This window comes from Phragmites australis, chromosome 4 (genome assembly GCF_958298935.1).
Source record: "Phragmites australis chromosome 4, lpPhrAust1.1, whole genome shotgun sequence".
Taxonomy (NCBI): domain Eukaryota; kingdom Viridiplantae; phylum Streptophyta; class Magnoliopsida; order Poales; family Poaceae; genus Phragmites; species Phragmites australis.
Genome location: NC_084924.1, coordinates 648392 through 759390, shown reverse-complemented (window position 1 = coordinate 759390; position 110999 = coordinate 648392). Strand labels below are relative to the sequence as shown.

Here is a 110999-nt window from a genome sequence, read left to right as displayed (position 1 = left end):
CCGCCAAACTCTTCGGGAAAAAGGCGCAACCGAACGGGGAGGGCACGGGGAAGCTCACCGGGGGCTTGTCGACGGCCGGGGAGGTCTTGACGGCGGTGGGCGACGACAATGGCGGGCGGCGGCACTCGGAAGTCGACGGGGACCCGGCTGCGACGGCGGAGAGGCCAAATCGGCGGGCGCAGGAGCTTCCTGGGTAGCATGCGGTGCCGGAGAAAAGGTTAGCTGACCGCGGGGACCTTCGGGCGATGCTAGCGACGGCGAGGGGCGGCGATGCTTACCGGCGGTCGGCGAAATAGCAGCTCCGACGGCGAAGGGACTTCGGCGAGCAGCAAAACGGACTCCCCACGGCTTGGCGAAACCGGCGGCGCGTTCGGTCGCGGAGGAGAAGGCTTGGCGCGGCGGATGGCTCGGCGACGGCGGCGACTATGGCGCTCGGCGAGCTCGGGTTCTTGCGCGTGTGCAGGGGGGAAAGAAGGCGGCGCTGCTGGGGATATAAAGGCGAGGCAGGCGCGGGTTGTTGCGGGGCGCAGCGCGTAGGGCGGACGGCGCGGCGAAATCGGACTCGGCGCGCGGCAGCTTCGGAGTTCAGTTCGGATACGGCGCGCGCGGGGGAGAATCGGGGACGATGGAGCTGACGGGCGGGTGCCACTGGGCAGCGGCGCGCGGTCGACTGGGTCGAAAGCGGGCGACGGCTGGGCTGGGCCGCGGCAAGGAAAACGGGCGTCACAAACCTACCCCCCTTAGGATGAATCTCGTCCTCGAGATTCGGAAAGATCGGGAAAAAGGCCGGGAAACTCTGCTTTAAGATCATCTTCTCTTTCCCATGTAGCTTCTGCTTCTGAGTGATGTTTCCATTGTACTTTACACATCCGGAGCCTTTTGTTCCGAGTAACCCGTTCAGATATTTCGAGAACCTTGACCGGGTATTCTGAATAGGACAGATCCTCCTGAATATTCAGTTCCTCCATGGGCAGCTGCTCTTCCGGGACTCTCAGGCATTTCTTCAGTTGCGAGATATGAAAGACATTGTGCACACCAGAGAGCTGAGGTGGTAGATTCAGTTGATAGGCCACTTCCCCTCTCCTTTCCAATATTTGGAAGGGTCCAATGTATCGAGGTGCTAGCTTACCCTTGACTTTGAATCTGCGAAGACCTCTGATCGGGGAAACCTTGAGATATACGAAGTCTCCAACCTCAAAGATCATCTCTCGACGTCGATTGTCGGCATAACTCTTTTGCCTAGATTGTGCGGTCCGCAAGTTGTCCCGGATTTCCTGCACTTGCCTTTCTGCGTCCCTTAAGACTTCTGGGCCAAACACTTGGCTCTCTCCAGTTTGATTCCAGAATAGTGGGGTCCTGCACTTTCTTCCGTATAGTGCCTCAAAAGGGGCCATCTTCAGGCTGGCTTGGTAACTGTTATTATATGAGAATTCTGCATAAGGGAGGTTCTTATCCCAACTCTTCCCGTTCTTTAAGGCGCATGCCCTCAGCATATCCTCTAGAATCTGGTTGGTTCTTTCTGTCTGCCCATCGGTCTGTGGGTGGTAGGCAGAGCTAAAGTCCAATCTGGTGTCCATAGACTCATGCAGTCGTTGCCAAAATCGTGAGGTGAACTGGGTACCACGATCAGATACTATCCTCTTGGGTACCCCATGCAAACACACGATCCTAGACATGTACAATTCTGCGAGCTTTTGCCCCTTGTATGTCTCCTTGACTGGTATAAAGTGAGCGACCTTGGTCAGCCGGTCCACTATAACCCATATAGAATCGTATCCGGATTGGGTTCGGGGCAATCCCACTATAAAATCCATACCAATCTCCTCCCACTTCCATTCGGGTACTCTTAATGGTTGGAGTAATCCGGCAGGCCTCTGATGTTCAGCCTTGACTCGCTGGCAGGTATCACATAGGGCCACATATTCCGCTACTTCACGTTTCATCCCGTACCACCAATATTGATCCTTGAGGTCCTGATACATCTTAGTGCTTCCAGGGTGAATAGAATAAGCTGAGTCATGGGCTTCTCTTAAAATTGTTTCTCGAATAGCTTTAATGTTCGGAACACATATCCTTCCCTTGTACCATACCACTCCCTGCTCATCCTCCGTAAATCCTGGAGCCTTGTCCCTTTTAATGAGTTGTTTGATCTCCAATATTTTCTCGTCTTCCTTCTGACCTTTTCTTATGTCCTGGTCTAGTGTAGAATCCACCTCCATCACAACTGCTTCTGTATTGGACACAATACCCAGGTTAAGTTTTTCAAACTCGCTACACAGTCCAGGCTGTCTTTCCCGTAGGGTCATCATCCTAACATAAGCCTTTCTGCTCAGGGCGTCTGCTACCACATTTGCCTTTCCTGGGTGATAGTTGATTCCTAAGTTGTAATCCTTGATAAGTTCCAACCATCTACGCTGTCTAAGGTTAAGGTCAGGTTGGGTGAAGATATACTTCAAACTTTTATGATCAGAGAAGATCTCACACCTCTGCCCGATCAGGTAGTGTCTCCAAATCTTGAGTGCATGAACCACAGCTGCTAGTTCCAAATCATGGGTAGGGTAGTTCTCCTCGTGCTTCCTCAATTGCCTTGAGGCATAGGCTATCACATGGCCCTCTTGCATTAGCACACACCCTAACCCTTGCCGAGAGGCATCACAGTACACCGAGAATGGCTTCTGGGTGTCGGGCATAACTAACACTGGGGCAGTGGTTAGTCTCTTCTTAAGTTCATTGAAGCTGACCTCTCGTGCAGTGGTCCATTTGAATTCCTTTCCTTTCTCCAACAACTCCGTCATTGGTTTGGCGATCTTGGAAAATCCTTCTATGAAACGGCGATAGTATCCCGCCAAACCCAGAAAACTCTGAATTTTCGAGACAGTCTGTGGTGACTTCCAATTTAGAACCTCTGTTACCTTACTAGGGTCCACGGCTACTCCTCCTGCCGAGATGATACTTCCCAAGAAGGACACCTCTGTCAACCAAAACTCACATTTACTCATCTTGGCATATAACTGATTCTCCCTGAGTTTCTGCAGAACCATTCTCAAGTGCTCCTCGTGTTCTTCCTCGTTCTTCGAGAAGACCAGGATATCATCGATGAACACCACTACAAACTTGTCTAGATAATCCATGAAAACCTTGTTCATGAGATACATGAAGTATGCTGGGGCATTGGTCAATCCAAAAGACATCACTGTAAACTCGTACAGACCATAGCGGGTGACAAAAGCAGTTTTAGGGATATCCGAGGCTCGGATCTTTAGCTGATGGTACCCCGACCGCAGGTCAATCTTGGAGAAGACACCTGCTCCTTTTAACTGATCAAACAAATCCTCAATTCGAGGCAAGGGGTACTTATTCTTAATGGTCACCTCATTGAGTGCACGATAATCAATGCACATCCTTTGGGTTCCATCTTTCTTTGGCACAAAGATAACCGGGGCTCCCCAAGGTGAAGTACTAGGACGAATGAACCCCTTATCTAATAGCTCTTGGATTTGCTCCTTGAGCTCAGCCAATTGATTGGCATCCATACGGTAGGGCCTTTTATATATGGGGGCAGTGGCAGGTACTAATTCAATAACAAACTCAATGTCTCGATCTGGCGGCATACCTGGCAGTTCCTCGGGGAAGACGTCCGGGAATTCATTAACTATCCTGACTTCTTCTACTGCCTTGGCTTGGTTGAGCTTTACATTTCCTCCAGATTCTGCTGTGGCCTTGAACTCCACCTTGGTGCCGCAGGTATGTGTTAACTGAACTGTCTTGGTGGCACATCCTATTACTCCATTATACTTGGCTAACCAATCCATCCCCAAAATGATATCTATCCCTTTTGATTCCAGGACGATAAGGTTTGTAGGAAACTCTACTCCTTCTATGGTCAGGTTTATCTTAGGGCACACATATCTTGATTCCATCTCTCCTCCTGTGGAGCTAACTAACAATCGGCTTTTCATTACGGCTATGGGTAGCTTGTGTTTTTCTATGAACTTAGTTGAAACAAAAGAGTGTGTGGCTCCGGAATCAAATAAGACTGTAGCAAGGTGGGAGTTGGCGAGGAACATACCAAGCACCACATCTGGGGAGTCTTGAGCATCCTCTGCGGCGACGTGGTTGACTCGCCCGCTCATGTAGTTCTGACGAGACTGCTGCTGCTGCTGCCCTCCGGTGCGATTCTGCTGCTGTTGGTTAGCTTGAGCCTGCTGCTTCCTAGGACACCTATTAGCGAGATGTCCAAAATTCCCACAACTGAAGCATGGGCCGATAGTATTGGTTCCTTGGCCAGTGCGGCCTTGCTGCTGCTGATTCTGGTTCACCGGGCGTGAGGCCTGATTAGTCGGGCGTTGCTGCTGCTGGAACTGCTGCTTTGGCTGATTAAAGGTCCCTGCTGCCTGGTTAGGTGCTCTCTATTGTTGGTTCTGGCCAGACTGACGATACACCTGTCCTAGAGGAGGTGGGTTAAAACGGGGACAGACATTGCTGCCTGAAGACTGTCCAGGCATCATCCTCTTGCGTTCTTCATTTATATTCTGCTCCTTCTTTTCCAGAATAAATGCTCTATCAACCAGCTTCTGGAAACTTGCATACTCACAGACCTAAAGGGAGTAATTGAGTCCAGAGTTTAGACCCTCCAAAAAGCAATCTTGCTTCTTCTCATCCGTGTTCACATCTTCAGGGGCATAGCGAGACAGCTGCGTGAACTTGGTGAGGTACTCACGCACCGACATGGAGCCTTGCTTTAATGCCAAGAACTCCCTGCGTTTCAGCTTCACTTCTCCTTCTGGCACATGGTGCTTCCTGAAACTGTCCTTGAATTCTCTCCAGGTAATCTCCTGTGGGTCCTCGTGGGCAGCTGTGTACGCCGTCCACCATTCCGACGCGGGTCCCACAAGTTGGTGTGAAGCAAATAGGACTTTCTCTCTGCCGGCGCATTGAGATATTTGCAGCTTGCTTTCAATTGCCCTGAGCCAATCATCTGCGTCCATCGGCTCTACTGCTTGCGCGAAGACGGGAGGTTTGGTGCTCAGGAATTCCTTCAACTTGTTTTGTGGCTGCATCTGTGGTGGCGGGGCCTGATGAACTGGGGGCGCTTGTTGGAGTCTCGCCACTGTCTGTGCTAATCCTTGCAGGATCTGAGTCTGCGCTGCCATCATCTGCATCGCATCCACCCCATTCCGATTGGTCCGCCTGCTCCAGGAGGGGAACGTGTCCTGGTTGTCATCCTGGGGGTGAGCATTTGGATTGTTGTCTTCGGTGTTGTTTCGGTTAGCACCAGCACCATTCGGGTTCCTCATGTTCACCATCTGGCGATTGCAAGATTATGCGATTGAGCTCGAGAGTAGGGCAAGAACAGATGAAATATAAAGGCAAACTCAAAACTGATTTATTGATTGATTGATTGATTGAGGAAACAATAGCGAAAGACACCACACCGACACTAACTAAGCAACCTTAACAACTATCTCAAAGCAAGCACTAAGCAAACATCACACTAAACAACGACTCTAACGATCCTGACTATTATTAGGGAAACTACTGCCTAGGAACTGTCGCCACCCTCTGACAAATCTTGAGGTGAAATCCGTATAGCAGCCTCCAGGCGGAGCCTCTTGCGGGAAGGAGAGTGTGGCAGCTCCGGGTCAGGCCTCTCCTCTGGCTCCTCCTCCGAATCCTCTGACATCTTTGCTTGCAGATCTCGAACTCTTGCTTCAGCTTCGGCGAGCCTCAGGTGTGTATCGTGTAACTCGTCGAGGGCTCCGTCCAGCTCCCGTGTCAGGATATCCGTGAAGCGAACCTGCTCCACCAATCTTGCATCACCTTCTCTGCTGGAGGGGGCGAAGGTGACTTCCAGGCTACCACTGGCTCGCTGAGGGTAGTAGTGGTAGGGGGTGGTCTGAAGAATGCTATGGTACTCTGCACAAAGCACTGCCAGGGCCTGGCGAGCGGCATCGCCAATCCCGGCAGCAAAACTCTCCCTCGGAGCGATGGCTGCATGGATTCTCCGTACCTTGCACCCGTCGCCATTCGGAATCTTCTCGTAGATAGCCACCTCCACCATCCAAGAATATCCATTGTTGCTTAATGGCGTCCTGATCCCCTTGTAGACCGGGGCCTCCTGATACCCCAAGCCTTTGAGGATCGACCAGAGTTTGCGGGGTAACTCCCCCGCATGCAGTCCGGTGGTGTGGAACTCTGCAGGTGCCTGATGTGCCCATGTGACGTCCGAGGTAGCTCTTGCAGGGGTGAAGCCTCCCACTTGCTTGCGGGCTGTCCGTCTCGTGCGGGTCAACTAAATTTTTTTAAAAAAAAAAGAAAATCAGTAAACATTTTAAAGATTTATAAACAAGGGCCAAGGAAGGGAGGACAATAACACTGGTGGAGTAAAAGAATTTTTAAAACCCCCCTTTTTCTTTTTTTTTTTGCAAAGCTCAGTCCTTAATATCGACCATTTCTAACTAGGCTTGTGTCCTACGGTCAACACGGCTCTGATACCACTTCTGTCACACCCGGTTTTAAAGGAAACAACCAGATGTATTCCATATGTATGCCAGGATCAAGTTTTACATACATACAGCGAGGTCATTAGTGATAACATAAACTGTGTCTCAAATAACGTAAACAATCCTTACAAAAGGACTCGAAGGTCTGAAAGAAAATACTAATAAATCTTCAATTGGCAGCGGAACACCCATCCATCCACAGGCGTTGTCCGGGGGAAACACCAGCCTAGGACATGGTCTTCAATCGACGCCATCTTCCATCTAGAAATCAGCGTCCTCGCCCGGGACTTCCTCGAAGACTTCACCTTCTGAGCAGCATCCGAGGGTAGGGAAAAGGCAAGCGTGAGTACATAAAGTACTCAGCAAGTGGAGGAAAAATATGACATGTAGGCTATTGACAAGGAAAAGTCAACTCGGGGATTACTGCGACTATGCTCAGCTAAACCAGACTCAAACAACCTAGCAATCCTATTTACTAGATTTTTATTCCAACAATTTAAGAACATAACTCATCGGATTCCATCCGACTACCAGACTCACCAGATATCCCATATCCGGCTACCGACTCATCGGGGAGTACCACCACCCGACTACCCAAAACCAACCCTTAAAGTTCCCATCTAATCCTGAAGAAGTCCAAGCCGCTCTTGACCGTGAGCACGGCTGATCGATCAGTTATTTACTCTGCAGAGTTTGCACACTTTACCCACGAGTCGTGATTCCCTTTTTGCCTTACACTTCCGGGGTGTATGGCCGGGGTCTCACTACAAGGCTGTTACAAAGTATCTCCACATCTATAAGCACCCACTGAGGTTTCACCGCTAACAGGGATCCCATCCACTGCAGAGGCCCCCTCTTGTGCCACCGAACCAACCATTGGTGCGTACAGAATGCGAAGAACACTAATTACTTAGCCAGGCCGTACCCATATAGGCCTCATGGTTGTGCTGTTTTGCCAGGTTACAGGCTCCAAGAACCGGTCCTTAGGGTCCCACACAGGAACATACACAAACCCTGCTGTGTAGCTCCACCACAAACCAGCCATTCCGTTGGGATCCCTAAATTCAAGTTACTACAAGATTATCAATTTTCCCAATACTTGTTCCATAGTTATTAATCAAAGTTCAAAATGATTCTAATCCATGACTGCACTAGCATGACTACCCTTTTACAGGACCCAACAACCCCAAAAAGGCTACAAGGAATGGCCATACAAATTCTAGTAAACCCTATTCATGGGATTCAAAATTAGACAAGCATGCAACTAAGGAAAAGTAAACTATAATGATCTATGGTTAAATCAAGGTGATCAAGGACACTTGCCTTCGTAAGTTGGCTGCTCAGAATCTTCGAAAACTTGGTCTTGAATGCTGGCACTCTGCTCTCCTCGTAAGCCGAAGCACACACCGGAAAGAAATAACAAAACAGCTAAGTACAACACACTAAACAGGAGAAACTAATTCTAAAAAGGCTAAGAACGGAAAGTACACGCTGCTACGATCTCGGGAGCGCGAAAATCACCTAAATCGGAGGTCGTATGGAAAAGTTACACTAATTCTACTCTACAGGGGCTTTTCTGAAAGTTTGCAGGGACTAAATTGTAAAACAGATAGTTCTAGGGGCTTAAGTGCAAAGTTCAGGGACCTAAACCTAATTACCCTAAAATTCAGGGGCCTTATTGCAATTATCCAGAACTATCTAAGGGCCTATATGCAAAAACAGTGAAGCCTAGGGGTTTCCTTGCAAATCTCCCTATTTTCCGAGAATAGGAGTAATTCTTTTCATACTGAAAATCCTGATTAATGCGCAATGCTGACGTCACAGGCTGACTGGGCTGCTGACTGGGCATCCAATGCTGACTGGGCTCTGCCACGTAGGACAGGGACATCCACGTGGCGCACTGACGTGTCTTGACTGCTGACTGGATTTAAGAGGGACACGTGGCGGCTTTCTACTGGTTTGCGAAAGGGTATTTGCGATCTAATCAGGAGCGTTCAAAGTAGATCCGACGGCTGAGGTTGATTGGGGGGGGGGGGGGGGGGAAACAGGCCGGCGGCGATCGGAACACGGCGGCGCCGCCTCGGACTTCACCGGAAGATCGCCGGAGACACGCGATCTTGCGCTACCGACCGCCAAACTCTTCGGGAAAAAGGCGCAACCGAACGGGGAGGGCACGGGGAAGCTCACCGGGGGGCTTGTCGACGGCCGGGGAGGTCTTGACGGCGGTGGGCGACGACAATGGCGGGCGGCGGCGCTCGGAAGTCGACGGGGACCCGGCTGCGACGGCGGAGAGGCCAAATCAGCGGGCGCAGGAGCTTCCTGGGTAGCATGCGGTGCCGGAGAAAAGGTTAGCTGACCGCGGGGACCTTCGGGCGATGCTAGCGACGGCGAGGGGCGGCGATGCTTACCGGCGGTCGGCGAAACAGCAGCTCCGACGGCGAAGGACTTCGGCGAGCAGCAAAACGGACTCCCCACGGCTTGGCGAAACCGGCGGCGCGTTCGGTCGCGGAGGAGAAGGCTTGGCGCGGCGGATGGCTCGGCGACGGCGGCGACTATGGCGCTCGGCGAGCTCGGGTTCTTGCGCGTGTGCAGGGGGGAAAGAAGGCGGCGCTGCTGGGGATATAAAGGCGAGGCAGGCGCGGGTTGTTGCGGGGCGCAGCGCGTAGGGCGGACGGCGCGGCGAAATCGGACTCGGCGCGCGGCAGCTTCGGAGTTCAGTTCGGATACGGCGCGCGCGGGGGAGAATCGGGGACGATGGAGCTGACGGGCGGGTCCCACTGGGCAGCGGCGCGCGGTCGACTGTGCCGAAAGCGGGCGACGGCTGGGCTGGGCCGCGGCAAGGAAAACGGGCGTCACAGTCAGATCGCGTGGCTACCTACCTGGCTTCCGCCCGTGGTCATCGGAGGAAGGGCCGTCTCCTGCCGCGTCGTGGAGGAGGCAACGTGGGTGGTGGCCGGCGCAGGCCAGCGTGCGTGGCGCCGCGGCGAGGAGAGCGGCAGCCGAGGTGAGCGACCGGGGGGATACGCCGCCATGTAGATGTAGCCGGCGCCCGGCGGAGTATCATCGCTCGCCGTCGCCGGGCCGGTGATGGACGGAGAGAGAGGTGGCGGGCGGGCGGGCGTGCTCCGTGTGTCGGGGACGGACGGAGCGGAGGTGACGCGGCCTCACCGCTGGGCCTACCAAACACGGGAAAGTAAGTGGGGGAGGCCGAGTGGGCCGGCCCATCTGTTAATAAAAGGCCCATGGGCCGTCCTCGTCTGGCTCTTGGTCTCAAGGGTTTGTTTTTTTCCTAGAGGTATCAGTCATTTTTCAATAACGTATTTACTAGACTTTAGTCGACTAAAATCTCTCGTAATTTCAAATTTTCAATCGATTGCTTGAACACCGACATTGGTGAGCTTCTTCGCATGCTGGGTTAGGGGAGGAGGGTTGTCAGGTTGGGGTTGTATTCCCCGGGCTTAGAAGGGAGGCCCCCATAGGTGGTTAGCACGGCGGAGGCGACGAGCGGTGAGCAGAGCGGCGAGGCGGGGTGCCACCAGTCATGGTGGCAGAAGACGACCGGTGGGGGTGGCGACGAAGCTCAAAAATCGACTGGTTAGTGCGGCGAAGGCGGACCTGGTGGTGGGGAAGCCGTCAGGGACAAGAGGAGGCGGGAGTAGGCGGGGGCATGACGACGAGAAGGGAGTTGTTATCGGTGCTACCAGAGGAAGAAGAAGCGTGTATGGCTGTTGGATGGAGAATGAATGGTTATGATGCATCATCTAAGAGATTTCTTGTTTTCATACGATTGAGATATAGTCTGACCCTTCTAATAAAGTAAGATTTATTAACTCCTATTGTTACATCAAGATGATATGAACATATAAGCTTATACTTATTTTTAGCTTCTGCATAGCTCGGAGGTATCAGTCAATGCTAAGGGTGGCAGTTGACCCTGTCGGGTCGAGTCCCCGTGGTTTTAGACCCAATGGGGCCAGGTTCAGGTGGAAAAATGGTCCCACGGGGTCATCGGGCCAGGGCCCTGACCCAATTTGGTTTCGGGTTCTGGTCTAGTTTTTCACCCGCAGGGCCACTCGAAACCCAAAAATACTTTATGGTTTTCACTCACGAGACCACACCAATCGTGGCGGCACCTGAAACCCTCTCCTCCCTCTCGGTCGCTCTCTTTCTCTCTTCTCATCAGCCGAACAGCACAGAGCAGAGCAGAGTCGGCAGAGCGTCGTAGAGCAGCCGCCGATCCCAAATCCGTTGCGCCTGAGGTCGAATCAGCCAGGCCCAAGCCCTAAGAAGCAAGGAAGGATGCTGTCGAAGCATCCCCGAGCTTCCCTCACCGGATCCCCATCGAGTCCTGGTCAGATTTGGTGCACATGCCCTCTCTTCCCCAACTTTAGCGTGTGTCCCCGCCACCCCACCGTTGAGCTACCACAGTAGAGCCTCCCCCGATGAGTTGAGAGCACGGTAAGCATCGTAGGACCTCCTCGAAGCTTCATCACGTGCTACTTTGGCTTGGGCCCATAGCCACGCGCGTGAGCCGCTTGCTGCCGCCCTCTGTGCTTGTTGTTGGCCACCTTCTGGCCGAACTCCACCCAATCAGGTTCCTCTTGACCACTTGAAGCCTTTGCGCGTGCTTTTTGGCTGTCGGCCCAACGTTGGCACGGTCACCCATGTGCGCCTTGCGCCGCCGTGTCGCTCCGCTTACCGCTGGCCAACTCCGGTCGGGCCCACTGGCCACAGACCCACTAGCCAAGTTCCCTCTCCGTCGTTGCAGCTAGCAATGCCCTCTATCCGCAAAAGATCGCCGTTGTCGTGGCAACACCGTCATGGGTACGCACTAAGGAGGTCGTTGCTAATCCAACGCCCTCGCTTGCCGATAGAGGAGGCCACCGCCCAAGACCCGTGCGATGCGGCGAAGGAGCATGATGACCTGTGCGACGGTCCCCGCTGGGGCCAGGGCCGAGGGTTCTTTTGCACTCGATATCAATATCAGGGACGGGTCGGGTTTAGCATTTTGGGTTTTGGGTCGGTTGCATTATCGCTCCACCCGACCTTGACCCACCCTGTTGCCACCCCTAGTCAGTAAAGAGTCTCTCTCGTCATCGAAAGAAAATAATCTACTCTCACTCCATTACCAGTTTCAAGCAGATTGAGCAATAGATAGATGTACACTTTTGTTGTTGTTCAACAAAAAAATCTAGCTACTGTACTGTTGGCGATGACAGAGTGTGTGTTCAACAAAAGCTGCATGAGCGACTGGGTGTGTACTGTTCTTCGATCATTGCATTCAACTTGCTGCTGCTGCTGCTGGCCCCTGCCGGCCGATCCATCGGAATTGAACAGTCAATTCAGTGGCCGTCGTTGTAACAACCTGGAATGTTAGGTCGCTGTCCCATCATCCCTTCTGTGGTGCATCTTATGTATTAATTCATTAATTCTTTAGATCGATCAATAGTGATTAAGGGATGCATACATCTAAATTACACACTAATCGGCGAATCGAATCGAATCGAATCGAATCGAATCGTCATGATTAGATTACTTCTCCTTCATCTTACCTCACGCCGTGTTGTTAACGCGTCGGCATTTTTACTTTACTTTTTTGTGCCACTGCCGCAAAGCTAGCTGCTCGTCCCCATTCAGAGCACTACATACCTGCCTGACTGTTCGTGGTTTCCAGTTACGTGCACGGTACTAGACAAAAAGCATCGTGCAAATTGAAGCTCAGCAGAGTGCCCATCGAATTCGATCGCCAGCTGCGATACGCACCAGCTCAAGATGGTTCATGCATCGATCAGATTTGTGTGTGCGATATCCTCTAAAGATCCAGCACAAACTCCTCCATGAAGAAAAAGGAAAAAAACAACCTAGCTAGAGCCAATTTAGACCAGATTCCGCACTGTTTCGATTTTCACATCACTGATTCACAGAACACGTTATTCAGAAACCAGAATTACTGCAACAAAAATTGTTCCGTTCTTTGAAAGAACAGACATAATCTAACCTCTTGTTTCATCCGATTTCCACAGTGGAAATCTAAATCCAACTACATTTCCAACTGATGAGTTGAATAAAAGGGTTGAATGGTTGATGGTAAACCATTGCTTACCTGGCTCAGAATCGCCTGAATCACCTAATAAAAGCTGGTGACACAACTAGAATGAGCTTGAAGACAATTTTCGTAAGACTGATCCACCCTCAAAACCATTAAACAACCTTCTCCTTTTTCAGAAACAAATAAGACATAAAGAATGTCCTCCATCCATCCTTACCACACATGCTCTTGAGCTCTTCGATTCTGGATTGAGCAGCGAGATCTTAATGCTATAACATTCAACAAGCTTGTAAGAACAAATCGTCTTTTCAAACTCAATAGATAAAGAAATAAAACCCAATAAAAGATGTTTACCAATTAAAAGCCAGATGCTTGCATAGCATAAGGAGAAAATGGAATGTATTGACCATCTATTAACATCTATATATACACTCAATCTGCCAATCATAACTCGCTAACAGCTAATCAAGTGCGCTTTCATGTACAGATACGAATGGTTTCATGAAACCGAACATTTGGCTTGCAACTCAACTTCATTCTTCTCTGCTTCAGGCAAACACTCCTCATGAGGGCAGGGCCTCGCGAAGAATTTGGGGACCTTATCCCCAGGCATAATAACAGGCAAACCACACTCTTTCCCCACTTTCTCGTTCTGCAAACAAAGCACAGTATCGTTCTTAGCACAAGTTTACGAGAAATGATCTTTCAGATCTTCAGGAAGATGTTAAGATAATAAGATGAGGTGTGCATAGAGCGTGTTACTTACTACCTTGTGATCAGAAGTTGTCTTGCTCGGTGATGACGCAATGGAAATGACAGTATGCTGGCCCTCTTCGAACATGACAGGATGCCGAGACCGGAGGAGGGAGCAGAGCTTGTCCCAGTGGTAACAACACGAGAAGATGCTACTGAGGGAGAAGATAACAAGGAGCAGGAGAGCAGTCCCCAGGGGAAACCCCAGCGTCGGCCTTGAGGAATGCTCCATCGGCACCGTCATGGATGGAGCAGGTGTCAGATCTTCTAGCCTGTTTATTTGCATCAGCTGGCTTCTGCTAATTCTGCCTATTTGGTTAAGAGCCCAGACTTGCAAGGTGAGGAGACTGGGTATATGTACTTGGAAGGTACCTTGCGGAGCTGCACTTGCACGTACAAAAGTCGATGAGAAATGGACTGACTTGCACGGTCAGGTAGGCAGAACCATCCGTGGTACTGGCCAGTGCTGTGGTCCACATGCATCTGCTGGCCTGGTGGTAGTGCTTGATGCTGATCCCACTGCCTGTCTTTTCCAAGAAAAACAAGGTGTTCAAATTATATGAAATACACTTTTAGAGGGTGGGAAGAAAGGTACCTAAGGAGGCGACGCATTTACTCTTATGGATAGAAGTTTCAGGTATGTCTGCAAGGATATGTTTATTAGGTAAAACATAATGAATCGACTACCAATGTACTAAAGAGCTTTAGCTTCAGAATGGAAAAAGTAAGTTGGCAATACAAGACTCCCTACGGGTTTTCTGAGGTAAAACAGAAACTTACTGAGCTTTAAGGGATGTAACATCAATAGATATGATACTGTTGGAAGGAACTAACAAAATTAACTTAGCAGATATAGTTCAGAATTGATTCATGCACTCAACAAGGATAGCTACCTCGATCAAATTAACGCAAAGTTGGCATGTAACTTAAAAATCTACTGTGCAGAGGGCACAGAAGAGATGAACGTGAAGCACTTTATCTAGTGTGCATCATCATGACCCTTTTGAAAAGTATATGCTTTTCAATAAATAAAGGGCCGACAGCTTGAGTATCCTTGATGAAATCCACACATGTGTACGGATGACACGTATGCAAAGTTGTCAAGAATGTGTGGCTTCTAGTATAAAAGAGTAGTGTCTGCTAGTTATTACCTTATTAAGCCTGCAAATTAGGCCCAAAGAAGGCAAATTAATTGAAAAACTGAGATATCTTATACCATAGCTTTAGCACTAGTTATTGAGGTGCCATCCACAAGCTTTTCCATCTTAAAAGACTTCCATAAGTCGTTGGACAGGCATTTCAAAGAACAACAACAACAACAAAGCCTTTCAATCCCAAACAAAGTTAGGGTAGTCTAGAGATGAAACCCATAAGATCTTGCAAGTCTAGTCATGGCATTTCAAAGGGTTGGAAATTTTTAAAACTCTATAAAGGAAGCACGGGAAGCACAGAACAGGGTCCAAAAGAACAGTAATCGAAGATAAACACATGGTTAAGTACTTCAGGCAGATCAGCATGAAGAAATTTATTCTTGGCTGTAGCATTTCCTACCAAAATGGCATATCAAGCATGTTTCATTTTCTAGATATGTTCAATTAGTGATAATAGATGAGCTGCATGAACAAATCTGATACACATGTTTCCCACTCAGAGGCTCCCACCTACATAAATAACGACAGATATAAACCCCTTTTAATAACACACTACCTCCTGTTGGTCAAATATTTATGCACGTCGTGTGCTCCCTTCCTTGAATAGATGCTCTTTCTTCAATGATTCATGGCCTAATATAGCGAAATGCACTCTCCACATATTTGTAGCAGCAGTCAAGGATTTTGGTGCAGAAAAAGTACTGATGGAAACGGGCAAATTTAGTGATCATAACTATGATACTGCATTGAGAGGACTACGAATTAGCCTAGAATGTACGTAGTTTACAATTGCAAAAAAAATTGTAGTGTATAGCGCCATCAATGCAGTGTATGATGGCAGATCTCAGTACAATTTATGAAGCAAAATATAATAAATTCATGTGGTTCAGATTAATATCAGCAGCGTTACAATCTCAGGTTTTTCTAATGCAAAAAAGCAAACAAGATGTGTCGGCAGAATTACTTGCACGTCAGCCAATAAGCCATCTGTCGTGGGGCATAGCACCACTATCAATAGCGATCCATGCCAGCCCTTTAGCCCACCTACAACAGAGCTATTTGAGAGTGACCTCTTGTGTAGGATGTTAGGTAAGTGTTCCTCCATTACATAATGCATAGGGAAAGTATCACGCACTACAAATCATGGTTCAGGGAAACTGTCATCAGTGTACACCAGTTAGCTTCTCACATACTGGACAAATTAACTAACATCCTGAGTGCGCATCACCATTCACCCATGTTATGTTTCTAGATTTAACTTCATAATTATAATAAAATAGTAATACTTAATGTTATTACTCTTCTGTGTGTCTTAACTGAAGCAACCCAAAGAGTTCATACTACTAGAATTTTCCAATGAATACAGGTATTTCTTATTTAATGTAGGTATGAGCTTGCTTAGTTCGAATATGTAAAAAATCAAAATGAAAAAAATCAGTTTACATGGGTATTTCCGAATCATGCTAACTCATCTCAAAGTTTCAAGTGATAACCATCATGTTGGTCAGATAATGCAACCAATCGATTGGCCCGAAAGACATGAAGAAAATATCAACAGATGTTAGTCGCAGCCTCCCAGGGCACCAAGGAGTTCTATATTAGGAACGGATGGCAGTGTTTTGCTGACGCCTCAAATTCAAAGCAGATGGTAAAACAATTTTACTATATCGTGCTGCAGATGGACATTTCTGATATTGTATTTTGGTATTCGCATGAAGTTGGCCGAAGTTAAATACTACTACAACACTTCTCCTCAAGCAAAAAACACCTAGCTATGGAGCGTGCATACGTGCGCATGAGACCTGTGCGCAGGTACGGAACGTGCGTACGTGCACATGAGACCCAGGCAGTAGATGCTCCCCTGTGCATGTAAGCAGGGCTATAAAAGCCATGTGTTCTCAGCTGTTTGATTGCAGTCTGAATACAGAAAACAAAAGGGCATGCATCACCACAAGTGCTCTCGAGAGTGTGTGTGTGTGTCAACATTGAGTTTGTTTCTGAATTAGGCCAAGGTGTGCTCATGTTTGCAGTAGCATGAGTGTGACCCTTGGTTGGCTCCAACATTTAGCATGGTCATTGTCGACGGCTGGTGACCAACCTATGAATCTTACAAAGTAATAATGCAGGGAGCACTAGTTCCAAGTCTTGGAACAAAATCAACACAGTAGAGACAAGGGATTTGGATATATCCAGGCCCTCAAAACTGAGTCATGGCTGCTGATACATATACACCTCGCTTCACACCATCACCACAAACAAATTTCATGTTTCTGCAGCATACACAGTCAATTGTTTAGTCGCATAATTGTTTCTGCTGCATTTATAGTAAGTTATTAAGTTTTAAGAATCATGCCATGCTGCATATGACATCATTCTGATAGATGTGGAGTTAGGACCCTATCCCAATTAGATGTTCTCTAAATGTTAATTAGAAATTGTAGAGTTTCAACTGAAGAAATACCATAAAGAAAGAAGAGTGACATTTCTCATCTACCTTTCCATAGCTATTGCAGATCTGAATAAACTTTGCTGTGAACCAGTGATGACTGATGACACTTTGTCTGATTTTTCATAGAAGTTCACTGCAGAAGAACAATCAGTCAGTCCCTTCGCGCTTTGACTGATAGCAAAACTGTTGAAATCATAGCTTGGCTAGTATAGACAACAAGACATTTGAGGGGGGGGGGGGGGGGGGGAAGAATCTATTGGACGTGAAATTAATACCTTGACTTGCGGTGTATCATCCAACTGCTACCAGGCAGTCTCTGCACACCTCTCTGCTCCATATCCCTCCTCACCTGCTCTGCCTCCTCATGCATGCCCATGCCTGAATAGATGTTGGCAAGCGAAACAAAGTTTCCTGCATTCTCTGGTTCAATGTCAAACAATGCTCTCCCGGCAACCTCTGCCAACCTCACCTCCCCATATTTCCTGCAAGCAGCAAGAAGAGCCCCCCAGGCTTTCGCTGTAACCTTCACTGGCATTGTCCGTATAACCTCGTAGGCTTGATGCAGCCTTCCTGCCCGCCCCAAGACATCAACCAAGCACGAATAATGATCCCCGCATGCCTCCACTCCGTATCTCTTTGTTAAAACATCAAAATACTGCAATGCGTCGTCAGCATGACCAGCATGGGCGCAGGCCGCCAACAAACTAAGGAACATGATTCCATCAGGCCGGACATCATCCTGCTCCTCCATATGTCTGAAAAGCGACATTGCAACCTCCGCATGGCCATGGAAAGCATAAGCCGATACCAGTGAGCTCCAAACAACCACATCACGGTCCTGAACCTGATCAAAAACCCTCTGCGCGCCAGCTAGAAAACCACAGCGCCCGTACGCCTCGATGAGGGAGCTGCCAATGTGGGATCTCCTAGACATGCCATGCCGCACCGCGAAGCCATGCACCTCCCTGATCGAGCTCAGCGTGCCCATTGCGGTGCACGCGGGGACGAGGGCCAGCAGGGTGATGAAGCTCGGCGCGACGCCCACTCTTCGCATATGTCGGTACACCTCGATGGCTCGGGCCGGGTGGTCCCCAGACTCGACGACCGCAGCGATCACAGTGTTGAAGCAGGAAGCGGTCGGGGCGACATCCATGAGGTCGAGCGCCGTAGCCGCGGCGGCGAGGTCGCCCGCCCAGACGTGGACGGAGATCATGGCGCTCCAGACGACGGCGTTGCGGTTGCGGGCGGGCAATTCGTCGAACAGGCGGCGGGCGAGCGCGGGGGCGGGGGAGTGGGAGCTGCCGTAAGAGGCGATGAGGGCGGAGGAGAGGAAGGGGCTGGAGAGGAGGGCGCACTTGGCGGCGAGCGCGTGGAAGGAAGCGGCGGTGCGGGGGACGCGGAGGGCGTTGGCGGACTTGATGCCGAGCGGGAAGGCGTGGGCGAAGGAGGGGTCGGTGAGCGGCGGGAGGTCGGGGGCGGAGAGCATGCGGGAGAAGAGCGTGATAGCATCGCGGTGGCGGCCGGCGTTCACGTGGGAGGTCAGCTGCTTCGTCAGCGACGCCAGGCGGTGGTGGCGGGAGGGCATCGTTTCGTTTTTGAGTTGGGGTCGACGACGGCGGAGGCGGAGATTAAATAAGAAAAAAATTCCTATTTACCATCGGAAAATAAGGTGAGACTTTATTTATCATTGATAATTTTAAATTTTCTTATTTATTATTGTTTCTAATTTGTATCCCTTCATTGCTACTGCTTAACAGCTGTCATTATTTTTATCGTTATCTTTTATCATCGTGCTTCAATTCCCAACTATACAATGAAATCCACCAACATCCTAGTCCTATTCAACCCAACTACCTGCACGACCAACTCACCGTGCTTGGACACGCAGACACATGCAAGGTCACACCACACCAAACCCCAAGTAGCCCCTACTTGGCTATGTTGGCGCACCTCCCACGGGTCCATCCACTCCCTCGCCGTCGGGGAAGCCAAGAAGCCACACCTCGGAGTTGACCCCAACAAGAAGCTCTCTTCCTGTAGTGGCGATCACCACCACGCCAAGAAGCATGGCCCCTCCGTCGCTAAGCTCGTGCTCGCGTCCTTCCTCAGTGTCATCGTCCTCCTCGTCGACGTCTCCCTCACCGGTGTCGATGTGCATCGCCCGCTGCAGTGCTGATACCTGCATTATGTTAGCATTGGTGATGGCAACCCCACCAGTAGGGACGACTCACTTTCTTGGCTCTCCATGCTGGGCCATCCCCACTTCATCGACGACCTCCTGGCACGGTGTCTTGCGCCTGGGGGCTCGCCGTGCCAGGACATGCGCATGGTGAACATCTCTATCACGACTCTTGACAATGCTGTAGTAAGGGGAGAGTCGACCGCAGTCGGCACCGTTGAGATCCACGAGTTCACGTTTTGAGCATTGGACGACACCGACCAGCGGCGCTACCTCAGCTGGGACTACTTCGAGATCAACATCTTTGGGGACGCGTGGAAGTCGCGACCCTCCATCGTTGTCACATCTAAATTCCTTAATCATGTCATTAAACATAAATATGTTATTAAGCATCATAATCATCATGTTTATTGTTAAGTATTTTGGATTGCTTGCTATTTCAATTGGTGTTTTGATTTTTTGTTAGATGTTTTGAAAATAGCCAACGTTAGAATTTTCATTAGTTTAAGTCTCGCTTAGAAGTTAATCGCTGCACCAATTGTTATAAAAGTTCAGTCGCAGTTTTTAGTTGGTCCACACTTGTAAGAAACGAGGTTTGCATGTCACTCTATGACATTCCTCACCTCTCTAGCTCTCCATCCATCTAATTCTTGCTCACATGTATGAAGGTTTGGAGATTTTCCAATTCAAATTCATCACCACCCGTTCTCTGAAATTTCAGCAGCTGAGTCATCCTCTCCGTCGAGCTTTTCCTTCGATTTTTTATTCACCAAAGGTCACAAACTTGGGAAAGGGACTTTGGGTAAGTACCCTAGGGCTTCCTTGATAGCATCGCAAGTTTTAGCTCAGTTTTGGTTGAAATTGTGGACAACAATGGAACATTAACAAAGCAATATCATGTTCTTAAGGCATTAGAGATGGAACGAAGGTTTAGACGAGATAGCTAGTAAATTTAGGGTGCAGAGCGAGTGTATTAGGTTAAGAACCAATGTATTAGTGTCATTGCATGTTTATGTGGTTTAGATTTCAACATATAGGTTGATTCGATCGACGAATCATTGCGAACAATTGTTTTGCAGAACTCCGGAGACTCTGAAAAAATCCGGAGAGTTCGAAGAATTATTCGAAGACTCTGAAAAATTCTAAAGAGTGTGAAGAATTACACGGATACTCTTAAAAAAATCCGAAGAGTCTAGAGAATTATGCGGAGAGTCTAGAGATTTGTTCGGAGACTCTGGACTCCTGTTACTTTCCGACGATGTTTAGATCGCAAACTTTCGTTGTTTTTTTGTATGTTTTGTACTTTTAGCTTGGTGTTAGGATGTATCCACTACTGATATGCATCATGCAATACATTTTATTGCATCTTCTTTAGTGAATGAAGGACCGAATGGTGATGTGGGTATGATCGAGGGTGATCCGGACGTTGTTTCTGTTGCTTGTGAAGCTAATCAACAAGACAAGCATCTAAACATTTTCATCCTATTACTTTGGATCATACATTGCGTCAATTGATCAGTTATGCCCTATGTATGTTTGCATGTCAATGAGTCTTATGTCGGGTTTTGGATTAGATCATATTTGTTGCATTACTCTCCCTTGGCATTATTTATCGCTTGATCCTTTATAACCTGGGTTATTCATGTCAAGTAATGATCTAACTTAAAATGAACAATGTTTAGTATGGCTTAGGTCGTCAGTAGAAGTCGAGTGGTGGTTCCGCCATTGTTCGTGAGCTTAGGGCTTACTATATTTTACAAAGATAATAATGATGGAGGATGATGGGAAGTATAAGATTTTGAGGATGAGACGAGGTTCGGGCGGGCAATAGGGATGGCTCGAGAAGGGAGTCTCAGAGGCTATAGGTCCGCTTGAATCGATTAAATACAGTTTGTTGTTGTAGTTGGCTCTAACACTTGTCCGTACTTACCACGTATTTGTATATAAGATGGATGAGCCGAATACCTTATATAGCTATGATCTTTTGGTGTGCTAGTCTCGGGTGTTGTCGGTATAATAGGCTTGGAAGGGGTATCTAATTTGCTCCAGGAGTAGTTCTAGATGACCCCCCATGCCGAGGCGCATGTCAAATGGTTGGATCTTATTTAAGAAAGGTTGACATAAGTACCCCTTACGTGGATCTGTGTGGTCACGCGAGCCAAATGGTCATCAAGTCATGTGGTTAAAGAGGTACTCCCCTACAGGGTTATAAAATAATTTGAATTATCGCGCTCTCGGTTATAAGCACGCTTTTGTCTATTTGCAGTAGTCGTAGAGTTTTCGTTTGTGATCATGATGGTATGATGGAAGATGGATAGTGATGTTGATGATGGATGGTTTAGTTCGTATTACAGTTATAGTTATGTTGATTATCTTAGGATAGAAGGTTGCTCGTGATTAGATGTAGATGCTTACACTTGAGTCAAAATTACATTTGCTTAAGAACTTACTTAACCTTGAGGCCGAGTTCTTGCTAATTATCCAAATTGCATTTTCTTTGGAGTCGGGTTATTTATAAGTTCCCACTATAGATTAAGTCTTGCGAGTATCTTCGTACTCATGTGCTTTGTTTGCTTTTCAGTGATAAAGAATTAATTTTTGGCTACTTTATGTCTGCCGATGTTGGTGACGGGCAAGAGTAGTGCCTACTACTCGTGTGTAAATATTTTGGGGTGACGCCTTAGGGCAAACGGCGCTACCCACCTTTTGTACTTATGTACTTTCCGCTACGTAGATCCTCTATCGGTGCTTTGATCATATATTTTATTGTAAAGTTTAATTTACTTAAAGATTTATAACTTATTTTTTAATTATTCGCTCTTTATTATATCTTGTGATGATGATGTGCTTGTTGTAAATGCGTGTGTTCCGATCCTGGAAGAAAAACACATGCCGAGACTACCGAGATGATATTCCGGTTAGTCATGAGAGTTGTGATTATACGAATAATCAACTTAATGACTAATTAGAATATTATCTTGACGGTTCCTCACAGTCGTGGACCACGGCGATAGTTCCTACGATGTCGTGATCTCCAACGCCAAGAACTGAGCCTCCATATCCCTTTACGTGTTGCTCTCTCTCTGCTTAGTCTCTTTCTCACCAAGCGTTGACCTCAGCTCCTTTGCGCCGTGAGCCACCGCCCAAATCCGCGACGCCGAGCACATATCAACCCCGGCCAACCCCTAAGGAGCATGAAGGGAGTTCATGCGAGGCTTCCCCTCTTTTTTCCCGCGCAAGTCCCTATCGGACTGAGCCTCGCACCACCTTTCTTCCCCAGCCCCGGTGGCCCTGCTCCGGCCTCACCGACGAGCCGTCGTGCCATAGCCTTTCCACCCCAACCAAGCACATGGTGAGTTTCGTCGGACCTCTCTGGAGCTTTTTTGCGCGTGATTTTGGCTTAGGGCCGCGCCCGATGCGACCATCCACGGAGCTTTGAGTGCTGCCACACCGGGCGCTTGTCGCTGTTACGCCCCGGCCAGGCCCACCAGCAAAGACCCCTCAGACATGTTCAGTTCATGCACTGATGATTTTCCGTCTCTTTCCGGTCCGTGCCATCGCACTACTCGCCGTCGACGAGAGCCCGCCGTGACTGCCATTGTGTGAGCTCTGGCTAGGGTCAAGCTAACCTAGTCAACATGGGCCTGGCCCCACTCTACAAGGGATGATAGGTGGGTCTATGAGCGAGATAGAGAGGAGGGTGGATCCCATTGCATAGTTGGGAACTGAAGCACGGTGACAAAAGATAGCGGTAAAAATGATGACGGCTGTTGACGGAACTGACAGCAGCAGTAGGGAAGGGATGAAAATTAGAAGCGGTAACAAATAAAAAATTCAAAATTTTCAATGGCAAATAGAACACTACCTTATTTTCCGATGGTAAATAGGAACTTTTCTCATTAAATAATGGTTCAACAAAGTTTGTTTTCCCATTGCACCATGGAGTATTAAATTATGCTTTGAAATACAACGTTCCTCAAAGAGATCTGGTTGGTGTTGTGTCTCGATTTGACTCCATGCCCATGGGGGCGAGGGCATCGCCTGTTGATGTTTTTCTTAACACACTTCTTAATCTTCAGGTGCTGAAATCACGTTCCTCAAAGAGATACGGTTCGTGCTATGTCTCGATTTGACTCCACGCCCATGGGCCTAGCCTGCTGATGTTTGTCTTAACACACTTCATAATCTTCAGACATCTGAAATCATACACACATTTTATACAACTGTGTGAACGCCGATGAATTTAGAGGATGGGGGTTAGAGTTTCAGACTCACCGTTGACTCCAAGGGCTTAGAGGGAGGTTGGGGTGACAGTTGGACCGGCAGTGAGCTGCGATGAGGCAACGGTGACACCGCTAAAGCCATAAGTGATAGGTAGAGAAGCTCAAAAATAGATTAATTAGTGAGGCAGGAGACGGTGACAACGGATTTAGTGACAAGAAAGCCACTGGAGATGAAAGAGGTCATCGATGCAGGGGAGTCCGGCGAGGCGCAGCAATGAGGAAGTAGATGGTCAGTAGTTGCGGGAGATAGAAGATGAGCTGATGGCATCTATTTTGAATCATACGGCTGAAAGCCAGCCGGGCCTCCGTTTTCAGGCGTTTGAATTATAGCATGACCCTTTTCTTAAGGATGACTTGTGATATTTGACAATGCTAAGATGGGTCCCACATGTGAGGTGTTATGTTAGCAGCAAACAAAAAAAATGCTTCAAAGTAGAACATAAAATTAATAGGTCTCTCACTTCCTTTGACCCTGCCAAGTAGTGAACAATCATAAATCATTTCCTTTGACCTTGCCGAGGGGTGAGAAACTTAGTTGCCTCAGATACTAGTACTAATATTTTGTTATGCACAATAACTCTGATCGATCTAGCCTGTATAAATACACAAGAACATTGGCTTGTACAATCCCGCAATTTGAGCAGATAAAGAAACTGTCGCAGCTCACGGATAGCAATTGATCATTGGACCGGGGGGTCTGGACCAAACCTTGCACCCGCGCCAATCCCGGCATTGGCTGGCTGTGCCACCACAACATTGTCATCGGCAAATAGCACCTTGATGAACGACGGAGTCTTGAGGGGACGACGGCCAGTCATCCGTGGGTACACATCTTCCAGAAAGTAGTACACATGTCCAGCAATCATACCCTGACAAGAAATGTGATATCAGTTAATAGATACATCGCTCATACCTCCGAAAATAGAGAATGGTGAAGATGACAAACGTGAGCTATACAGGCAAGCCACACGAGGTTCCTCTATCATTGAAGCATGCACATGTGACTCATTTGAAATTCATGATTCAGAACACCGTAAACAATTTGAATGAAGATGACAATAGCCTATTAAGTGTGGAAGAGGTAATCTAGCGAGGAGAGAGTAACAACTGCTCCTCCACTTCCCTAACATTAATTCGAGTTGCTGGGCCAAATTGATTTATTAGCATTCTGATCCAAACCCATGCAGGAAAATGTGCAAACCCATAGTATTGTACGGACCCTTTTCTACCAAGTTGGACAAGCTTCAGCAACATCTACTGACTGTTAAGTATATATCAAGCCCATCTAGTCTAGGACCATATTGGCCTGTATGCTGCATATATATAAACATCAAAACTAATGGAGATCCCCAAATCCCAAGGTTAGTAACACTGACAACAGTTGGTAGAGCAGAAAAAGGCAGAAGTGAGATGGGCTCCGGACATTCATCAAACTTCATAAGCTTGCGAAGTAATTTCTTGCACATTTTGCAAGTAGGAAATACCAAACCAAAGTCACACACGCAAGCAAACAGCTAACAACTACATTAGTAAGGCCAGGTGGTAGCTGAAGAAAAATCGAGGAAAGTCAATAGTATTTCTATAAATCTGTGCGAGAACAAGTAACTCATTAGGAAACGATTTGTCCTACGAGACTCGTTACTCAAATTTCATCACTGCAAGTCTGCAATCGTTGTTATAAAATTCATCTGAAAAAGAAGAAACGTACCAAAAGATCAACCCATGTGCTGCTTCCAACAAGAATAGAGAACCCCAAAAGAACCTGCCATTCAAAAGAAAACAATTTAGACAACGACCATGTTCTGCCTGGTTAGAGCTGGAATCTCGCCAAGTTGAAATATTATTGCCAATTACTTCTAATTGAAGCAAATTACAAAGTTGTTCTTAAAGAAACAAATCGACAATGCTCCCTCTGTCTCACAAGTCCTCCTAACCTGAAACTTATTGTACATCATATAGGAAAAATTGCCACTCTTTCCTACCCTTCCAGTATGTGGTTACTCCTACGAGCATTTCTTCCTCCTCAGTCAAATGAATTAGGAGGTTATGGTACTCATTTATCTCGCACCTCAGGCACATCTAGAACGAGGGAATTAAACAATAAACAGCAAATGAAAGACCCACACGTTCCTACAAAATTGCTATTAATTCCAGTGCGTTAAGTAGGCCCTTCCTTGTGACAAAACCTGTAGTTACTTATATTGTGGAGTGAAGCCAGTATTTCATAATGAACTAAACAAAGTTAATAGCATTGTAGGCTTGTACATTGGATAGCTGCTGGAACTGTAGATGTTTCTCAGAAAAGTTTAGTATATATTTTGTTCATTGGATATAAAAAACAGACTGGAATCAATAGATGTGGGATTTGTGCCATGTGGCCCACCCAAAACCAGGTGGAGGATTATTTTTTAACCATGCCACTATGTACTGCATTTCCCCTATATAGATATGCGCAACTAAGAGTTACAGATTTCACATCTCATGCAACATTCAAGCATGAGAAAGATTATTGGTTCCATACGCATAAGGACACCATAATAATAATTTAAGATGAGCATCAGGTGGGCTGATGCAATGATGCAGCATTCAGGAAATGGAGCTGAAGAATACCTACCCAAGGTAAGTAAGCAGCAGTAAAGGTGAACAAGCCCAGAAAGCTCATATGGATGAAGGGATTGTGCTTGCTCCAGACATAAACCTGAGATGCCAAATCAGAACTGAGTTATTACTAATGTTCTGCCTCAGACAACCCAGGAGAGGCAACTTTCAAAGTAAGACTCCCCTCAAATGTGTCATAGCTTTTGAATTGAGAACTTTTTATTGAGAATTATAAACTTTGGAAGTTAGTCCCATACCATCATAAATGTCAATGAATTGCTCAAGAACAGAATTCTGGCAAATGTCTCAGAAATGTAAGGTATCATCCCTCCAATTAGAACAATGCCAGTTAGGACAGTAGCACCAAACAAGAGCATGTAGAAAAAGTCGGCAGTTCTTCCTCTGAATGAGTTCTCCTCAAGAAGCTTGCAGTACCGCGCCAGAAAAAACATGTGGAACAGAAAATCCAAATCTGGAAACAAGAGTAACCTGATTCAATTATAAGAGTGAAGAGCTTGATATATGAAGGAAAAATATCAAACAATGCTAGTATAACAGTAATTACAAGTCCCGGAATGCTGCACGCGTACACGTGAAACAAGCCAGGAATATATAACGATTTCCATGCTGTTAAATGAATATACATAAACCAGCACTATATAGTAATTACAAGTCCTGAAATGCTGCACGCGCACATGTGCAACAAGCCAGGAATATGTAAGCACTTCCATGCTGTTAAATGAATATACATAAACTAGCGCTATATCCAGAGGCACCGACTCTAAATGTTGGATATTCAGATGCAAACCAATGGTTCTTTCCAGTATCTACATTCATTTAATGACATCCTGTGGACTGTGGTAACTGAAGAAGCGGTTAGACAACCATTTTCAACATTTTCACAATACAAAACCTGTATATAGCAGACCATGACTCCATTAGTGGGTAAAAAAGAGCTTTCGGACATTATGAGTTTGAAATGCAACATAATCGCAAATATAATCTGTAAATTTGTGCACCCTAACTCACAGGCTCTTCATAAGGCATTCCACCTAAAGCAGCCCACGTCACACAATAAATACTGATGGCATTGAATCAGGTTCACATGAAAAAGGTTCAACGAACCGGGGAAAAAGGCTCTTCTAACGTACTTTGAAGTTTGGAAGTTGAGCCACAAATCTAATAATTACTTTGCTGGTGAGTTTGACACATCGGAAAGGACAAATAAAAACAGGTCAATTCCTTTTCTAGTACAAATTGCCATTACGGACAGCTCCCACAAACAAAAATAGATGGCAGACTGTAAGGTGCAAAAACCTTTCTCACCGGGTGTGCACAATGTTTCCATTCTAACATATCCGTATGCTGCAGCTTCACATAACTTGGCAAACGATAACTGTGGAACCAATGTACCGAAAATGGTTATACTGGTCCACATACAGGGAACCAGTGCACCTACTTGTAACAATATAATACCCGGTCCACACAATCGGGCTGGTAACGCCATAAGATCACTACTAGGTCGGTGGCTAAACGACCACGGGTTACTGATTTCGAGAACCATGCACGGAATACATTAAAAGAGTTATCCTTGTGTAACTTATTTTTATGGAGTGTGGCAAATGGAGTTACATTTACGCAACAAATCTACACATCTCCACTAACTCACAACGCCTTGCACTTGCGGGCTATGATAAAGGTAAGATGCACATACCCATCTTGCGGAAGTAGAGGAAGTTGGTGACGAGGCGCCAGATCTCGTAGTGCTGCACCACCAGCTTCGGGTTGAGGTACAGGTGATACGGCGAAATGATCTGCAAAAGTGGAGCCATCAGGTCATGAGCAGACGAACAAATAATCACTCCAACAAGGGCGAGATCACGCGACTAGGGACCCTAGGAACACTCCAATCGCATAAGAGAAGAGGCGGAGAGGGAGGCCGGGAGAGACCTCGAGGGTGCAGCCGACGGTGGTGACGACGGCGGCGGTGAGGTAGGAGCGCGTGATGATGGGCATCTGCCGGTACCACTCCTCCACCGCCTGCGCCATCTCGCGCGAAACCCTAGCTCTCGGTCGTAAACCCTAATCGGCCCAAATCGCAGATCGGTGATCAAATCGAAGAGCGGTTGGAGCAGAGGCGACGAAGGGGATGATGGGGAGGAGGGAGACGACGACGTGGCCTTAACCTTTTCCCAATGGCTGCCGGAATGTCACTGACATGTGGGCCAGCCTGGCCCGGTCGCAGTGACGTTTGTATCCCAATGAGAGGGCGACACGTCTGACCCACACGTCGGATCGGGATGCGGGGGTGGCCGTCCACGGTGGCCGACGGTCCCCGGGCTTTTTTTATCCAGGATCAGCGGGAGTATTTGAATGTACTTCAAACATACATCATATTTTATACACCCATATATACACTAAGATATATGTTATATCTATAACATATATACAGTCTTATTAAAGAGATTTACGAAGCCTCTAGCTCTACAAATGACAGCCACATTGCGTTTTTATTACGATCCACATACGCTTGAAGTTGTTCGTATGAAATCTATTTAAGGTGACAAGCTCCGGTGCGAGACCAAAAGTTGAACTCCTAACCGGTCGTTCGCTCACCGACCAAACAACCAACACGCTAGGAGCGCATTTGCATCATCGGCCTTTTTGTTGTGTTGGAGACTTCAAGTAATTGTTTTCAAAATGCTTTGTTGCAAAAATTGAAAACGACATGTCTCTTCAACATGTATGTTGCAAGGTTTACTTGTTTGTTGCAAGGTTTACTTGTTTGTTTTTAATTAAAACTTCGTATTCACTACAGAGATATGGATTTCGGATGGAAGTGTATATGGTGATTTTTTTTTAATGTGAATGTGCAGGTTTAAAATATAGACTTCAACATCTTAAGTTTAAACTTGAAAAGTACAAAACTACAAAGTAACTGACAATTATGTAGATGGCTTTCTTTTATTTCGAGTTTGGACATTCAAGTCGAGCTAGAAAAGGTTAGTGGAGAGGGTGGAGAAGTGTAGGTTGGGTGCGAGCACGGTCCATGAGGGCATTATTAAACCGTTTTAGTTGTTGGCGATCATACATAGGGATGGCAACGGGGCGAGGCAGGGTCGGGGTGCCCCTCATCCCCGCTCCGTCCCTCGAACACGGAGCCCTGTCCCCGTCTCTGTTTGCTTATCAGGGCAAAAACCTCCCATCGTCCTTGTCCCCGTCGGATCCCTAAACTCCGGCGGGCCTCGACGGGCGGGCATGGTGGGTGCGGCAAGCTCGGCGAGTGGGCGCAGTGGCAAGCGGAGCTATAGCGAGCGGCGAGCAAGCGTGGTGTGCGGGCGAGTGAGCGCTGCGGGCCGTGGGCGCAGCGTGCGCGGTGAGCGGCGCAGGGGTCGCAGGCTCATGGTGAGTAGCGCGCGAGTGCAGGGAGCGGCAGGGTGAGCAGCGACTCAGGGCCCATGGGGACCCGTGGGGGAAAATCCAGCCCCGCCCCCGCCCTGATCTCAGGGCCCGCCCAGTTACCCCCACGGGGCAAAACCTGGCCTCGTCCCCGCCCCACTCGGGGCGGATCCTCGCGGGTCCCCGCCTCTATAAGGAAAATTGCCACCTCTAATCATACTATTTGGTTTTTATATTAAATGTACTAATCATGGAATGTCGAAATGTAGATTGATGTTTTTAAGCCAATAGTCATTGAATTCATCTTGAGAAAGAGATGAATCGTGATCCAAATTTTAATTTTTTTAAGAATGATTCTCATATTTCGGACAATCCAAATAAGAGACTGGTTCTTGTGATTTCAAAGTTAGTGTCTGACACGTGAGGTCACACTAACTTTTGAAGTAAGAGGATCGGGGCCAAACAAGCAGTGAGTTTTAAAATAGGATTTTTGTATGTGGGGGTGTTGATAAAGTGTGTTTTGGTCTCTAGCATACTATATTCATCGATTTTGCCGATCAGACACTACAAAGTGTGGACACCGTATTGAATAAAATAATCGTAGTGCGAGTGAAAAGACTTTGTTGCCCTTCTCCTCATTATTTTATTATCAAGCGGGTCCTACCTGTCAGCCTCTTCCCTAGTCTACTCGATTGGGATCTCACCACCACTATCGATTGAAGCCTGGCCACCATCATCGTCGAGGGAGATCTGTCGAGGAGGAGCAGGATCGGACTGCGGCGTGCTGCTGGCCGCCGCCCTGGTGACCACCGACGCCATGTGACCCCTGAGCCTGCTATCCACGCGAGGTATCTCGTTGCCGCTGATGAGAAGGTTGCCACCGCCGATGAAGAGTGAAGCCCTGTCGCCGCTAACGTCAACCGAAGACTCTACTGGCCACTATGTTGCGCGGCGTCGATACCTTGCTGGCCGCCGCCCCAGGTAGCCACGTCGTGCTTCTATTGCCGCCCCCACCACGCTACAGCCGTCGCCGGCCTTCTCTCACCAAGAAGCCCGGCTAGCCATCTCCCCGCCGCGCTCTGCTTCCCTCCACCGCGTCACTCGGCTCTCTGCCCACACTAGCTCCTCTCTCCCTCGGGCGTGCCCTGGCGTCGAGGACTTCCTTCGCGCGATAGTAGAGAGCTTTGAGGTCGACGGACGACAGCAGCGCTGGGTGAGCTTGGTGGACAGCAGTAGAACCGCCCACCGTCACTACCGCATTCTACATCCCGCGCCACCAAGCCACCCTTGCGCCGCTGGACCGCACCGCTCACACGCGCCACCGCTGGCCCGAGCCACTGCCCACTCCTTCGCACCTCGAGCCGCTGCCCCGTCGCCACGCCGCTCGACCACACTCAGCCGGTCCACGCCGCCAGGCCATTGTTTCTCCACCGTGCGCCACTGCTGGCTCCCCTTCCCTCCGATCATCTCCTTTCTCCGCCAGCTCAGCCTTTCCCGCTCACGCGCACCACTGAATCCCCTCCTCCAGCGTTCCTCTCTCCACCGCCGGCGAGCAAGCCTCCCACTAGCTATCTCCTCCCAGTCGCCTCCCTCCTCCTTCCTCCTTGGTCTGCTCACGACTGCTGGCCACCTCCTCTTTTTCGCTGTGACCATGTCCCTCTCGCACCACCGGCCACCGCCTCCCGACCATCTCTCCTGGCTGTCGTCATGTCCACCGGCTCCCTCCTCTCACAAGGTCGCTCCTCCCCGATCACTCTCCCCTTCGGTCTCTCTCCCTCTCTCTGAATGCCTCGTGCCCGCACAAGCCAACTAGCCTTATCCCTTTGTCCACCCACTAACGTGTGAGTCCCACTAGTCAAATCGATGGGACCAAGGGTATTTGTGTCATTTCAAGACTATTCTCTCACTTTGTCAGCTTAAAATACTTATTTTAATCGAAGCGATATCCTATAGATAAAACCACTTATTTAGGTGCAGCTAAGACAAAAACGTAAAATACGGTAAAAACATATTTTATTAGTGTCCGAGAGAAAAAAAAAATCACTTTTGAAATCCGGAGCCCCTTTGGCATTCCTCCCTGTGTTTCTCGAAGCGTCCGCGCGGCCCCGAGAAATTTTCAACTCCCCTCGTTTCGGCACGCACCACCACCGCTTTTGAGCTCGCGGCGAGGGTTCCGGCTTGTGGCGGCGGACGCAACATGGCAGGGAAGGAGCCCACCCCAGTAAAGCCCGCCGCCCCTCCCTCCGCCTCCAGCTCCAAGAGCCGACCTAAGCAGCTCTCGGAGGCCAAGGTCCGCCCGGCTCCGAAATCCGGCAAAAGCTTCAAGGAGAAGAAGGCGGCCGCGAAGCAGAAGCGCAGCAAGCCGGAGCCGGAAGAGGGCGCCAAGCGTAAGAAGCAACAGGCGTACGGCGACACGGCGACGCCCTCGAAGGAGAGGAAGAAGCGCGACGAGCCGGGAACCAAGCCCCTGAAGGTAGCCACACCCACGAAGAATCAGCAGTCACCCGGCAAATCGGTGAAGCCGGCGCCGCCCGCGAAGAAGCAGCAGTCATCCGGCAAGGGCGATAAGCCTGCGCCCACGCCCACGAAGAAGCAGCAGTCACCCAGTAGAGCGCAGAAGCCCGCGGCGGCCGCGACCACGCCCACGAAGAAGCAGCAAGCGTCCGGCGGAGCGGGAAAGTCCACGCCCACCAAGAGGAAGCGCGGCGATGCGGAGTTCCAAAAGGAGGCTAGGAGCCCGAACCGAGCATCCGGCGATGGGGACGCGCGCGCACCCACGCCCGTGAAGAAGAAGCGGAGGGACCAGAAGGCAGCTGCGATCGACAAGGGCGCGTGCAGGTTCCCGATGGCGCGGGTGCGGCAGCTGATGCGGGCCGAGGACGCCACCATCCGCGCTTCCAACGAGGCTGTCTTCCTCATCAACAAGGCCTCCGTATGTTTCCCTCGCCCCATTTCTTTGCTTTTACTCTAAATGCAATGATTTATGCTAGCAATTATATGTGAGAGGATCGAAGCATCGTATCGATAGTTTTGGATTGATTCTTAGTTCTTACGGAGCCACTGAGATTTACTTTGGCGATGCCATCAATGCCTACAAGGTGTTCGATGAATTGTCTGAGATGTTGTCAACTCGTGGCATGTGTTTCCGGTTTTTTTCCACCAAGAATGCACATGACTTGTGTTTTTGTACCGTGAATTTCATACACCATATATGAAAACAAGTTGCTTGAATGCCTTCAGAGTTCAGTCTTGCTAAGGGGATCTATGAGGGAGGACCTTTTCCTATTGTGTTTCTGTACCAGGAATTGTAAGCTGTTTTTTGAAAGGATGGCAAGAGCATTGCCGATTTTTTCATAGAAGAAAAGAATTGACCCAGTTTATTAGGAAAACCGGGCTCGAAAACCTCACAACTGAGCGGTTTATTTGAAGGGAAACCGGTGGAAAGCCCAAACAAACAACAATCGGACAACTTTGGATCAGGCGTGACCCAACAAACAACTTCATGGTACTGACACTGCCCAACCAACCAACCGCGTTTGACAAAGGCCATCGTTGCCCAACGCGCACAACGACGCAGCAGCTCTGACTTCCACACACGGACCACAACCACTGCCTTGTTCTCTTCATGTCCCCACCACGTCCACTGAGCCTGCAGGAGGGAGCACAACCTTGTGTCACCGTTGCCAAGCTTCGTCGTGCCTCATCGACGCAGTAGTTTCGACTCCACACGGCCACGCTCATCCCAACACGCAACAGTTGAACTGAGTGCAGCGAGACAACAATGAAAGACAGCAAACCTTGCCAAAACACTTGGTCTCCGCTGAGGCCAAGTGTAGCCAGTGCCAAACCCTAACCCGAACGAGGAGCCACAGGGCCGACGGCCATCACGGCACGAAGAAGGACCTCCATAGCAACGCATCCAAGGAGGGCGCGACATTGAGATGCCGCCGTCGCCCGCCCAGTTGCCCGAACAAGGTTTTTACCCAGAGAATCCAGAGGAGGGAGGCCAGGAGACCCCAAGACAATGCACCCCAAGACAATGCCTCGCCCACGGGCGTCGCAGTCGTCGATGCCAGCTAGAAACCAAACAAGGTTTTCGCCAGCCGCTCCCACTTCTTGCCCCTCGTGCACGGCCAGCAAGCACGTGGGCCACAACCAAGGCAGCAACCACGCCAGCCTGGCGCACCCACCGTCACGAAGCTTCCCGCGTGCCCTGGCAAGTGATTGGGAAGTGGGAACACCTTACCATCATCCTCATGCAAACTTTAGTGTCCGGACCAATGAGAAAGCTATCCCCTTGAACTAAAAATATTGATGCCAAGATTTTAAATGCTTCGTCTTCATTGGGGGAGGAAGGGATGGACTATGGAGGGAACAAAAGAATAAGATTGTTGGAGAGCACATCCTTCCAGACATATAGTCTGACAAAGAAATCGCTTCTTTCTTTTCTTGCTCTTTGTTAATACTTCAAATTTCTTTTGGGGGAAAGCAGTGTTTGGTATACGTAGTTTGTACCATTCATTTGGGAAAATCTGTTGACATTTGGCGCCCGTACATTTTATGTAATCTGAACTGACAGTGTGATTACACCTATAACCGCAGGAGTTATTCTTGGAGAAGTTTGCAGAGGATGCTTATCGCAATGCCCTGAAAGATCGTAAGAAGTCAATTATTTACGATAATCTTTGTAAGTTGGTCTTTCCTTCCTATCCACTTCCAAATTTTCTTCGCCGTCTATGCTTAAAAAGACAATTAGTTAGAGGTACAAATGGTGACTGTATTTAGGAGTGAAAAACTTAGATTGGTAAAACATGAATGGTCTACTAAGATCTGATGAGTACACATCTTCAAGGTCACATCCAATTACAGAATTAGTGTAATATGTCTTTGATTACTTGATGCTCCAAACATTGAAGACTTCTCGTATCTTGTGTTGTGTGGATCTATAAAGAGCCTCCCAAGGGCACACCATACTAATTTCCATATGTAGGTAAATGAACCTTTCATTTTTCATCCAAGTATTGCTACCCAATAAAGGAAAACGATCAATGTAGAACTATAGTAGGCCACTGTGCGTGGGAGGACGAGTACCTGGTAACTGAAACAGCTTACCTAATTTATTTTGGTTTGTTAGATCTCTTGGATTCTAGTTCATAGCTGGGAATCAGCTAAAGCTCGTTCTTAGGGGATAATTGTCCCCAAAGCATGTGCATGCATTTCTGGAGATCTTCATACAGTAAATGCTGATTTGAGATAAATGCAAATGAATTTAATATCTTTCATCCAAGTCCCAGCCCCCTCATACTTATCTCAGAATTGCCATCGAAAACAAACATGTTCCCCAGTGGTTTGAGTAGTAGTATGTTTTTTTATTTGCTCTTTATCTTTTTAGTCTCCCTGTACCATTATTACTTTTACTTTTTTACTATTACCAGTACCTTTATTTATTATTATTATTTTATCATCATCTTTTTAGTTGGATCTTGTGGGTTTCATCTCTAACTTACCCAACTTACTTGGGAGACTTTGTTGTTGTTGTTGCTATTGCTGCTCTCTATCTTTTTCTTTTGTTGGTCTATCTCATGCCACCTGTGGTCCCATTTGCAGCAACAGCTGTTTGCAACCAGAAAGGTTTCAAGTTTCTTTCAGGTCGATGCTTATGTTTTCGTTCAAATCTACCTACATTGTTGTTTTGCCGTACTATAGCACGGTCTACTGACAAATCCATTCCTGCATTTTTTTCCTTCAGATTTTGTTCCGCAGAGAGTTACAGCCCAAGATGCTTTGAAGGCAACGGCTCTCACCCAGTCCTAGCCATATGCCAGATTGCTGGTAATCTGCCGAGGCATGCTAGGTAGAATTCTTTAGCGTGGTAATCTACTGGGGTATGACGGTAGAATTCATGGTAGCTCGGTATGACAGGACAGCTTCGGCATTCTGTCCCAGTTGTTATCTACTGGGATCTGTACTTGGTTGTGTAATTGCGAACTCGAGTCATGTGCCTCCTGTATAAGAATTACCTAACCTGACCTGATTAACCCTGCAAATCAGGAGGTTATAAAAAAGAGAGTAGGAGAGAAGACTGGAGTTAGCAGATCCAAGTTGGTGCCATATGGACCATCTGAATCTCTGTTTTGAAAATTGGTGTGAATTGTCAGAAAGTTGTTGATACTGGAGTGAAGGCATCGGAATTTATATTATTGATAAGTGGGCTCTGATCTTTGGAGTTGAGAAGACACAAACGAGTAACGTGCCAACAAATGAACACACTGAATTCAAGGTATTCTTCCTCGCTTGATTGTCGGCGTTTTCTGCTGGAGTTTTTTAGACTTGAACCTCGAAATACTCTTCTCTTTTAATAAGAGTATGCTCTAAGCTAAGCTGAGCCCTGCAGCTTTAACTCTGCGGAATTTCTGTCCAAGCGTCAACGCTTCGACGCGGGCGATTTCCTTGGAAAGATCCAGGCGCAGGCGCAGTGCTACGTTGCGGTGAAGCCTTCCAGGTAGACGTGTTCATCAGCAACTCGCTGCAGCTCACGTGGTCCTGGCTTGCTGATTTGCTGTTCATCAGCAACTCGCAACCAACAGCTGCTGCCTTTGGTTTTGGTTCAGAAATCGTTCAAACCTAGTAAACTACCCCACGATCATGAAACATGCCTTAAGAAAGCCGATTAGCCCCGTGTACTGTTGCCGGTAGTTAAATATATATTCCCGAGATTTTTGTATGAAAATTCTGCAAGGTTGCGGAATGTTGAAATTGTCGGCAACAGCAAGTTGGGACCTTAGTTTTGATTTGCTGATTTCTCTACCCAATATTGTCTCTGCTCTGAACCATCGGCACCAGGTTAGGCAGGCCTACCTAATATTGTGTTTTGTGTTTGGTGAGCATTAGACATGTTTGTTTTAGCTATATGTTGTAAAAAATAGTTTATAGTTGTAGAGGAAGAAACTGTATTGTATAATCTGTATAAGTTGGTGGAAGTTAAACTGTTGGACTGTTAGTATCTGAGGACTGAATTGTTAAAAAATAGATTACATAATTTGTTTGTTTGTTTCAACTTGCAGATTACGATTACAATCTATAATCTATAAGATAAAACAAATAGAGACTTAGCATTACCTACTTTGGATTTTTTATTTATATATTTTATAAATCTATATTTTGCAAATATATACCTATGTTTTGAAAATCTAGAAATTTATACTCATGTCATTCTTTCAACAGATGTCAGAAGGAGCTACCGTTCGAGTCACCCAGTCACAAGTAGAGCTGGGACTTTGGGTCGTATTTTTTGGGCCGGCCCGAGCCCAGCACGGCCCGGTGCAGCTTAAGCCCGACCCGACCCGAGCACTGATGGGCCGGGTCAGCCCGGCCCAATTTATGGGTCGGACCGGGCCTTGAAATGGGGCCCAATGGGCAGTCTGGCCAGGTAAAAAATGGGTTCGCGCCCTCATACACGGTGGAGTGTGGTGGTGCTAGGCCTGTGCCAGCCTAGCCCGATAAGGCCCATCGTGCATTCGGATCGGGTCTGGACCTAGCTGAAGGTGGATTGGGTCAGCCCAGCCCAACCCGAACAGTTTATCAGGCCATCCTAGCAAGGCCCGAAATGCCTGAAGCCCGAAGGGGTCGGGCTCGGCCCGGCCCAAATCCCACCTCTAGTCACAAGGCAATGGTGGCGGGCTAAGTAGACTTGTCACCCAATTGAGAACAGGTACCGAGGCTCTGACCACGCTAGCGGGCCACGCAAATATGTCTGTCACCAAGGATTCATGTGCTGCCCATGCCCAACAACGAACCGATATTTTCACAATAAAATAAAGAAAATACATTTATCTATACTTTTATGAAAGTACAAGTTATGCCAAATTCGATCATCTGTATCGTACATCTGTATTTATCAAACAGTCACCGTGTAAAGTTACGTCTCGTTTATCTTTCTAAAAAATATATTTAATCTCTTATTATTTATCTTCTATATATAGACGTCAAATATTTAGTTTCTATATATTTAAAAATACATTTAATCTTCTATTATTTGCCTTACATACTTAGATATTTAATATTTGTTATCTATATATTCATCGTCGGATTTCTCTAGAGTATGCGTTGTTTCTGGCACTTCGCCTATAGCGCTGGCTTTCTAAAGAAGGTGCGTCACCACCTGCATACCATCATCTACAACAGATGTCGTCTTCATTGCGCTATCTTTACACTAAGATACTATACAAGAATTATTTCCACCCCTCCCAAATCAAACAACATCTTGATCCTCCTTACAATATTATTGTGGACGGTGACTCTAAACGATACATCCCTCTCTACCCTTCTTTATGTCCAAGTACTCGTCATTCTTCTCTCTACTGAAATTACATGATTATATTATGAATTTCATGTATGTAAATATCTTTTGTTGTACTATATTTTTTTACTTCTTCAAATTATTACATTCTAAATTGATTCCACAATCAGTGACAAAGGTTCCAGAAAAATTGAGAAGGAGCCAGCTTAAATACACATGCTTAGATAACTTGTTCAAGAGGAGCCAGACTAGTATTTGCCAGTAATTTTTCAACAACTTTTGTTAAGCAAGGGGATCATGGACCAACTTAGCCAAAATAATCCTCTGCCACTGCACTATTTGGCAGAGCTCTAGCTCTAAGTTTTTGAGGTAGTTATTTTTAGCTTTAGAAATTCTTACAACCAGAGTTATAAATAGATTGAGATCTTTGGTTAAGACAGTTTATTCTTAATTGAAACTAAAAATATTATTCTTATTTGAAACTAAAAATATATATTTAAATTATTTTATTTTATTATAAAAACTCTAAATCATATATAAATCTTGAAGCTAACAAACCTAATTAAGCTCTCCAGCCCACCCCTAGATCTCAGGCTCCGTCCAACAACCATGGGGAGAGAGATAAAGCGAGAGTACTGCTTGCTCCATTGCTGCTAGTCTTGTGGATCTGGACACTGTTCGTACCAATGCACTGATAATCGTCGTTACGTTGTCTATCATATCCATATCTGACTGACATATGAATCCAATCAATAGGAGCAACAATGATTCCAAGAAGAAGAACACATTGCGGTATGTGTACAAAAATGTATAGTCCTCGTATCAGTGATCAGTGTATCGTCCTTATTCCTCTCTCTCGTCATCACCAAAGAGTATAATCAATTACAGAAGGAAGAAGAAATAATGAACAAAATCATAATCTATCAGACCGATCAAGAACACGGGCACAGCAATGGATGTATCTCAGTCTAGTAGGAGTAGTATGCAAGTATCTTCCATCCGATCCACCGTGAAGTGGCGGTGGATGGTCGGTCTATCAGACGAGCTCCAGGCGCGCGGCGTAGTCGGCGTACCTGGCGCGGCGGATGTTGGCCCGCCGCTTCTTCCACACGAAGGCGCCCAGCCCGACCACAGCGGCCGCCGTGAACGCGCCGACCACCACGCCGGCCTTCTTGCCGCCGTTCATCTCCTCGTGGCTCTCCGGCTCTCCGTCCCCGGCCTGCTCGCCACCGGCGCTCGCGACCTTCATCTGCTCGGCGGCCGGAGCAGGCGCCGGGGACTTGTGCTCCTCCTTCTCCTTCTCCTTGTCGTCGTCAGCTTCCTTCTCCGCGGCGGGCGCGGGCGCGGGCGCTGGCGTCGTAGAATGCAGGTGGGTGGGCGGGAGCTGGGACGGTGCCTGCGCCGGCGAGTCGAAGGGGGACGGGAAGGGGGAGGTCTCGGGCGGAGTAGGAGGGGACAGCGCGGCGTGTTCGGAGGAGGGATGTTGGGAGATGGGAGCAAGAGCGGATTCGGAGTCGGCGGCTGGGGCTGGGGCGGGGGCGGGGGGCGCTGAGACGGGAGACTCTGACTCCTCCTGGGACCGCGCCGTGGAGGCGAGGAGCAGGAGCGGCAGGAGGAAGAGCGCGGCGCCGGCGCGGGGCAATGCCATAGAGAAGGGAGCTAGTTGGCGTGGGGCTTGCGACGTCCGAGCCTGAGATGGGAACAGGGAGGCGGAAGCAGATCTGCGACGAGGCGAGCTTGGACTGCTGGTGGTGGTGGTGGGAGCTGCGGTTTTATACTAGAGTTGGGGACGGCCGGAAAGACGAGTGAGCGGGGTGTCTAATTCGAGCGCGTTAGTAGGACTGCTCCTGTGTGATTTCCAACAGCAAAATGATAATCACTTGTGTTAGTAGATCTTTTTTCTCACCTTTTGGTGTGCTCGTCCTCTTCCATCGTCTCCGGTGGTTTCCTACCACCGGATTCACTATCGTCGCTCACCGCCACGCTAACCCAGTGTTACCAGACAGTTGCTTTGCCACCCTTACCCCTGACACCGCTCACTGAAGGTCCTCCACCGCTCGACCGACTGTGCCCTTGTTGCGCAGCCTCATCCCTGCCTCCTCCGTCTCACCGGTCGTCGACCTGAACCTTGCTCTAGGTCCGTCGAGACCCCAAACCCTAACCTGGACCTCCCTCACCAGCCATCAGCCGTCGTCCATAACCAATTTGAACACAGATGAACACACCGCGACTTCCCAAGTCACGCAGACGCTCATATCAGTCTTTTCGAAAGTGAGGGGGCACCATCGCAACACGCAAATGATTGGCCGAAACCAAAGGAGACAGGACAGAAGACGCCCTTCTCACCTCGTGGACTGCGATTTTTTATTCCTGTATTTTTCAAATCCGAATTTTGCAAATATATACGGCCGTTTTAAAAAATTGCAAATAAAAATATAGAAATAAAAAAGTTTCCTTGTGGCCCAGCTAAGCGCAACTCCGAGCCAGCCCAACTGCTCAGCTCTGCCCTACTCATAAACAGGAGAGACCAGGACGGGATTCAATCTCATCAGGGCAATCTCAACCTCAACTCACAAATAAATAGCACAACAACATCTCAGGATGGTTACAAATTATTCCACTTCACCAATGCTTTGTTTGGCACAATGCACCTAGCATAGCTCAAGTGCCCTACTACAACAAAGTGCTACAAAGGTTCATCGCAATTCTAATTTGGGTGACATGATCAAGGAAAACTTCCTTTGCTCCAAAACCCAACAGCAAAATCCCAAAAACCATAACAGCACCATGACCTGCCTGCTCACTGACGATCAGTGTAAAGCCACGGCCTGCTTCTTCGGTTGCCCTCTTGTGGCTTTCCCTTTCCCTCCTTGGGCGGGAGAATTCTTGGCCTCCGGTGATGGTGATGGCGAGCTAGCTTCCTTAGATGCCTCTGAACTTTCAGTAAACGGGGAATACAGAAACTTCTTTGAGTTGCCTACCTGTGTACAGGACAGCTTCACGATCCTTCTTCCCGTCATCCATTTTAGCAAGATCTTCATGTGAGTCTTGCTGTTCAGCCCACTGATACCAGCATCCTGTTGTAAAATATGCCACATAAGTGTAAGCTCTTGAGAAGAACCAAATAACGAGATACAATCGTTGAATCAGTCAGATGCTATACCTTCTGCAGTTAAGGTAGGCTAAATCACACAAGGGTAAGTCTAAAATCTAAATCAAGATGTAAGTAAGTGATAAACTGCAGTTGGGAAATATACAGGCAAGTGGGAATGAACAAAAAGGTTGCTAATGTTCACAAGTGCCGTGAAATCAGCAAGTAAAAAGTGAGAACACCGGGAGTTATGGAAATGAATACCGTTACCGAGGAGAATAAAACAAATCATGTATTTTTCTAAAACCGTTTACAGTAGCACTGCTACCCACTCCCTTAGTGTTTGCATTTTCTTATTCCAGATAAACAGCACCCTAGAGGTATTATCAATTCACCTGGTTTTGGTGAATCAAATTCGGAGCATGATAAGCTCATGCACGCGTCTTGCACATAAAAGTATAAAACCACCGCTTCAAACCGGACTGGGTGAGCTACAAACCATGCAATAAGCATGAAAAAGTGCAAGTGACAAGATATCGTAATAAAATTGAGCTCCAAACCCCCAAAGCTTGTACTAACAACTGGCAACTCGCCGAACTCAGGCTTTCCCAAGCTTCTTGAATGGACTATGCTATGATCCACAATTGGATGGCTCAGTGCCATCGAAGAACAGTACATTATCCCACACTGTGTCCCTTTTTTTTTTAACTTCATTACCTATTTGCCTCCCCGAATGCAAGAAGGTAAGGGCAGTAAAAAGGAATGAAGCTACCATTTTCGTGGTCTAGTGATCCTTGGATAAAACAAACAAGTCAAATCGGAGGTCAGTCAGGCTTTTCTATCCAACTTTTAGGCGCATAGTGGCTAATTTCTCTTACCACAGCTACTGGTTTGGGAAGGAGCACAAGTTGCACTCCTTTGTCGTAGAATGGGAGTACACAGCTACACATAGAGATCGATTTCCATAGGTATTTGGTCTACATGCACAGCGAGGTTGGTTGGTGTAGAAGCGTGCTGTTGTTTTTACCTTGGCGTGGTTCCAGGTGTTGCCGACGGTGAGGGGCCCGTGGTCGGAGAGGATCTGGAGGAGGCGGCCGGAGATGGCGACGGCCTCCTCCTTGGGCACCTTGGGGTTGATCCGCCGCACGTTCACCGCCCGCTTCCTCGAGAAGTGCCGCCGCACCACCTCCCACGCCGTCCCTCCGAACCCACCGCCGCCGCCGCCTCGGAGGAACTGCATGCCGCCGCCGCCGCCGCCGCCGCCGCTACTCGCTGGGGTTCAGTTCAGTTCAGCCGAAGCCCTCCTCCTCCAGGCTCCATGAGCAAATGACCCTACGGTCCACGAGAAGAAGCCCAACTGGGTTAGAATTGGGCTCACCAAGCCCAACACGTACAGCCTCGGGCTCTCGCCTCTCTCTCGTCGGCCGCTCCCTTCCACGCTCCCCTCCATCCAACCATCGCATCTAGTCATCTCTCTCCGGCGCCATGACGACTGCGGCCGCCGGCAGGGCCAGCCGCGACCTCCGGTGGTGACTGACTGGTGAACCCACCGTTGATCGACGAAGAGCATCGTTTCAGGTCAGCAAAACCGCAGCTACACTCCTGTTCCTTCGTTAGGCTTCCCCTCACCATGGAGTTGCCAAAATGGGAGCGAACTCGGAGGGTGGCCATGAGTGACTGCTCGAGGCCACCGCGAAACGCGGGCAAACGAGATCAAATTGATTGGATTTGCTTTCGATTGGGTTAGTCTACAGCGGCCGCGGGTGAAAAGGTTGATTTTTTTTTTGTCGAATCTTCTAAATTTGCAGCGCAGATGCTTGGTCAGTAGCCGCCGGCCGCGCATGTCAGCTCTCGCTTTGTGCGAGGGAATCGCCAAGTCGCCATGCTGGTCGGGATGCTCGAGGTCGAGGCTTGTTGCCGCATCCCGCGGTCGGAGAGGAGCCGTCGTCTGTCGCCGGGAGAAGCTAGGGACCTCTCGCTTGCTGCGGGCATCTCCTTCCTTCCGCACAAACTCAAGGTAGCATTACTGTTAGGAATCCTCGCTATTTTCACACTATCATGTTCCATCGCATAACTGAAACAATTAGCTGCAGCATGTGTAATGTACTATTGTGTCAATTTAGCCGATGCATGTTTGGGCAGAAACTTAGCGACATGCTTATGCTTATATCCTAATTCTAGTGATCAGATAGAGATTTTTAGAACGCTTTGTTTGTTGTCTGCTACAGATTTTCAATGGGAATCCTAGCAAACAGTCTCCCTCTTGTCTATCACCGGTGACAAGCTGTGCAGTTCAGATACACCATACCACTGAACTCGATTACAAAGTCAAATAGGATTATTCGGTCTAGAGAATGTATGTAAACATGGTGTTTTCTGACCAGGGAACAAAATCTAACTTCCAAAGTTGAAATTCAATTTGTGCATCGCTCTATATTTGTACACTGTATATATATCTTTTTTTCGCACTAGGTTCTTAATGTAGCACATCTGTAGTTATACACCTTCACTAGAAAGATTCAAAACTAGTTATGCCTAACCTAGCCGATCCATGGTTATCCTGTTCACCTCAGACTGATGTGCTTAGAAAGAGAATATGATTGCTTTTCTGTTATTAGGTATTGGCACTAATGATAGTAGGTCTGTGCTTTTGGAATTTTATAAATAGAGAAGCCTAAATGTGCGATCTCAGTCAGTTCACTGTTAATCGTATGGTTTGAGCAGTGAGCACTCACTCTTAATTAAGTGCTCTCATTTTTTCGGTTTTACGTGTTCCTTCTTCCAGCTGTTGATCTGTCCTAATAAGCTACCATCTTTCTTCCAACAATGCCTTAGTACATTTAAATAAGAAATGTTTCATTCTTTATGTAGGCAGATGCAATGGGCCATCAAGACTATGTCAGACGATAGTAGTGACCAATCAGGCAATAGCACTCGCCTTTTCAGTGCAATTCAATCTTTTTGGAACAAGTTTTTTGCCAAGCTGAAGAAAGCAAGGAAAGGGTTACCGGTGAAGATCCTATTCTTTCTGATTGGATTTTATTGTGCTACGGCATTTGCTACCGTCATTGGGCAAACAGGTGACTGGGATATATTGTCGGCCGGACTTGCTGTTGCCATTGTGGAGGGTATTGGTGCACTCATGTACAGGGCTTCCTTTGCATTTCTTGGTAGGATCAGGAATATGATTATCATATTCAATTACTGGAAAGCTGGCCTTACGCTTGGGTTGTTCTTGGATTCTTTTAAATATGAAGTGGATGAGTTTCTTGAATCATGTAACCCATTCAACTTTGAAATCAATATATTTACTGGGCTTTGGTAAAATTTGTTCCAGGTTTTGGTATTATTTCTGCCAATGGAGCATGTTGGTTCTGCCAGCATATTGCTTGAATCATTTATATTTTTCTCTTTCATTTGTTCATCAGTTATTTGCCATTTCAATTGTTTTCTGTTTTAGGAGATGAATTATATTCTCTGATGAGCAACTACAGTTTTGTGTAAAAATAGATCAAAGCATTTTGATTAGCTATGTACAATTTGATATCTCACAAGCAAAAATATAATCTACACAATATGACATGATTTTGTGCCTCATGCTGGACTGTACATACATTTTCAATCTGAACTGCTGTTAATACTGTCTGCAGGGTCACATTGGACAAAAAGTCACCACCACTTAGCCACAAAACGGATTCAGAAATTTGGTTCAAATGCTGTGATCATTGAGATCTATTCAGCTTGACATTACAGCCCTCTATCCCTCATCATCTTCTTCGCATTCTCCACAATTCACATCCTCTAACCTTCCTGCATTTTGATAAATCCGCATACAGTACAAAATTATGCTCATTGTCAGGCTCCAGGTCAAACAACCTCTTTGCGATGATCTCTGCAGTCCTGGTGTTTCCGTGCACTGAGCAAGCACGCAGCAGAGCCCTCAAGACCGTCGGATCACTGCTCAGAGATGTTTGCTTTGACACAAACTTATAAGCCTCGTTGATCATCCCTGCCTTGCCTAGCATATTCACCATGCAGATACAGTGCTTCATGGTAGGCTGAACTCTGTACTGGTTCTCCATCTCGGAGAACAACCTCATGGCACCCTCCATCAACCCCAAATTGTTACAGGCAGATAGCACCGTGGCAAATGTAGCCTCATCCGGCTGCACTCCGGAGTCCACCATGCGTCGGAACATCATGAGAACCCCGTAGTCACTGCGGTGTGCAGAGATTATAGCATCCCAAGACAACCGATCCCTCACTGGCATCAACTCGAACACTGACAAGGCATGACCAAGCTCATTCTTCTTAGAGTACATTCGTATTAGAGCAGTTGCCACTGGAAGCTCTGACTCGAGCCCGTGGCGAATAACCCAGGCATGAATCTCCAGTCCCCTTTTACTATCATCATCAGCAGAAGGCAATGGCAGTAGCAACAGCATTGTCGATAACACAGTGGAGTCTGGCTTGTGCCCATCTCTGAGCATCCTTCTCCAAATCTCCATAGAATGAGGCCACAGCCCATGCCGCAGGCACCCAGCAAGCATGATGTTCCATGAGACGGTGTCCCTTACCGGCATTGCGTCGAACACCCGCCGAGCCTGAGGAATGTCGCCGCACCGGACGTACATATCCGTAAGTGCGTCGCACACGAGCACGTCAGAGGCGAGGCCCGCGCGCACGACGTCACGGTGCACGGCCTGGCCGAGCACGACCGACCCGGCGCCCGCGCAGGCCTCGAGCGCCCACGCGAAGGTGAAGCGGTCGCGCGGGATGCCGTGCTCATCCATCTGGAAGTAGAGCGCGAGCGCGTCATCGTGGCGGCCGAGGCTAGCGTACCCCGCGACGAGGCAGTTCCAGGGGAAGGCGTCCTCCCGGGCGCGCTCGGGCAGCAGGTGGTCGAACAGGTGGTGCGCGTAGGCGACGAGGCCGAGGGAAGCGTGGAGGTGGAGGAGGCGAACGGCGAGGTCCGGGTGGCGGCGGAGGAGCGAGACGGGGAGGCGGCGGCGCGGGGAGGGGTGGCGCGGGAGGGCGGAGAGCAGCGAGGCGAGGAGGGAGGGGTTGAGGAGGCGCGGTTGGGACTCGAGGTCGGAGAGGACGCGGTCGAGGGTCTCGGACGGCGGCGGCGGCGGCGGCGCGGCGGGGAGGCAGAGGCTGGTGGTGGTGAGATGATGGCCGGAGGAGGAGGGGGAGGGGCCTCGGCGGCTGGCACTAGTGCTGGAAGTGGTGTGGCTGCGGCGCGGGAGCGCGCAGGTCGTGTGGTGGTGGTGGTGGGTGACCGCCATTGGGCATTGGTTGCCAAGCCAAGGCCAATCCTATATGTGGACTGGGACACTTTTTCTTTCCGTGGGCAAAAAATATTTATATTTTCTAGGAACTTGACTTTTAAGTAGAGATTTTGATAGAATTTTGTACAAGATAAATTTTTCCATTTCAAACTTTAGTTATAACATCTAGCATGGTTCAACTTTGATATAGCATGCGGGTGTGTGTTGAAAAGTGAATTACTCTCAGTTTCTCCCTATGCACAGCGTGTTACCTGAATACGGGCACATGTGTTGAAATTCGATTCGGATTTGGATGTCCGATCCGGTAAATACAGTTTTTACATATGAAATATTACTCGGAATTCGATACAAGTGTCAGAAATCATATCGAATTCAAAGTGTCCGATTCGGAAAAAAAAAAAAGACACGGATATCAAGTAACATTGCCTATGCATCCTTTTTGTGACATGATATGCTACTTCATTCTTGTTAGTTTAGAACTTTTCGTTTCAGAGATACAAAGCTGAATTTATGCAAGGTTAAGAGCAGAGAGCTACTGAACTAGTCCAGTACGTTTACTAGCATGAAGCATGGTCGTTGTTCGCAATAACGACCGCACCCGGGTCTCTGCTAGCCGTTAGATCACATTCATGCGGCCTAAATTGGGTCAATCAAATCGCGTTGAGAATTGGTGGTCGTCAAGCTGGGGGGGGGGGGGGGGCGGCGCGAGGGCACCGAGGCGGTAGAGCACGCCGCGCTGTCCGAGTTCCAGGAGGAGATGGTCCGGCTCGCCGCGGCGACCACACCAAGGACTCCTACCCACACAAGCTCGTCGAGGGCACGACGGTGGCGGAGGCGGCAAAGTACTGCAAGGACGCCTTCAAGGTCCCACATCCCGACGGTGAAGCCGCCGTCTTCGCCGGAGAAGAACATGAGTAGCTTTGCTTCCAAGGTGCTGGATTGCCTTGCGTCTGGCCATTCCTCTTCCTAGGCGTCACAAGTTTTCTGATGCGTCGTGGCATCACAATCGGTCAGTGAAGGAGATTGGTTGCTTGTTCATCGGTGTGTATTCCTGCAGATGCAGGGGCAGAGTAATGCAATGTGCAGGGCCTGATTCATATGTGAATCTTAATTTTACAGTTTGACAACCGCCATCGTGTAGATCGATGTGAAAAGAGATGTGTTTGTATTCAAGTGTTGTTATTGATCCTCCCAATTGCATAACAGCTAGACAGTAAAACAGATACTCGCTGGGGAAAAAACAGGGCATTTGCTAAATAGCTTGTAGTAAGTTGTAACCAATTGCATTGTTGCATCTGCGGTTACAGGCAGATTTGCTAACAATTCTCCAGATGCAAGTTCACTTCAAATGATTGCATAACACGGCCAAAAACAGAAATTGGAACGGCCGAGTAGGGAAATTCGAGTGAATACTAAAAGAAAACGGGCAGCCATGCTAAATTATGCAGAAAGCAAGGCGGTACTACATAACTGTCAGTAGAAATTGCTACAATGTTACAACTGATGTTTCAGAGGGTCAGTGAACAGGCCCAGAGCAGTAATCTTCTTGACCAAACAAAAGAAAAAAAAACTGCTCCCCCAGATGTAGATAGACACTTCTACTTTGTTTAACTGGGAAATGTTGAACATCTTGGTGCCTACAGATCAAGAGGCTGAAAGTGGGATTGGTCTCACGGCACCCTGTATACGACGGAATGCAGTCTTGATCCGTTCTTTCAATGTAGCATTTTCACACTCAACATCACCACTCCTTCCATCCAAGTGTGCCACATCTCCATCTACAGACACAACAAATTTCCCTTCCTCTGCAACTTTAACATCACCAAAAAGTGACACCATAAGAGCATACACTACTTTCTGTGCTATCCTTTCCGTCTCTTCCTTTGTCTTCACTGCTTCTTCAACCGGAACGACTTTTGGACCTTCACGGCCTATGTTCAGGATCATAGCCACCACGGAATCAGACACCATGTCGCTGATGGGATCAGATGACCACTGCAGTGTAACATAGCTTTCTGAATCTTGGCGAACTGTCACTCTTTCATGCACGATCAATGCTGGAACATCAGACTCTTCCGTTGGTGGCTCCACACTCTCATATATTTGCTTCAGTCTGTACCTTATGACTTCAAAAGAACCAGAATATGGGACAGCAATGCGTTGAGTAATGTTAGCTGTAGATAACTGTGTGTACACTCGGAGATCCTCAGGAGCCATAATCTGATATGTGAATCCCTTCTTCACAAGTAAGCCACTAACAGACTCTCCAACTTCTGGTACCTCCTCTGCCAGTCTGCCAATAGTCTTTGCCATTTTCTCTGAGCTGAAATACATCTCTACCGATTGGCAATTCTTGGGAGAAACAATTTTTGTATTTGTTCCATCAAACTGAGAAATAAGTTTCTGTTTCAGCCTTGACATCTCATTCGCTTCTCCATGTACAAGAATAATGTTGGGTGGCCGAAGTTCATCCAAAAAGGTGCTTGTCTGAGGGAAATCAGCATGAGCTGAAAAGGATATATAGTGGACCTGCATATGAAGAGGAGCAGTGAGTCCGTTAGCTAGGGTCACTTCTCTTGGCTCATTGATTATGGCCTTTGCGGGAGTGCCCTCCACAACATAACCTGGAATAACACAAGCATTCTTCTTATCTGTGCACCACTTATCGAAAAGCTGCCTAGAGAGACCACTCTGAAGACCACCTGGACTTGCCATCACCACTGATGGACCCACATCATGGAAGTTATCTATGCTATTTAAGGACTCAATATGCTTGAAATGGAAGGGGTTGGACTGTGCAAACTGGTTCCTGATCCTTTCATTCATGGAGTTTATGTATGTCTGGTAGACAGCCATGCACCTTTTGGCAAGAGGGGAGGCATAGTAGATAGGAATCTTATGGAGCTCTGGGTGGTTGGACCAATACTCATCCAGGATAAGTAACAGTTCTTGGGCTCTGCCAAGAGCAAATGCTGGGATAAGAACACGTCCACCTTGTGAAACAGTTGAGTGGATGACCTCAGTGAAGCGTCTCTCCCGTACAATGCGGGGTTGATGTTGCTGTATACCATAAGTTGACTCAATAATGCAAATATCAGGGGAGAACTGGGGAGTTTCAGCAGCTCGTAGGTGGCGGTCCTCCTCACGGGAATAGTCACCAGTGTAAAGAATGCGCACACCAGCAATATCCACCATGAACATGGCAGCACCAAGTACATGGCCAGCAGTATAGCACCAAAAGCGTATCCCATTAACTTCTATTGTCTGATGGAAGTCTATAACCTGCATGAAAAATTTACGTTAACGAAGTGTGAATTTCCTGAATAATGCCTTTCAATCATCATGAGCAGAATTCTGCATTATCTGCACAGGAGAGAATTGCTGATGTATTTTTTTTTGGGGGGGGGGGGGGGGGGGGTAAGCAGATCTTATAGGCTGCTTACGTAATATAACTGAAACCAATTTTAAGGATTTTTTTTGCTGTTCACAGTTTTGGTAATACAAGCTTTTAGCTTTTAATAAGGGTAAACAAGTGCTTGAAAGAAAGGGGAATAGAGAGGTGAAAAATAATTTCACTTTGAAATATGGACCCGGCATCTAGGCAATAACTTGAGCATTTTAAAGCACACATTTTTTTCCCTGTCTAGTATACCTGTTCTGAATAGGCTTCCAAAGCAAGTGAACAATTTGTTCGTCAACTGGTCGCTATATAACACCATCGGACACAACGAAGATTCATATGAAATGAGATGGACTTAACTAATATACTGCTGGGGAAAAAAGAAACAGATAAACAGTATGGAGATACCTCAATTTTGTCCATGGAACGAAGAATGTCACTCTCATCATACAGCATATCCTCCACGGAAACTTTGCTCACTTTGACATAATCTGATAGCAGCAGCTTGTAAATGGCCTTTGTCGCATGGGTCATAAACACCCGGCCCTTGAATGTAGTCTGCATAACAGAGCAAATTCAGCTGCCAAATTAGCACCATAGCAAACTCACAGCACCGTCGGAGCCAACCAGTAAACATTACCTTCTCCAGGAAGTACGGCAGTGAGGCGGCGTGGTCCAAGTGAAAGCTGCGATTTTCAATTTTGCAGATTAAGCAAGCGAAAGGCGGAGAGGACGGGGGAAACGGGTCGAAGGGGAGGGGCGATTACTGGGTGACGAGGAGGACGTCTATGGTGGACGGATCGATCTCGTCGAAGTAGGGCAGCGCCGCCATGCCGGAGTACGCCGGGTGGATGCCGCAGTCGAACTGCCCGCGCACCCCACATTAGCAGCAAAGAAACAGAGGTAAGGGTTTGGAGGGGAGGGAGACGGGTGCGTACGAGGACGGTGCGGCCTTTGAAGGACATGTGGACGCAGGAGCGGCCGACCTCGTTGCCGGCGCCCAGCGGCGTGATCACCATCTGGTCGCCCTCCCGGGCGCCGGAGGCCGGGCGCTTCCCGCCGCTTGGCGCCGCGGCGACGGATGCCATCTTTTTGCGGCGTTGCACGGGGTGGGGGTGTTTAGGGTTTTGGAAGCAGCTGCTGTGCGACGGGCTCGGATCGGAGATTAGCTGGGCCGACCCACCCTTAGCACTGCACCCATTCAGAACTCATGGCACGCGTCGATTCCTGCCGCATTACAGCGGGCCGTCGGATTGGCCTCCGTGACGTCCCATGAGTTAGGATATTTGTATCCCATATCGGATTCGTATATAAAGAGTTAAGTACCTGTTGAATATCGAATATGTGAGAATAACCGGTATATTTTTTGAAGCTTATAATTTTTTTATACGGAATCGGATGCAGACGATCTTTATATGAAAATTGTAACACTCAATGAGATCAATAATTTGATAGTTTTTTCATTTGAAGTTATTATTGTGTTCAAATCATTAATGTAAGCTTTAACCAGTAGAGTGGACACTCTTAATTTCTCCAATTTACCTCTAACATAACTCTTTTCATAGGAGTGTATTGCTGATTTACTTATTGGACATATAACATAGTTGAGTTTTTATACATGGAATGGTCGAAGATCATAATATATGTGATATGTATGGTTGTTGCTTTTACTCAATATTCGAATAAATAATCTTAATTGACATTGATAAGAACATAGCTCCTTCGGATAAGAGTAACAATATTAATAATCCTCAAATCATAAAGGACAAATTACAAGAGCTCATGTCTGACAATTAAACCACTAGACGAACTTATACCTCGTTGTTCATGCTTTATTATATGGATTACTATTGGATTCCTGTGATGTTTTAATACTTATGAATATAGGAAAAGCATCACAAGCTTACTGAATGTCATCACTCGAAGTCTAAATCTACTCAGAGTCAAAGTCAAGTCATAGCCGAACTCTAAAGTCTACTCGGAGTCTCAAGATAATATATCAGTAAAACAGCTATAACTCTCGCATACAAAGTCCGATTGAAGCGAGCTTGAACTTGCTGGAAATCTTATGACGATCCTTTTCCAATAGATCTAGCCTCGATCAAATATTCTTTATACTTTAGTCAAAGTTGATGAAATAAGATGTTGTGTCACTGTTTCGGGTCTTGTAAGCGTGTTGAGATCAAAATCCAGGTTGTGTACGTCTCTTCCCACGACCGCACAACCCTAGATCAACCTCCTTGCATTTCCCCCTATAAATATACATTAGCCGTCATAGTTTAGGTTTGGGTTTTGATTAGATTATTCTATTTTAGATAATTTCGTTGTATATCTGATTGTATAGCCCTAACTCGAGTGCTTCGTTGATAATTAACAATATTTAGATTGTATCTACATGTTCTTACTTATGTTCTCAATTCACTTGCAGAAAAAATCTTCTTAGTGAGGTCAACCGCGTCTTGGCACGGTTGATAACCACGGAGTAGTGGTTGCGAAGATTTCTGATCTGTTTTGATCAAAGCCTTTAGATCATCAACGTCGAAACTCCACCAAATCAACTTATCATATTATCTTTCGAAAGATCGGACACCCCGTTCCCCATCAGACATTGTTTGTATCTGACTCGTCACATATTCGATCTGTATTTGTGACCGAGACTATTTGCATTCGTATATATATCCGACATCATCTATGTCCGGTTCCGATAAAAAACATGAGATATGATATAGGATCAGTGATATCCATCTGTATCCGTATCTAATCCGATTAGACCACTGGACAGACCTATTGCCTTGGTGGACCCATCCCCCTCCCACTTCGCCATCTGCCTTGCCTTCCTTTTTCCCTACTAATTTTCTGCCCGTGTGTTGCAACGGGTGCCAAAAATTTATATATGACTATCTAGGTACATAGCATCATGACAAATAACAAAAACGCTTTCAGATAGAGCTTACAATTTGAATTTCAAATACAAGTATGACTTAACTTTGAGTACAAATAAATAAGTCCATATAAATAGATTTATTTCCACAACTATCTCTTTCAAATCGTCTTACCCACGATATAGCTAAAATATTCTCGTATACCTACAGGTATTACATATCAACGCGAATTCCTGTCATATATCAATAGGCTGATAAAAAATGCCTCCTCAGTGCTTTACCATCCTACACATGCATCATATATATGTAAATATAAATATATGTCATGTATAAAATATAGTATTTTAACTTAAAAAGTACATACGACGGTGTAACAAAGTAATATGCTCACCATATAGATTGCCGTGTGCAGATTTTTACCATTCCATTAGCACATGAATTGCAAAAAAAAAAAGATAAATAACTACATCAGAATAAATTATAAACTTTGTGTTAGATAAATATATTTATTACACATTGTTTCTAGCGATGTTTAAAACAATTTACCTATATATATCCGTTGGAGTAGCAGCTGCCCTCGCACTGCGTCGCCGAGCTCGTGCCGCTCGGCCCGCCACTTGGCCGTAGCTCGTTGCTTACCCACCGCTCGCCGAGAGCCCGCCTGCTTGAGCTGTCGTGCGGGGCGAGAGAGGGTGGGAGGAACGGATGGATGTGGCACTGGGAAGGGAACGGCTAAGACAATGTTGCCTCAGATTTTTTATTTATTTATGATAAGTCCGGTGTTTAAAGGGATAACATCGTTGTTGCCACCATAATCAACTTCGCATAAATTGTTCACTTCATGTGTTTTTCCTACTATTAATCCAAACGTCAGTTCTAATAAAATTCCTGTTTTTTATAATCATGTGTTTTCACCTACATTCCTACGTAGTTTTGGAAGAGCAGAGAGTGGTGCTTCGATTCTCAAGTCTCAACAAGACAGATCCTGCATAGTGTCGAAGGCCGCGCGCGCGGGATTCCAAGACAAGACTGCAACAGGACGACGATGGAATCCTCCTACACCTGCACACACACCACACGCAGACAGACAGCGAGAGAGAGACGACCGGGAGTAGATAGGTAGACATTAAACAATCCGGTCTGCTCCTTTCCATGCATCCGTGCATCTTCTTCCGGTGAGCCGATGCCTGCAGCGACTGGCTGCTCAAAGCAAAGCAGCCGCGGTGCGCGCATGGCGAGTCTTGCCTCGCCTCGCGGTGGTGGGAAATCAAATCAGTATCAGATGGACTCATCGATCGCCGCGCGCTGCAAAGCAAAGCGTGGCGTTACGACGACGTGGCCGGCAGCTACCTTCGTCTCGCCGCTGGTCAAGGGCCATGGCGATGGCGTTTGGGTGGGAGGATCCCTATGCATCATGCCGGCCGCGGCTTTGATGCGTGTGTGCAATGCATGCATGCTTGCTTGCTCATCATGCATGTCTTGGGCATTCGTGCGTGCGGTGTGCAGCGACAGTACTGGCATTATTGCGCCTCCTGTGCCGGCCGGCCGGCCGGCCGGCCGGAGAGCGGAGAGAGAGAGAGAGAGGGGCGCCGCGCCAATTCAGATTCCTGAGCATTATTATGTCGGACGCAGAGGGGGTGGTGCTTCCGGCGGGGCCCGCCTTCCATTCTCCGTCCGTCGATCGTCGCGCCGGCTGATGTTCTGCTACTGCCTACTACTGCTTGCCCACGCGGCGTGCCGGCCGGAGATTGGCCGGCCGTCGGTCGAGTCGACGACCATGATCCATCCGTACATATGGTAGCTTGGCTCGTCGCCTGGTTTTCTCAGTGTAATGTACAAAGGTCAGGAGCTAGACCAGCCATCCGACCACATGTACCTGAAACATTCTCTCACTCGAGCACCTAGCCTCATCGACGATTTGTTATGCTAACCATCGATCGAATGCCCTAGATCATTCTTGCGGCGTGTGAACTCCACGTCGCCGATCAATAGTATCAATGGCTTCTTAGCACCCGTTTGATAGAGCTCTATTCTCAATAATTTTTAGAATTGGTCGTTGTTAGTTCTATAAATTTTTAACCTAAATTGTAAGCAATTTGAAAGTTTTTTATTGAGACATCTTTTTTTTAAGACTAAAAATATATATTTAAATTATTTTATTTTATCATATAAATTTTAAATCATATATAGATCTCAGAGCTTGATCTTTGCTAAACAAGACTTTAATTAGGCCTAATCAGCCACTGTACAGAGGAAATGTAAACTGCAAGGAAATACTATACTATTGTACTAGCTAGGGATATACATACATGGACGGGACAAGCATTGCGAAATAGACACAAAGAGTAAATGTAAACCGGGAAGGAATACAAATACTCCCTATTGGCAAAGTTAGGCAGCGCACACGCAGGAATAATAAGTGGAGTACGTAGTAATTATCCAACCCTTTTGTGCATGCAAATGATTGCACTGGTATCATGCATTGCATCATAAGACCCACCTCAGCTGCTAATCATCGAATGGTGCTGCTGGCCTCATCTACTACTCCCTTCAATCTAAAATAAATATTATTTTAATTACATATAGCCTATTATTTTAAACTTTGACTATAAATTACCCATCCATCTAAAAATAATAGATATATTTTTTTAAAAGCAAATTTTATGTATTTTGATTAACATTTAATCAAATTATAAGAATATCTAGTACATAAAAAATATACAACTCGCTTCACAATTCAAAATGGTTTCAAACTATATAGGTTTAACTATAAATAATACATTTTGTGAGCTAACCTTAGTCAAAATTCAACTTCAAAGACAGAGCTCAAAAGAAATACACATATCTTTTTATGTATTGAGTTTGGATATTTGAAAATGGTATAGGTAGATTTGTCTTAAAAATATTTTTATAATAATATATTTTTACTATATTTTATTAATATATTACAACAGAAAGTAATCGTCGAAGTTGTATTTTAAAGACCATGTCAATATCTAAAATAACACTTATTTCGAATCAGAGGAAGTACTTACTACTCTTATTTTAATAATAAGAATAAGTAAAGATGACATAGCTAACTATCATGATGAACACCGCAAGCGGGGATCCTGTGGGACCTCTTTGAGATTCGGCTAGGGGGTTGATTCTGGATCTATCTCGTATGTGGATTTAATGCGAATATATAAGATCTAGGCGGGATGGATGATCGTCAGCTAGTGAAAGTAAATGTTCAAGGGATTTTAGACAGGTTCGGACCGCACGGGGCGTAATACCCTACTCATGTATGTATGATATGCTATTAATGCTTTTGGAATGTCTTTCTCTGGATCTCTGTATTACAAGATTTTTTTTATCTAAGTCTTGAGCTTCGGTCTTACTTCGAGCTTGGTGATCCTCTGCTTAGCTTGGCTTCTCCCATAGCTTCGTAAAATCTCCTTGCTCTTCAAAGTCTGCCTCTTTGCGAAGTGCACTCCTCCCCCTTTTTATCCTGTTAGGGGAGGCTTGGCGTGCCCAGAAACGGAGGCACTAGTCCCCATAAGCCATAAATAGAAAGCAATCGTTATGGGGCTGCATGTTGATGTTACAGGGTTGAAAATGTGTCTCCGGCTGGTCCCGTCGCCCAACTTTAGCAGGTGCAGGAGGGAGGGCCCACCGGGCAGACGCCGAACTGCCCCGCATGCCCGCCCGGTCAGAACAGGCCTGACACAGCAGGGGGGCAGGCGACGCGTCTCAAGCCCAGCGACGATATCTCCAAGCCGTTTCCTTCATGGGCCCCGCAGGGTGACGTGCGATGGGAACCGTCATATTAAATATCCCCACGCCCTCTGCCATGCGGTTGCAGCGACTGACGTACTCAGTACGACTGGCGTGGGGGGAGTGGTTGGAAGTGACAGGCCGCGCTCCCTCTTAAATGCAGCATCAGATCTCTCACCAAACGACACCTCACCGTTGAGCCCTTGTGGGGTCCACCGGCAAGGGGCTTCTTAGGTCCTTCGGGAACTCTGGGTATTCGGGGACCACTGTTTATGACCTCGAGCATCCTCTCTCGGATATGTCTCTTCTCGGGTCCTCAGGGAACTATGGGTACTCAGGGACCACTGTTCATGGCCCCGAGCACTCCTCTCAGAACTGTCTCTTCTCGGGTCACCGGGGAACTACAGGTACTCAGGGAACACTGTTCATGGCCCAGAGCACCTCTCCCGGAACTGGTTCTTCTCTGGTCCTCGGGGAGATGGTCCGCGAGGAAAGCCGCCATGTGGCATTCTGCTGTCCTGACCTCGGGACTCGGGGATTCCTGGTTCCTGTGTCACCGACACTCACATATGTGTACATATATATATATACATATATATATATATATATATACATATATATATATACATATATATACATATATATATATACGTATGTGTGTACTTATATGTATATATGTATGCATATATATATATATATATATACACATATACATATATGTATGTATAATTTTTTTTTGCGAACTTCAAAAAATAGCGAAAGGAATAATAGTTATATTGATAAATCGATTAAAAAAAATCTAAAATGCATAACTCAAATAAATATGAAACAAATTTAGTTACGTTCGTATTACTGTTATCTACGTATTAAAATTATGTGCATGCATAAAAGTATCATAGTTTTTCCATAATTAAATGAGCGTGTTAAATATTGATAAATTCATAAATAAATATTGATAAGTTCAAAAATGATTAGTTCAACTTTTTAAATCTTCTTTTATTATGTTATGTGAAAAAAAAACGGACGCGAAGTTAGTTAGCTCGATCGGTCTGCTCATGCTCATCACCCCCTGTTCTGTTCTGTTCTGAAATCTGAACCTTCTTCATTGGCTCTCATGGCCTCAACATTTCGTTCTCTATCTTTTTTTTTTTTCCAGCTTCATCGAGCACTTAGTATTTTGTGCATCAGTCCATACATTGGCAAGTACAAACCCCAAAAGAAATAAAGAGAGGTAGTGGCCAAGCAGGGATCCATCCATCAGAGCACGCACAGAAACGAACGGGGAGACAAAAGAACAGGTCTGCAACGGCGCACTGTGGCCGACCAGACCTGGTCACCAAGCAGCACAAGAGGAGAGGGGATGAGAGGAGAAGAGAGGAGGCAGACGCAGCTAGCTAGCGCCGGCTCGACCGATCTATCCATCGACCAATGCAGCGTTGGAGGGAGGAGAGCGGTTAGGTTTTATTTGTTTCAGCTGCGAATTTTAAAAGTAGTTTCTGATTTTTAGACTGTGAAAAGTTGAATCGTAGAAAGTTGATGGTTAAAAAGCTAAGGATTATTTGACACACTAGATTCTAAGAGAGTTGAATTTCTAGAATTTTCTAATTAAATTAAGCTCTAAAATAATTTCTACTCACAACTGACCAGTCCCTACCATGACGGTGGGCCCTAGCTTCACTTGATTGGTCGACTAGAGCATGGGTCCCTCTTGTCGGTGGCACAAAGCCAGAGCACGGCCATGGCTGCTCTGGCCGCGCTCCCCAGCGGTGAACTGTTGGTCGACGCGACTGTTGACTTACACTGGAGGAGGCAATGCGTGATGGTGAACTCAACAGCAGGCCCAACTTCTAGCGGGTATGGCCGCAACTTGGTTGGCGGCGAGCACCGAAGGACAGTGGCGTTGGGCTCCCGTGGACGGTTTAGCCGTCATCGGTCCTGAAGGAAGCTGATGTGTGCACGAGAAAAAACATGTCGCAGAGGAGCCCAACAAGGTGTTGCTGAGGCGGAGAAGCTCAGGAGCGGTCTAGTGGTGTGGAGGGGCTTCATGGAGGCGACAGACCTTGGCGGAGGAGAGAGAGAGGCACCGACGACGGAGAGAAGGCCGGAGCATAGGGAGGAAGCTTTCCAACGAAGGAGATGACCATCTGGAAGGGGAAGGTGGTCAGCCAAAGAAGAGAGCGTGGTGGCAGACTCCTTGGCAGCAGCATGCCACATAGGGGTGACGGCAAAGCGACTGAACAGGCGCGGCACAAATGGCGTGGGTGACAGTGACTAGCGATAGCGGCTGACGGGGAGGCAACTCCCTTTCTCCTTGGGCGAAGGGGAGGGATGGTAGGTGTGGAGGCACGTCGGGGGAGAGAGACGAGAAAAAATGGTTCGCTGAGAGATTGTAATGACACTAGTGAGTAAATACCACCCGACCTTTATTGGCATATTGTTCTTTTTATAAAGTAAAAGCTTAGTGAAGTTACTCTCAATCGGATTGTATGATTATGCCAATATAGAAAATAGATTGTTGAATCCAGACATAAAAAATTACTACTTATTTATTTTTACTTTAACTTATAAAAATATTGTTTTTCACGATCTATAATGAAAACAAATATGGCTGTGGCCTGCACTGCCACCCCACCCTACCATCTAAAACAAAAGCAGAGTCGCGTCGCACGCAGCCCCGCAGAGCAGATGCATCGGGCATTCATCAGCTCAGCTAGCTGCTCTCCCTCTCTCTCTACAGGATCTTTCCTTTTACCGCAACAGTTACTCTCTCTCTCTTTCTCTACTAAAGCAGCAGCAGCAGCAGGCCAGCAGCAGCTGAGCTTCGTCGCTGAGGCCACTGGACACTCCAAGGCCATCAATCCATCCTTAGGCTACTACTCCACCATCATCCATCCGTCTACTCCTATACAGTATAGGAGCTGCCTATATAGTGGAGTAGCTGGTGAGAGCATTTCATCACACTCGCAGCAGCAGAGTAATTAAGGAGAGAGTACCGCTGATCGATCCAAGACATATATGTTCTTCTTCCTGTCCCAACACTAGCTAGGGAGTCACTATCTGAAGCCTCAAGAAGAGAGAGATATACAGCAAGATATATAGCTAGCTAGTGGTGATCGAAGAAGAGAAGACGCCAGAGAGCAAGAGGAAATTAAGACCGAAGAAGATGCTGGCCTGCATCGCGTGCGTCAAAGAAGAAGGCGGTGGCCGCGAGGACGGCGGCGGCGATACCCCGACCTGCAGGGACCCCGTCAAGTCGCTCACCTCCCAGGTGCGTTCCTGCATCCTCTCTAGCTAGCTAGCTAGCTACTACTCTTCCTCTTGCAAGTTGTTTCGATCTTCTCCTGTTTCTTGCACCGTATAGATGATCACCGTGGCCCGCAGGAGTAGGAGGACACATGTGCGTGCATCTTTCGATTCCTAGGATTACGTACAGTGCGTCCTCGTAGATGGATATTATTTCTTTCCTTCGTTCAATCGAGCGAGGTGGATCAGAGTTTAGAGTTGACAACTAGACTCGAAGCATTTCAGTTCAAATTCGAAATGCGCAAGAGGTTTGTTTAAGTAGACAAAAGAGAGGTTAAAGCTAGGCTTGCTATGATGATTAATTATAATGAAGAAGCAGGTGTGGCCTGGTGCATGCGGCGGCCGACATAGGCGGCACTAGTCATCAGTGAGGCTGAGTCGTGGCGTCACTTTCGCTGGCGGCGCCCCCGAAGCCGGCGGCATGTTGGACCCCCCCGGGGCCGCGCAGCCATGGATCATCATCAGTGAGCCTGTGGTGTGCGGCGGTCGCGGCTACCGAGGCCGGCCGGGAGCAAGCATGTGGGTCCATTCCATTCCATGCATCTGATCCGACGGCCATGGAGGATCGATGCACGGCCCGCGTGTCGGCATCCAGACCGAATCATGGCAGGCTAGCTTCTTTTGCTTTCCGATCCTTGCCCTGCATGAGACTGTGGGCGTCGATCCTGTGCACTACAGCTACAGCTCACGCACAGCAGCAGCATGCCGTGGGCTCCATCTACCTGCTGCAGCTTCTTCTACTAGTCTGCTCTACTTCTTGTGCCCGATCCGATCCGATCGATGCAGGCCATAGATAGCTACGATCGATCGGCAGCTAGCTAGCTGCTGCTGCTGCTGTTCTCTTGTTCCGGCAGCTAGCTTGTGCACAAGCATAAGCATCGGCGAACGCTAGAAAGAACTTAGTAGTACCACTCCGATCCATTGGAGTAGAAAGAATTTTCCTTTTGCTTTAATCGGATCAGATCATCATCAAAGAAGAAAGAGTTGGGATGCTTGGCTACCTCTGCTTCTGCCACAAAGAAGAAAAAAGAAAGCGAAAGAGAAGAACACGCATCGGCCAGGTCTCTTTCGGCAAAGCGAAGCACCAGGCCACTGCAAGTTCCATTCTTTTCTCTTTTTGTTAATATATGCTAAAATGCGAGCACTTACTATGTGCTATGCTTGAAGAATCTGATCACCAGGTGCCTTTAAGTTCAAAGGGCATAGTGCACGTATATAGCGCGCCTTTTAATTTTCCTGTTCACGACCGTTGTTCGAACCCGAGTTCAGAACTTCAGATACTATAGCGTTCCAAATTCAAATTACTCCCGTAGAAGTAATTTCGAGCTACACCTTCAATTTAATAGGCTGGGAATTGTACAGTTTGAAAATCCATAGGCATGTAAAAGTTCCGTAGATGAAGAAGGCGACTCAATATATACTCGACATTTTCATTACCAGTGAATCAGTGAACTTGGTTTAAGAATCCAGGGAAATTTTGTCCAATTTCTTCCATTCCAAGTCCTAGACAGTTCTTACTTAACTGCACATTCAGACTTAAGGTAGATAAGCGTTACTGACTGAACCAGGGTAATCATATCCCTGCTGGTTTAAGTGGGTACAGTAATATTTTCAAACTGGACTGGACAAGATGGTCAAAGATAGTGGGCAGATAGTGTAGGATCTGGTTTGCCTGGTAGATATCACCTTTCACTTTGTGTCACTTCCTTTCCTTCCCTCCCATTCCTTGGGGAAAGATCCTCATCCCGGAACAAAGGAAAGCAAGTCATGTAGTATATTTTTGTGATTGTCTAGTGTTTAATTCTTCCTTCCCCAACACCACAAAGTGTGGCCATGGACTACTCCCTTGTTCTTTTGTGCTAAAGAAACTTTCTTTGAGCTCAAACTTCCTTCCTATGGCCTTATATATATGCACATCTTTAATTTCTATATTTTCCTTCTTTCTTTCTTTTGGGACAGTAAAGTATGTGCATATATATATGTTCAGATGACATTGATATAAGGATGGGTTCTTCCTGCTTTCTCAAAAGGAGAGATCGGGGTGCAGTGCAACTGCAAACCTGCAAATGCAAAAGAGATCATCTGGATGGATGGGGATGTTGCATTGCTAGCTGCTTGCACCCAGAAGCAAGGCAAGAATCCAAGCATTGGGATCTTCAATTTATTTTAATTTTGAAAAAGAGGCCAGGCCTAAAAAGATGCATGATATCACCAAAGGGGATAACTAAACTGTAGATGAAACATACAAGTCAGTAAACAGCAGGCTCAGAAGTATGTGTTCATCAAGCAGAAAAGAGGATAAAGTAAAGTAAATGTTGTCAGAGAATCCATCCTTGTTTTAAGTGGCCCTAACTGCACCTCCGTATGAAATGGTTCTGTAGTTTATTTTATCACCTCATGTTAGAATAAGACTTTACCATAGTACAACTTTTGGAAACAACCTTGAATTTTCTCCACTCATTTTTTTAGATGTGGGGATCAACCCTGATTTCAAATAATAAAACCAAGCATTACTAGGTGTCTTGAAACAACAAGTTCATAACCGAAAAAGATAAAATGAAATATGAAAATGCATCACGCCAAAACAGTAGCTACAGAGAGCAAAGTACAATCTAGCTAACGCCAACAAAAAAGACTTAGACACCAAAAAACCATCACTGCTCACGATGAATTTGTTCGCACCGCAACCATCACCTCCAAAATAGAACTTCCTGCCACCGTCTTTTCTTTTCTTGTTTGCTTCAGCTTGCTGTAATCACCCTTCGTCCTTCATTCCATCCTACTTGCATTTTGGTTATCTCTATCACCATGCTTCTGAGTCTTATAGCACATTCACGTATCACCTCTTGTTTCTTTGGTTTCTGCAAAGATGATCAAAGATCAATCCAATGGTAGACAAAAAAATTATAGCAGTTGAATCTTGGAGTAATTTGCATTCAAAGTATGCTGTGTTATGAACTTTCCATACAGACCAGAATATGGCTGCACATCCAACAATCACAAGCACTTTATGCTTTTTTGCAAATTTTCTCCCTCATGTGTGAGCAGCATGACATTCTGCGGTCTGAACTGAATAGAGATTCATAACTGATTGGGTATAGGTCAAATAGTGGATCTAGAGTACAACACAGTCTTTGAAAAATGTCATTGCCTGACCCCTAATGTGGCAACAGCTGCATTATCTAGCATTCGTATTTGACCGGAGCCCGTTCAGGTGGACGCTTTGCCCTCCGTTGATTCGCCGTTTTTATACTGGACCGGAGCCATAATAAACAGATACTACAGAAGCTGCACAGGCACGGTGGCACTACATGCAAAATGTGGTGTTGAATGTTAGTGAGAGATTAGCCTAGACCTAATGGCTAATGCACATAAGTGCAAAATGATAGGTTAAGCAGCAACGCAGGTCAAATGTGTTGAAGTTCTTGTAGAACCAAAGACCTTGAGGATAATGCAGATAGGTGCAAGTTGATAGGCAGCAGTAGTTGCGAGCGGTCGAAAACTTCTTTGGTATATATGAGGTCGAAAGAAGAACAGAATCTTGCTGGAAACCAGCCAATTTTGCGTGCTTTCCCAGGACAATGCAATGCGGACTTCTTAAGGAAATTGTGATGCTTTCTGCCCCAAATTAAAGTAATACATTTGAATGGAAGCCTACTCCAGAAATCACCTGAAATCAACATACATCGTTCATAACTCTGTCTAAGAATAACAGAGCAGTCAGTTTCCCTGAAATATGTGACGTCTGATGCTGTCTTGGGAACACTGGCTGATGAACCGCACGTAGCTTGGGAATGTCTGACTGCCGATGATTTTCTTGCGAAATGCAATCACGCAAGGGGTGCTACGATATAGGTGTAAGAATCTCGATTCCATGTTTTTGTCCAGATCCTGCTGCAGTTGATGCGCGAATGTTAAATGTCACTTTCCTGCGTAGTTCATCGTACAATCCAGCAGCTGATTGATTGGTTGTTCGTGTGCACTGTGCAGCTGAAGGACATGGTTCTGAAGCTGTCCGGCACGCACCGGCAGGGCGCACACCACAGGCGCGGCGGCTCGCCGCCCCCGAGGGGACGGGCCACCTCCCTCTACCGCAGCGGCTACTACCGGCCGGGCGTGGTGCAGGACGACATGGCGGTGCCGCCGGCGACGTACCTGGGCGGCGGCGCATCGAGCGCGAGCTCCACCCCTGCGTGGGACCTGGCAGGCCGCGCGGAGGGCGAGGCGAGGGAGTGGGTGGCGCAGGTCGAGCCGGGCGTGCAGATCACCTTCGTCTCCCTCCCCGGCGGCGCCGGCAACGACCTCAAACGCATCCGTTTCAGGTTGTCCTTTCATCCGATCAACAGCTGCAATGCACCATCGATCAACATGACTGCATCATATCCACCCGACCGATCTTGAATGCTCGTGCATGCAGCCGTGAGATGTACGACAAGTTGCAAGCGCAGAAGTGGTGGGGCGAGAACAACGAGCGGATCATGGAGCTCTACAACGTGCGGCGCCTCAGCCGGCAGGTGCTCCCCACCGCGCCGCGCTCCGACGACGGCGAGGTCAGCCACTCCCTGCCTGTCTCACTCTCACTACGTACTCAGATTGGTCATCTTCTTATTTTGATTTTCTTTTAGTGCCAACATGAAACGGCAAGAATTCTGGGAAGCATCCTAATTTAATACTCCCTCCCTATAAAAATAGTAGGCCTATTTATTTTAATTCGATCTTTAAAATTAGATTTTGATTAATTTTTTTATAAAATATATTATTTATAGTTACAAATATATATATATATATATATATATATATATAGTATGAAATTATTTTAAATTGTGAATCTAGTTATATAATTTTTACACTATATATTGTTATAATTTGATTAAATATTAGTTAAAACATACAAAATTTGACTTTTAAAAATAAAATACGTATACTATTTTTGAACGGAGGAGGAAGTACCACTACTATTTTCCAAATCACGCAGCGATTAAAGCTGAGTAACAGCAGTGTTTGTTGCGTCCATTTGCAGAGGGAATCGTTTTACTCTCAATCCCAGGTGGGCTCGGCGATCGGGAGCCCGTCGCCGGCTCCCCTCACTCCGGACAGCATCAGCTGGGGCGCTTTCGCGCGGCCGGCTCCCCAGCCCGGCGGTGGCGGCGCAGCGCGGCAGCACAGCTTCCGCCCGCTGTCGCCGCCGCCGCCGTCGTCGTCCAACCCTTCCGAGCGGGCCTGGCACCAGCAGCAGCGGCAGCAGCAACGCCAGAACGGAGCAGCCGGCAAGAGCCCCGCGGCCTCCGACGCCAGCGCCGGTGACGCCGCGAGGACGACCACCGCGTCGCGGGACGACGTGTCCATCAGCAACGCCAGCGAGCTGGAGGTGACGGAGTGGATCATGCAGGACCAGCCCGGCGTGTACATCACCGTCAGGGAGCTCGCCGACGGCAGCAGGGAGCTGCGGCGCGTCCGGTTCAGGTCATGCCCATGCCCAACAACGCTTCTCTAAATCACTACACGAACGATTTCTTGCTTCAATTACTGATAACGAAAACGAACGGATGGCTGCTTTTGCATTGCAGCCGCGAGAGGTTTGCAGAGCTGAATGCAAAGCTGTGGTGGGAGGAGAACAAGGAGAGGATACAGGCTCAATACCTTTAGAAACAAAATTGTTTGGTAAATCTGAGCAAATTTCAGTTCAAGTTGGTGTTTTTATGCAACGGCTAGGGACATATAATCTGGTACAAGTGCATATAGAGTTTATGTTTCAGTTTGGAGATGGGAAGGATAGGGGTATTGGAGCTGGGAAAGATAGGGGGGAATCAGGAAAGGAAATGTTCGTGTTTAGGGCACCTGCCCAGGTAATTCGTGATTTGTGTATCATGTTTAGACATCCATCAGTATGTCTAATCGTCATTTTCTAAGATGCCAAACATCTTATGTCAGGGTAAGAAAGCGAGTTCTATTTTTTTTTTGGGAGAACTGAAAGTGAGAATTTGTTAGTCCCCTGTATATGCAGTACAGAACTAATGAAGTCACAGCAACTAATCCAGCAACAAAAAAACTGTTACAATGCACATACATCAACAATCATAAACTAACAAGAATACAGTTTAGTACATCCAAGACGTGTTCTTAGTGAATCCATCAGAATCATAAGCATACAGCTGTACAACTCCTAAACAAATGAAGAACTACAGAGATGCAGAGCCTGCAAACAGATCTATGTCTATATCTGATGTAGCCTGCTAGCATCATGTGCAACATACACTGAACCTCAAATTCATGCAAGCTTGCCTACGGTATGAAGAGAAGTGATCTAGAACATGACCAAACTCTGTGCCAAAACTAGATACCACGGGAAAAAAGGGGCAAATTTCTACATGATCAAACTTATTATTTCTGCCTGTAAAATTTGGTATAGTCTTAGATCACTTCTCTTCAATTTTGTTAAAGCTTGCAAGAATGTCCATAAAGACCAAGGGGCATAAGCATGAGCTTGAATACAATATTTTACCTGCTGAGGGTGCACTAATGGGCTGTGCAGGGTGTTCACGTGGTCACTATAATAGTTGTGAGGGGAGGATTACCATTCCATGACACCAGCGCTCATCGAACAGCAGAAGCATACGGAGACAGAAAATACTCCCTCATGCGTGAGGCCCCGTCCCTTGCTAGCATGCCCTCAAGGTCTCCCAAAATTCTTGCCAACCAAATCTCCAGACTTCGCTGGATTTCCTTGAAGTTGTTTCTAATCGAACTTAGAGCTCTTCTCGTGCACATTTTGGTTTCTGCTGTTAGCTCATCACCAAAGCTGCCTTTTGCTGTCTCTGCTTGCAGTGTGCTGAGCTTCTGCCTTGTTTCAGTTGCTCGGTGCTGAAGGTGGAATGCTTCCAGCAAGAATTCTGTTTGCCGCTGTGTTCTGAACTCTGAGCTAAGTGTTGAATCACATGGGTCACTTGTTTGCTGCACAAATACATATAGGTTAGTATATTTCTGCTGTGGTGGTTAAATACCAGGGCGTAGGTTATGGAAAAACAGCTCCTAGTCTCCTACTATTATGAACCAAAAGTAAAACTTCCAATAATAGCGTGTCTAAGTTAGGACAACAACAACAGATCAATAAATCAGAGTATACTTGCATTAGGAATCACCAACGAGCTAGGAAAATGTCACTGCTCCAGTGAAGCACGATTTCCACAAACGAAGAAACTGTCATTTTCTTCAACACAGACAAATTAATTTACCTCTTTTTTTTTAAAAAAAACAAACAAACAAACTAGGTGGAGTGTGTTAGGAAGAAGAGTTTTTCCATTTTAAATGCAAGGACCAAAGGTCATGCAAAGACAACTCCTAGCACCATGAACCAAAAGAACATACTAATCTGACACACAGCTGGAAACTGCTGTTGTCTTTGGACTATGACCCAAATAGTTCCAATCACGTATGGATCAAGTATCAACACAAACAACAATCAGGTGTCACGTGAATGTTTTCATTTATCCTGGAAAATGAACTGCGAGTAAATATATGAGTACTTTAGAATTTAGATTCAACAGAACCAAGTAGGCAAATGATGTTTCAGATGAGCAGGCCTACCATTCGTTTGCAAAGATCGTCAATTTTCCCAGCGAGAGTTTGGTATCTTTTCACTTGTTTTCTCATCACCAATGGGATCTTGGATAAATCTCCATTCACAACCTTTTCCAGGTTAACTAATTCCTGCTCAAGCAACCTAAGCTTTGCAGGAACTCCTGATGATTCTACGTCTACCTTCCAGGGTGATTCTCTCCTGTTAAAGCAAAATGGTTTAGAGAATGTAAAATAATACATGGCAGATATTTTCATTGTTAGTTCAATAGACCCAGTTAAATGTTTACCGTGGTACCGCATGCTTTGTGTTGTACATTGACTCAACTGTATCATACTTCAGGTCCTACAAGATGCAAGTTCAAAATGAGCAAAACACATAAAAATGATTTGAAAACGGTCCTAACCAAACAAAGATAGTAATTGAGGCAACAATTGAACTTTTCTTGAAAATGTACTGAACCACAACTTTCCCAATAACTTATATTTTCCCCATTGTTTTAGCAAAGGTTGTTTTTAGGAATCAACCATAAGGGCAAAATTAGACACACCCAGAAAGTAAAATAAATTGAGCCTGTTATGTATCAGTGTGCACTGGGCAAAGAGAACTGTATTGAGATAGGTGAGCAAACAATGGACATTGCAGTTTACAGTACTAATAGTATTAGCACATGTAGAGCTTTCTGGGTATTAATACAGATTGACAATGATAAAATCCTTCGAATGATCAGATAGTTAGTCTTATCATCTAAGGGTGTGATTGGTTACCCGCATGTACCGTATACGTAGGCTAAGGGGAAGCAAGCTGAACAGAGTCATATTGGTTGAAAAGAAGAGTGTTTGGTTGACTGTATCTGCCTAGATAGGCTGAGCTAAATTTTTGTTTGATTGACTAAATTCGAGGTCATATGAGCGGATACAAGAGCTGAGATTATGATTGGTTGCTCGCATGGAAGTTATTTTGTGACACTGACAAGTGGGTTCGCCTGCATGAACGGATGCAGCCGGGTCAAGCTGGAACAGTGCATACGGGTAAGCAAATACGCTTCTCTCTGAGATTATAAGCATCCGCTGAGTCGGGATGCATTTGTGCGCGCAACCAATCACCCCCTAAATTCTTCAGAACAGTCATCTGAACTGAAAACAGCATCAGCTTGTAAGAATGTGAGTCATCCTTTTATCCGAGTTGTTTCTTGAAAAAAAAAATCCTTTCATAAAACTTCAGTAACTAAGTACAAACGTACTTGTTTGGCACTGTATAATTAAGAACTGTAGTTAACATTGAATAGCCAACTCCGCTTGCGGTGTCCTAGTTTGCTGCTGGTACTTTCAGTTTGTGCATTAGCAAACCTTTTCTTCATAACTTCATATACTGGTACCAAGTAACTGAGGTTGGCACCGAAGGTAACCACTGAACACATGTTAGCCACTGAACACATGTTAGCATGTGCACGAGAGAGATGGAGGGAGGGGGAGGGCTTGCAGTTGCTAGCAATCAGCAGTGCTAGCACTGCATGCATACTGCAGAGGTATTGGAAAAGGGACAGAAAACAAAAACAGGAAGCGTCATTAAGATTGCAAGATACGACAAGCTATAAGATTGTAAATACAACATTTGATCTTAGATCACAAAAAATTAGCCCAAAGATATGTATCACAGGAATCTTGCCAAAACAGTTCGATTCATACTTTCATACCAACTCTTTAGTGGTTACACTTTTATCTTTTTTATGAGGTGCATATAAATTTAAAGAAAGGTTGTTAAAAGAGTAGGCACCACCTCTTTGAAGTATATTTTGAGTCTGAGTCTCGAGGTACATTCATATTCAACAATATCAAGCACTACTAGGTGACTTTCCACTGAAGCAATAAATCATGTGATGCTAAAGGAAGAAATGAATTCACATTAACTCGAAAATCACCTGGCTTTTGAGAACACCTCGCACTGGAGATGCCCTAAGAAGTGATTCTACCAAGTACTAATGCGGTTGTTAAGACTCACTGATAGATTAAGTGGTAGTATGGGTTGAAACAGAACAATTTCTAATGCTTTAGTTCAAGTTGTTGTCCACTTCCAAAATTTGAGTTCTTTCAACTAGTGTGCTTTTTGATGCAATAAAGGTTAATGGTATGCCACCACCTATGAGCACCATGCCAAGCAACATGTGAGATCCAGCAAAACAACAAAAGCAAGAGAGAATAAATAGCTTCGATCATATGTGCTCATATCCAAAGGAATCCACAATAAAACAACATATATGAATATAGAAGCTAAATGGGTATGGCAGTTACAGTTAGGCAAAAGTTCTTCTGGACACGCGCATGGGTTTGGACTCACCCAATTATATGAAGTACCCTAAACGAATACTAATAAGTCCTATTAGCAAAAGCATCTTGGTAGTATTCTGTTGCCACACGACTTATTTTATAAAGAAGACAACAATGTAATATAACATTTTGACAAGAAAAGCAGAGGAACAAAACACAAGAACCAATGGGGTTTCTTCATGTACAGTAACTAAGCCTAGGATGTGGTGACTTCAGTACAGCACTCATCTTCTAGGGCGCTACTTGCATGAGCAGCAACAGGAAGCCTGTGATTCTAGGTCTTCAAATGGACCATATAAGATTCAGGTAGCTTTCCTGGAGTACCTAACAAAAAATGGGTAGCTTTCTTGCAGGCAGGGTTACCCCACGCACACAGTATCGTATTCTGTTTGATGGAAGATGCTATCAAAGTGGTTGTTTGTCCGTTCTATTCTGCAACAGGCATGGCATTGTGCATGGAGATTCACGGCATTACTCCTGGAAAGTTGTGTATGCAGAGCTACCGAAGGATACTGCACCTAGCATCAATCAAAGCTAATTGATGCCATTAATACAAGTGGAAACAATAAGGAGCATGTATAAATCCCAGTTCCACTAAAATATACTCATGACATGAAACAGACAGAACTCAAAAGTGCAATAAACCTACAATTTATCTGACACTCTCTCTCGTAGATTATTATGTGATTGTGATCTAGTGGAACTATTTCTATCAATAAGCTGACGGTACACCAAATTTGTACTGCTAGTTAGCAATCTATGATGTCTGACAGTAGCATTAATTCGTCCGATAGGTTGCACGAGTAGTATTCATTTAACAGCAATCAAACAATGAAGCAATCCATAAGATTTGGTTCCTTGGAAGTTCGAAGTTAGTAGAACGAGGTGAAGCGGAGAAAAGGCAACCTTTTGTCGTCTCACCTGCCACCCTTTTGATCGCTCCATCCAAGGCGGCATTCCCGACGCCGTCGTCGCCGCCGTGTAGAACTCGTCGCCGAAATCCTCGTGCTTCTGCCGCTGCTGAGTGTATAGAGCCGCGGCCGCAGCCAGGACCTCAGCGTCGGTCGTCTCAGCACCACACAGCTCGGCTGGACCCAACGGGTCCTGCTCCACCTCCCGCGCGTAGGGTACTTGTTCCTCCTCGCCGCCGCGAAGGTCGGCGTGGGCGTCGGGGCGCGTAGCCGCGAGGAGCGCGTTGAGCAGGTCGTCGCGCTCGGCGGCCTCGCGCTCGAGCCGCTCCGCGCGGGCCCGCAGCGCGGCGGCCTCGTCTCCGGCCGCCGCAGCGCGCGCGAGGAGGCGGCGCTCGGCCTCCATCCAGGCGGCGCGGTGGCCCGCGAAGATCTCGGCGGCGCGGGCGTTGGCCCGGGTGTCCTCGCGGCGGCGCGCGCGCAGCTGGCGGAGCTGGTCCTCGGCGGCGAGCAGGCGCGACGCCAGCAGGCGCCCGCGCGACTGCAGCGACGCAACGTAGCGCGCGCCGGAGGAGGCGCCGCCCGGGAGGGTGGCGAGGAAGAGCGCGAAGCTGACGCCGAGGTAGGTGGGCAGGGCCTCGGGCTTGGACGGCGGCGTGGCGGCCATTTAGAGAAAGAGTAGGTGTAGTGGTGGTGTGGGGAGTTGGGAATCTGGGGCCATGTGCGAGGGCTTTAAATGGGTTGGTCCTCGTCGGGGAAGAGGAAGAAGAAGGGAGGGTGGGTGGATGGTTTATTACGGGAATGCCCTTGGCACGATTGAGTGTGGGCCTGCACAGCACAGCCTTCTCGTCACGACGGGTTGGTGGTGATAACTGATAAGGGTGTGTTTGTCGGCGACAAACATTTCTGATTCTCGCTGGAAAATAGAAGAATTCCTGTTAAACAAATAGTTTGATTTCTGTTTCTCTACTATTTGAAATTCCATATTCTTCCGTTTCCATCAAATTCCTCCGTCTGTCCTATCCTCATCGCATGTCCGTAACACCGCATCGTCATTCGTTTCGTCCGCCCGATCTCCATCCGCTCGCTCGCACATCCGTCCTCTCGCTCGCCCCCCTACACCACCCCTGCTTTCTTCGCCCATGCCCCCATCCTCCTCGCCCTGCTCCCAGAATCGCCGCTAGTTCTCAATATGCTCGCTCACTCTCCATTCGCTCACCCCCTCCCCTGCCACCTCCGACTTCTTCGTCGTCGTGTGGGCCCATGCGCACCCTCAACACATCGCCACTTGCACCTTCCTAGCTGGCTTGGTCCCAGCGACGGGCACTGCAGTGGCCACTGCGCCTAATCCAAGCTCCCCCACCTAAACACCTCGCGCCCATCCCAACTCCTCCCCAAATCCTCAGATTCACCTCATCCTCTTCACCCCTCGCGTTGCGCCTTCACACCACACCGCACCCCACCCTGGATCCAGATCCATCGCCACCACCACTACCTCCTCCACCATCGTGAGAACCAGCAAGGCGGCGGTAGCATGAGGCAGGACGACCGCGACATATCGAAGTCAGTGCTCCTCTCCTACTGCTATGTCACAGTTTGGATCTTACTCTCCTTCGCCGTCATCATCTACTCCAAGATGTACAACTGACCCTTTCCCATCTCGCTTGACAGCGAGGTATGGTTCGACTTCCCCAGGTCGGGCTGCAACTCGCCGCCGTCGCCTTTGAGGGCATGCGGCTCATGCTCATCCAAATCCTGCTCACCTCTAAGGGTATCTCGCAGATTTTTGTTTAACAAAATTTTAAAGCTAAACTTCTCTTCCTCTGCAATTCTGCAGATTCTTGTTTAACAATTTTTTTTACACCCGTTGCAACGTACGTACAAAACACTAGTCTTATAAAGAACCAAGATAAATGTTTCTTGTTTTTTTATTAGAAAGAGAATAACTCAAAATAGTGTTTCTCACTAGAATAATCTTTTTCACTCTTATAAGAAACTAAGAGAAATATTTCTTGCTTTTTACTAGAAAGAAAATCACTTGAAATGGTATTTCTCACTAAAATTTTAAAATATCCGAATCTATTGAACTAGTCAAACGATTACACACATATATTCTGATTCATCATATAAATATTTTTAAAAAGAAAACCAATCTGAAATATTTCTACGAGAATCCGAGGTGGTGTAGTATAGAGTGACCCAACCCGATCCTACTGTTTCATCTCCCGCGTGAAAAAAATCGTCAAAAGCTAGCAACATGGAACAATAAAAGGGACCGAGGAAGGCACAGCTCGAGGCCAGCAGCAGCGAAGCGGAGTACTCGAGTTATGCAAGTTACTGAGATCAACAACTAGAGTAAACTTTTGCTGCTCCAACAGCAAACTACGGACGGCCATTGATCACGTCTTGTCCGTCGCAAATTACTACGCTACCTGCCCCATCGTCCGAATAATTCACACGTACGGTGCCATCGAACCTGGAGGGTACATACAGATACATGGTAATTTACCAAAACTCCAACTTGAGAGCTCATGCCTACAGCCGTCATCAGAAGAAGGAATAAGTCAGGAAAGATTCATCTCAATGCAATGACTTGACATTACCTTATACCATCAGTGATCATTCAATCGTTAACCAGCTCCTCATTTTCCAACCATGCTCAAAGCTTAAAATGCCATCGCAGATCAGGTCAAGCATGCAAAAAAACTTAAATTCGGATGGTGAAAATGAGAACCCAGCTTTCCTCTCGAGACTCGGGCATGCCAACAAAGGAGGACACTGCATGCATTTCCCTTTTGAAACAGACCAAGCAAAATGCATAGATTTAAGCTTCAATTTGAGATGGCACCATATTATGCTTGCAAATTTGTACCAATGATTTCTGTCCAACAAGTAAATTGACCTGGATAATAAACATGATAGTAATTGAACTTGCTGCTTCAAAGATCCTATCCACATAACTAACAGCTTAACCAAGCAAGGCAATATGCCATACTTGCTCCTGGCACAACCCATGTAACAGAGTCAAGCCTCATCTTGATACACACGCCCTACATGTTGAACATCGCACTCAAGAAGCAGCTCTCGATAAATAAACCATCAAGTACTGCAGTGAAGGCAAACATTGCCCGTAGAGATATGAGGTCCACAATGTACCACAGAACCATTTATTGCTAGGTATGCACCGGAATAACTTGATTGATGCATGCTGTTCTGTATCAAGTTTAGCTTACCGATCAACATATGGAATAACATTTTTATTCTTTTCCCAGATCAAATTATCATATGCTAAGTTGATCGTCCACAAGGCTTTCTGACAAATAGGCAGCTATAGGGAGAACTAACATATTCACCTATTCTACAACTGCATTAAGATTTGTAAAATGATTTATTAGACATCACACACATAAGAAAGACCTCCTGCAGTAAGTCCTAAAGTGCTATTCCCAGTAAGCTACGTTCAACAATTTAACAATTAAAGGATGCATATGCAACATGTGAATAAACGAACACGCTACGCTAATTAGGAACAACTCTTTAACAGTGAACCTTGGATGCACAGCAAGCAATACCATGAAATGAACTATACAAGGACCAATAAGGATCCTTCAGAAGGCACAGCAGTTGCATAGGGCCTGTTTGGTTGCTCGGCTCCCACCGTCCTGGTCCTGCGCGTGCAGCTTAAACAGGCTCATACAGGTGTTTGGTTGCCCAGCTGGCTCCGCGCGTGCAGCTGGTGCTGTTTGACGGGTGTTTGGTTGGCTGCGCGTGCTCGCACGAGATAGTTTCCACCGATGCAAAAGACACTGTACAGCCTGGCTCCGCGGATACGGATGAAATCCGCGTTTCTCGCGAGCCAGGCCGGCAGGAGCCAAGCTCCGTGCATGCAACGTAGGTGTGCAGCCATCCAAACACGTCCATAATAGACGAGAATTTCAAAAACAAAACTCTTAAACAAATTGGTGACGACCCCACGCTTTCATTGAGCACTCAACTATCAAGTGAAAGCAATTGGTTCTTAAAAAGAAGCGCTCTCTTGGTCCAAGCAAACAAGAAAGAGTCCTCATGAGTATTAACAGAAATTAGAAAGCCTTTACAGTTGATTTAGGAAAAGTTAGGGCCTGCCATTGCACCTAATAAACTCATGTTTGGTGTCCATACAATAAACCCAAACTACTGTACTAAATGCCAACTAAATACACCTACTCCAAACAAGCGCTCAATTCTGATTCACATCTTCGACAAAATGTGTCATGAAAAATATCAATTTATGTTGTCCAGATCTCTAGTAAATCAGTGTTTGGACCCTGCAAGTTCAAGTTGTCCCGGTATTTAATGTTGACTTAACCATAACGTATATAGTGTGTAAAAGATGGTGTAACATTGAACCTTTCGAGCATTAATTTACGAGTCAGTTGGGGTTCATGTCTAGCATAGTACTAGCATGTTTCCAAGTTCCACTTGCCAATAACTCCATATGATAATACCATACATACTGTTCATATTCACAGGGTTGTCCCAGTATCGTTTCATATGCACTGGCAAAACTTAACGTGCAAAAGACAAGTCTAATTCAAGATATTTTGAACTGTTTATCAGAGAGCTCTTGCAATCAGTTAATGACCATTGGTGGTTATAAAAGGCAATAATGGCTGGGATCTAGAAGCAACACAAAGCATTAATTCTTTGATAGCATCATGCAGAACTGGACTAGGAACTCCTGATCAATTGATGTACAGATAACCAGAAGTTACAACAACATCGTAGATTGGAAGGATTTAGAACCTTTGTTGCTGGCAAAACTGGAATTCTCGTACTACATCCAGGAAGAGCTAAAGGGCTTCTCTGAGCTGAAAGGTCTTCAAAATAGCTCTAGCTTTATCATACTCATTCAGTGCTACCAATATGTTCTTCAAACGACGAGCCAGACCACGTGTCTCTTCCTCGCTTATGCCTGAAGTGTGTCTCCTTTCCAACTTGGTTCCTAACTCAACCACCAGATGTACAAAAGGCTGCAGCTTTTGACTTTGTGAAGACGAAACTTCTGAAAGTGAGGCAACTATTCGCTCAGCCCTAGTAGTTGCATCATGAACATCCAGAACGATACTCTTCATATGGGGAAGAATATTCCCGCACAGTAGTTCTTCTAAAGCAAGCTTCTCAAAAACAGATTTAGCAAAGATGTCTTTCCACAGACACACATTCCTAAGCAGACGTGTTGCAACTCCAAATCTATATGCAGCATATTGAGCAGCACCTGGAACAGTCCTTGTCACCATTGATCCCCAGGCTGGTACTGAAAGATCAGCAATGGCCTTGGCTAGACGACTATTCACAGAAGCCAGTAGTTGATGTAAACCCTTGCTTGAGGTTGGTAAATAACTGATCACCATAGTAATAGCATCTACAGCATTTTTGGTCCTTTGAGTACTCAACATGTCCCAACAGTGCTCAATGCGGTGGTGCAAAATAGGAAGAGCCACCTTTTCAACTAAAACTGGAATAAGGTTCACATCTGCATCATTAGGATCTGCGTCACTCCCATCATTTTTCACACCATAATCGAAAAGAACATTGCACCAATTCATGTCGAAGAAATCGGTTGTTTCATGGAGGGGATCCCATTTCAGAAGCTCCAGTCTTACATAAGGGGTGAACACAGACGGTGCACTCAGAGCTACATGAGCATCTTGGTACGCCGAAGGGTACTGAGTTTTCCATCCTTCAAACTTGTCCTTGACAATTCTAAGGCTTGAGTACTCCTCTGCAGCATCACTGAACACAAGGTCAGCAGTCTTGAGCAACTCATCCCGGCTGGAAACATAAGCAGTGCTCTCACTGTCACTTTCATCAGTGCTTAGCTCTCCTTCAATCTGTTCGATGTTATCATTCTTCCCTGACGATGCCAATCTCTTGGACTCTGACCGGGCTTTCCTTCGACTCCTGTTCTCTTCCCTGCGCTTAAGATCCATTCGCTTCTGGAGATTGATATCTCTGCCAAACTCATCCAGCTCGGGTGGGAGGTTTGAACTTTCCCTAGCTGTAGCGGCTGCTGCTTGTGCAGCATTTGACGCAGCAGACAGGTAAGTTGAGCTTGATCCTTTGCTAAGAATAGCTACTGCTGCATTTACAGCAGCTTCAATCACACCTGATTCATCAGCTAGGTCAGCTGCACGCCTTTCAGAAATAGCTGAAGCTTGATTTTCGTGCAATTTCTGCATGTGCTCCTCCAACTCCTCTATATAAAAAGCCTTATCATTCAAGAAATTGCACATCACGGAAATATAATTGCGGAGTTCCTGCATGTAGACAAACTTCTTTTCTGCATCCTGCAAACCGTTCTCCAGGCTAGATATTTCTGAAAGAGCTTCGTTAAGATGTGTGTCGGTCTTAACAAAAGCACCCACTGTTGCCTTGTGAGTCTCCCTAAGCTTTCTAATGTTCTCTTGCAGGGCTTTGTTTGCAACATCAGCTTGTTGAGCGATGGACAAGAACTCAGCAATCCCTGATGCAAAAACAGATACTGCAGGCAAAGCGCCGCTAGAGGAGGGCTGGTAATGGGAACCCACCGAGTGTCCAAATGGCTGCGGCAGAACCTGCGCAGGAGCTGGTGCACCATTTGCTGATCTCTGAGCAGAAGCATCATCCATCCTCCTACCAAGCCCCTTCCTGAACTGCTCCTCCTCCCACTTCCTCTCTTCCTCGTCATCATCATCACCCCTGTCATCCTCAACCTCCCTGATCCCATCATTGAGAGCCCCCAAACTGGCAGCAGGACCCCTGTTATTGATCCCCCCAAACACACCTTTAGTGTTCCTGAGGCCATCGCTTGACTTATCACTGTACATTGCAACCCGACCACCCGTCTCATTGTCCTCCTCATCACTGGACTCACCGCCAGCATCCCGGCTGCTGAGCACACCACCACCATCAAGTGAGATGTAATCCGGCGCAGCATGCCTTGGCTGCTGCAGCTGCTGCCGCTTTGCCAAGATGGCTTCAATGGTCGCACGGTCAGGTATGGCAGGCCCTTCCTCCTCGTCATCTCCTTCCTCCTCTTCCTCGGACACACCTTCCACCTCCTTCTGCAGTGGTTTCCTTGGCCCAATGCTTGCCTCTGCCATGGGTTTCACCAGACCTTTGAGAATAACCACTGGTTCTGTGGCAGCTGCGGTGGTGGTAGCAGGAGTGGAACCAGCAGGGCCTCCAGCCAACCTCTGAGATCGGGGCTCGGTCGCCGGAGTTGGCGGTGGCCCCCGCATGAGGCTTCCAGGGAGCGGACGGGCGTTCTTCTGGAGCTCCCGGAGGCGCTCCGGGGTGTACTCCCCAGCATGGGACTGGAAGTTGGACGGCTTCGGCGCCGACACCGCCGCGAAGTCGGCCGCCGGCGAGCTCTTCAGCCGCGCCCTGGCTGGCGTCAAGCGGTGGAGCGACGCCGCAGCAGGAGAGAACGTGCGGGCCGGGCGCACCGACGCCGTCGGGCGGCGGCGCTGTGCGAACGGGCCCTCCTCGGCGTCATCCTCGTCCTCGTCGTCGGCGAAGCTGAGGCGGCTCGCCCCCTGGCGTCTCGGCGGCGACTTGGGCTTGGGCACCGTTAGGGTTTGAGTCTTCGAGGCGGTGGTGGGATTGTGGTGGCTGCCCCCGTCGCCGTTGGCTTCTTCAGCGTCGTCTGCGCGGCGGCGGAAGTTTTTGCGGTTGCTACTCATACCGGCTGCTCGGCTCGCCGGGACGGCGCGACCGGAGAAAACCCGAAATGTTTAGGGGCTGGATAAAGGGGACCTTTGATTTGAAGGATGAGAGAGAGAGAGAGAGTATACGGGGATCGCACTAGCCGCGGCAGCAGTGGCGGCGGCTAGAGTTCCGGCGACCCGGCGAGATGATGGCGGTGCGGAGACGGAGAGGTCGGTCAGGCGAGGTTGCTGGATCCGGAACCGATACGAAACCACCTATTATTGGGCCGAACCGACTCGAGGATCATATTGAACCCATTGGGCCTAGTTAGGCCCATAGGCCCAGTTAGGCTCGTCGTCTTGGGCATTCGCTGCCATCTCCCATCCATTCTCCATCACTGTACCGCGCGAAAACCCTAGCTACTCCCCCTCCCTCCTCGACCGGAGACCATGGCGACGGCGAGGATCCGATCCGCGGCCTCCCTCCGCGGGATCCTCCTCCGCCACTTCTCCATGGGTCCGGCATCAGCTCCGCACGCTGTCTCCCGAGTCCCAGGTTCCTCTCCGCCTCTCGATCATTCTCCTCTCACCGTGGTCGTCTTCCGTGTTAGCTTCGATCCCAAAAATGGTGACGCCTGAGCTATGAGCGCAGGAAAATATTGTAAGAACAGTGAGCAGTATGTTCTCTAGTTTTACTACGTCCGGGAATTATGCATCTTTAGTGCTGTTGACCTACAGATTGGATGCGAAGTCTGTGTTGTGATTAACTGAGAATTGTTAGTGTAGATGGCGAAATTGTGAAACATTAACGAAAATTGACCTGAGCTCGTTAAACTACAACCACTTGCCATTCCTTTTTTAGGGGTATTGCAATTGGAAAAATTGGTTGTAAACCATAAAAAAATCACCACTTTAGACTTTTACCACCGAAAAATCTTTCAATGGTATATAACCAATTTTCCCACTGCAATTTGCAAGGTTCAGTTAAGTTAATTTTGGGCTCCCTGCACTTATTTTAAAATTTTTGGGGTTATCTCCTAATATCTGCTAGTTGTGCTATGAGATCAATTCTCATTGTGTGATTGCATTTCGCAGCTTTAATAATACTGGTATGTGAGGTGCGATTTTCCATTATGTTTGTGCTAAATCTCTAAGTTCCTGATTTTGTTTTCTAGAAATAATGCTTAGCTTCACTAACTGTCTGACTGAATGTTGCAATATGCACATGTTGGGCCTGTCTGACTGTTTCAATACTGCTGGATTAAATCTTTTGAATGTTTGTTGCATGCATCACTGTGAACCATACTGAAATATGCTCATCGTCCTTTCTTTGCCAGATTTCCAGGTTCCTCAGCGTATTATGTGGAGGCATTTCTCAACGTGCAAGCCTAATTCCCTTGCAAAGCTTGAGAACCTTGGTCTGGTTGCCTGTGTGTATGGTCAGACAAGATGGGCTTCTCAAGCTGCTGCTTTGAAAGAAACTGAAGCCAATGGTGGCAAGATAAGCATTGGGCCCAAGCCAAAGCAGATGAAGGAGGATGACAAAGATGATGGCCTAGTTTATAAAGGACCAATATCATCAACTATAAAGAAAGTGAAGCTTCTCTCTCTATCCACCTGCTGCCTCTCTGTGTCGCTAGGGCCAGTGATAACATTCATGACTTCACCTCAGATGAATGTGATCCTCAAGGGAGCAGTTGCATCCACCGTAATTTTCCTTAGTGCCACTACAACTGCAGCCTTACACTGGTTTGTGAGCCCATACATTCACAAGCTCAGGTGGCGGCCTGGTTCAGATAGCTTTGAGGCTGAAGTGATGTCATGGCTGGCTACTCCCCTCAAAAGGACAATCAAGTTTGCCGATGTTAGGCCTGCTGAGACGAACAGGCCTTTTGTCACTTTTAAGGCCGAGGGCAACTTCTACTTTGTTGATGCTGAACACTTCTCGAACAAGGCTTTGTTAGCGAGGCTTACACCCCAGAAGCTTCCTCATGAGTCTGCGTTCAAGAACTTGTGAGTGAAGGTTGATCTGTTCCACTGGCCGATGGCTGCACTATATGTTAGTACTGTTGTTTACATTCCATGTGGAGATTTGCAAGCTGCAAGTGTCGAACAGTTTTTGTTTAGGAAACACCATGAGGTCTGGTGTTGAGCCAGCACTTTGAATAAGTAGAGGTAAGATATCCACTTGGGAATTGGGATGCCTTTAAACATGCTTTTGATCTGTAATTGCTTTACTTCGCCTGTGTGTGGTCGTTAGCTTGAAATCTGATTGCTCAAGTGATGGGCCGGTGCTCCTGTTTGCCTTGGGATATGATCTATTATTTACAACTGTTATTGAAGAATTATGTCGGAACGTTTTAGGCTCCATTTAGCATTGCAGTGGCGTTTCAAAAGTGCTTATTTATTTATATTGTTTAGTGTAGCTGTTAGTTAGAAGCATATTTTTAGAATCTGTAATAGTAAAAATCACACTAGAAATGATAAATGTTCTTCAAACTAACTAGATCCAGCTACCGTAGGAAGACCTTACATTTGGTTGCCGGTTGAATTTATCTACGCATAGTTCTCAAAACTTTCCAGAAACATACTAGGACCCTACAGGCGACAAGACGACAAGACATTTGGCTTCCACAGGCTACATAGATAGGCCTCTCCCGCAGGCATGCCTCGACTATTGAAACGTCGTCTCACCTGGAAGACAGCGCCAACGCATCATGTAGAGCTATTGTTACTTGTTTGCCAATGCTATTATGCCCAGAGCAATACGCTTTTTGGCGCAGAAAATTTACATCATGAGAGCATCCCAAGAGGACAAGATGCGCATTGCAATTTAGAAGGAAAATTTTCACAACGGTGCGTACATACATTCTATCTCGGTTGTACATTGAAAGGTTAAGTAAAAAAAATATGAAGACAGATAAGAAAATGCATAAGATGAATGAATGATCGAGATAGAGGATACGTGCGCACAACGTTAAGGAATTGCATTTCTCACTGCAATTTGCATCTTCCAATTAGGTGCTACCAGAAGCTTCTTGTTACCATCCAGAACACTTCTCAACTTGTATAGTTGTATGTGCTGTTCACTTCGATTTCTGGATCAAATCTCAATATCATGTAAGACACCTCAAAGTTCAATCGAATTGTTTTGCTGACAAAATCATTCTTACAGAAACACCAAAAAAAATTTAATGCTGGAACCAACGCTGGATGAGGTATAATTATCAATCAGAATAATCCTCCACGATGGTCTGAAAAAAAAATCGCATCCTAAAACAACCACGCAACCTTCAAAATCTCTTGATATCAGTACATGAAAAATTGGAGTTAAAAGTGATTCCTTCTTGTAATCACATACCCATTTTGCGGTCACACTAACAATGGCACTTACTGGAGCGCTGACAACAAGAAAAATGTGATACCATGTGGACAGCAGCAAAATTCCACATTGAGTAGCTATACCCAGAATGACTACTATTCGGATACCAAAGCCTCCAACTTCTTGCGGAACTTAGGAACAGCCTCAGCATTAATCGCCATCACTAGGCCCATCTCTTTGTAATTCTTCATCTGCATGAATAACCAGAAAGTTCTGTTTAGGAACAACCAAACGACATACAATTTTTACAAACAGGTAGTTTATAACAACATATGATTTCAAGACACTGTGAAAAGGAACAAAAGTTCCTACTTCGCATGCTTGGATTTGGCTGCTGGTATTTTCTAAGGACATGAGACGAGTGCTGTCATGCAATCCAAATACTAATTCATGGCACCATAGACAAGAGAACCAGTCAACAATTATACATTTCTAGACATCATAAAGCATCAAGTATTTAAATGCAACTGACCTCCTGCTGAGCTGACTGTTCAGAACATATTGGAAAAGTGAAAGACCATGAGCTAAGCTGAGGAAGAAAGATTTGTTAGCATCAATAAATGATAGAAATACAAACAACCAATATCTGAATGGTATACTTTGATACCTCACGAAAAATTTCATCCTCTAACTTCAGATAGATAACAGGTTCATCTTCATCTTTGCTGTTATTTGCTTTGTGTTTTGCGGGAGTTTTCCTCTGTGCACAGCAATGAAGAAAAGCAAGTTATGACCGAATAATCAACAAACAATTGAGTGCACTTTCATATACGGGGTGATATTGAATCTTGATTAACACGGCACCTTATATGGTTGCACTGAGCAGCAAAACATGCCACTTAAATATTCAAGGCTCGAGCAATGGTTAGCAGGCTATCAGCAATATAAAGGGAGATAATTATATTTCTCACCTCCAGTATTCTGACAACCAATAGGTACTGGTTGAATCGGAAGGAGTCCCGGAGTTCTTGTGTTGGCTTCAGCCGTGCAGACACAGTGGAAAATTCATTATCTGAGTAAAATAGACAGAAAAGGAGGAGCTCTAGAACAAATTACCCACCTCATCTTCTGTTGCCCAGGAAACCTCGTCAAAGAGTGAGTCATACAGCTTAGGCACTAGTTCATACGGGAAATTCACAAAGCGGCGACACACCAGAAGGCCCACACTAGACACTTTCTCTTCCAGCAGGGACTTGAGCTTCTTCTTGGTATCCTTGTCACCGCAAACAGCAAATAGATACTCCTTCAAATCCTTGATGCAGCGGAGTTCCTGAAAATCATCAGCAGCAAGGTGTTTGAATCAGATGCCGCATTAACAGCAACTAATCAAATGTCAACATTTTGTTTATATAGATAGTGGATTGTGCATACACCGTATCGTCCCAAATTAAGCACGCTAATAAGACCAAACAGATCATCATCGTCACCACTAGTGGTATTGGTCTTCTCACCACCATTTCCTTCCCCTTCCTCCTCATCGGCCAACTTGACAACCGTGCCGACCGTTGTCTGCGCAAGGATGAGGTCGACGAAGCCAGTGAGGTCCCAGGGCTTGGAGTCGAGGTAAGTCTTGAGAAGCAGCTTGACGCCGTGGAAGTCGCTTGGCTTGGGGTCGAAGAATGCGAAGTCCGCTTGCACCGTCTCGAGCTACAAGTGCGAGGCCGAATCAGATGAGCAAAGCTAACGTTGCAGCAATTCCTGAGAGAGAAATTCCTAGTAAGAAGGCTAACAGCCAGGTAGGTGCTCACCTCCTCCGAAGAATCCTCCCTTTCGCTGCTGCTAAAGCTCTCTTCCTCGCTTTCGCTGCTGCTGCGCTCCTCGTCGCTGGAGGGCTCGGCCTGCTTCTTCGCGCGCTTGGATGGCGGACGCGGCATGTTGTCTGGTGAGCAAGTGAGGCACTGAGTGGCGCGGTTGCCCAGGGCTAGGGATTACGGGTTTCAGGATGTGCAGAAGCGTACCTCGAGGGTTTTCGGCGGCGGCGGAGGAGGAGGAGGAAGCCTCGGGGAGAGGTAGTGGTTTTGAAGAGCCGGAGGAGGAGGCCACGGAGAAAATGAGGGAGCGAGCGAAGGGGGAGAATCCGGCGAACGGAGCCGGGCGCTTTCGGCCGCCGGGCATTCCTCCGACCTCTCGGGGCAAGGGGGGCGGCGGCGGCGGCGGCGGCGGAGGGAGAGAACAAGTGCAGGGCAGAGGCGGACCACTGAGATGAGGAGCGTAGAGCAAGGAACCAATGACGCGAGTCGAACCGGGCCCACCTCGCCGAAGCCCATTTATTTATAAATAAATGCATGTCTAGCAACCAAGCTCATTGCTGATCCACAACCAATCGGCTCATGGGCACCGCCAACGACGCGCCGGCGGGGGAGGTGCCGCTGCCGCTGCCTCCGAGGCGGACGCTAGTGTTCACGTACGGCACGCTGAAGCGCGGCTTCTCCAACCACGTCCTGCTCCAGGAGCTGGCCCGCGGCGGGGATGCCTCCTTCGTGGGCGCGGCCACCACCGCGTCGCGCCTCCCGCTGGTCTGCGGGCCGTACCGCGTGCCCTTCCTCCTCAACCTCCCCGGCTCCGGCCACCGCGTGGCCGGGGAGCTCTACGCCGTCACGCCCCGCGGCCTCGCGCGGCTCGACGAGCTCGAGGGCGTCTCCCGCGCGCACTACGAGCAGCTCCCCGTCACCGTCGACCTCGCCGAGGGCGGATGCGCCCGCGTCGACGCCCTCGCCTACTACGCGCACCGGGACTACGCAGGCGAGCTGTGGAGGCGGAGCGGGGAGAAGGGCTACCCGGAGTACTCGCACGCGGTGGCCGCCGGCTACGTCCGGCGCAAGGATCGGCCGCAGGACCAGACCTTCCTGGAGCAGATCCGCATCTTCGTCTCCTCCCAATCCAACTAGTCCCCTCCTAGCTAGAGAAGATAATCTTGGATGCGTGGCGTGGTCCATCCGTCCATGCGATCGATTGGTTTGTTGGGACTCGGCCGCTTGCCGTTTGCTCTGCTCATTCTTGTGCTGCTGTGATCTGGCCCGTCTGGTGTGATATGAATCTTCCTTCTTGCTGTGATCTTGGATCTTTCTTCTTCGCTATTTACGTCGGTCGGGCTATTAACACAGAACCTCATCTCATCAAAGGGTTTTCTTTTTTTCTTTTTTGATCGGAGAGAGATCTCTGCTTCTATTGAAAGCAAATCTCATCAAAGGTTGGATGTCATTTTTGAGATCTTCCGGTTCTTGCTGTTTCAGAATTGTGTTGGATCCGATTGCAATTGACATGGCCTACCTAGAATGATTATTATGAATGTTATGTAGAGATTGTTCGCATAACGATGAGAATCAATAAAGCTTCCAATATCGAAAAACTAGAGAATCGTCACGAATGCGGTGTCAGATTGCAATTGACATGGCCTGCCTAGAATGATGCGTGCTAACAAGCCACGGACAAGAAAGAGGAGAATTTACAGCTTAAAATAAAAAAAGCCACGAACAAGAGCAGAATTTGCTTTGTGCAAGATTCATCAAATGCTAGGCAGAATCTGTTGCTGTCGACCCTTCCATTGCCCGATGGCCGACCGACTAGATTATTGCAAGTGTCGCCTCCCAATACTGGTATAAAAATGAAATTGAAAGTGACAAAGTAAACAGCACAAATGCCATCAAAGCAATACTTTTTTGAACGGAGAAGAATACGGCAACGCCTGGAGTTCGAGTCATACGGCATGGTTCTGCAACTTGTCCGACAAACTGCCGGACTACTTTGGGCGGCTGACAAGAAAACATGCAATTCCATGGTCTACCAAAGCTAGCCTCAAGTTCTAGTCAGCTTTCTCATAAAGTTGGCTGAATCTTTGCCTTCACAAACTTGTGTTTTTTTTACGAAATGGCATGACCAATAAGCAAACACTGACAGGCGGGCACGAAACTACAAAAAAAAAAACTCCGTCAACTGGACCCAAGTGTCAGATAAAGTTTGTAACAATTTCGAACATCATCACAGTGAAAACATCCGGTTCGGTTTCATTTACCACAGGCACAGGACAGTAAGACTTTACTTCCAAAGATACAAGCAACCTGAATGTATATAAGCGTATGCTTCACCGTTGTGAAGGAACAAATGAAAATATCTTCATGTGCACAGGTCGAAACAATGGTCAAAATACAAAGTCATAATAAGAATCCTCTACTATCCTCTACAGAGCTGTGCAAGAAATGCATGGAATGGTCCTAGATGCACCGCAGTCGGAACTTGGAGCAGTATTCTGGTGCAGGTAGGAAAAATGCTCAAAGGATTCTGTCAAGGTCGCTGATGAAATTGGAGGCCAAAGATGTCAGCTTCTTTCCAGTCTCTCCAGCTATGTCCTTGAGTGAAGACAGATCCTGGGAAGCCTACAAAACCATGCCAGGAAATGAGATTGTTACTTTATGCGACTTTCACAGAACGCCTCCGCATAGTATTGGTTTTCGTAGTGCATTTCCATTAATTAATATTTGAATTCAGGTTCAATAGTGGCTTAAAACGTATGCAAACCTGGTTGCTAAAAGCTAAATATCCAAGAGACGACAGATCGTGCCAACGAATTACAAAAGCTACCTGGAAAGATATTCTGTTGATGAGATCTGAAGCACTTATGTCCAGATTAGAATTGTCCACGTCACGACCAAAAAGATCAGAACTCGAAATGGAGGAAGAACCCTGTATCACAACAGATATATTTTAAGCAGAAAGCAAACTTCTCAAGAATGATCAAGAAAAGTTTAATGCACATACGTGGATTTTAGCAAATTTACATGCCCCTAGACTAATTTTAGCAAATTCTGAACATGGATTCTTCAAGGAAGCGATTCAGTTTGAACTGAGAATACTAAATATCAACGAGAAGGTTACGCAAAAGTAAACACACCGCAAATTTTTGAAGGGATAGTTGAGCCTCTTTCTCTTCTCTGTTTTGAGTACCAAAAAATTGAGATGATGAAATCGCCTTTGCATTAGAGAATTTTTTCCTTGCTTCGTCAGTTTCCTGAATCTGGAAGTGGAAGGTAATGCATATATTGTCAGAATGGGTAACAAAGTAACTAGAAATCTACCCCATGAAAAATATTTCAGCACACAAGAGCATTGTGCAATAGTTACCTTACTAGAGTCTAAAGAAATGTCAAATTACAATGTACTAACTTTGAACATAACATGTTGCTTATTTCATGTTAATTGTTAAAGGAGCCAGCCAGGAGAAACTGCCCAGCTATATACTAAACAAGGTAGCTAACCAGACCAGCTTGAGTTAACAACTAGACATGACACAAGCAACTTAAGATATATATCCTAGCCTAAATTAGAAACATGCACAGTATAAATGTATGCAATATTGCAATATGATAATAAGTGGACAGACATAGATGGACATTAAAAATGTCAAGAAACCAGGGCGCAAATAGCAAACCGTCGGTTTACTTTGAACAAGATAGGCCATTAAATACAATAGTGTCTGTGAACAAAATAATTGGTAAAGACACCAATATATATTTAAAAAACATGGCCGCAAATGTTTGCATAGACCCAAGTTTCATGATGTCAACCAAAGATGCCATAGTTTCATGTAACTCCACAAACTTATGTATAATTATAAATTGAGCATATTGGATCATTATGTCACCATCAGCCCAGCTTTTACCTGAGTTTTTGAGGTAGCTGTGCTGGATTTCTTTTGGAACCCATTACCCATCCCATACTCTTGAAAGAAGTCTGATGATTTTGGTGGTGCTACATGGCCAGTCATATGAGATCCTCCGGTTCTTGAATCAGCTGATGGCTCATTCTCCATGTACTCAAAACGTGAATGCAAGGATGGACCACTTTTTGTAGTTGACATGGTCAATGCAGGCACAGCAGGTTTTGGCTCTTCTGGTTTCTGCTCATACAGGCTTTCATTTGGCTGCAGTACAAAATGAAAAATGGCAAGGGTTAGTTCTTCAAATTCGAAATCGTATCGTACTGTTTTAGAACCTGGGAACCACAAAATAGCTCATTTGATATGCAGCATTACGGCATTACCTTTGTAGTAAGCTTTCGAACACCAAGCCCTCCAGTCTTGCCTCCAACCTTCTTTGCGCCAATGGGCTTCTTTACAGAACTGACAAAAGTGGGATGGGTAGGGGCTTTTGGCGAGCGGGGAGGTGCTTTGGGTGAATTAGGTTCCTGATTCCCATTCATATTCTCTACTGGTGCATCCGAGAGCTTGAATTCAGGGAAGTCATTGGATGGATTCGATGGCTCAGGAGTTGCGACGGGTGATGATGGCAAGGCATTATCACTAGCGGAGCTCTTAGCGACCTCCTTTGAAAGTATTTGCCTGTACAGTTCAGCAGCTCTTGATGTATACTTTGCCTCGCCTTTGCTACCATCAGTCCATCCATGCTGTTTGAAGAAAGCATGTGCCCGACTGTTGCCTCCAAATGCCATCATCTTCAGCTGATCCGGGGTCCACGAATCTAGGTTTGTTGACCTACAAAAGATACAGAAAAAGTTTGCATAAGAGATACTGAATATAACAGAACCCGTTGGCAGAGACAAAACCCCGCTTGCTATCTGAACACTTATCTGATAGCAGGAATTTCAAAAGAGTAATGCATCAGCAGCTTTTCAAATCATCATACAGTGGACCAGTGGAGCTGTATCGTGATATATAGGGAATGATCCGATCTCTTCAGCGGATAGGCAGCGTAGTGGGCTAGTGGCAACAAAACACTTCACTTTGTTTGTTGCATAGAAGGATATTAAAACAGCATATCATAAACTCAGTTATGGATCTGTTAGACGGACCAATGTGCTACTTTGTACTAGTTTTCTAGATGAGAGAACCTAAGTTCCAATTGTGTAGGCAGGCGAAACAAGGCTAAATAAGGAGCAGGAAGCCTAAATGGCGAAACCTTGCTGCAGCTGGCAGGCTGTATGAGAGGCTCAGATCCACCCACGGCTAGTTTTACAACTGACTTGATCGCACGCTTGCTCAGGTGATGTACACTTGCTTGTGGAAGCTAGAGCATGGGGCTTCCTCTTGAACCGAGCACCATTGTAAAACACAAAGCGTGGCATGGCATGTCATTCTATAAAGCAAGGAAGCGCGACGCGGGCAGGAAGAGATCTGGATCCGAAGCGACGAGATCTACTCTACTAGAGGGGAGCAAGGCAAGATTAAGCATGCAGTAGCTAGTAGGTGGTACCTGACGAAGGTGATGTGTACGCCGAGGCTGCGGTGGACGGCGGAGCAGTCGAGGCAGAGGAAGATGCCGTAGGTGACGGAGGCCCAGGTGGGGTTCTTGGCGCTGCAGTCGAAGCACATCTGGGGGAAGCAGGGCAGGGCAGGGAAGAGCGAACCGTGTGAGATCTGACTGAGCGGGTAGCAGATCTGGCGGCGAGGTGAGGCAGAGAGAAAAGATGTACCTTGTTCTCTGGCTTGGCCTTGAGGCGGCGGAAGACGGCGTTCTTGTCGGTGAAGGCATCGAACGCCATGGCTCTCGCTGCCCGCGGGGGGGATCGATCCGATCGAAGTCACGGCTTCGGCTTCGGCTTTGTGGATGCCGGAGATCTGGGCGGTTACAAGGCAGGCAGGCAGGCAGGAGGAAAGCAAGCAGGCGGTGGGAGGAAGGTGGGCGGCGCAGGTGGAGGGGAGGGTATATATATACTAGTAGAGCAGAAGCGGCACTGCACTGCAGGCTGGAGACGAGAGCGACGACAGGGACGAAACAAGGAAGGCAGCGACGACCACATCAGAGAAGAAGTGCGCGAGCCATCATCGTCGTCCATCGATCAGAATCAGGTTAGGTTGCAACACCAACACATGGATCATGGTGGGCTCTCAACAAGTCAACTACCACTCCTCAGTCCTCACGTCCTTACCTCACAAAAATACCGCTACTCCACCAGCTTGTTCTTCCCTACCAAACTAATCAGGTTAGGTTCAAGATTTTATTTCACAATATAATACAAACGAAGCCTTACTTTCCCTCGAGCCCTACGTGTTAGGAGAGGTATTTCGTTCCTATCTCCATCATATTCAAGAAACTAATAATCTTTCTATTCTCTAAACGGCTTATCAAGATTCGCGGGAGGATGAAAGATAATCCATATTTTATTAAGTTATTTTGTACAACTCTGATTTTCTTGATGCGCAAAGCACCTTCATAAGGCTAATAGAAGCCTCATGGAGGATGAGGTGAGAAGAAATTTCTATGAGCAAAGCTCAGCTCGAAGTGGCATGGTGCATATATTGTTATTGTTTCAATATATATATATATATATATATATATATATATATATATATATATATATATATATTGTCGGTGTATTTAGAACCAGGGGTCCCTAAGTCCCGAGGCCAAACCGGCCGCCCACCACATATCACCACCCTGCAAGGTAAAAGCAGAGACTCGGGAGAGGGTGCTCGGGGCTGCACGTGGCAGCCCGCGAGGACTCGGTGCCCCGAAGGTCTCACTCAAGTACTCGGGAGAGGGTGCTCGGGGCTGCGCGTGGCAGCCCCCGAGGACTCGGTGCCCCGAAGGTCCCTCTAAAGTGCTCGGGAGAGGGTGCTCGGGGCTGCACGTGGCAGCCCGCGAGGACTCGGTGCCCCGAAGGTCTCACTCAAGTACTCGGGAGAGGGTGCTCGGGGCTGCGCGTGGCAGCCCCCGAGGACTCGGTGCCCCGAAGGTCCCTCTAAAGTGCTCGGGAGAGGGTGCTCGGGGCTGCACGTGGCAGCCCGCGAGGACTCGGTGCCCCGAAGGTCTCACTCAAGTACTCGGGAGAGGGTGCTCGGGGCTGCGCGTGGCAGCCCCCGAGGACTCGGTGCCCCGAAGGTCCCTCTAAAGTGCTCGGGAGAGGGTGCTCGGGGCTGCACGTGGCAGCCCGCGGGGACTCGGTCCCCAGAAGGTTCGCGCAAGATCGTTCAAAGACTCAAAGGGCCCCGTCGCCAGAGTGTCATCCAGTCAAGGGCCCGATGCCGCATTTAATAGGCGCGCGTGGCCTGGCATTCTGACATCCTGACATTCTCGGCTGCCCACGCCCCAGTGTCAGACCCGGCCATGCCCTGGCTGGGGGGCGTGGGTTCATTAAATGCACGGGTCCCGTCCCGTTTCCACTTGCGCACCTCGGGATAACGTTACCAGAATCGAAGCACTCGGCCTGCCACCCTGCCCTGGCAGGAGAACAAGACAGAGTGGGCGCACCGGGCACCTCTGAGGCTGTCCGGTGGGCCTTTTTTTTGTGGCACCCCGAAGCTTCCGCAGCGGCTAGTGGTCGAATGCGCGCCGCCTTCCTCCACCGCCCCTGTCACTTCACCAAAAATGAGATGATTAGGCCTTTCTCCGTGGCACCTGGGCATTGGCATCCCCTCTTTCCCATTCAGGATATGTCGAGGTCGGCGCATCTATAAAAGGAAAGGAAGGAGGACGCTAGAGAGGACAGAGAGACGAACAACGAAAAAGAGGAGGACAAGAGAAAAACAAGAGGTCAGTCGAAGAACAAGAAATCACCACCCCCGATCACAAGACAATCAAGAAACCAGCTAGCTAGAACATAAGAGCCTCCTGCTCTTTGTAAACAGCTCTCCCTCGAGAACCAGATATACCCTTGAAGGATCTCCTTCAAGGATAGATATAACACTCATACAGGAGTAGGGTGTTACGCCTCCGCGCGGCCCGAACCTGTCCAAAAACCCGGTGTCCCCGCAAGCCATCGCATTTTATTTCCTTTTCCGCTCATTTCCCGTGCAAGCTTTTCTAGGATCATCCCCCCGGCCGAATCTCTAAAAAGGGGTCTCTCGGGATCCCTGCGACAGGAGTTCACTCTCCGACAGCTGGCGCGCCAGGTAGGGGGGAATATCCCTAGATTGTTTGTTTCCCTTTTTTCTCCACAGGAAAAGATGGCCGGTGGGCATCGTCTTCAGCGTTCCGGCTCCACTTCCAGTAACGGGACGCCGCCCCACGGCCAAGAGGTTTTTCCCGCCCAAGGGGATCAGGGCGCTGGGCCCATCAGCGCCGCCGCTGCCGGTGTGCTCTCCGACCCCCAGCAGATGGTCAGGGCCCCGGCCGCTAGGTCCGCCTCTGGATCACGTCGGGCGCCGCCCCGGCGCAGGCTCGCTTTTAGTGAGGCCAGCCCAGGGAGCGCCTTGCTTGCAGCGCAAGCCCTCCTCAGGCACCCTCCCATTCAGGCCACGCCAAACACTCCGGAAGGCCGATGGATGCAAGACATCGCCGCGTTGGTCGGCACCGCTCGCCGCCAGGTGCAGGTCGAGAGTCCTCGCGCCACTTTTCAGCACGGTGCCGCCAGAGTCGGCTCCTCAGCGGGCAACACCCGCACGGGCCGTGGGGTCTCCAGGCGGAGCGTCATCCCCCAGGACGTGTCGGAGGCCCGGGACCTCCGCTTGCGCCTCGACGAGCGCAGGGGCCACGAAGATGCCCGGGTCACTCTCGAGCGTCAGCGGGAGACCCGGCAGGGGGTTGGGGCAGAGGACCAGGCTTCCTCTCTCCCGGCCCACGACCACCGGGGATCCCCGGCTCGCCGTTCCTCTCCACCAAGAACCCCCGCTCGTGCTGCGAGGTACGGCACCGGTTGCCGCGCCTTCACTGCCGAGCTCCGCCGGGTGAGGTGGCCTTCCAAGTTCCGCCCCGAGCTGCCAGAGAAGTACGACGGGTCCATCGACCCCGTCGAGTTCCTCCAGATCTACACGACGGCCGTCCAAGCGGCCGGAGGCAGCGAAAAGGTGATGGTAAATTACTTTCATGTTGCCTTGAGGGGTTCCGCCCGCTCCTGGCTTATGAACTTACCCCCAGGATCTATCAGCTCCTGGGACGACTTGTGCCACCAATTTGTGGCCAACTTTCAGGGTACGTTCGCGCGTCCCGGGCTGGAGTGCGACCTCCACGCCGTCCAACAGCAGGAAGGGGAGACGCTGCGTCGATTCATACAGCGTTTCAGCCAGGTTCGCAACACTATTCCGCGAGTGGCCCCCCATGCTGTTATTGTTGCCTTTCGGCAGGGCGTACGCGATGAGCGGATGCTCGAGAAGCTAGGCACGCACGAGATCGAGACCCCTGCGGAACTTTTCGCACTGGCCGATAAGTGCGCCAAAGCGGCGGAGGCCAGGGCATGGCATGCTCCTCGCCCCACTTCCGATCGACCAAGTTCTTCCCGCTCTGATAGGCGGGAAAAGAAAAAGAGGAGGAAGCGCGAGGCTGCTCCTGTTGAGCCAGCTCAAGCCCCCGCTCGTGGAAGGCAGCAAGAGCCCGATCGCCGACAAGAGCGTCGGCCCGAAGCCGATCGGCGCCCCGTCAGGACTCCTGCTCGGGCTCCTCCTAGGGCCTCGGCGCCCGCGAGGGCCCCAGCGCCGGTTAGGGCATCAGCTCCAGCAAGAGCCCCGGCCCCTGGTCGGCCCCCTATTCCAGCGAGGGTCCCCGCTCCCGCGGGGCCTGAGCCAGGTAAATGGTGTCCCATACACCAGACCAGATGGCACGATCTCACGGAGTGCCGTACGGTCAAGGGACTCGTAGAGCAGCGCCAGAGGGAGCGCGACGAATCCCGCGGGGGAGGCAATACCGAGGTCATCCCCGACAATACCGAGCTCGGCTTCCAGGAGCCCGAGCATACGGTTGCCTTCATCAACGGAGGCGCCTACACACCCTGCTCGCGCCGTGGCATCAAAGTCATGCGGCGCGAAGTGTGCTCGGCAACCCCGAGCGAGGAGGCCGCAAGACCCCTGAGGTGGTCGGATGCTCCGATCACGTTCAGCATGGCCGACCACCCCGTCAGTACTGCAGCTGTGGGGCGACTGCCTCTGGTCGTGTCTCCCACTGTCTGCAATGTTAAAATCGGCAGAGTGCTGGTCGACGGCGGCGCCGGTCTCAACCTCCTCTCCAAAGAGGCCTTTGAGAAGCTGCAAGTGCCTTCCCGACGCCTGAAGCCGTCGCTCCCCTTCTGTGGAGTAACGCCCGGGCACTCCCTGCCCCTCGGGCAGGTTGAGTTGCCTGTCACGTTCGGAAGCCGGGACAACTTTCGTACGGAGAGCGTCCTCTTCGATGTCGCAGAGCTCCCTCTCCCCTACAACGCCATCCTCGGGCGTCCGGCGCTTGCCAAGTTCATGATGGCCGTGCATTATGCATACCTTACGGTTAAGATGCCCGGCCCCGCAGGCTCTATCTCCGTAACCGCTGACTCCGGTGGCGCTGTCACCTGCGCCTGCCCCATCCTGGCAAGGGCATCGGCAGCCTGCCGCCTCGACGCCTCGGCCAGGCGGGCGGCGTCTTCAAGTTCCCGCGCGGCTCCCGCGCGGATGTCATCAAGGAGTTTTTGCTCCCGCACGGTTGCCGCACGGGCCTCCTCTCGGGCGCCGGCCAGCTGCGCCCTCTCCAGTGCCAGGCGGGCGCGCTCGGCTTCGAGCTCCCCCTCCTTGGCATCCACCGCCGCGCCCAACTGCTCGACGGCAGCTCGGACGCCTTCAATGGCGGCCGAGAAGGGATCGGTAGGCCGGCCGGGCACCGCGAGCGCCGAGGGCTCCCGAGCTTCTCCGCCGGATCCCTCCAGGGGGGCCAAGCTCTCCGCCGGGCCCTGCGCCGCCATCCGCCCCGGGCTCTGACTGACCGGGGTAGGCTCCTCCGGAACCAAGGCCTCGGACGGCGGCTGCGCTCCTGCATCAGCCGCCTTGGCCACCGGTCCCGACGAGGCATCCGCCTCCACTGTTCTCCGCCCCGGGCTCTCCGCGCCCGGGGTAGGCTCCGCCGGCGCCGTTTCCGTAGTCGCCGCCACTACCTCTCTCCCCACAGCCGCCCCGTCGATTGACGCCTCCACGTCAATCGGCGCCTCCGCCGTTCCTACACTTGCCTGCGCTGGCGCAGCGGGCAGGTTCGGCTCCGCCCTTGGCGCCTGCTCCTTCTCCGACGCCGCAACGGCTGCGGCCGGCCTACGGGAGACAAGTAAAAGAGTCAAAACTTAGTTCGGGCCGAAAATACCCATGGGAAAGCAAGAGAAATAACTCACCGATATCGCCACTTGGCCGCTGGGAGCCGGACGTCCGGGTCCGGTGACGTCGGTCCGGACCCCTCCCGCCGCCTCTTTCGCTGGGGGCTCGGCTGGGCCACAGCACGGGCCTCGGGTGCCGCCGCCCGAGTCTCGGACTCCGCCGTGCAGGTCGCCGGCGTGGTCGCAGGCGTCGGCGCGGGCCCCATCCGCACCAGGCGCGGCTCCAGTACCGGGAACGCCGCCGCTGCCGTCGGCGACGGCGGAGACTCCGGCGGCAGGATCAAATTCCGGGGTCTTTTTCCCCGGTCTCCCGGCGTCGACTCCGCGGCAGCTTCGGGGGCAGCCTCTTCTCCGGCGCGGCGGCTGCTGGTTGCGGCAGCCCCGTCGCCGGCCTGCGCCGCACTGCCAACGCCCTCCTCGCCCAGGAGATCTTCCAGCCCGGGGAGTTCGGAGGCCTCGGGACTCCGGCTTCTTGGCCGGTCCACGGGCCCTTGGGCGTCGAACTCCGGCAGCCGCTTCAGGATAGCCACCCGGTCGGGATTGGCGCAGAGCGCCATCTCCGGCCACGGAAGCTCCGCCCGGCTCATGTCCTCCGACCCGGTGATCACTCGGATCATCCCTCGCAGCTCCGCCTGCCCCAGATCCCAGCTCGCGCCGATCTGGGTCCTGGTGATGTCCTCCGGCCCGGTGTAGAACCAGCTTGGCCGGGCCCGCTCCCGCAAGGGCGCCAGTCGACGTCGCAGGAAGTCCGCGACCACCATAACGGAGGTTAGCCCGGACTCGCGCAGCTCCAGGATGCGCTCCAGCACCGGCTTTAGCCTCGCATCTTCTGGCGGCGGCGCCTCCCACGTCGATCGCCGAGGTTCCGCCGCCTTCTCTGGCAGTTCGAGCCGCTCGTGGGGGTCGGTGTCGACGAAGAACCAGTCCCGTCGCCACTCCTCCCACTTGCTGCGCACCACCTGGGGGATATATTGGTCCCCCAGGCCTTCCCGAAGCCGAAGGTTGCAGCACCCCGCAACATCCGCCGTGGAGTGCCCCCTCTTCTTCCCCACCGGTCGAAGGACGAAGAAATGGCGAAGCAGCGTCGCCGACGGCACCACCCCCACGAACATTTCGCAGAGATGGGCGAAGACCGCCAGCGCCACGACGGAGTTGGGGCTCAGGTGCGCCATCTGGATGCCGTAAGTCTCCAGCACTTGCATGAAGAATGCGGAGAACGGCGGCACCAGCCCCGCCGCCACGAAGGAGGTGAAGAGGACCGTTCGTCCGGGAACGGTCGTCGCCGGCGTCAGAGTTGCCGGCTTCACCACCACAGCGCCTTCCTGACCCTCCGGCACCAGCAGCTTCCTAATTTTGTCCGCCGCCTCCTCATTCCTCAGGCGAGACTCCGGCAAAACGCTGATCGGAGCCCGATCCCGGCGTCCCCCTCCAACCTTCGACATCTCGTCGGAGAAGAGGGTGGTTTTCGGTGGAAGGAGAGAGAAAAGTAGAAGCACGAAAGAAGCAGAAGCGCGAGTGCGAGGGAGCGTGAAAAAAGGGAACGGACCGATCCTTCCCCCCTTTTATATCTCAAAATTCAAAAACTGCCGCCCCGACGGTTCGCTCGGCGAAGTGTCGCCTCGATCGACGCAACTGACAGGCGAATCTCCCGCCGATCGCGCGATGTCAGCATTTTGCCAGGCGTATTTTCCTCAATCTGCGCGGCAACCGCACGGGCCGCCCGTATGATTATCACACCCCTCGGAAGTTGTATGGACACGCGTCCACTCATTTGCCCGTTGGGGTCTGCTTGATGTCTAGAAACTGCAGGGGCCACCTCTGGAAAGCTTGCCGCGTGGCATTCGGCCCGCCTTGACCTCGGTCGCGACGAAGGGCCCATTCGCAGTCTCTGTCCCATCGGCTGCCAAACGGGCCCGGGGGCTACTGTCGGTGTATTTAGAACCAGGGGTCCCTAAGTCCCGAGGCCAAACCGGCCGCCCACCACATATCACCACCCTGCAAGGTAAAAGCAGAGACTCGGGAGAGGGTGCTCGGGGCTGCACGTGGCAGCCCGCGAGGACTCGGTGCCCCGAAGGTCTCACTCAAGTACTCGGGAGAGGGTGCTCGGGGCTGCGCGTGGCAGCCCCCGAGGACTCGGTGCCCCGAAGGTCCCTCTAAAGTGCTCGGGAGAGGGTGCTCGGGGCTGCACGTGGCAGCCCGCGAGGACTCGGTGCCCCGAAGGTCTCACTCAAGTACTCGGGAGAGGGTGCTCGGGGCTGCGCGTGGCAGCCCCCGAGGACTCGGTGCCCCGAAGGTCCCTCTAAAGTGCTCGGGAGAGGGTGCTCGGGGCTGCACGTGGCAGCCCGCGAGGACTCGGTGCCCCGAAGGTCTCACTCAAGTACTCGGGAGAGGGTGCTCGGGGCTGCGCGTGGCAGCCCCCGAGGACTCGGTGCCCCGAAGGTCCCTCTAAAGTGCTCGGGAGAGGGTGCTCGGGGCTGCACGTGGCAGCCCGCGGGGACTCGGTCCCCAGAAGGTTCGCGCAAGATCGTTCAAAGACTCAAAGGGCCCCGTCGCCAGAGTGTCATCCAGTCAAGGGCCCGATGCCGCATTTAATAGGCGCGCGTGGCCTGGCATTCTGACATCCTGACATTCTCGGCTGCCCACGCCCCAGTGTCAGACCCGGCCATGCCCTGGCTGGGGGGCGTGGGTTCATTAAATGCACGGGTCCCGTCCCGTTTCCACTTGCGCACCTCGGGATAACGTTACCAGAATCGAAGCACTCGGCCTGCCACCCTGCCCTGGCAGGAGAACAAGACAGAGTGGGCGCACCGGGCACCTCTGAGGCTGTCCGGTGGGCCTTTTTTTTGTGGCACCCCGAAGCTTCCGCAGCGGCTAGTGGTCGAATGCGCGCCGCCTTCCTCCACCGCCCCTGTCACTTCACCAAAAATGAGATGATTAGGCCTTTCTCCGTGGCACCTGGGCATTGGCATCCCCTCTTTCCCATTCAGGATATGTCGAGGTCGGCGCATCTATAAAAGGAAAGGAAGGAGGACGCTAGAGAGGACAGAGAGACGAACAACGAAAAAGAGGAGGACAAGAGAAAAACAAGAGGTCAGTCGAAGAACAAGAAATCACCACCCCCGATCACAAGACAATCAAGAAACCAGCTAGCTAGAACATAAGAGCCTCCTGCTCTTTGTAAACAGCTCTCCCTCGAGAACCAGATATACCCTTGAAGGATCTCCTTCAAGGATAGATATAACACTCATACAGGAGTAGGGTGTTACGCCTCCGCGCGGCCCGAACCTGTCCAAAAACCCGGTGTCCCCGCAAGCCATCGCATTTTATTTCCTTTTCCGCTCATTTCCCGTGCAAGCTTTTCTAGGATCATCCCCCCGGCCGAATCTCTAAAAAGGGGTCTCTCGGGATCCCTGCGACAGGAGTTCACTCTCCGACAATATTACTTAAAAAGCACGTAGTGCGTCCTGATTTTCGCTCTTGCGTCCCGTTCTCGGATTTTACGTGCTGACCTTTCGCCTCTGCAAACTAATCCCCATGTTCCGCTCCTCCCTCCTCATCCGCGATTCACACACCCTAGAACGGCGGCGCACCAGCACCCTCCCTCCGCGTCTCTCCTGGCGATCTTCGTGTGGTTGCTTCTCGCCTGGGGCCGTCCTCCTCCTTCGTGCCGGATTTAGGGTTGGGGTGGACGTTCGAGTACGCGGTCAATAAGCCACCCACCTCTATCCGTCCATTCCGCAAGGTGATTACATGGCCTACTCGATTCCACTGTCCTTGCATATCCCCTATCGTTTTCTGATTTGGGCATTCTGCTCAGAGGTTGTTGTTTAGGGGTGTCCGCTCGCTGCTGATTTGTGCTGGCGATCGCTAAGTTTTGTTGCTACCATCCCATCGCTGGCAGTCCATCTTGTAGGGTGCTTCCACGGCTTGTACATCCTCCCAATATGTGGCTTCCATCCATGGTGCCCCGTAGCCCTAGCACTGTTGAGTGCTTCATCCACCCAATTTGCAATCATCGTCCATGTTATCCTACTGCACTAAGACATCATCATCAACGAGGGGATCCATCAATTAGAGGTAAAGTGCACCCCTATTCTGTTTTCTTATATGTTTTTGCAATAATCAAGTTGAGTAGTAGTACGATTTTCTTATAATATACAGAGGTATCAGGCATTTGTATTCATTTACTTGCATTGTTTCATTCATAAACATGTTTAGGTAAGGGGACAACTTGTGAATAGATGAATAAAGTATGGTTGCCATCACATTGTATGTCAGTTCTTTTTATAGATGCTCTGCAAATACCAATGTACATCTTGTAGCAATTCTGTCAATGACTGTGATAATTAATTGGAAAAAAAATTCATGTTATGTAGGTTATTCACTTCTTGATATTTGTAGAATATGATATGCCTACTAATATGCTAGCTACATTCTGGACCAATTTTGTTTGCTAGGTATTTCAAAAGTTTATTTGAATCATCATGCATTCTTTTCCTACCTTTTCTGCATGTAATCTTTCTACCTATAGAGTCGTTATCCTCCTTACGATATTTTTAGATGGGTGATCATGGTTTCAGGAGGGTTGTCATGCTTGGTAAATCACTCAACACCGAAATAATCTTGGGGCTTGCTAAGACATCAACACCTAACGCACGTTGTAAACGTACACAATCCATAGCCTCTTTCTCAACACTAGGTTAGTAAAGTGTTGAGTATCTAAAGAGTTTGTCCCTTGTATTTAGTTGTTATCATTGCCTCATACAATTGATTCTAATAAATATCTTCACTTTGTTTGTAAAGAACCCACCGTTGGCTCCCCTGCTCAATCCGATGACCTGACCCAGGACCCCTACACATAGATATTCATCCTCTCCTTTTTCCCCTTTGTTAGTGAAAAAAATGGCACATCTATGTATGGATGGATCGATGGAATGTTGTTATTGTTGTATCAAAAATTAGTTGCTGGTGGTGCTTCAACCATGTGAATTATCGATATGTGGTTTGGAAGATGGATTTACTGGTTGCAATTTTTTTCCAATGACAGATGTCAAAGTGCTGCATTTCTTCTTTTGCTAGGTGATAGAAAACTACATGGATGGATCAGTGTATCGAAAATTAGTTGCTAGTGGTGCTTGAACCATGAATGAATTATTGATTTGTGGTTTGGATGATGGATCTGCTGGTTGCAGATTTTTTTTTCCAATGACAGATGTCAAAGTGCTGCATTTCTTCTTTTGCTAGGTGATAGAAAACTACATGGATGGATCAGTGTATGTGAATTCAATTTAGTTGCTGTAGTTTATGATGGGAATTCTGACCGTAATAGGTTCTTGACTTTGTTGAAATCAGAGTTCTGCCCTTTAATCAAGTTGTTGCTTGAGTTATGTATGAGGCTCACAGCGTTTATATTCTTTCCTTTGGATTAGATAAGTTCAATAAAAAAGGAATATGGGTAAATGACTTATTATAGGGTGGTGATGTAATTACTAAAATCATATGATGAATATAGATATAGATAGAGGAAACAATGCACCATGTGTCCATATCACCGATACAATTACTAATATCATATGATGAATATGTATATAGACAAAGGAAAAAATGCACCATGTGTCCATGTCATTGATGTCTAGTTTTGCTTTCCTTTTTCTATACTGTGTCACATGTTGGAAATTGATCTACTTTCCTTTCTAATTGTATTTATGGTATATGATCTTTAATTCTTAAACATAATTTTTTTAATGTGAACTGGAGATTGACATTTGGTCATTCCTGTTGTTGTTTATGTTACCTGAGAATTTACTTGGTCACTCAGAAGTAAGAACATTATAAGATGTATGTTTTTTTTTAATCATTTGACACATTCTATACCTGTTGGGCATAATATTAAGACAATCCTACTGTACTGTAAAAGTCTAAGATCTTAGCTAGAAAATTACCTTTTTTTCTTCCTAAAGTTAGTATTTGATCAATTCCTTGACCAAATGTTGTTCATCTTCCCTATAGATGGTCTCTTTGGATGGAACTGGTGGATCCACACCATTCAGAGACCTAACTAATAGCATCAACACAATCAGTGTTGGTGGACACACGACATCTAATGTGCAGCAACCTCAACTCTCTGATACCAAAAAAACATAAAAGACAAAGAGATAGGGATCGATATGCATAAATGCCGGTTGAACAGAAAGAAGAATTATTAAAAAGCATCGTGAAATGCTATTGATGTAGATCATGCTCGGGCAACATGCTAGGAAGAGGATTTTCCTACCTCATATCCCTTTTTGTCCCTCTGATGATGAGATATTCCCTTTTCGGTTCAAGTGAAAGCAGTTTTTTGTTAGGCTTAGCTTCGTCATGACAATCAACAAGGCACAGGGACAGACCATCCCAAACATAGGAGTGTATCTTCCCCAGCCAGTATTCTCTCATGGCTAGTTATATGTCGCGCTGTCTAGAGTCACTGTCAGAAGGAACATCAAGATCCTCGCTGCCCTGGATGAAGGTAAGAAAAACGAGAAGTGCTCAAAGCAGAGTGAGACGTGCACTATATACATCGTCTACAAAGATGTCCTCACACCATAGATGAGGTATTTTATTGCTTATTTATTGATTTGTGGTTGTTGGCTATACTTCGCTTATCTTTGATGTCATAGCCATGCATTTTTTTCATTTGCGCAGGCTTAATGATAAGGGGAAAGAGAGTGGTGTTTTCTCTACTCATAGAATTGGGAACATTTTTTGTCTTCCACAAATAGATTCAAATGTCTAGAATGAATTATGGCTATGCATGTGTAATTATTTTGTATTTTATATAATGTTAGAGTTCCTAAGTAATGTAGTGGGATATAATCTTCAGTTTTGATGTGCTTTTGATACAAACTTCAATTTTCATATGATGCGAAGAGGAAGCGCCCGCACTATCATGGATATTTGTATTCTCCTGAACTATTCCTAATATCCGAATAACCCTCCAAACTTTAAAACCGTTTATTTAAACCCCCAAACTTTAAATACCAGATCCCATAATCCATGGAGTGATTTTCCTTGGTGGTTTCATTTACATGGCGGCAGTTTCGCTGATTGGCAGCTTATGATGTCATTTTTGCTGATATGGCAATGCACATGTGGCAAGCAGACCCACATGTTATATTTTTCTCGCTCACTCATCTCCTATCAGCCTCTCTCCCCCTCTGGTTGACCTCTCTCTCTGCCTTTCTCTCCCTCCCACTCGCCTCTCTCCCTCCCATCGTCCTCTCTCTCTCATAGGCCGGATGACTTAGGCCATATACGACGAGCTCCGCCAATGCCTAAGCTAACTCGGTTCCAAAACGAGAGAGAGAGAGAGAGAGAGAGAGAGAGAGAGAGAGAGAGAGAGAGAGAGGACGTGGTAGCCACGTGGCAAAAACAGGTGACATGGCAACCACGTCATCAAAATCGATATTGCAAACCACTCCAATGGGTTATGTGATCTGGTATTTAAAAACCAAGAGGTTAAATAAATGGTTTGAAAGTTCAGGAGTTATCCGGACACTGGGAATAGTTCAGATGAGTAATTTGAACTTTTTCCTTAATGATATGCAGCTTGGATCTACAGACGATCAGACATGATCAAGCTCTTTGACGGTTAAAACCACCCTTTTCATATTTAGCTACAAAATCAAGCACCTTTATGTGACCTAACATAACTTTTGAATTAACTCAACAATTTTTCAGACGGAGGAAATGAAAGCAAAAGAAGTTATCAAAACTCTGAATCACATGCTCCATCTTTTTTTAGCGGTTTTTATAGAGATCTTTCTCATTAACACAACCTTCATTTTGATTATTGTATTTAGCACCTCTAATAAAGATGATTATCCACTGTTAGTTAGTAATGTTGATTGGCTTGGATTACTTAGTGTTGTGCCCCTAGGAGGACAGCGTGCTTGGATTGCAGAGGAGCTATTATCGCCCAACTCCCTAACCTAATGTGGCCGGACCACAGGGACCCTTAGCATGGGGGTATGTCCTAATCCTTTTGCCACCATAATGTTGGCTAATCATACGTAGCAGGAGCAAGGGAACTCTCCTGGTTCTGGAAGTCACATGACTCTGAATGCTATTATGAATGTGAGACCAACACTACAACAGGGGGCATAGCATAATTCTTCTTGGAGGAGGAGGGGGGCATAGCATCGAAAGATGATAATGCGAAAGGTCACCGCATCTGGGCTGGCGGGCTGAATGGATGAGCGAAAGATGCCATGGAGTGGAGAATATCCTGAGTCTAAAGTTATACAACTAATGCACTTTAAGGTGTTGTCGAGGAATGGGGGACCTTCTTGAGCACAAGATAGCCAATTGAGAGATAGAGTTAGCCTATTCGTTATGGGGAATCAATGTTCCAGACTGAATAGTTATATCCTTTTCTTTCTCTGACGCATATTAGCCTAGCAGCGCTCAAAAGACCCACGTTGGTTTGTTTGGCTTCCTCTCTTAGGCCACTTTCCTTATTTTACTCCCGCAACACCCCCACTCTAAGCTACACCTACTGAGCAAAAGATAAGATACGAGAGACGAGTCCTATGGTATGGGTTTTCGACTCTTGTCTAATTCCACAACGGAAAATCCATGTTGCGTAAAGTGAAGATTGGAGGGAATAGAGCGAAATCCCTGTCTTGGGTATTCCAAAGGTGTAACCTATGGAAAGAAAAAGAGGCCCGATACTTCAATTGAAGTGGCTTGTTGGTTCACCAAACCCCGACCCAATGTCACATGTTCTCCACGTCTAAAAGGGTTTGATGCCCAACTACGAACTCCTCCTGGAATTGCATTATCGAAGCCGAGCCAGGAATAATACATTAAGAGAGGCCCTCTTTAATACGTTAAGGGAATATGCTAACAAAGGCCACAAAGGCTTGGTCATAGGAACTTAAACCACCTTATCTACGGATATAAGGTCGCCCCATCGAAAGAATTAACACACCAAAAGGGCCACCAACTTTCCCCCAAAAACGGGAGATCCACTGCTTACTGCTCACAGAAACATCTGACCTTATCATCAAGTCGTCCGCCCAATTTTCTGATCTCATTCGTTTTCAGATCGCATAAAAAGATCAAAAAAGAAATGTGAGAATGTAGTTACAGTGCCCGGCACATTGTTACATGAGCAGCCACCAAAACTGTACTGCTGGATTGCTACGAATGATGGTACTCAAACATCTTCTGATGCCTCCTGCTGGAAAGTCGTCCTCATAAAATCTGAGATTCGTGAGGATGCAGCAAGACCTCTCTCTAAGCAGTTGAAATAATCGTCCTCTGATTACAAAAACAAAGGGATAAAAATAATAGTCAGGATGACAAATCATGCATCTCCGATAACAATGTTAAAAAAAACACAGATACGAGGCACAAGATAGTAAACCATACCAGACATCACTCCATGGGTGAAACAGGTTATCAATCCTCGCTCAAAATGCTCATCTTTCTGTTTTGATTCATTCGAATTGACAGACTTGCGCGAATTGGGAAATACCAAATGGGTAAATGATTTCAATTGCTGCATGTTGTGAACAAACACAGATTATTAGTTCCACCTGGGACTAAAAATATATTTTCCGGAAAAGCTTGCTTTGATCTAGAGTTGAGGGATTAAAAATGTATGTTCCGAGAGCTTAGAAAAGGATCAAACCCCATTGTTGGGGGAACCGAAATTGTACTCCCTAGAACTAGGCAAATCCTTTTAAGTCGCCCAAGAACTCAAAATGAGAACAGCATATAATTGGTGTTCAGAAGTATTTGCATAGCGCAAGGATTAAGCAGCAGTGCAAAAATGCTTTCTGGACAGGAAATGGAACCACCAGATATTTTGCTTCTCCTACAGTACAGTTCAGAAAAAGAACAATTTCTACCTGCTCTTCTGCCTTGCTTGTGTCTAAAATCACCGCACCGTTCTCCATAACCCCACAGCCGATTGAAACTGCACCAAGTACAAGCTTGTGAGCTACAGAGCCTGGAAGGGTAAAATACAAAAAAACTACTCGACTTACCAGCAAGATGTTTCAAAGGGATGCCAGCAAATGCAAGGGCAGCACAGGAAGCATTAACTGCACATGGCAGAAGCTAAGAAATGTCAAGGAAGCGGACTATCGTTCACAGAATCAGGAAGAGTGAATATTTAGCCTCTGTCGATTTTAGAATGCACATGATCACCAATCAACATTTCAAGGCAGGATATAGACAAAGAAGCATCTTCCTCTAACTCTGCACAACTAGTTGACATCAGCAATAAGCTCATGAATTATTCATAAACAAATAGAAATGTCAATTAAAACATCAGTTTAAATACCAAAGGCAGTTTAACTAACAATAGCATTAACTCAACATCTGAAGCCTCTAATGTGGGTGCAGGCTAACAAATGCAATATACGTAAAGTTGACACAATATATTACTGCTATATCAAGGTGAAAGGATACAGAACCGTCATCGCTCACGACCTGCAAAAACACATGGATAACCAGGGATAAGTAAAGCAATAAATTTAGTGGCTTGATGCATAAAGAAAGGCTAAACCAACATAAGGTAGCCTGCTGTGATGCACTACAAAAAGGCTGTCAGGAAATCTTCAAACATTAATCAAACTTGTAACAAAAATGGTTGCAGGCATGTTTATTTCAAAATATCATCACAATCTCAATAAGCTGTGATTCTGTTGAAAACTCCATGCAACTGAAAATCTAATAAGAATCTGTATGTTTTCCCAGTGCTATTAGTTTATCACTTGTCCTCACCATTTTACCAAGCACATAAGTCTGCAGTTCACTCTAATGCACATATGAGCACACAAAACAGTGACGGTGGGGGTGCATTCAGACAGCCACTTTGTACATGCCATTTCCAGCCTGATTAATTGAGTTAGGTATACAAAACTTTTCCTTGATACAAATTTTCATCAGCACCCCAGAAGTTGGAGACAATAGAACACACGGATCGCATGTAAGAATAGCACAGAAGCATGGCAATGTTACCTGAAGCACGACCGAGGTGGTGGTGTTTGGATGAACCGTGAGCAAGCAGATGCTCTGCAACGTCCTTTTGAGCGTCATCTCGTATTCCTTCTCTTGCCTCCCTGCAAACAACTCGCCATTTCAGTGACAAACATACTAAGGGACAAGCGACAATGCAAGCAATAAGCACCCTCTTGATCGGCAAAAGCAAGCCAGCAACAAACACCAACTGGAAATCAGAGAGGAGGGGCAGGTACCTATCTGGCCGGTCTTGGGCTTCCAGACGACCTCGATGGAGGCCTTCTCGGGGTTCTCCCCCTTCCTGGTCCCCGGCTTGGGCCCGTACACGGCGGCCAGCACGACGGTGTCGCCCTGTGCCCAGCGGGCGGAGCCATGGGCGCGGTGGAGCGGGTTGCGAGTGCAGGAGAAGGGCCGGAGCTGGTTCGGGTTCCGCCCATCCGCACGGCTAGTCCCCTCCATCCTCTCCTCTCCCGCGCTCCGGTCGGCAAATGGCGGCGGCGGATGCCGAGAAGGCGTGCAAGGAGAAGAAGCCCTCAAGAACCCTAACCCCTGTCGCTCCACGAGGGGTAGTCACCGTGGCCCATGTCCAGACTAATCCTAACCGTCCGTGCTCCAACGGATGGCTGCGCCGTCCCCAACCCCACGTCTATTCTGACGAGGCAAGGGGACAAAATTTTGCCCTTCACAAAGCCAGCGCCCTGACCCGCCGCCGCTGCCGAGGCAGATGGCGAAGAAGCACAAGGACCCAGCCCCAGCGGCTGCTGCCGCAAGCGACGCCATCCGCTCCCTCTTCTCTGCCGACAACCCGTTCCGCCGGAAGCCCTCTACCGAGGAGCCCCCTGCCCCCGCGCCTCATCCGCCAGCCCCCTGCCCCGACGCCGGCGCGGCCGAGCCATCCTCGAAGAAGAAGCGCGAGGAGGAGGGGCCGCGGCGCAAGCGGAAGCGGGACGAGGTCGAGGCTGTCCACGAGCGGCGGAGGCACCGCGCCGCCGGTGAGCAGCCGCCGGCCGTTGGGGAGAAGAGGAAGGCGCCCGACGATGCAGCCGCCGCGGCAGCAGGGGCAGGGGAGGAGGAGGACGATGCGTTCGACGACGAGAGCAAGCTCCTCAGGACGCTCTTCGTGGGGAACCTGCCGCTGCGGACCAAACGCAAGGCGCTCACCAAGGAGTTCGCGGCCTTCGGCGAGGTCGAGTCCGTCAGGATCCGTTCCGTGCCACTGGCCGACGTGAGTGCCTTCCTTCTTCGTTTTTTGATTCGAGTTGTAAAGGTTTCACCTTTGTTTCAATGCTAACTGCAGTCCAAGCTTTCGAGGAAAGATGCCGTCATAAAAGGGAAGGTCAATGAATCGGCCGACAAGTGAGTGCTTGCTTACCTACGAATCATAAGTATTTTGTTTGTTTTGCCAATTGCTTAGGTAGAGGTGCAGGAATTTACTCCATGCTAATGTTTGGAATGGGCTTCCTAACTTCCAATTTAGCTTAGCCATGTTTCACCATTGCATCTGTTGTGTCATGGCCACTGTCTTTCATATTCGTCGTGTTCTTAATCTAGTTAGTTCTGCAATACGCTATTGTTGAGTATTTGCCCGAGTTTATAATCCAATATATGCAGCAAACAGTCATTAAAAGAACATGAAATTTAATATCCTTTCGTCAAGCTTATCTAAATGTCAGTATTATTTGTTGCTGCCCCAATTCATATTTGCTTATATCCTTTGCAGTGTACATGCCTACATTGTCTTCAAAGATGAGCAGTCTGCACGCACTGCTTTGTCTCATAATATGGCACTGGTACGTTGGCTGTTGCATAGCTGAAAACATGATTAGTTTGTACCTGGAAATTTTTAAAATTTATGTATTTTGATGGATAAGACAATTTTCTTTCTGAATCTTTTAACCTTTCAGTTCGGTGGGAATCACATCCGGGTTGATATGGCATGTCCCCCTCGCAAAAAACTTAGAGGAGAAGGGCCTCTTTATGACAGAAAGCGGACAGTATTTGTTGGTAACCTTCCATTTGATGTAAAGGTGTCACCTTGCATTCAATCTTGTACTGTGCCCTGCAGTTTCTAATAAATGGAAGAATACAAAGCACCATCTTATTCACGTTCTTCTGTAACCGAGATGAAGATTAACTTTGTTTCTTTCTGCCATATTAGGATGAAGAGCTCTACCAGCTATTCTGTGGTTCCAGTGGATCAGAAGGCAATGTTGAAGCCATACGTGTCATTAGAGATCCAAACTCAAGCCTAGGGAAGGGTATCGCCTATGTTTTGTTCAAAACAAGGGTATAATTCTTATCTTTCCTCTTGTGTTTGGCGAAATGTGTCCCATTCGATCATCCAGCTAGTCCATAGTGTAAAAGAATTAGATAGCTGGATTTGTTATACCCTGTCTAATTTTGCAAATCATTTATAGAAGGTGAGTATCATCAACAAATCCCCCCACCCCCACTCTTATGATCCCATCTTAAAATTAATGCTAGTGCTTGAGAAGAAAAGCATTACAGGACGGCTTTCTTGCTGAACTATATTTATATAACCACAAAAATATCAATTATAGCAGGGAGCTTATTTAAGCCAGTTGATGACTTCATTTCCGGCTTTTATACAAACTATGTTTTCTTGTATCATCCATGCTGCAGCTTGCAGTATTGGGTGCTTCTTCACTTATCAGTTCAGGGACAATTCACGTATCAAACTTCTCTTACTGTAACTACTTAAAAGTTGACTTGATTTTTGTTACCATGGTAAATTTGTAAGTTATTGTCCAAAAAAAGGTTGTGCTGATATATTTATTGAATTATCAGCTAGCTACCTGCAATATTTATTTATCACTTACTGTTTATTTTTTACCTACTATTACCGCATGCATTAAATTCCATAACCGTTTCTACTTTTTAAGGTGCCTAGCATTTTAGGATGACTTTTGAAATCATTCCGTGAGATGTTTTGAAAAAAAAAAAAACTTTTGATGAATTCTCCAAATATTGCTCTCTTGTAAGAGTCTTGAGTGCTCTAATATATTTTATGTAGGAAGCTGCAAACTCAGTTGCCAGAAAACGGGATATCAAAATTAGAGATCGCATTTTGAGGCTCTCCCATGCAAAGTCAGTTGATGCAACTCCAAAGAAGACAATGGATGCTGCGAAAATGAAGCGTGGGCCAAAACTTAAGGAAGTTTCGACACCAGGCAGGAAATCTCATGAAGGCAGTGACAAAGCCAAACGAAAGGCTTCAGCTTTGTCTTACCAAGGCCTGAGATCAAGCAAATCTGGTGTTGTGAAGAAGGCAAAAGTGAACCAGCGTCCCAGCAACGATGAGAAGCAGAGTAATAAAACTAATGAAACTGGATCTAGTGCTTGCAAAGGTAAGCGACCTGCTGTGGCTGCAAGGAAGGAAAAGCAACTAGCCAAGAAACGCAAATTGGATGCTTCAACTCCTGAAAATACGCACAGGAGCAAAAAGCCAAGGAAGTAGCTACAGAGTACAAGATGGTTGTTTGTCCTCTCACATTGCAAGGGAAACTCACACCATAAAATTTTGGACATGTTGGGCTCCTGATCATGTTACCCGTCAAATGTAATGTCTCCCTTGAAGTGAGTGTAGGGCAATACAAGATCGATGTTGCAAATGTAAGCCTGATTTGAGTTAATGTAGCAATTTGGTACTCACCGTAAAGTTGGTACTCTTTCGCGGATATTGATTTTCCTCGTAACATCACGCACTGACAGCAATTCTGCTTTTGCTTGTAACATTTGCAATCCAACTTATTTTCACCACCAAACCAAGCTTTCAGTTCATGAACTGATCTTGCACAGCGATCGAGCATGATACGTGATGCTAACTGCCAATTACTTGTGGCAGCAACCTTTTGGTTCATGAATTTCTAGACCTCTGTCATAGGTTTGACAGAAGAAAATTCATGATCCATCACATCACATTTTATTGCAGTCAGAAACCCAGACGTGCAGACATTCCTGGATTGGTGTCATTCATTAACGGCCGAGTACTTGTAGAACACTGACCAAGTGTGAACAACTGTGTTCTGGTGGCTGCACGTGGCCACCGCCGCTATTGCTGCTGAATGTGCTTGCAGGGTTGGTGGATTGGCGGCGGCGGCGGCGATTGGGTTGGCGGCTCCGGTCCAGTGGTGGCCAAGGGCAATGGGGGCGGAATCTGGACGGGTCGGTCGGGTCCGGGTGACTCGAGTCAATGTCGCAGCTCGTGCCTGCCAAAAGAGAGAGAAAACCACTGGCCATGGGAGCAACTCGCCTGATGAGGATGGATGAAGCTGACTGATCACTGTGTGTCAGTATCACATCCATATGTGGAGGGATGGATGAATGAATGACATCATGTCAATATCTTCTTAAAATTGGAATTCTGTTTGTCAGCTTTTGGATGGATATATGGTCAGGGATCACTATTTTCCGGAAATGCAATCTGCATGATGAGTTTTTTTTAAGATTTGATATTCTAGTTTTCATTGTGATTGTTAGTTATGCAAATGCTGGTTCTTGCCGTCTTGGCCGCCCCTTCCTCTTTTAAGTCATTGCCAGTGATTACTCACTCTAGCTAGCTTTTTCATTTGGATCTTCAGGAGTTGACCATGATGCCTTGTAGCCTTGTACCTAAATGTTAAATACCAAAATGTTAAGATGAAACCTCAATTTTCACATCTCAAGTGATAATTTCACTAGCGCAATGTATTCTTTTCTCGGAGATGACTCCACATTTCTACCAAACATATTTACTTTTTAGCGCAAAGTGTTTTCAGCCATGATATATTCTTCCCTCTTTTTTGGTTAGGCTTGTGATAAGTATCAGAGTCTCTTCATAGCCAGGGCTAGTCATGAGATTTTAGTAGAAGGTGAAACTAAAAATAAGGATATGTTGAATTGAAACATCAAAAAATTAATTAATATATAAATTATAAAGATAATATTTGGTGTATTAAAAATTTGTTTTCGACAAACACTTAAAGTATATATATATATATATATGTATATATGCATATATATATGTATATATATGTATATGTATATATGTACATATATACATACATACATATGTATATATGTATATATATACATACACACACACACACACACACACATATATATATATATATATATATATATAAAACAACGCTCACCTTAAACATTTTTTAGAGATCATCTTAAATAATTTCTTCTAACATTTCTACATGCGAAATCATTGATGAATCTGTTCACCATCGAACGAAGCAGGCATGGCTGCTCTAAAAAAATCAGGAGTAGCAAGTAGTGAGATAAGACTTGCAGATTTTTTTTTTTTTTTTTTTTTTGCAAAATGGAGTAAAAGAGAAACTTTTTGGCAATGGGAACCATTATGCTAATCTCCTTGGCAAAGTTGACTGTTATCACCTCAGATCAGTAGGACCCGATGGTGATGTCACAGAAAGTGTTGGTGAGCCCATCGTGGGAGGCGTCCATCCAAATGCAGCCTTCGAAGAGCATGCACGACTTGCAGGGGTTGGATAGCCCGCACCGGCCAATGAGGACGCAGTCCGCCACGCGACACCTGAAGGAGGCGAAGGCCATGATCGAGGGCGCGTTGAGGAAGTCGAGTAGCAGTTCTAGTATAACGTCGCGCACGCCCGTGCCCACTAGCACCAACGTCGCGTACACATATGCTGGTGATAACGCAACGTTGCCGACACTGGTGGAAGAGGTGGTGGCGGGTGTTTTGCAAAGGCGTGAGGTAC

At 47.6% G+C, this 110999-nt stretch overlaps 17 protein-coding genes across 33 annotated transcripts; 6 read left to right on the top strand and 11 right to left on the bottom strand.

Moving 5' to 3' along the window:
• Positions 1-13068: 13068 nt before the first annotated feature.
• LOC133914985 (putative pentatricopeptide repeat-containing protein At1g03510) lies at positions 13069-18535 on the bottom strand. 12 transcript variants are annotated; one of them, XM_062357964.1, is made up of 5 exons: positions 17181-18533; positions 16951-17088; positions 13678-13828; positions 13319-13577; positions 13069-13204 (listed from the first exon to the last, which is right to left on the bottom strand). In XM_062357964.1, exons 1-4 carry the CDS (start codon positions 18488-18490, stop codon positions 13458-13460), a joined length of 1719 nt encoding a protein of 572 aa, XP_062213948.1. In that variant the 5' UTR covers positions 18491-18533; the 3' UTR covers positions 13069-13204; positions 13319-13457. The 12 variants fall into 12 exon arrangements, with proteins under 12 accessions (XP_062213948.1, XP_062213950.1, XP_062213949.1 ...); XM_062357969.1 differs by lacking the exons at positions 13069-13204; positions 13319-13577 and adding exons at positions 13901-13948; positions 15421-15500 and having other exon boundaries at positions 13695-13832; positions 17181-18535; XM_062357971.1 differs by lacking the exons at positions 13069-13204; positions 13319-13577 and adding exons at positions 13901-13948; positions 15421-15500 and having other exon boundaries at positions 13700-13828; positions 17181-18535.
• Positions 18536-23790: 5255 nt separating this feature from the next.
• On the bottom strand, positions 23791-28154 carry LOC133914984 (derlin-2.2-like). Its single transcript, XM_062357963.1, has 6 exons — positions 27916-28154; positions 27680-27779; positions 26223-26437; positions 25982-26065; positions 25076-25129; positions 23791-24236 (listed from the first exon to the last, which is right to left on the bottom strand). The coding sequence occupies exons 1-6, from the start codon at positions 28012-28014 to the stop codon at positions 24048-24050; spliced, it is 741 nt and encodes a 246-aa protein (XP_062213947.1). The 5' UTR covers positions 28015-28154; the 3' UTR covers positions 23791-24047.
• Positions 28155-31423: 3269 nt separating this feature from the next.
• LOC133914983 (DNA polymerase II subunit B3-1-like) lies at positions 31424-35904 on the top strand. 3 transcript variants are annotated; one of them, XM_062357960.1, is made up of 4 exons: positions 31426-32296; positions 33967-34051; positions 34972-35013; positions 35114-35900. In XM_062357960.1, exons 1-4 carry the CDS (start codon positions 31562-31564, stop codon positions 35176-35178), a joined length of 927 nt encoding a protein of 308 aa, XP_062213944.1. In that variant the 5' UTR covers positions 31426-31561; the 3' UTR covers positions 35179-35900. The 3 variants fall into 3 exon arrangements, with proteins under 3 accessions (XP_062213946.1, XP_062213945.1, XP_062213944.1); XM_062357962.1 differs by lacking the exon at positions 33967-34051 and having other exon boundaries at positions 31424-32296; positions 35114-35904; XM_062357961.1 differs by lacking the exon at positions 34972-35013 and having other exon boundaries at positions 31425-32296; positions 35114-35903.
• Positions 35905-38416: 2512 nt separating this feature from the next.
• On the bottom strand, positions 38417-39435 carry LOC133914982 (vegetative cell wall protein gp1-like). Its single transcript, XM_062357959.1, has one exon. The coding sequence runs from the start codon at positions 39309-39311 to the stop codon at positions 38700-38702; it is 612 nt and encodes a 203-aa protein (XP_062213943.1). The 5' UTR covers positions 39312-39435; the 3' UTR covers positions 38417-38699.
• A 773-nt stretch (positions 39436-40208) lies between these two features.
• LOC133914980 (uncharacterized) lies at positions 40209-42050 on the bottom strand. Its single transcript, XM_062357957.1, has 2 exons — positions 41782-42050; positions 40209-40740 (listed from the first exon to the last, which is right to left on the bottom strand). The coding sequence occupies exons 1-2, from the start codon at positions 41992-41994 to the stop codon at positions 40474-40476; spliced, it is 480 nt and encodes a 159-aa protein (XP_062213941.1). The 5' UTR covers positions 41995-42050; the 3' UTR covers positions 40209-40473.
• Positions 42051-42174: 124 nt separating this feature from the next.
• On the top strand, positions 42175-44100 carry LOC133914979 (ycf20-like protein). Of its 3 annotated transcripts, none has more exons than XM_062357954.1 (3): positions 42175-42332; positions 42568-42771; positions 43626-44100. In XM_062357954.1, the coding sequence occupies exons 2-3, from the start codon at positions 42596-42598 to the stop codon at positions 44077-44079; spliced, it is 630 nt and encodes a 209-aa protein (XP_062213938.1). In that variant the 5' UTR covers positions 42175-42332; positions 42568-42595; the 3' UTR covers positions 44080-44100. The 3 variants fall into 3 exon arrangements, with proteins under 3 accessions (XP_062213938.1, XP_062213937.1, XP_062213939.1); XM_062357953.1 differs by having other exon boundaries at positions 42563-42771; XM_062357955.1 differs by lacking the exon at positions 42175-42332 and adding an exon at positions 42339-42496.
• A 165-nt stretch (positions 44101-44265) lies between these two features.
• On the bottom strand, positions 44266-46123 carry LOC133914977 (pentatricopeptide repeat-containing protein At4g25270, chloroplastic-like). Its single transcript, XM_062357952.1, is given in 2 exon segments — positions 44266-44587; positions 44589-46123. Coding segments are annotated over 2 exon segments (1530 nt in total). The 5' UTR covers positions 46043-46123; the 3' UTR covers positions 44266-44511.
• A 1335-nt stretch (positions 46124-47458) lies between these two features.
• On the bottom strand, positions 47459-50592 carry LOC133914981 (cleavage and polyadenylation specificity factor subunit 3-I). The gene is made up of 5 exons (XM_062357958.1): positions 50384-50592; positions 50213-50310; positions 50086-50131; positions 49854-50003; positions 47459-49327 (listed from the first exon to the last, which is right to left on the bottom strand). Exons 1-5 carry the CDS (start codon positions 50531-50533, stop codon positions 47690-47692), a joined length of 2082 nt encoding a protein of 693 aa, XP_062213942.1. The 5' UTR covers positions 50534-50592; the 3' UTR covers positions 47459-47689.
• Positions 50593-58780: 8188 nt separating this feature from the next.
• Positions 58781-65379, top strand: LOC133914976 (protein Brevis radix-like 4). The gene is made up of 5 exons (XM_062357951.1): positions 58781-59351; positions 63377-63708; positions 63804-63936; positions 64407-64849; positions 64954-65379. The coding sequence occupies exons 1-5, from the start codon at positions 59247-59249 to the stop codon at positions 65030-65032; spliced, it is 1092 nt and encodes a 363-aa protein (XP_062213935.1). The 5' UTR covers positions 58781-59246; the 3' UTR covers positions 65033-65379.
• Positions 65380-65436: 57 nt separating this feature from the next.
• Positions 65437-71015, bottom strand: LOC133914975 (uncharacterized). Of its 2 annotated transcripts, none has more exons than XM_062357949.1 (4): positions 70196-71015; positions 67252-67307; positions 66971-67163; positions 65437-66337 (listed from the first exon to the last, which is right to left on the bottom strand). In XM_062357949.1, exons 1-4 carry the CDS (start codon positions 70862-70864, stop codon positions 65981-65983), a joined length of 1275 nt encoding a protein of 424 aa, XP_062213933.1. In that variant the 5' UTR covers positions 70865-71015; the 3' UTR covers positions 65437-65980. The 2 variants fall into 2 exon arrangements, with proteins under 2 accessions (XP_062213933.1, XP_062213934.1); XM_062357950.1 differs by having other exon boundaries at positions 70211-71014.
• Positions 71016-74864: 3849 nt separating this feature from the next.
• LOC133914973 (transcriptional repressor ILP1-like) lies at positions 74865-78134 on the bottom strand. The gene is made up of 2 exons (XM_062357947.1): positions 78015-78134; positions 74865-77908 (listed from the first exon to the last, which is right to left on the bottom strand). Exon 2 carries the CDS (start codon positions 77901-77903, stop codon positions 75030-75032), a length of 2874 nt encoding a protein of 957 aa, XP_062213931.1. The 5' UTR covers positions 77904-77908; positions 78015-78134; the 3' UTR covers positions 74865-75029.
• Positions 78135-78199: 65 nt separating this feature from the next.
• On the top strand, positions 78200-80163 carry LOC133914974 (uncharacterized). The gene is made up of 2 exons (XM_062357948.1): positions 78200-78423; positions 79205-80163. The coding sequence occupies exons 1-2, from the start codon at positions 78318-78320 to the stop codon at positions 79882-79884; spliced, it is 786 nt and encodes a 261-aa protein (XP_062213932.1). The 5' UTR covers positions 78200-78317; the 3' UTR covers positions 79885-80163.
• A 975-nt stretch (positions 80164-81138) lies between these two features.
• LOC133914971 (protein BCCIP homolog) lies at positions 81139-83446 on the bottom strand. Its single transcript, XM_062357945.1, has 8 exons — positions 83208-83446; positions 82998-83128; positions 82621-82896; positions 82310-82519; positions 82161-82226; positions 81857-81949; positions 81722-81778; positions 81139-81440 (listed from the first exon to the last, which is right to left on the bottom strand). The coding sequence occupies exons 1-8, from the start codon at positions 83362-83364 to the stop codon at positions 81345-81347; spliced, it is 1086 nt and encodes a 361-aa protein (XP_062213929.1). The 5' UTR covers positions 83365-83446; the 3' UTR covers positions 81139-81344.
• Positions 83447-83544: 98 nt separating this feature from the next.
• Positions 83545-84301, top strand: LOC133914972 (putative gamma-glutamylcyclotransferase At3g02910). Its single transcript, XM_062357946.1, has one exon. The coding sequence runs from the start codon at positions 83580-83582 to the stop codon at positions 84135-84137; it is 558 nt and encodes a 185-aa protein (XP_062213930.1). The 5' UTR covers positions 83545-83579; the 3' UTR covers positions 84138-84301.
• Positions 84302-85233: 932 nt separating this feature from the next.
• Positions 85234-89036, bottom strand: LOC133914970 (probable ADP-ribosylation factor GTPase-activating protein AGD9). The gene is made up of 7 exons (XM_062357943.1): positions 88675-89036; positions 88455-88573; positions 87286-87736; positions 86906-87166; positions 86138-86260; positions 85828-85929; positions 85234-85622 (listed from the first exon to the last, which is right to left on the bottom strand). The coding sequence occupies exons 1-7, from the start codon at positions 88741-88743 to the stop codon at positions 85518-85520; spliced, it is 1230 nt and encodes a 409-aa protein (XP_062213927.1). The 5' UTR covers positions 88744-89036; the 3' UTR covers positions 85234-85517.
• Positions 89037-103258: 14222 nt separating this feature from the next.
• On the bottom strand, positions 103259-105869 carry LOC133914969 (exosome complex exonuclease RRP46 homolog). Its single transcript, XM_062357942.1, has 7 exons — positions 105489-105869; positions 105253-105353; positions 104701-104721; positions 104274-104346; positions 104136-104203; positions 103654-103783; positions 103259-103542 (listed from the first exon to the last, which is right to left on the bottom strand). The coding sequence occupies exons 1-7, from the start codon at positions 105709-105711 to the stop codon at positions 103439-103441; spliced, it is 720 nt and encodes a 239-aa protein (XP_062213926.1). The 5' UTR covers positions 105712-105869; the 3' UTR covers positions 103259-103438.
• Positions 105827-108952, top strand: LOC133914968 (uncharacterized). The gene is made up of 6 exons (XM_062357941.1): positions 105827-106477; positions 106550-106608; positions 106973-107042; positions 107157-107279; positions 107411-107539; positions 108287-108952. The coding sequence occupies exons 1-6, from the start codon at positions 105977-105979 to the stop codon at positions 108728-108730; spliced, it is 1326 nt and encodes a 441-aa protein (XP_062213925.1). The 5' UTR covers positions 105827-105976; the 3' UTR covers positions 108731-108952.
• Positions 108953-110999: the final 2047 nt, after the last annotated feature.

Coding starts and splice junctions, on each gene's coding strand:
- LOC133914985 (XM_062357964.1), bottom strand. CDS start 18,490: ATGCCCTCCCGCCACCACCGCCTGGCGTCGCTGACGAAGCAGCTGACC. Junction 17,089..17,180: donor ATGATACACCGCAAGTCAAG/GTATTAATTTCA, acceptor TGATTTCAACAG/TTTTGCTATCAGTCAAAGCG. Junction 13,829..16,950: donor TCTGCAATAGCTATGGAAAG/GTAGATGAGAAA, acceptor TGGAAAAGACAG/GCAGTGGGATCAGCATCAAG.
- LOC133914984 (XM_062357963.1), bottom strand. CDS start 28,014: ATGGCGCAGGCGGTGGAGGAGTGGTACCGGCAGATGCCCATCATCACG. Junction 26,066..26,222: donor ATTCATTGACATTTATGATG/GTATGGGACTAA, acceptor TTGGCATCTCAG/GTTTATGTCTGGAGCAAGCA. Junction 24,237..25,075: donor GCACATGGGTTGATCTTTTG/GTACGTTTCTTC, acceptor ATTTCTTGTCAG/GGTATGATTGCTGGACATGT.
- LOC133914983 (XM_062357960.1), top strand. CDS start 31,562: ATGGCAGGGAAGGAGCCCACCCCAGTAAAGCCCGCCGCCCCTCCCTCC. Junction 34,052..34,971: donor AATTATTTACGATAATCTTT/GTAAGTTGGTCT, acceptor TCCCATTTGCAG/CAACAGCTGTTTGCAACCAG. Junction 35,014..35,113: donor AGGTTTCAAGTTTCTTTCAG/GTCGATGCTTAT, acceptor TTTTTCCTTCAG/ATTTTGTTCCGCAGAGAGTT.
- LOC133914982 (XM_062357959.1), bottom strand. CDS start 39,311: ATGGCATTGCCCCGCGCCGGCGCCGCGCTCTTCCTCCTGCCGCTCCTG.
- LOC133914980 (XM_062357957.1), bottom strand. CDS start 41,994: ATGCAGTTCCTCCGAGGCGGCGGCGGCGGTGGGTTCGGAGGGACGGCG. Junction 40,741..41,781: donor ACACCTGGAACCACGCCAAG/GTAAAAACAACA, acceptor ATTTTACAACAG/GATGCTGGTATCAGTGGGCT.
- LOC133914979 (XM_062357954.1), top strand. CDS start 42,596: ATGTCAGCTCTCGCTTTGTGCGAGGGAATCGCCAAGTCGCCATGCTGG. Junction 42,772..43,625: donor TCCTTCCGCACAAACTCAAG/GTAGCATTACTG, acceptor TTCTTTATGTAG/GCAGATGCAATGGGCCATCA.
- LOC133914981 (XM_062357958.1), bottom strand. CDS start 50,533: ATGGCATCCGTCGCCGCGGCGCCAAGCGGCGGGAAGCGCCCGGCCTCC. Junction 50,132..50,212: donor GACGTCCTCCTCGTCACCCA/GTAATCGCCCCT, acceptor TGAAAATCGCAG/CTTTCACTTGGACCACGCCG. Junction 49,328..49,853: donor GTTCCATGGACAAAATTGAG/GTATCTCCATAC, acceptor TTTTTCATGCAG/GTTATAGACTTCCATCAGAC.
- LOC133914976 (XM_062357951.1), top strand. CDS start 59,247: ATGCTGGCCTGCATCGCGTGCGTCAAAGAAGAAGGCGGTGGCCGCGAG. Junction 59,352..63,376: donor TCAAGTCGCTCACCTCCCAG/GTGCGTTCCTGC, acceptor TGCACTGTGCAG/CTGAAGGACATGGTTCTGAA. Junction 64,850..64,953: donor CTGCGGCGCGTCCGGTTCAG/GTCATGCCCATG, acceptor TTTGCATTGCAG/CCGCGAGAGGTTTGCAGAGC.
- LOC133914975 (XM_062357949.1), bottom strand. CDS start 70,864: ATGGCCGCCACGCCGCCGTCCAAGCCCGAGGCCCTGCCCACCTACCTC. Junction 67,308..70,195: donor GGCAGGTGAGACGACAAAAG/GTTGCCTTTTCT, acceptor TGCATCTTGTAG/GACCTGAAGTATGATACAGT. Junction 67,164..67,251: donor ACAAAGCATGCGGTACCACG/GTAAACATTTAA, acceptor TTGCTTTAACAG/GAGAGAATCACCCTGGAAGG.
- LOC133914973 (XM_062357947.1), bottom strand. CDS start 77,903: ATGAGTAGCAACCGCAAAAACTTCCGCCGCCGCGCAGACGACGCTGAA.
- LOC133914974 (XM_062357948.1), top strand. CDS start 78,318: ATGGCGACGGCGAGGATCCGATCCGCGGCCTCCCTCCGCGGGATCCTC. Junction 78,424..79,204: donor CGCTGTCTCCCGAGTCCCAG/GTTCCTCTCCGC, acceptor TTTCTTTGCCAG/ATTTCCAGGTTCCTCAGCGT.
- LOC133914971 (XM_062357945.1), bottom strand. CDS start 83,364: ATGCCCGGCGGCCGAAAGCGCCCGGCTCCGTTCGCCGGATTCTCCCCC. Junction 81,779..81,856: donor AGGATGAAATTTTTCGTGAG/GTATCAAAGTAT, acceptor TTTCTTCCTCAG/CTTAGCTCATGGTCTTTCAC. Junction 81,441..81,721: donor AACAGTCAGCTCAGCAGGAG/GTCAGTTGCATT, acceptor TTATTCATGCAG/ATGAAGAATTACAAAGAGAT.
- LOC133914972 (XM_062357946.1), top strand. CDS start 83,580: ATGGGCACCGCCAACGACGCGCCGGCGGGGGAGGTGCCGCTGCCGCTG.
- LOC133914970 (XM_062357943.1), bottom strand. CDS start 88,743: ATGGCGTTCGATGCCTTCACCGACAAGAACGCCGTCTTCCGCCGCCTC. Junction 88,574..88,674: donor AGGCCAAGCCAGAGAACAAG/GTACATCTTTTC, acceptor TGCTTCCCCCAG/ATGTGCTTCGACTGCAGCGC. Junction 87,167..87,285: donor TTCGAAAGCTTACTACAAAG/GTAATGCCGTAA, acceptor TTTGTACTGCAG/CCAAATGAAAGCCTGTATGA.
- LOC133914969 (XM_062357942.1), bottom strand. CDS start 105,711: ATGGAGGGGACTAGCCGTGCGGATGGGCGGAACCCGAACCAGCTCCGG. Junction 105,354..105,488: donor GCCCAAGACCGGCCAGATAG/GTACCTGCCCCT, acceptor AGTTGTTTGCAG/GGAGGCAAGAGAAGGAATAC. Junction 103,543..103,653: donor CACCCATGGAGTGATGTCTG/GTATGGTTTACT, acceptor TTTTGTAATCAG/AGGACGATTATTTCAACTGC.
- LOC133914968 (XM_062357941.1), top strand. CDS start 105,977: ATGGCGAAGAAGCACAAGGACCCAGCCCCAGCGGCTGCTGCCGCAAGC. Junction 106,478..106,549: donor GTTCCGTGCCACTGGCCGAC/GTGAGTGCCTTC, acceptor TGCTAACTGCAG/TCCAAGCTTTCGAGGAAAGA. Junction 107,540..108,286: donor ATGTTTTGTTCAAAACAAGG/GTATAATTCTTA, acceptor TATTTTATGTAG/GAAGCTGCAAACTCAGTTGC.